Source organism: Ovis canadensis, chromosome 3, assembly GCF_042477335.2.
Source record: "Ovis canadensis isolate MfBH-ARS-UI-01 breed Bighorn chromosome 3, ARS-UI_OviCan_v2, whole genome shotgun sequence".
Taxonomy (NCBI): Eukaryota; Metazoa; Chordata; class Mammalia; order Artiodactyla; family Bovidae; genus Ovis; species Ovis canadensis.
In genome coordinates this window covers 199,829,967-199,951,862 of record NC_091247.1, presented here as the reverse complement: position 1 = coordinate 199,951,862, position 121,896 = coordinate 199,829,967, and the positions used below count along the sequence as shown (strand labels likewise).

General features: G+C 40.0%; 2 protein-coding genes across 3 annotated transcripts in view; both read right to left on the bottom strand.

Annotated features, from left to right (window-relative positions):
• Nucleotides 1-3,676: 3,676 nt before the first annotated feature.
• GYS2 (glycogen synthase 2) lies at nt 3,677-62,069 on the bottom strand. 2 transcript variants are annotated; one of them, XM_069585563.1, is made up of 16 exons: nt 61,563-62,069; nt 48,355-48,536; nt 43,109-43,300; nt 40,667-40,849; nt 38,695-38,839; nt 35,142-35,259; nt 34,839-34,959; nt 31,193-31,299; nt 29,961-30,020; nt 27,512-27,590; nt 26,220-26,333; nt 14,455-14,581; nt 10,499-10,594; nt 9,077-9,240; nt 7,444-7,524; nt 3,677-5,036 (listed from the first exon to the last, which is right to left on the bottom strand). In XM_069585563.1, the coding sequence occupies exons 1-16, from the start codon at nt 61,678-61,680 to the stop codon at nt 4,815-4,817; spliced, it is 2,109 nt and encodes a 702-aa protein (XP_069441664.1). In that variant the 5' UTR covers nt 61,681-62,069; the 3' UTR covers nt 3,677-4,814. The 2 variants fall into 2 exon arrangements, with proteins under 2 accessions (XP_069441664.1, XP_069441665.1); XM_069585564.1 differs by lacking the exon at nt 10,499-10,594.
• Nucleotides 62,070-106,789: 44,720 nt separating this feature from the next.
• LDHB (lactate dehydrogenase B) overlaps nt 106,790-121,896 on the bottom strand; it is a 19,143-nt gene continuing 4,036 nt past the window's right edge. Inside the window, exons 3-8 of the mRNA XM_069585587.1 lie at nt 114,627-114,744; nt 113,008-113,181; nt 111,106-111,279; nt 110,103-110,220; nt 108,448-108,571; nt 106,790-107,161 (exon numbers count right to left, since the gene is read on the bottom strand). Coding sequence (XP_069441688.1) covers nt 106,994-107,161; nt 108,448-108,571; nt 110,103-110,220; nt 111,106-111,279; nt 113,008-113,181; nt 114,627-114,744 — 876 coding nt within the window. The 3' untranslated portion in view covers nt 106,790-106,993. The remainder of the gene's footprint in view (nt 107,162-108,447; nt 108,572-110,102; nt 110,221-111,105; nt 111,280-113,007; nt 113,182-114,626; nt 114,745-121,896) is intronic.

Below are 121,896 nucleotides of genomic sequence, written 5' to 3'. Positions count from 1 at the left end.
TCAATTCATCCCACCTCCCTTTGAGTAACTCATCTCACCTTTCAATTCATTCCACCCTCCCGTTCCCCCTGCCCCTCATGTCCACAAGTCCGTTCGCTACGTCTGGGTCTCTATTCCTGCCCTCCAAATAGGTTTGTATGGCTTGTACTTAAAATTGGGAAATATTTGCCTCCTATCCATATCCATGTCCTAAAATACCCCACTTCTGGATTGGCCTTGCAGCCACTTTCATACCATCCAGTTGCTCTCGCCCTCTTTGCCTCTATATCCTTCTTCCCCTGTGGCTATGTGGCCACCAGGCTACGTGGCTCTCAATTATCTTCTGTTTCCCTGGGTTTCCCCAGTGGATGTCTTCTCTCCCCCAGTCCCCACATCACCATGGTCATCCTAAGCAAGGAGAGAAGGAGATAAGTCCTAACAGGTTACCTCCAAGTAGCATTACTTCTTTACCTGCTGATGAGAAATAAAAGTCTATATCCTACCAACCCTGAGTTACATTATTTTACCTTGGCCTCAGGAGAAAGAGCAATTGGGAATGCAACTTGCTGGCTTCCTCTTACTGGACTATAAATTCCTTAAGGAAATGTTCATGTCCAATTTGATTTGAGCCTTACAACCACAATGTGAAATGGGCAACTGTGTCTCCCACATTATTTCAGAGAAATTTAGTCTCCCCCTAAGACATCTCTTTGAATATCTTCAAGTATACACTTAACCAATCCCTCTTCTGAGACCTCCTGAAAAGCTATTTGAATAGCACTTGTAATATTTTATATTCCCATCTGTATATGTAAAGCCAGCTCTATTCACCCTTCTTCCTACCATAGAAGAAAGGGTCGTACAATGCATCAAAAAAAAAAAAATCTTGCTGTCAGCTGGCCAAGCACACAATTTTCTATGGTTCCTGACCTCCAGTTTATGGATACATACATTTTTTTTTCTTTTCTTGGCCTTGCTCCACGGCATGTAGGAATGTTGTTCCCTAGCCAGGGATTGAACCCACATCTGCTGCATTGGAAGCGTGGAGTCTTAACAAATGGACCACCAGGGAAATCCCATACATTCTTTATTTTTTCTCTTTTTATACATACATTCTTTGAGAGCATCAACTTTCTTATCTCTGTTTCTTCATTAAAATCGTGTATAAGGCACTATGATAGGCACGGAGTCATCTAATGATCCCATTGGTTGTTCCTCACTGAGCTTTGTCAAACTTGGGAAAATGACAACTAAACACAGTTTTGTCAGTCTTGGGGCAACAACAACTAAACACTGAACTTTGTCAGTCTTGGGGAAAGAACAACTAAACACTGAGCTTTGTCAGTTGTTGGGAAATGACAACTAAGTGCCTGGAGCAAGGGGTTGGAGTCAGATGGCAGCAGCTGTCTGAACAGAGGACCAAATGCAGGGTAGAAATTGATTCCTACACATGCCACCGGAAGCCAAGTATTTGCAAATCAGTCTTTCCCCATGACCTATACCATCTGTACTCATTTCTAATCAGAAAACTATTCTTTCATTTTAAAAACAACTTGAATTTTAAAGTTTTATATTAAGAAGTTATAGCTTCTATAGAGTGCATGCTTTCAACCACTTACCAATCAAGAGGATCACTTGAATACACACATCACAACATCACATCACTTTACTCGGGATACATTTTCATGGTTGTTGCAAGAGTGAAACCCATTTTTATCATGAGATCTTTCTGGTGCTTCAGCAAATGGGTATTTGAATTGTAATACAAATCTATTTCATATTTTGTTTTTCTAATCTCCTCTGCAGAGCTTTCCAAACTGCTCTGCAGATGCTGGGTTAGTTGGAATCCACTGGGCATTTTTTAAGGAGTAAGGCTTTAGGTAACTTACTTTCCTTCCCCACAAACCTCTAAGTGAGGGAGGTTGCCATGATCTTCCGTTTTGGTCTGAGATGTTGCTAATGTCTGTCATTCTACTCTCCTCTAATTATGGGGCAACAGGAGAGCTGGAATTCAGTTTCCACTGGTCTTGCATGATCTGATTCCAGCTTGCGCTTCATCCAGCCCAGCGTTTCTCATGATGTACTCTGCATATAAGTTAAATAAGCAGGGAGACAATATACAGCCTTGACATACTCCTTTGCCTATTTGGAACCAGTCTGTTGTTCCACGTCTAGTTCTAACTGTTTCTTCTTGACCTGCATACAGATATCTCAGGAGGCAGGTCAGATGGTTTGGTATTCCCATTGCTTTAAGAATTTTCCACTTTAATATCTCTTTAATAATTTCTCTTAAGAATTTAAGAGTTTGTTGTGATCCACACAGTCAAAGGCTTTGGTGTAGTCAATAAAGCAGAAGTAGATGTTTCTCTGGAACTCTCTTGCTGTTTTGATGATCCACTGGATGTCGGCAATTTGATCTCTGATTCCTCTGGTTCCTTTTCTAAATCCAGCTTGAACATCTGGAAGTTCTTCTTTTAACTTTTTAAACTTATATGCAGAGTACATCATGAGAAATGCTGGGCTGGATGAAGCACAAGCTGGAATCAAGATTGCTGGGAGAAATATCAATAACTTTAGAGATGCAGATAACACCACTCTTATGGCAGAAAGCAAAGAACTAAAGAGCCTCTTGATCAAAGTGAAAGAGGAGAGTGAGAAAGTTTGCGTAAGTTCAACTTTCAGAAAACTAAGATCATGGCATCTTGGTCCCATCACTTCATGGCAAATGGATGGGGAAACAATGGAAACAGTGACAGACTTTATCTTTGGGGGCTCCAAAGTCACTGTCGATGGTGACTGCAGCCATGAAATTAAAAGACACTTGCTCCTTGGAAGAAAAATTATGATCAACCTAGACAGCATATTAAAAAGCAGAGACATTACTTTACCAACAAAGGTCCGTCTAGTCAAAGCTATGGTTTTTCCAGTAGTCATGTATGTATGTGAGAGTTGGACTATAAAGAAAGCTGAGCACTGAAGAATTGATGCTTTTGAGCTGTGGTGTTGGAGAAGACTCTTGAGAGTCCCTTGAACTGCAAGGAGATCCAGTCCATTCTAAAGGAAATCAGTCCTGAATATTCATTGGAAGGACTGATGCTGAAGCTGAAACTCCAATATTTTGGCCACCTGATGCAAAGAACTGACTCATTGGAAAAGACCCTGATGCTGGGAAAGATTGAAGGCAGGAGGAGAAGGGGTCAACAGAGGATGAGATGGTTGGATGGCATCACTGACTCGATGGACATGAGTTTGAGTAAGCTCTGGGAGTTGGTGATGGACAGGGAAGCCTGGTGTGCTGTAGTCCATGAGGTGGCAAAGAGTTGGACATGACTGAGCAACTGAACTGAACTGTATGATCTGATACACTGTCATTGTTTCTTTTCCTTTTTTTTTTTTTTAAATTACAGGTTATTTATTTATACTGTGCTGGGTCATGATTGCTGCACACAGTCTCCCTCTAGTAGCAGCAAGAGGAGACTGCTCTTCTTTGTGGTGCGTGGACTTCTCACTGCAGTGGTTCCCTTTGTTGTGGAGCATGGGCTCTAGGCACTTGGACTTCAGTAATTGTGGCCCATGGGCTTAGTTATGCCGTGGCATGTGGAATCTCCCAGACCAGAGATCTAACCCATGTCCCCTGCATTGGCAGGAGGATTCTCAACCACTCTCAACCATTCTCCAACATCGACCACCAGAGAAGTCCCTGTTTCTTTTCTTTTATTGCCATCAACAACCCAAAATGGAGCAGACCTAAAGAGAACCTCTACAGACCTGGGCCAACCAATAAGCCAACCAAGGCATTCTCTGTTATGGAAAAATAATCCACAGGTGAATTTGGGGTTTGTTTGTTTGTTGCCAATTTAGGTTTAACTACATGCAAAACATTAATATGTTTAACTACAACCATTCAACAATGTCTCAGAGACACTGTCCTTATGATAATAGACTCTCTATTTTCTTTTGCTAATATTTTTTAAAGATAGTTTTAATGTTATCCTTCATAAGGCACTATTTTATAGTAAGTGTTTTTGAACATATTATTTAAATGCCTAAAACAATTTTAAACAAGACATTATCAATGCAGTTAAACTTTAGATATTGATATATTTATTCATATGGATTTAACAATTTATCCCCTATGGAAGACTAACCAAGTTTTCAAAAAGACTTTTCTTTTACACAATAGAACAAACTGATAGACTCAGGTGGCACAGTACAGATGATAACATCTTCCCACCATTAATTTGAGAAGTAACCTTGTACATTTGCATTGACATAGCAAAATCTGTATTTTGGATAGCTATTGTCTTATGGAATTTGATTGTCTGTAAAAGTAAGCTTAAATTCATGGTTCTGACTCATGGGAAAAATAAAAATAATCACTAAAGGCCAAATTATTTGAAATATAAAGGTAGAACACATTCATGGCTAAGGTCAGGATCCTTTGGGGATGGGATGGCAGACTTGTTTAGCAGGTATGAAGCTTTATAAACACTAAGCAAAGGGTTATGGTGATGACAATTAAAAAATCAACATTAGGAAATGAAAATTCTTACCGCTTAAAGTAACCATTTTAAAAAACACTTCCAGTCTTCTTCCTATAATTAACACTCTTCCTCATGACCTAAACTGACTGGAGAAAAGGAATTGGGGATAATAACTGGGATTTCATTATAAATTACAAAATTGCCATTCCCTTAACCTCCTCCACTTTTTAGGCAAAGAATAAATCCCATTGTAATACTGAGAGGAAGAGAGTGAAACGTGTGGCATTTCCGTTTCTATCAGTAATCATTCTTACGTTCTCAGTAAGCTAGCCTGTCGGACCAGAGCGGAATTCAATTCTTGTATTCTCCGTGCTGCTTCTTCTTCCCCCGAGGAACGTGACTCAGAGAAAACGGCGACTTGATATTTAACCGATCCCTTTCGGCCTCTTCCTCCTCGTCGTATCTCCCACCCTCATCGTCATCCTCCGCATCGCTGCTCTGAGGACTGGAGGCCTGAGATCCCGACGGAGAAGGTGGTACCGAGGGCGGCCTGGGATACTTAAACCCTTCTGTCTGCCAAAGCCAAAAATAAGACACGAAACATCAGAACGACTTCTTGATTTTTCAGTGAGGTAAACACTTGGGATGTGCATTTAATAAAATCACAGTTGGATATTTTTTGTGGTCTGTTCAGGGTCTGTTAATTTTTACTTAATTTGACTCTGGTACCACCAAGTTCAAGAGAGATTCATTAAATAAATAGCTTCATTTTACTGAGCACTGAAATCTGCCAGGTGCTATGTATATGTGTGAGCGTATTTAATCTCCAACCAATCTGTTCCTCTCTTTTACAGAAGAAAATTGAGGGTCCAAGAGGGTCCAAATGATTTTCCCACGGTCATACAGCAAATGGTAGAGCAAAGATTGGTTCCAGAAGACCTGAATATTTTCAGAGGCTCTACAGACCTGGGCCAACTAATAGGCCAGTCAAGATGTTCACTGCGATCTAAGTGCAACATTCTCAATTTTGGAAAAAACTAATCCATGGGTGAATGTAGGGTTTTCTTGGGTCAGTTTAGGTTTAACTACATTTAAAACATCGTGCTGCAGTCCATGGGGTTGCAAAGAGTCAGACAAGACTGAGCGACTGAACTGAACTGAAAACATTAATACGTTTAACCACAACCATTCAGCAATGTCTCAGAGACATTGTCTTTATTATAATTAAGTAGGATATTTTCTTTTTGCTAATAGTTTTATGATGATTTTTGGGATGATCTGGCTGTGACTGCCCTAGAGCCTTTAATATCTACTGCCATGATACCCTATTGAGATTAAACAGTCTCTATTTCATCCTTCAGATTTACTCAATCAAGCTGCAGAACATGGGCAGCCTGGATATCCATGGACAGCCACCACTAGAAAGATTCCTGAAAGCCAAGCCACTTCGTTGACCTCAAAATTCCACCAGTTCCATTTATTTCAGTTAATGAGGGTTTATCACTAGGTTTTAATCAATTGCCCTTCTACCTAAGATGCACTGAGATAACTCATTGGATAAACAGACACTGAGCACCACCTGTAGGACAGACACCCTAAGGCCACTGGGAAAACAAAGATGAAAAACAGGAGGCTTCATCAATCAGGAAAACAGATGGAACAGCACTTGTCATTCTGAATTTCAGCTATTTTTAGACACTATTATGTCATATATAGACTCACTTCAAGACTGATACTTTACCTGAAAGCAATACAAAACAAGAGAAAAGAAAAAAAAGAGCTGAGCATAGGAGTTCAATATTTATTTAGTTGAATTAGTTGAATAAATAGATGAATATAGCTGAATTATCATTCAGGGCTGTGACCACCTCTAAATAATCTAAGCAAGTCACTCTGAGGACATGGACATGGGAACTGAAACAATCATGGACATGGGAACTGAAATTTATATACTGAGGGATTTATGAAGCCCTTTCATTTTCTCTATTAGCAAATTTTACCTCAGGTTAGCTTTCTAGATCTGGTCCTCAAACACCAAATAAAGGTGAATATAAGGTTTGGGGGGAAATTGTTTATGGTAAAAATGACTCCTGATCGAAAAACTGCATCTACATTTGGAGTATCTATAAATACTTGACGAAGATCTCTAGCTTTTAGAAATCCTTGAATTTGATGACTCTTGTAATTGCTCACAATCCTTGCAGAGACCACAGAAGCTTATCAATGAAGATTTACATGAGATGTTGCCTCTTGTGGGACGTGGAACTACTAAGCTAAAATAGATCTCAGGATCAATGGCAGGGCTTTCATCTTTTCGCACCTAAGTGTTCACCTGGTGGGGAGGGGACAGAGAAGTTTAGCTCTTGGACCACTGTGTAGACTGCTGCAAGCCTTATTCCACTGAAGAGAAATGTCTGATACTGCTCTACTTAGAGCTGTGTTTCCTTCTAAGTAAATGTGATGACAAGTAGTCGCCTCTAGTCTCATGAATATAAATGTCTAAGGTGACTTTAGAGGAAGACTCCCTGGTGGGCATGGCTGAATGGAGTAGAAATGGTCATCTAGTCCAGTTTCTTCTATGGTGCTTGAAGTCTCTCTATTATTCTTGCTGAGTCATCACCCAATATTTAAACATCTCCTTGGATAGCAAATTCACTTCTGATGAAAGGAAACCGCTTTACTTTTCGACAGCTCTCAAAAGAACAGATGTCTCAGAGAAGTTTCAGGCACCGAAGCACAAGAGTTTTCATTTGAACGTGCTTCTCCAGTGACATGAAGTAGCTGATTGCTGATCCTAGGTATAGGCTTACTGAATTGAGGGCTTAGAGATGGTCTGACTTGTCAGTTTCTCTACTTGTTTTGTTGCGACACTATGAAAAAGTATAATAATTTGTGAATTTAGCTACTTTCAAATAAAAGGACTTACTACACATAAACCATTTAGCTTTCAAAACAAATGAACAATACATAAACTATTTACCGTTGGTGGTGATGTGGGTTCCATGTGGAATTTTTCTGGAAAGGCTCTACTTAATGTCAGGAGCCTGGCATGCTGGTAATACTGTGATAGAAAATCAATCCATGGTTAAAAAACACATATATAAAATTATTATTATATAATTATTATAAAATAATAATAATGTGGCCAAATTATTATATAAAAATCTTATTATCCCACTTATAAATATATATATTTTAAAGTGGCAGATTTTAATCATCCTAAACTTAAGAATCAAAAAACCATGACATTGCTGTGTAATACTGGGAACTCAACCTGATTCTCTGTGACAACCTAGAGGGATGAGATGGGGGGGTAGGAAGAAGGTCAAGAGGAGGGGATATATGTTTACTTACGGCTGATTCACATTTAATGGCAGAAAGCACCACAACATTCTAAAGCAATTATCCTCCAATTAAAAATAATTTTTAAAATATGGTAATTTATAGGTTTAATATTTTTCAGTGAATAAATAAGTATTACCAAAAATTTGAAGGGAAGGCCATCCTTCTAAGTAAATGAACTCTTACTTGAACTCTGAATTGAGCACAAAGGTGAGTGAAAACACTGGTTTTATTCTACAGAGAAGCAGTATGGTGTGGAAAAAAGTTGGGGCATGAATAATCAGACAAACTGGATTTAAATCATGCTTCAGATATTGAGAAAGAAACATAACTTTTACGTGCCTTATCATCCTGCTTTCATTATAAGATGAAGACGGTAAAATTAATCTTCCAGGTAATAAGCATAACTGTCAGCATTAGTGTGTGTGTATCCTCAGCTGATGGCTGCATCTGTCATTTGTCAGCCAGAGTTCAGCAGTATATAAGCAGCAACATTATGTGAAGGCAAAGTCAATTTAGTTTTTATTAAATTATCCAGTCTTGCTTGGAAAATCCCATGGACAGAGGAGCCTGGTAGGCTGCAGTCCATGAGGTCACTAAGAGTTGGACACAACTGAGTGACTTCACTTTCACTTCCCACTTTCATGCATTGGAGAAGGAAATGGCAACCCACTCCAGTGTTCTTGCCTGGAGAATCCCAGAGATGGGGAGTCTGGTGGGCTGCCGTCTATGGGGTCACACAAAGTCGGACACGACTGAAGCAACTTAGCAGCAGCAGCAGCAGCAAGATGTATGAACATCTATCTGAGTATTTATAAACTTACTGCAGAATAGAATGGAGGTATTAGCTGTACCTGTCACTTGGAGAAACAAGATTATTCCCACTCCCCATTGTAGTTGAGAAATGTGGTCATATTATCTCTTAGAGTGAAACAAAACAGGGACTTTCTTCTTGATGTTTTCCTCATCTTCATGAAACAATATCTGTAATGCATCAAGTTAAGCCCTAGCAATAGAATAATTAGTAAGATCATGGCTAGATCTCTCTAAACTGGCTGTTCTGGTCTCAAACTAAATATGCAGAATTGGAGTTAGGACTTTGCAAACTCACATCAAGTTAAAAGTAGTCATAGTAAGTACATGAGAACATCAGTGAGATCTTAACAATGATGATACAGATTGACCTTATAGATGGCAACTCAAATCAGATCTTTTATAGTCCAGGGGGGATTTTTAAAGGGGTCCTCTGTGAAGATCACAGACTTGCTTACTCTGCCTAAGTATCTCCAGTCCAGAAGATCTGAGAGCCTCTCGGTTCGATTCCTTTGAATAATCCTCTGGCGGCGTGACTGTTTGCAAAATCCGTAGAGAAACTGAGTCAGTTGATTGCAAGAATCATCAGGTGAGCGGAACCGCCTGTCAACGATGTAAATTCCTGAGGGACACAAACGCGAGAGCACAAGTAAAGGCAAGGCTAACCTTGGAGTGTTTCTACTCCTGTTCCTTAGGATCCATCATGGACCGCATGCTTATCCACTCCGACTCCCCTACTGCTTCTGCTTCATCCTTTCCCTTCCAAAACTGTATTTCTCCTGTGATTTCCTTCTAATAGCTCACAACTCTCACTAACACACAGCCAACCAAATGAATGTTGCCATAAAAAACCTGGCACAACAGGGCTACCCCAGATCAGTGGTCATCCTTGGGGCTGCTGGCTAACCAGAGTCTCCACGGTAAAGACTGAATCTCAGTGCTTTTCAGGTTCCCCAGTGTCCCCACTGTGCACCATGGGGGTGAGACTACAGCTATCACCCAAGGAAAGACGACGCTGACAATGCGACTCTAGAAGACCAGAGGATCAGCATGTCCAGGCAGAGCCTCCAGCCCATTCTAATTTTTCTTGCTGCTAGGCAACATGGACACAGAGATGGTGACACCACCTGCCATCCTAAATGTGAATTTTGATAACTCGGTAGTTGGAACTTACAAGCTAATTATGCTGACCAATACACGTACTCTAAAGCAATGGTTATCATAATATTACTTCCAGGTAATAGAAGACCAAACCGGTTCAGAAAAATGAAAAGGTGCAAAGGCAAGATTTGTCCAAGTTTAGCACTCCTTTTGAAGAAGGGGATGGCTACCTACTCCACTATCTTTACCTGGAGAATCTCATGGACAGAGGAACCTGGTGGGGTACAGTCACTGGGGTCGCAAAGAGTTGGACACATCTGAGCAACTAAAACTTTCACTTTCACACTTTGTAGTTTGACTTTAAAGCAATATATTCGATATTAATATCATCCTTGTCTTTTCTATGGACTTTATAAGTAATCTACTTTTAATCAACCAAGAAGTATAAATATTAATTGGGGTTTCCCTACTGACTCAGCAGTAAAGAATCTGCCTGCAATGCAAGAGACCCAGGTTTGATCCCTGGATCAGGAAAAATCCCCTGGAGGAGGGCATGGGAGTCCACTCCAGTATTCTTGCCTGGGAAATCCCATGGACAGAGGAGCCTGGCAGGCTACAGTCTATGGAGTCACAGAGTCCAACACAACTTAGTGACTAAACAACAACAAATAAAACAATCATCATCGGGATAGTGTTAGAGTTGGGCTCTGTAAAGACTCTGTGCTTTGTTTGGTGAGGGGTCCCTTCTCCTTGGTTGGGTTCATGATGAAAAGCCTCACCATATGCAGTGGGGTCAGCCACATGCTCCTGCATGAAACAGCCAAAGCCAGAGAGATTGGTGGTCACACTGGGGATGCCCATCACAGTGCATTCAGCTGCCAGGGGAAACAGAAAAAAGCTTGGCTTCAGACCAGCAATTACACCCTGCTATACATCCAGAGAAGGAAATTGCTCCAGTCCTAGTAACAGCAATGCTTGTTTTGTGCCAGGCACAGTATTAAGCTCCTTACATGCATGAACAAATTTAATCTTCTTGAGCAGCCAGTGAAGTAATGCTATCACTATCCCCATCTTATAGATGAAGACACTGAGGCCCAGGGAGTTTAAATGGCTTGCCCTGCTTCACAAAGCCAAGGGATGTGGTGGAGCTGGGATTTGTAGCCAGGTCCCCAGCCCCAGAGCTGCTCAGAACTGCTACCTTACACTGCTTCTCTCATTCCAGCTGCCTTTCTTTTGCTCTGTTCAAAGCTTGTGTCTCTAAATATATGGCAAGTTTGTGCAGTAAGCCAACTCATTGGGAAAAGACCCTGATGCTGAGAAAGACTGAGAGCAGGAGGAGAAGCAGATGACAGGAAGAGATGGTAGGATGGCATTACCAACTCAATGGACATGAGTTTGAGCAGGCTCCAGGAGATGGTGAAGAACAAGGAAGCCTTGCATGCTGCAGCCCATGGGGTCACAGAGTCGGGAGACGACTGAGCGACTGAACAACAAAACATATTATGGACAAGAACAGTTCCTCCCCTCATTTTCGTCTCTTTTGCCACCAATCTCTTCCACTTTCTCTGGTGCTCAGTGAAACCATGGTTTATTTCAATCCTCTATCACCTTTTTATCAAAACCTTTTCTGCAGACAATCTCAGATGTTACCTCACTCAAGGATGATTGAATTGTTAACATGAAATTTACATTCAATTATGGAATTTTTCTTGGTTGATTAGTGGGGATGGTGGATAAAAAAAATTTCCTCATGACCCATGTACTCCTGTTCTGCAAGTATTTCCTCTTGGTTTAGCTCCAGAGAGTAGTGGTTTTCAAATTTGGGGGAAGATGGATGAGGAGAAGAAATTGAATTAGGGATTACTGACTCATTTGAGAATGGGATGAAATCCTAGAACTCCTCCCCAGAAAAATTTTGCCTACAATTCTATGAAACTTCACAGATCCTTAGTTTTATTAAATATTCTTTTACACTTTTGGAAGAAAAGTTATGACCAACCTAGATAGCATATTCAAAAGCAGAGACATTACTTTGCCAACAAAGTCCATCTAGTCAAGGCTATGGTTTTTCCAGTGGTCATGTATGGATGTGAGAGTTGGACTGTGAAGAAGGCTGAGTGCCAAAGAATTGATGCTTTTGAAGTGTGGTGTTGGAGAAGACTCTTGAGAGTCCCTTGGACTGCAAGGAGATCCAACCAGTCCATTCTGAAGGAGATCAGCCCTGGGATTTCTTTGGAGGGAATGATGCTAAAGCTGAAACTCCAGCAATTTGGCCACCTCATGCAGAGAGTTGACTCATTGGAAAAGACTGATGCTGGGAGGGATTGGGGGCAGGAGAAGAAGGGGACGACAGAGGATGAGATGGCTGGATGGCATCACTGACTCGATGGATGTGAGTCTGAGTGAACTCTGGGAGTTGGTGATGGATAGGGAGACCTGGCATGCTGTGATTCATGAGGTCGCAAAGAGTCGGACACGACTGAGTGACTGAACTGAACTGAACTGAATACAATTTGAGGCACCTTTGTAAACACCGTATGTGTCCACTGAATGAAATTAATGAAGTCAGTGTTTATCTTCACTGGGTTTTCTCAAAACATAAAACACAGATTTTAATACTTTCCAGAGTGAGAGTTAGCACCACATAAAGCAATTTTTCTAAAAAATTATCTAATACCAAACCTATACCACCAAAGTTTCTGCTATTTCTGTAATTCAAGTTAGGAAATAAGGGGCCAATTTCTTTTAGTTAATTTAAAACAAAGAAGGATTCATTCACTATTTGGCATGGATTTCTCACACATCCCTTTTCATCTATTTATCTTTTATAACAGCTTTGCCGGCCTTTATCTTAAACTAGATATAGCTCTTCAGGTTAAGTTTACCTTTGTCCTATAATATGATATTCTGGTGGGAAATAAGTTAGATAGCCTTCTCTTTATCCAGTATAAATGACTTCCCACATTCCCGTTGTCACTCATGTTTTGGTTTTGTCCTTTTTTGTCCTCCACATTTACAGTTGAAAATTATATTACTTACTAGAAAGAATAGGAGTAACAAAGTTGCCAGTTCATCAAATGAATTGTTTCAATGTATCTCAAAAGATAGTTACTTTATTAAAAACAATTTAAGATAACTGTTTGGGCATTTTGCAAGTAAGAAAATACTGCCTTCATGAAAGTGGAATTGGTGCCAAAAACAACTTTTAGAACCACAAGAGAGAGAGCTGGAGGATTCAGGTTAGTAACTTTACTATGTCATGTTTCAAGAATGGGTAATTCTTTATTAATCTTTCCACAAACATTCTTATGGTTTTACAGCTGCTGGCAAATTATTCTTGCTGGAGCCTAAGACAATATAAAAGGAACTTTATCAAAAGATGCAGAGCCTTGTCACTCCTATTGTAAAGATTATAGTATCCTATTTATATAGACTTTAATATTCTATACTTAAATTCTGGGGTCAGAATGTAAAGATTAGAAAAACCTTCCTCATAATTCAGCCTATGACCGCTCTCACCCTAATTGCTACTGCCCCTTACTTAGACCATGATGACACTGAGATGCAGAAGGCAAAATGTATTCATTATAAATAAAAATGTTTTCTGAGCCTTTTATTTTCAGTTATAAATAGAAGTATAGCTGTACTGGGAGGAAAATCTCTGATTACCAAGAAGATGGAAAAGTCATCAATGTCTTCTTTGCATTGGCATATAAAATAATTGTTTCCTTTTTAATTAGGCATTTCAGTACAGATACAAATTGCCAGCTCCTGATGCCATTGACAAGCAAGTTAGTAGGATACAGAAAGAAAAAAAGACAGTGGACCTGAGAATCTACCACCTGTGGAAAAAAAGGTGGGGTGGGCAGGTGTAGGGTCTGAATGGAATTACGTCATTGGCATAATGCCTACCACCAAACTGACATGCTATCTTTACCTCTTTTTTTGAGAGACAAGGGTGTGAAGATGACTTTTCACCATACATCTCTTTATACTATTTGTGTCTTTAACCATGTGAATGCATTACGTAATTAAAAGATAAATATATCCTTAACTTAAAAAAGGATTCTTCTGAAATAAATTTTTTAACAGTTTCAGAAATAATCGTTTCTCATATTAATTTCCTTGTAGTTAGTTTCTCCTTCATATTAATGGATAAGACTGGTGAATTTAACTAAAAAGATATATTCTTTATAAAACAGTCTTTTTCTTTGGAATGCAATGAGACAACAATTCAGATACTAAAATATGCCCAACCACAACCTCTTACACTTATATAAAAGATTACATAATATGTCCTCAGGCTTCCCAGGTGGCACTAGTCGTAAAGAACCTGTCTGCCAATTCAAGAGACACAGAAGAGGTGGGTTTGATCCCTAGGTCGGGAAGATACCCTGAAGGAGGGCACAACCACCCACTCCAGTATTCTTGCCTGGAGAATCTCATGGACAGATGAGGCTGGCAAGCTACAATCTATAGGGTCGCAAAGAGTTGGGCACAACTGAAGTGACCTTAGCACGCACACATGCATTATGTCCTTATGCTTATGTCAGAAGCAACAAAGTGTAAATCTGATCTGGGATAGATCCAACCAAAATCACTTTTAAAACAAACAAACAAACAAAACCAGAACCTTAGTGGAAATGACATATCAACTTGGAATATTACATACTTATGTATAGAATAATATTCTAATACAATTTAAAGCATCTCACAATCTATACATGTCACATACCTGGAGTATAACCCCAGGGTTCATAGTATGATGGAAATACTCCAAGATGACAACCTCGGACAAACTCTTCATAATCCATGGGTAGCAAGGGGCTGGTGGAGGACAGGAACTCTGGGTGCAAAATCAACTGAAAGAGGAAAAAAAATCTAATGAGAAAAAAGAAAAAAGAGAGAATAAATTAGAGCAAAAAATCTCCCAAAGTTTTTTTTATTTCAGAATTTAGATACTATAGAATCCTTGTGTAATAGACTCAGGGGAAAGGAAGAGAGATAAGGAAAAAGGAAAAGGTCTGGGTGTTTTTTCCTCCCCTCTCTATTCTCTGTGAATATCTACTCTGAGGACTGATTTTCCCTTAAGTTCCCAGGCCTAGATTGGAGGATATAGAGTTGTGTCCATTTTTGTTCTCATGCTAATCTCATCCAACCCAGCCTTTATTGACAGTAAAGGTTTTATTTGCTTTTCTAACTGCTGGCCCCTGTCTTGTTTTTCAATTTATTCCCACCAGGAACAGAAAAGAAGGGAGCTACCCTTCCACGCCAAGTGAAATGGAACTGAGGGCCAGTTGCAAGCTACCGATGCAATGTCCCTGAACTGGAGACAGGAAGAAGAGCAGGACATCCTGATAGGATATTTTCACCATGTGAGTACAGTGGTCAAAAATAACCTCCAGAGCAGAGGTTATAGAAAAATGCAGTAAACAACTAAGATGCAATGAGTTTGAGCATTACCTTTCCTTTTAGCATAATTGATTTTTTTTAAGTTTATGCAATTTGATTTCACACGACACTTGTGTTTAAAACTGGCCCACAGCATTCTGAACAGTTCGCAATTGGCTCGCGGGCACAGGTATGAGCCTTTTCTTGGACTGCACAGCCTGTGTGTGTGTGTGCACTAGTCACTTCAGTTGTGTCCGACTCTTTGCGACCCCATGGACTGTGTGGCCTGCCATGCTCCACTGTCCACGAGATTCTTCAGGCAAGAATACTGAAGTGAGTTGCCATGCCCTCTTCCAGGGGATCTTAATCTGTATCTCTTACGTCTCCTGTATTAGCAGGAGGGTTTCCACTAGCGCCACCTAGGAAACCCCGCAGCCTTTAATTTTCTGCCAAGGCAGAGACCAGGCTGCAGCTATACTTGGACAGCTATGACTAGAACAGCTACTTAGCTGGTAACCTAGATAAATGAGTTCTATTTCTCCTACTTATTAAAATGATGACTTATGAAATTTAATATAATTATCATATATAAATTATATTACTACAGTACTTTAAAATCAGATTTTTCTAATTCATTTATTAGAATTTAATTTTCATAACTTACTTAGCTATGAGGGGAGGCTGATAAGTAACCTAAAATTGGTTTGGTGAGAATTTTAATAAAATAGGGAAATAGAATTTTATATATATATATTTTTCATATATAGCATGTTTTATATATTTTTATTTGTTTATATGTAAACATGTTTATATATAACTTGAAATAATGTCAAATTTACAGAAAAGTTGCAAGTATAATGTGAAGAGAATTAATATTTTTCCATATGAGTATAAATTGCTGACAAGATACTCATCATCCACAAATACTTAACGTGTGTGTTTCCTACAAACAAGAATATTTTCCCTTAAAAAACTAAAAATAGAGTAACCATGCTGCTGCTGCTGCTAAGTCGCTTCCGTAGTGTCTGACTCTGTGCGACCCCATAGACGGCAGCCCACCAGGCTCCCCCATCCCTGGGATTCTCCAGGCAAGAACACTGGAGTGGGTTGCCATTTCCTGCTCCAATGCAGGAAAGTGAAAAGTGAAAGTGAAGTCGCTGAGTCATGTCTGACTCTTAGTGACCCCATGGATGGCAGCCTACTCTGTCCATGGGATTTTCCAGGCAAGAGTACTGGAGTGGGGTGCCATTGCCTTCTCCGAGAGTAACCATATGATCCTGCAATTCCACTGCTGGGTGTGTATCTGGAGAAAACTCTAATTTGAAAAATACCATGCACCCCAGTGTTTACAGCAGCACTATTTACAATAGCCAAGACATGGAAGAAACCTAAATGTCCATTGATAGATAAATGGATAAATGTGAAATATTACTCCATAAAAAGTGAAATAATGCCATTTGCAGCAACATGGATGGACCTAAAGATTATGATATTAAGTGAAATAAGTCAGATAAAGACAAATATCATATGATATCACATATGCATAGAATCTAAAAGATGGTACAAATGACCTTATTTACAAAATAGAAATAAACTCATAGCCATAGAAAACAAACTTATGAAAAAAAAAAAAAAAGAAAACAAACTTATGGTCACCAAAGGAAACAGTGAGGGAGAGGGGAAGAGAGATAAACTACAAGTCTGGGATTAACATATATACACTACTGTATATAAAATAAGGAAACAATGAGGTCCTACTGTATAGCACAGGAAATGAGACTCATATCTTATAATACAAATAACTTATAGTGGAAAAAAATAAAAAAGAATATATATTATATATAGCTGAAACACTTTGCTGTATGGTTGAAATTAAAAATTGAAATAAGTGTATATTCTTCCAAAGAGATTACTTTGAAGAAAAAAGAACCCTAATTTGGGATATACAGCAATAATGATGACAATAGTTGTCTAATACTTTATATATTATAAATCAGTTTCACATATATTACCTCATTTAATTTTAGCAACATTGTGTGATAAGGAGAGTAGACATTCTGATTGTCCTTATTTTATTTCTAGTTTTAAAAATAAGGAAACTAAGACTTTGCAAGCATATCTCAATAGATCCATAAATAGGAGATATATAACACTAAAGAAGAAATGAAATGGTAAAATGTCCCAAACTAGTACCTATAAATGATGGTTTATTCAATCATAAGAGTTACAAATTGGCAAAGAAAATGAATAAAGTATTTTCTTCCACAAAACATAATTTTAATTCCTATTACATGCAAAGTACTGCGCTAGGAAAAGAGACCCAAAGAGACAGACTCTTGACTGTGTCTATGTCTACAAGCCCAAATCCCACTGTACTCAGTTGGCAAACAGCAGCAAAGAGGGATTTGAAAGGCATTGTGCCTGCTTTGGCATTTCCAAACTTAGGAAAATTTGTTCTCTTCAAAGCCCATTTTGAAACATGAAAACATCATGGCTCATTCGTTTTGTTCCCAGCCAAAGAGAATAACAGCACAACTAAAATAAGAACACAGCTGTTCTACATCCTAAAACAGCCAATGGCAGAAGCCCAGGGCAGAGGAAGGGATGTTAGAGGTCAGCCCAAGGTCACAGGGAGGATTAAATGAGATCCTGTGTGCAAAGCCCCCCAGCAGAGCAGCTGGTTCACAGCAAGACCTGGATCAGTCAACATACAACAAAAACTTGTCAGGTTGTATTTATTCTGGGAGGGAAGCAAGGTCCCTGGAAATTAGTTTGCTTTCACAGTGGGCAGCACAGGGTCCAGATCTGAAATCTGCAGTCCAGACTTTTCGCACTATGTCTCAAAACTGAGCAGGATCAAAGATAAATTCAGATTCAAAATTATCTGCAATGCTTCCTGAATCAAATGGTCACATTAATATAAACAAAACTTGTCAATTCAGTTGGAGAGTTAAGAATCACTCTATAGCCGTCTATAAACATGCAGGTAATCCAATAGATACTTATACTGTCAAACTTTTAAAGAGCACTGTTAATAAAATAAAATACCTAATTCTGAATTGACCAAAGTTTATCTCAGTGCTTTGAATGTATATTGTTAGAGCTATTCTTTAGAAAACAAACTTACAGTTACCAGGAGCTCAGGTGGGGAGGGATAAGTTTAGAGATGTAGATTGACACATACATGCTACTATATAAAAAATAGGCTTCGCTGATAGCTCAAGTGGCAAACAATCTGTCTGCAATTCAGGAGACCCAGGTTCGATCCAGGGGTCAGGAAGATCCCCTGGAAAAGAGAATGGCAACCTACTCCAGTATTCTTGCCTGGAAAATCCCATGGACAGAAGAGCCTGGAGGGCTACAGTCCACGGGATGGCGAAGAGTTGGACACAACTGAGCAACTGACACTTCCACTTTCATATATAAAATAGATAACAAGTAAGTATCTATTCTATAGCACAGGGACTCTACTCAATATTTTGTAATGACCTATATGGGGAAAGAAGTTTTTAAAAAGGAGCTGATATATGTGTATGTATAACTGATTCAGTTTGCTATACAGTAGAAATAAACACAACACTGTAAATCAACTATACTGCAATAAAAATTTTAAACAGGTAAAAAGAGGCTATTCTTTTATTTCTTTCTGTGTGTTTGTCTTATATTAGACAGTGAATATCTGAAAATATTCATGAGCTTAACTGCATAAACACGATTTCTTTGAGAAGCCTGCTAAACAGGGTACATATGATTTATTTAGGGCTTCCTGGTGGCTTAACAGTAGAATCTGCCTGCCAATAGAGGAGACACGGATTCGTTCCCTGGGTTGGGAAGATTCCTTGCAGAAGGAAATGGCAACCGCTTCACTATTCTTGCCTGGGAAATCCCATGGACAGAGGAGACTAAGGAGCTCTAGTTCATGGGGTGGCAAAGAGTCAGACACGACTGAGGGACTAAACAGCAATCTCTTCTTTCCATTTTGCTCTCTCTTCCTTGTGTCTGGCTGCACCTCTCTGCCTGCTCTTGCTTTCCACTTCTTTATCCTTCACAGACATTTCTGTCAATAAGTTTTCATAACTACTTCTGTCTCGGTATCTGCTTTTCAGAGGACAAAAACTGAGAAAACAGATGAGACGTGATCACCAGCTCAAAAAACCCACAGTCGCTGGAGAAATGGACACATTAAATTAAAATATATAGAATTCAATGTGATAACTCCTATAATTGCAGAAGATACAGACAAGGAAACAATTGTTCTATCTGGAGTAGGTAAATGTATATTAAGGAAAAGCATAAGAAAGAGATGACTTTGAGGTTGGATTCCAAAAGAATTGTTCAATTAACAGAAATAAGATTATTTCAGAGGGAAAAAATATCAGCAATTACATAGAGATATGAAAATGTTTCACACGTTTAGGAAATAAGTTACTTGTCCATTCCTAGGAATTGCCTCACTGTTATCATACTTTTTAAAAAAATATCAGTCTGTATTTATTGTACATAATAAGCATCAAGCACAGATAGGTCATCAGAGGAAGAGTCAAAATTTTGATATGACATGAAATCAAATCACACTGGCCTCCGAAATCAAGTCCCCTGGGGATTCTCAGTCCCTTTGCCTGATCCCCAGGTTAGGAATTCTGTTGTGAGTCCTAGAAATTTCTTAACAGTGCGAGCATTTCTTTGGTATAATTGTTCTGTAGTTTCTGGGTCGTCTGCTCTGTGGCTCTACGGTGGGGCTAATGGCGACCTCCTCTAAGAGGGCTTATGCCACACACTGTGTGACCCAGGTCTGCTGCACCCAGAGCCCCTGTCTCTACGGCAGGCCACTGCTGACTCATACCTCTGCAGGAGACACTCAAACACTCAAAGGCAGGTCTGGCTCAGTCTCTATGGGGTCTCTGGGTCCCAGTGTGCAGAAGATTTTGTTTGAGCCCTCCAAGAGTCTCTGGCAGGTCTGGGGTTTGATTCTAAATGCAATTTCACCCCTCGTACCATTTTTCTGGGGCTTCTCCTTTGCCTTTGGATGTGGAGTATCTATTTTTGGTGAGATCCAACATTCTTCTGTCGATGGTTGTTCAGCAGCAAGTTGCAATGTTGGAGTTCTTGCAGGAGGAGATGAGCTCATGTCCTTCTACTCCACCATCTTGCTTCCCCCCAGAAAAATACCCCCAGGGAATTTTATTTTGGAGGCCAGTGGGATTTGATTACAGCACTTACACAGGACCGGGGAAACAGATTCTTGGAGGGCACAAACAAAACCATGTGCATATCAGCAGCCAGGAGAAAGGAACAGTGTCTCCACAAGAGACTGAGCCAGACTTGCCTGTGAGTGTCCAGGAGTCTCTGGTGGAGATGTGGGTCGACAGTGGCCTGTTGCAGAGTCGGGGCACCGAATACAACAGTGCGTGCACAAATCCTTCTGAAGGAGGTTGCCATTATCTTCATGACCCCTACCATAGTTTGGCCTCAGTCAAACAACAGGGAAGGAACACAGCCCCACCCATCAAAAGAAAATTAGAATAAAGATTTACCAAGCATGGCCCCATCCATCAGAACAAGACCCAGATTCCCCCACAGTCAGTCTCTCCCATCAGAAAGCTCCCATAAACCTCTTATCTTTATCCATCAGAGGGCAGACAGAATGAAAACCATAATCACAAAAAATTAACCAAACTGATCACGTGGACCACAGCCTGTCTAACTCAATGAAACTATGAGCCATGCCATGTAGGGCCACCCAAGACAGACAGGTCATAGGGGAGAGTTCTGACAAAATGTGGTCCACTGGAGAAGGGAATGGCAAACCACTTCAGTATTCTTGCCTGAGAACCTCATGAACACTATGAAAAAGCAAAAAGATAGGACACTGAAAGATGAACTCACCAGGTCTGTAGGTGCCAAATATGCTACTGGAGAAGAGTGGAGAAATAACCAGAAAAAAGGAAGAGACAGAGCCAAAGCGAGAATACCCAGTTGTGAATGTGACTGGTGATGGAAGCAAAGTCCAATGCTGTAAAGAAGAATATTGCATAGGAACCTGAATGTTAGGTCCATGAATCAAGGTAAATTGGAAGCGGTCAAATAGGAGATGGCAAGAGTGACAACTGGCATTCTAGGAATCAGTGAACTAAAATGGACCGGAATGGGTGAATTTAATTCAGATGACCATTATATCTACTCCCGTGGGCAAGAATCACTTAGAAGCAATAGAGCAGACCTCTTAGTCAACAAAAGAGTCCTAAATGCAGAACTTGGATGCAATCTCAAAAATGACAGAACTATCTCTGCTCATTTCCAAGGCAAACCATTCAGTATTACAGTAATCCAAGTCTATGCCCCGACCAGTAACGCAGAAGAAGTTGAAGTTGAACAGTTCTATGAAGACCTACAAGATCTTGCAGAACTAACACCAAAAAAAGATGTCCCCATCATCATATTTGCCTGGAATACAAAAGTAAGAAGTCAAGAAACACCTGGAGTAACAGGCGATTTTGGCCTTGGAGTACAAAATGAAGCAGGGCAAAGGTGAACAGAGTTTTGCCAAGAGAACACATTGGTCATAGCAAACACCCTCTTCCAACAACACAAGAGACAACTCTACACATGGACATCACCAGATGGTCAACACTGAAGTCAGATTGATTATATTCGTTGAAGCTGAAGATGCAGAAGCTCTATCCTGTCAGCAAAATCAAGGCCAGGAGCTGACTGTGGCTCAGATCATGAACTCCTTATTGCCAAATTCAAACTTAAACTGAAGAAAGTGGGGAAAACCACTAGACCATTCAGATTTGACCTAAATCATATCCTTTATGATTATACAGTGGAAGTGACAAAGATTAAAGGGATTAGATTTGATAGACAGAGTGCCTGAAGGACTATGGACAGAGGTTTGTGACATTGTACAGAAGGCACTGATCAAGACCATCCCCAAGAAAAAGAAATGCAAAAAGGCAAATGGTTGTCTGAGGAGACCTTACAAATTGCTGAGAAAAGAAGAGAAGCTAAAGGCAAAGGAGAAAAGGAAAGATATACCCATCTGAATGCAGAGTTCCAAAGAATAGCAAGGAGAGATAAGAAAGCCTTCTTCAGTGATCAATGCAAAAAAATAGAGGAAAACAATAGAATGGGGAAGACTAGAGATCTCTTCAAGAAAATTAGAGATACCAAGGGGATATTTCATGCAAAGATGGGCACAATAAAGGACAAGAACGATATGGACCTAACAGAAACAGGAGATATTAAGAAGAGGTGGCAAGAATGCAGAGAACTATACAAAAAAGATCTTTATGACCCAGATAACCACGTTGGTGTGATCACTCACCTAGAGCCAGACATCCTGGAGTGTGAAGTCATGTGGACCTTAGGGAGCATCACTACAAGCAAAGCTAGTGGAGGTGTTGGAATTCTAGTTGAGCTATTTCAAATCCTAAAAGATGATGCTGTGAAAGTGCTGCGCTCAATATGCCAGTAAATTTGGAAAACTCAGCAGTGGCCACAGGACTGGAAAAGGTCAGTTTTCATTATAATCACAAAGAAAGGTAATGCCAAAGAATATTCAAACTACCCCACAATTGCACTCATCTCATACATTAGTATAGTAATGCTCAAAATTCTCCAAGCCAGGCTTCAATAATATGTGAGGCGTGAACTTCCAGATGTTCAAGCTGGTTTTAGAAAAGGCAGAGGAATCAGAGATCAAAAGGTAGAGAGCTCCAGAAAAACATCAACTTCTACTTTACTGACTATGCCAAAGCCTTTGACTGTGTGGATCACAACAAACTGTGGAAAATTCTTAGAGCTGGGAATACCACACCACCTTACCTGCCTCCTGAGAAATCGGTATGCAGGTCAAGAAGCAACAGTTAGAACTGAACATAGAACAACAGACTGGTTCCAAATTGCGAAGGGAGTACATCAAGGCTGTGTATTGTCACCCTGCTTATTTAACTTATATGCAGAGTATATCATGAGAAACACTGGGCTGGATGAAGCACAAGCTGGAATCAAGACTGCCGGGATAAATAGCAATAACCTCAGATATGCAGATTACACCACCCTTATGACAGAAAGTGAAGAGGAACTAAAAAGCCTCTTGATGAAAGTGAAAGAGGAGAGTGGAAAAAGTTGGCTTAAAACTCAGCATTCAAAAAACTAAGATTGTGGCATCCTGTCTCATCACTCCATAGCAAATAGATGGAGAAACAATGGAAACAGTGACAGAGTTTGTTTTGGAGGGCTCCAAAATCACTGCAGATGGTGACGGCAGCCATGAAGTTAAAAGACACTTGTTTCTTTGGAAAAAAGCTATGACCAACCTAGACAGCATATTAAAAAGTAAACACGTTACTTTGCCAACAAAGGCCCATCTAATCTAAGCTATGGTTTTCCAGTAGCCGTTTATGGGTATGAGAGTTGGATGATAAGGAAAGCTGAGTATTGAAGAACTGATGCTTTTGAACTGTGGTGCTGGAGAAGACTCATGGACTGCAAGGAGATCCAACCAGTAAATCCTAAAGGAAATCAGTCCTGAATATTCATTGGAGGGACTGATGCTGAAGCTGAAACTCCAATACTTTGGCCACCTGATGCAAAGAACTGACTCATTGGAAAAGACCCTGGTGCTGGGAAAGACTGAAGGCAGGAGGAGAAGGGGATGAGGCAGGATGAGATGTTTGGATGGCATCACCGACTCAATGGACATGAGTTTGAGCAAACTCCAGGAGATGGTGATGGACAGGGAAGCCTGGTGTGCTGCAGACTATGGGGTCACAAAGAGTCGGACACAAGTGAGTGACTGAACTGAACCTTGACATGAGAAGTTCTGAGAAAAACAGAAATCAAAGGGGAAATAACATGCTTTCTCGCTCCCACTATTTTCTTTCCAAGATACAAAAAACTGAGAAAGAGCAGTCTGGAGTAAACTACGTGAGAATGATGACAAGTGTGTGTTGACATACTCTGTGAACAAAATCCTGCTGAAAAAATGTAAAGAATGGTGAAGTCTTGGCAGCAATAGTCCTACGTTTCCAGGGGGAAATGTGCAGGCTGGCTCTTATATGTGTGCTATGTGTTGAATATTTGGAAATTCACAAACACAAAAGAAAAACTAAAAATCACCCATAATTCTATAGCACAGGGCAATATACACATATATGTGGGTCTATGTGTAGATTGTTTGGAATGAAAGGGTTAACACAATATGGAACATTTTATAAACAGCATGGATCATCTAATGCTGTACTATGAGCTCTTTCTACTATTATTACAATTTCTCTTGCCTTGATTTCTTATATATTTTCCTCTTTCTTTCCCTAATCTTTCATCTTTTAATCCTCTCTTGAGGTTTCCTTGGGTCGATATTTACTTCATTAATTCCACCTAGTCTTCCAATATGTCAGGGTTATCATTCCTTGGCCTTCACTACTGCCCACATGCCGATAGCTCCCCTCACGACTGGCCTTATAAACCCCAGGCCTATGTTTTCTAGGTACCTCTTAAGCATCTTAACTTGAATATTCCATATGTAACTCAATCTATGAAAAATTGAACTTCATTTGAGATATGACCCTCAAACCAACTTCTTTTATTATTTTTTATTTTTTTAATATTTATTTGACTGTACTGGGTCTTTAGTTCCAGCATGTGAACTCTTAGTTGCGGCACGTGGGACCTAGTTCCCTGACCAGGGAATGAACCTGGGCCCCCTGCATTGGGAATGCAGTTTCTGAGCCATTGGACCACTAGGGAAGTCCCCAAACCAACTCCTTTTAAAGCTTTTCCTTAGATTCTAGAAAGTGTGGGTTACATACTGAAGCCTTGCCTTCTGCCTCTTTCTCACTCTGTGTCCACTGGTGACTTAAGTATGGTCTTTTTCTTCAGGCAACCATTTCTTCCATTGTTCCATCCTCTCCAGAACTTCTGAGAAGGCCTTTGGTAGCGGCCCTCGGTATCTCTCACCTGGACTGTTGCAGTAGGCCCTTAACTTGTCTCCATGACATCCACTGATGCCTATGTCAATGATTGAGTGCAGGATGAGAAATACATTTACGAACAGATTGTGTTTTCCCAAGAGACTTTACAGGGAACAGTAGAAAAACATTTAAAAACATCAAGAGGGGGTAGAGTTAAGGCAAAGCTTGTTTTTTCATGTGGAAAAATTTCAGAAATATTTGTAAACAGCAAGGGAAAGAGCTAGTAAGCCTACAATATAGAAAAGGATAAACAGGGTGCATTTCCTAAGAATGTGGGAGGAAATAAGGTCCCAGAAAAACTCTTACAATCTGAAGGAAAAAAAAAGTGAGAATGAGTCAAAATCTAGATGTGAGGCCAGTATGAAGGGACTGTGAAAGAATTTAGAATTCATATCATCTGCTAAAGGCAAAAGAAAGAAGGGACACTGGGACCCTCCTTTCAAAAAGATTGGTAAATTCTTGTGACAACTTGGTCTTGAATGCTGGTCGATGGAAGTGAGTAGGAATAAGCTATGATCTGTTAACACATTTACCCCTGTCTCCCACACCTAACCCCATGCCTAGAACATAACACACCCTCAGTAAACGTCATGGAGATTAAGCTCCATTGCAGCAGAAACCAGGTCTTATTTATTCAACACTGTGCTTCATCACTGGAGAAACTCAAAGAGTCAAAAGAACAAATTAGTCTGTAGGAAATTATATAAAACCATCATTAGCCACATTCTCTGAAACTTGAATCTTCTCATACTATGCGCTTAAATTGAACTTTATGAGGAAGAAACAAAGACAATTTATGCTATCTCCGAGATTCATTCATTAAACAGTTCTTAGACCATATGTGTTTCATTAAACATAAGGCCATTTCCTGATGCTTGCTGACAGTATTTTACAATAAAAATGAAAGCTGCATTACAACTCAAAGCCATAAATAGTCTTCAATTATTTTTAAGAATGATACCAACATAGTCACTTTTTAATTGCTCAAGACAGGAAACAGAATTAGTTTTCCTTTAGAAGTATCATTTACAATATTTCCGGTAGATGTTAAAACAAACAAGGGATGCTTCTAATAAATTCTCAAAAACCTGTCCTCTATGATTTTGAAATGTCCCGCGTAAACGAGTTGTACCTTGACTCTGTCTGTGCGGCTATTGAAGAGCCCAATACGTCTAATGGTGCTGAGGATGGGATCGGTGGAATCATCGATCATGTTGTGAGTGGTCACTGGGGGCAAAGACTGCCGCTGAAGGAGCAGAGGGAAGAAAATGTCAGTGCAGGAAAAGAATTACTAAGTGTGACTAATTTCAACAATAGGTCATCGGCAATATGTCATCCAATCTTTATGCCTTTATGGTCTGAGATGCCACTAAAGTGGATGAGGGGTTGTCTGTGTATTTCATAGGAAGACAACAGGTTAAAGAACTTCCTTCCATACTCTGAACACCTGATGGTTTTGTTCACCAGCAGCCACCCTATGGAAAGCCTAGAATTCTTGAAGCCTCCTGAGACTTAACAGTAAGTCCCCAACATACAAACCTTCAAGTTGGGAATTTTCAAAAAGATGCAAAAGCACATTCCGTCAGCATCAGATGTGGGTGAAATTGCAGCTTGACCTCCATCTCCTATTGCTGATGGTCCTTCAGTTCTTCCATCTCCCGCATCTTCTACCTCCTCCAGTCACTAACTCTTCTTGCCTGTTCATTTGATGCCAGCCCCCAAAGGCCAGCTGTTGTTGGACTGCCCTACTGTACTTTTCAAGGTACTGTATTGTGAGATTCAAAATGTTCATTTTTTGTGTTTGTTTTTATGTGTTATTTGTGTGAAAAGTACTATAAACCTGTTACAGTACTGTACTATATAACCAATTATATTAGCTGGGTACCTAGACTAACTTCATCTCAGAACATTAGCTCATTCATATGTAGGGGACTAACAGTATTTGGAATAAGAATGGAACTCCAGGTGAGCTACTCTGCTGGTTCCCACCAGGGGGCTGTTCTTCAGTGCCTCCCTGTGCATTGCTGTACATGGCTAACACAATTACCTTTTTAACAATTCCACTCAACTGAGAAACATTCACCTTTTCTCTAGATTGCCTCCAAAGTCTATGCTTTTTGAAAACTTTAGGCACTTCTTTTTTGTCATTGCAATATACATAGTTTTTCAATTGGCACATAGGTTCCAAATGAATTTTTAAAGTAGATATGAAGACGAGTTCCTTGAGATTTGTTTATAGGAGCCTTGAAAAACCACTGGTGAAAAAGAACCCACAAAGGTGTCCTTTAGGTAAATACCTAAGGATGACTTTTCTAGCTCTCAGGTTTAAAAATTTCCCAAATTAGCCCATTTCAAAACTTAAGATATTGATCTAAACAGACTTTAACAATTATGGGAAGTAATGGGCATTTTTTCCTTTATTACCTGAGTTGAAAAGATAGCTCTTTTCATAATTGTCTGATCATCTCGATCCAAAATATTGTTCATGTCAGGAATTTCTCCTCTGTGGGGAAAATAGTTTTAAAAATCAAAATAAAACAGCTAGCACTAACCAGTGCGTCAAACACCATTTCAAGCAATTTAAAAATAAATGTAAGGCATACATAGTTTCCTGATGAAGCTCACAGACAAATTCCAAAGGGCAAAGAAGTTTGATAAAAGAATACCTTTGCTAGCACAAAAGAAAATTGAAATTAACTTTTAAAACATTACTGTTGATGACCAGGAGGATACTTTCATAATATTTTGCCTACTTTAACAATTATAGGAAGTGAGTACTATGTTCTACAGTGGCCATAACTTTTCCATCTGTAAGTTGATATTTTAAGAAATTGTATATTTATTTTTGGCTGTGCTGGGTCTTTGTTGCTGTGCGGGTTTTTCTCTTCATTTCAATGAGTGGCGGCTACTCTAATAGCAGTTCATGGGCTTCTCATTGTGGCAAGCTTCTCAATGTATACTAAGTATACATTTCTCAATGTATACTAAGTGTACATTTCTCAATGTATACTAAGTATACATTTCTCAATGTATACTAAGTATACGTTAGGTAATGTATATTACTTAAGTAAATGTTACTTCACATTAACTACTATGTTCATTAATAAATATATGTTAATATGTCAATATATATTTTGACTTGAAATCTTCCACAGCTTCAAACTGACATATTAACTCTCAATGAGAATTCCATTGAAGGAGACCCTATCTGTGGGCTTCCTCGATGCCTTAGCAGGTAAAGAAACTGTCTGCAATGCAGGAAACTTGGGTTCGATTCCTGGATTGAGAAGGGAAAATGGCACCCTCCTCCAGTATTCTTGTCTGAAAAATCCCGTTTTCAGGACAGAGGAGCCTGGTGGGCTACAGGCCAAAGTGTCGCAAAAAGTAAGACATGATTGAGTGACTGAGTTCACACACAGATAACTTAGCCACGTATTTAACTATGTTCTCATTTGTACAACTGTCTACAAATATTTGTCAGATGAGGGATTAAACAAAGCCTGCTCATATGATGCAACATATCTTCAGTTCAGTTCAGTTGTTCAGTCGTGTCCGACTCTGCAACAGCATGGACTGCAGCATGCCAGGTCTCCCTGTCTATCATCAACTCCCAGAGCCTACTCAAACTCATGTCCGTTGCGTCAGTGATGTCATCCAACCATCTCATCCTCTGTCGTCCCCTTCTCTGCCTGCCCTCAATCTTACCCAGCATCAGAGTCTTTTCAAATGAGTCGGCTCTTCGCATCAGGTGGCCAAAGTATTGGAGTTTCAGCTTTAGCATCAGTCCTTCCAATGAACACCCAGGACTGATCTCCTTTAGGATGGACTAGTTGGATCTCCTTGCAGTCCAAGGGACTCTCAAGAGTCTTCTCCAGCACCACAGTTCAAAAACATCAATTCTTCTGCACTCAGCTTTCTTTATAGTCCAACTCTCACATCCATACACGACTACTGGAAAAGCCATAGCCTTGACTAGAAGAACCTTTGTTGGCAAAGTAATGTCTCTGCTTTTTAATATGCTGTCTAGGTTGGTCATAACTTTTCTTCCAAGGAGCAAGCATCTTTTAATTTCATGGCTGCAGTCACCATCTGCAGTGATTTTGGAGCCCCCAAAAATAAAGTCTGACACTGTTTCCACTGTTTCCCCATCTATTTGCCATGAAGTGATGGGACTGGATGCCATGATCCTAGTTTTCTGAATGTGGAGTTTTAAGCCAACTTTTTCACTCTCCTCTTTCAGTTTCATCAAGAGGCTCTTGGCTCTTCTTTGCTCGCTGCCATAAGTGTAGTGTCATCTGCGTATCTGAGGTTATTGATGTTTCTCCTGGCAATCTTGATTTCAGCTTGTGCTTCATCCAGCCTGGCATTTTGCATGATGTACTCTGCATATAGGTTAAATAAGCAGCATGACGATATACAGCCTTATCATACTTCTTTCCCTATTTGGAACCAGTCTGTTGTTCCACGTCCAGTTTTAAATGTTGCTTCCTGACCTGCATACAGATGTCTCAGGAGGCAGGTAAGGTGATCTGCTCTTCCCATCTCTAAGAATTTTTCACAATTTGTTGTGATCCACACAGTCAAAGGCTTTGGCGTAGTCAATAAAGCAAAAGTAGATGCTTTTCTGGAACTCTCTCACTTTTTCTATGATCCAACGGATGTTGGCAATTTGATCTCTGGTTCATGTGCCTTTTCTAAAACCAGCTTAAACATCTGGAAGTTCACAGTTCAGGTACTGTTGAAGCCTGGCTTGAAGAATCTTCAAAGGCTATTAATTCTTTTATATTTGGAACAAAATAAGGATAGTGTCTAAATACTTATCTCAATAGTAAAGCCCTGAATGTTTGAGCGGTGTAGTGTTCCAAGCTCCTACCTTAATAATGCATCATACAGTTTCTTTCCAAACTTTTCCTTCACAGAATGTGCAGTGTCCCTGTGTGAACAGAAAGATACACAACTCAAACAATGTCACCCTTTAAGTCTTTCTTTGCCACGATGGTGTTCTGTCAATGCATTCTTTGAAACTGCAGGTCTCTTTTATATAACCTCTCTTATTCTTTCCTTATTTGCCAGTTTAGCCTGAGTGAACACCTCTAGAGCTGAGGCAACTGAACACCCTTACCAGTGTGGGGAGTGTAACTTTCTTTGGCTTGATGATAATCAGGAGAAGGTTGGGGGAAGGGAGAGGAAGTGTGTGTAGGTACCCAAATAATATGAGGAATTTGTTTATGAGAAATGGAATATTTCCTGCCGTATCAGTAAACAAGGATGTCACAGACATCAGCAGTTGCGGTCCCAGTGTGAGATGGTGAGCCCTAAGGAAACTCAGGAAGGAGAAGAATACCTGCCATCTAGCAGCTATCAGACTGCAGTCACTACCTACTGTGAGTCCCAAGGGAGCTCAGAATGTGAAAAACACTGGATACTAGCCTCAAATAGGTGAGGTTTCTATCAAAGGAATGTTTTCAGTGAGTCCAGACTCCTGCATCTTCCCATACAAAGAAAAGCACCAAGTTCCTTAACTGGAGATATCTGATTTTCCTTATTAGCAATAATCTTTTGATGTTCAGACTACCTGCCCTTTGTTGCAAAACTTCTATATAATCTGGCTCCTCTCCTGGCCTCCTCAGAGCAGTTCTCTCAGGGTTACTTGAGATGCTGTCTCACGGGCTCAAAGTTTTAAATATTCCCAGCAAATAAAACATAACTTTCAATTTTTAGGTTGCAACTATTTTTTAAGTCAACATTTATCATTGTTGAGTCTGGCCTACGGGGGAGAGGGGAAGCACGATACTAATTTCGTTATTTTGGCATATGTTTTAACATTTCCATAATAAATTTTTAAAATATCTGACCCATCTTTAAAGATTTCTACAAAGGCCTGATCCTTCCACAGTAGCTCGTTCCAACATTTTTATACGAACACAGTTTTATAGACATGACAAAATTTAACAAAGGAACCCAATGAGAAGAGAACTGAGTAGTATGTAAACTATTATAATCTTAAGGGGAAAAAATAGTTCAAGGAAATAGATCATAAATCATGCACTTAAAAAAATCCCTTTACACCTATTGCTTGAGAATATTTACAAGATGTGAGGTTACCATAGCTGTTTGCGCACTGCCTGGCCTTTCAGGGTTTCCACATTGAAATTATTTGTCTTGGCAGGCATAATGAAAAACACCACCACGGTGACGTCACTTTTATGCATCTAATGAGGGGTTAGAAAACACAACAGAGTCAGCTATCAAAGATAAAATAAACCATGTGACAGCTGGACCTTAAACTGTGACAAATAGTGCTTTGAAACATCTTGAGAGAATAAGAATACTTATTTATGACTGACAAAGAAATTATACATCACTGTCTTAAGCTTCTTCAGAAAATTTAAATATGACGTTCAACTAAGATCTGACAATTAACAATTAAAAATCCACCCAGAATAATTTCATCACATCCATCATCTAAAATATATAGCAATTGCTACTGATATCACTGTGGTTTTCCGTGGTTAAAAAATAACATAAAAGATAACACAAATGTTAAAATTCCACATTGGAAAGTTAATGAGGATTTTGTTTGGGTTTACTCTACGTCTTATAGCTAATTTACATGGATTTGCACAAGCAGATTATTAACATTTTTCCATTAAATGTCTTGATTCTCATGATGTTGCATTTTGTTTTTTTCAACCATAAAGGAACCAGAATGGGTACTCAGAACTTTTGGTGTAGCAGTTACTGTGTTGGGTGCTTTAAACACATAAGTTAACCCAAGCCTAACTCTCACTCTCATCATTAATTTCAAAAGAGAGGCGCAAGAGTTTTGATTCTTCTTCTGAGCTCCTATCACAGGTTATTGGCAAACCTGGGAGTCAAACTAATGTTTTGTTTTGTTTTTTTAAACTGGTGTTTTTTGACTCTACAATCTGTTTACTTTTCCTATTCCAAAATATTATTGACCTGAAGTTTCTCAGAAAGAAATGACATGCCAAAGAACTGTGGGAATGAAAGCGTAAACTTACTTAAAACTGTGAACTGATGAATGCTTTTATATTCTGAAATGACTGACTCTTGAATGTGGGGCACTATCATCTAATCTGTGGTCTCTGCCCTCTGGGACCTTATATTCTATTCAAAACATCTACAGGAGCCATAAAACAGGAAACACCCCAGGAGTAGGCAGTGTGCTTTCATTAAAAACTAAATGTACTATATGGAAAGAAAATGTCTTATTTTGATTTCTCCAAGGATTGTAATTATCTTTGATGTCTAGAATAAGAGAAATTCACTTTTTCTTCACATCTAAAAATAAAGCGAATATTTAATAAATGTATGGATAAATTAATAATGTCTCTAGACATGACATTTTTATATAGCTGTGAGTCCATCTATAAAGCTTGTTAAATAGATACATATCAGAAAATACTGTGAAATAAGATTATTCCAGTTTATTCTTGAGTAATCTTTCTGGTCTTCAACCCTATTTTATAAGCATGGATGTTTACTAATGTGATTTTAGTAACCTCTTAAAATACTTGGTACAGTGTATGTGCTTAGCCTCTCAGTCATGTTTGGTTCTTTGCCACCCTTTGGACTGTAGACTGCTAGGTTCCTCTGTTCATGGGATTTCCCAGGCAAGAATACTGGAGTGGGTTGCCAGTTCCTTCTCCAGGGGATCTTCCTGACCAGGGATCAAACCTGCAACTCCTGTCTCTCCTGCGTTTTAGACAGATTCTTTACTCTCTGAACCACCCAGGAATATCTGGGCTAAGACAGTGATAAATCTACATCCAAGAAATAAAAACTGAATGGGAAAGTAATACAGAGCTCAGGAAATTTTGGATTGCCTCAGCATCTCAATGAAATTAGACTTCTACACTGATCTCTTCTATTATCCTTATGTATTCTATATTTTTGTATGATGGGACAAGAATATAAGCCAATAACTTTCATCAGTATCTATGATGCAGTCCTTCCATTGGCACAGGTTTTATTGCTGGATTAGTTCAGAACCTATTTTAAGAATACACCTGCCAATACAAGAAACACAAGAGACATGAGTTTGATCCCTGGGTCGGGAAGATCCTTTGGAGAAGGAAAGAGTAACCCACTCCAGTATTCTGGCCTGGGAAATCCTATGGACAGAGGAGCCTGGTGGGCTACAGTCCACGGGGTCACAAAGAGTCAGACATGACTGAACATGCTCACACAACAACAGTTCACAACCTATTTTAAGATTCTGAGCAAATCGAACCTATTGAGCAAAAAATCATTCCGTATTTGGGAGTGGGAAACTCCTCTGTGTTTCTGTGTGGTGGGACCTCTCCTAGTTTCATGGCTGGAGGCTTTCAGATCTCAGAGTAGAGGCATGGCTAGTGAGTTGGGAGAGGAACAGAGTTTGTGTGTGTCCGCCCCATTCTACGAGGGCAACTGCTTGGCTGTCAGTCATGTCGCACATGTTTTTCTGAAGGCTTCTGGTTGGAGGGGATGGAAATGGCCAGGGCTGTCTGTGATCAGATGTCTAATACCACAAAATTTAATACCAAGGCCCAATATTAGGAAGCCCATTTATGCCATGCAACCAAGCCATATCTCCCATTATAGTATTTTTAAAAATTAATTTTTATTGGAGTATAATTGTTTTATAAACCCACTCCAGTATTCTTGCCTGGAGAATCCCAGGGATGGGGGAGCCTGGTGGGCTGCCGTTTATGGAGTCAGTCACACACAGTCGGAAACAACTGAAGCGACTTAGCAGCAGCAGTTGCTTTACAATGTTGTATTAGTTTCTACTGTATAGCAAAGTGAATTAGCCATACATATACAAATATCTTCTCCCTTTTAGACTTCCTTCCCATTCAGGTCACCACAGTGCATTAAATCTATCGACTTTTAAAAAGGCAAAGTTTTGTTCTCTTTACTCTCTGTTTGCTTGATTTTTCTGTATCTTTCAATTGTTTACAAACTCTTGGGGGATAGGTGGGAAAGAGGATGCTATGTGGTCAGCTTAAAACATGGCACATATATAACATATAAAGGAAGAGAATGTGAAAAATGAATATATTCATTTATATATATGTATAACTGAATCAGGGCTCCCCAGGTGGCGCTAGTGTAAAGAACCCGCCTGGCAATGCAGGAGACACAAGAGTCCTGGGATGATCCCTGGATCAGGAAGATCCCCTAGAGAAGGGCATGGCAACCCACTCCAGTGTTCTTGCCTGGAGAATCCCATGGACAGAGGAGCCTGGTGAGCTACAGTCCCTAGGGTCTCAAAGAGTTGGACACGACGGAAGCAACAGAGCACGCATAACTGTATCACTTTGCCATACCCCTGAAACTAACACAGCATTGTAAATCAACTATATATCAGTAGAATTTTGAAAACATTTTAAATTAACATAAAATGTCCTTTGGGGTGCATTTCCAATAAAATTTTGCTTCTATGATTCTTTAAAAAAAAAACACCATACTATTATATTGGCTATATACCCAATATAACATGATAAGTTTGTAGCTGTCTTTAAAAAATACCTGACATCCTAGACAAATACATGAGCAAAGAGTGTGGCGATCATATTTATCATTTTAAATATGATAATTGAAAGACCAAAAGCATTTTAAAAATAAAGCTATCATTTTAAGTCTTCAAAACCATATATTTTTTTAAAAAGCCAGGAAATTCTTTACTTTCCACAGAACAAAGTTCCCTACAAAAGCACTGTTTCGTGTTCTAGAGCATTCTTACCCTCAGCAGGAAGTTTAATCTGGATAAGGATTCTAAGAAGATGTCAGCTCCTTTGTTTGAAAACTCATACCTCCCAGCAATGAAGAGGAACAACGTTTTTTCAAGATCAAAGTCCAGATGACTAAAACAAAACAAAACAGTTTCCAATGAAAGAAAGCAACAGCAACAAAATGTACACACGAGTTCTGTTAAAGTACAAAGGCGACTGGGAAAGATAAATATTTACTTTAACAACCCTGTTTTCTCTATACCCCAGATCCCTAACATCACAGGGTAATTTTTTTTTAATATAGAAAAACATACCCATAGAAATGACCTCGAACAAACTCTTGGATCCTGGCCTTGTACATAGCATGGAGATTTTGAAACTCATGTACAGCTGAAAATTTCTTAACGTTCAAGCCATTTGGAGTAACTACATCTGGAAAAGCAAAGTAAAATCCTCATGAAAAATCTCTTTTGAGAGAGGGCAGCACTGCCAAAACAACAGTATTTTGCTAGAGAAGACTCTTGAGAGTCCCTTGGGTAGCAAGGAAACCAAACCAATCACTCCTGAAGGAAATCAGCCCTGAATATTAATGGGAAGGACAGATGCTGAAGCTGAAGCTCCAATACTTTGGCCACCTGATGCGAAGAGCCCACTCATTAGAAAAGACCCTGATGCTGGGAAAGATTGAAGACAGGAAGAGAAGGAGGGGGCAGTGGATGAGATGGTTGAATGGCATCACCGACTCGATGCACATGAGTTTGTGCAAGCTTCGGGAGCTGGACATGACTTAGCAACTCAACAACAACAACAACAAGTTAGGTGTATATTAACATTTCTAGTTTCTGACTATCATAGAAGCGGAAGTTTATAAAAATCCATAATGAATCGCTGACATAGAAAATCAGGAGGATCTGACTGAAATAGCATTGAGTAATGGGTATTATGTAATAGACCAATAGCAAAAATAGTCATTGTTAAGAGTTTTCAGTTACCGATCACTTACTATGCATTAGATACTGCTCTAAATGCCTTGTAATGTAACTCATTTAATCCCTGCAACAACCAGTGGAGCAAAGTGATATTTCAGAGGCAGACACTGAGACACAGAGTTGTTCCAGAATCTGTTCCAGAACACATGGGTAAAGGCCATGCTGTCTGTGTCCACCTGTTTTACGCTTAACTATGCTGTGTGCTAAACGAACTCCTTTTTTGTTTTAATTTTTATTGGCGTAAAGTGGCTTTACAGTGTTGTGTTAGTTTCTACTGTATGGCAAGGTGAATCGGCTATATATATATATATATATCTCCCCTGTTTTTTGGATTTCTTTCCCATTTAGATCACCACATAGCACTGAGTAGAATTCATGTAGGTTCTCATTAGTTATCTATTGTATACGTGCATGTGCGCTAAATCACTTCAGTCATGTCCAGCTCTTTGCTATCCAGTGAACAGTAGCCCATCAGGCTCGCTGTCCATGGGATTCTCCAGGCAAGAATACTGGAGTGGTTTGCCATGTCCTCCTCCAGGGCATCTTCCTGACCCAGGGATCAAACCCAGGTCTCGAATGTTTCCTGCACTGGCCAGTGGGTTCTTTACCACTAGGACTACCTGGGAAGTCCATCTGTTTTATACACAGTAGCATAAATATGTCAATCCCAATCCCTCAGTTCCCATCCTCTCCTTTCCCCCTTGGTATCCATATGTTTGTTCTCTATGTCTGTGTCTCTATTTCTCTTTCCTAAATAAAATTATCTATACCAATTTGTTTAGACTCCACATATGTGCATTAATATATGGTATTTGTTTTTCTCTTTCTGACTTACTTCACTCCATATGACAGCCTCTAAGTCCATCCATGTTAAACTACCTCTTGTCATTTTATTTTAGTCAAATGTGTGAAGAGTGTTCTGTCCATAAGGAATATTGGAAAAGTAGTCCTTTATTCCAACACATAACTGATTCTTTCTGCCTAGAAGATTTTGTTGCTTGGGTAGGGAGACGTTTTTGGTTTTTAAGAATATTGGTCTATGCCAAGAAAGATAAAGACTGCTCAGAATACATGATGGAAATCACCTACTGAGTTGAATTCATGGGTTATTGTATTTAGAAGCAGCAAAAACAACAGACAGAAGTTAGTAGAGAAACTGTTGAGACACTAGAAAAGAATATTTGAGAAACCTCAGAATGTGCAATGTCATGCAAATAAGGAATGACAGAGGTATCTGCCACCTTTAATTGCCAAAGAATGTCAAGGAACAAAAAAGTTACAGAATTGTGAACCTGGTGATTTTTGAAAAAGCAATTTTAGATCAAGTGTTGGAAGTTGGAAGTTAAAGTTGAAAGGCTCTAAGTGGAAAAACTATGGATTATTTTTGTAAAATACTTGATAGCAGGAGGAAAGATGAGATTATGCAGACATCTAAGAGGGTAGTGGTCTTAAGAGAAATTTTTATTTCAGAATAAGAAAAAACAAAGCATTTTTGTAAGCACAGAAAAGGATACTGATGACAGGGAAAAAAAAGTAACATCCAAGAAACAAGTGAGCATATTGAAGCAAACTCTGGCAAGAGACACGAGTGTGAGAAGTAAAGTGGATTCAAGAGAACCTTTGGAAAGAATAAAGACCAGCACAGGATCTTCAGGTGCCACTATTCAAATTACTTGCTTCCTTTGTAATTATGTAGAACTTTTTAATGCTTTCTCTAGATGTTAAACTGGTATACAAAAGAAAGATTAATTAACTAGAGATAAGACCACAGGAATTAAGCAAGGAAAATGTATTAATTAGAACTGTTTTGTTGCGAGAGAAACCTGGGCTTCCCTGGTAGCTCAGCTGGTAAAGAAACCGCCTGCAATGCAGGAGACCCTGATTTGATTCCTGGGTTGGGAAGATCCCCTGGAAGAGGGCATGTCAACCCACTCCAGTATTCTTGCTTGGAGAATCCACATGGACAGAGGAGCCTGGAGGGCTACAGTCCATGGGGTCTCAAAGAGTCAGACATGACTGAGTGACTAAGCACAGCACAAGCGAAATCTACTAACACTGATTTAACTATTACAAGGAGGAATTATTAATAGGATGCTGGAGTGTCTGATGGCAAAGATGTAGCTGGGCCTCAGGAATTAAATTTAAACCATGGTCTAAATCACTATGGAGAATCTAGAGTTCTCTCAATCTGTTTCTGCTTCTTAATTTACTTCACTGTAGCTTATCTTTCTTTGTATCTCATGCAACATAGGAAGTGGACACTACCAACAGCTTCCAAGCTTCTGTTATAGAAGACTATTCAAACAAACTCATCTGTTTAGACTCATTATGAAACCATTCTGATTGAGCCAACTTATACCAGGTATCCACCTCTGGACCAACCAGCTGTGGCCAGGTGACAGGGTCATGTTTTATGAACATACCTCTTGGCATTGCAACCTTGGGATGGGTCTGGGGCTAGTTCCCAGAAAAACTTGCAAGAAAATCTTGGGAGAAGTAAAACAACAGGTTTCTACTAACCAGGACCAATGAGGCAATGTTCTAAGATGTGGGACTGGTGAAGTCTCACGCACGTTTCTGATATTTTCCTGACATTCATTTTCTTAAAATAGAGAAGTCAACTCAGCTTGCTTAAACTCAGGAAGTCATCATGACAGCCCAGCTCAGAATTAGAGTATTTTAAACACAGACTATTTAACAAGCACAGATTGTATACTATTATGTTCCAGATATAGCTTAGTGTTCAACAAAGCTACTGAAAATGAGAATTCGAATATGTATAAAGATTTGAGTAGCGATAGTGCAGTTTTCCTCTTATTTTATGCATTTTTGTTCAAAACTATCACAGATCGGTGAAAAACTCAGGGATAATAATTACCAGGTTTTCTCTTCAGCATGTGTTCTGCCTCGATTGCTGTAATTTCAGAAACTGTGGTGAAAACATGAGCACAATGGACGGAAGCGCGCTCCATGCAATACCGGTGATAAATCTGCCTTTCCCCAGCCTCTTTGTCTATGTTAAACTGTGAAAACAAAACACACACATAGGCATTTGCTTACACCAATTCTTCTACATAAGCAAAGCAAAATCACATACTTCTCCCACTGTTTTTCCTTACGGCTATGTGGAATTTTATGACCACAGAAAAGAAGTGACAAATTTTTATTAAACCCATCACTGAAACAAAAAGCTACTTATGCTTACAAAGAGTGCTTTTTACTTTAAGCTGGGGAGACATGCAATCATATTTGAAGGCAGTGTGATACGAACACTGACTTTTTATTGAAAGGATAAAGTTATAATATTGATATATAACTATATATTATGATTTTGTTCCTTAAAAACAACTAATAAAACCTGATGAATATTATTAGTTGTTTTTATTAATTGCTATATACTGGCATGCTGTGATTCATGGTGTTGAAAGAGTCGGACACGACTGAGCGACTGAACTGAACTGAACTGATGCTCGTAAGTATTTTGAAGTGAAATATTTGATGTACTTGAAATATTCGCTATGTCTCTGTAATATTTTCTCTTTCACAAACATCAAAGCCTGCTCTTCTCCAGGAAACGCGGTGGTTGAGCTTATCACAGATCACTGGTTTGCCCTTATTAGTCTACTATTAGGAAATCTCCCTGACCTCTTGACCTTTCTGAATTCCTTGGTGACTTTATTTTGAATATACATCTTATGTTTACAATTTGACCTTCAGGTTCAGTTGACCTTTTTATAGGCAAGCTCTCCTTAGGACCATTCACTGTTTTGCAAATGTTAAGTTTTGTCCAAAAGAACTTTCCTGCACTCAAAATCCCTCTGAGATGGTGGCATAACTTTCTGTTTTCATTATCTGAGTAGTATTAATCATGTATTACAAATAGGCACAAAAATACACTCAGAAAAGTATGCAGCCTATTGCATAAACTCCTAGAATTTTTTTAAACGGGAGGGGGGGTCAATTTTTCAACTTCCTAATGTTCCCAATAGTGAGACAAAACTCTAAAATGCTAAATTGACTTGACTGACAATAGACACCATCTGCAAAACTCCTGACTGTATGTTACTCAAGTGCTTAACCATGATTTTTGAATTTTAACTTTTTTACATTCTTTCCTTACATATTTTTTAAAATTTATTTGATTTTAATTGGTGGATAATTGCTTTGCAATGTTATATTGGTCGCTTGACCACTACTACTGACAGAATATGAAAAACATAGTTACATTAATCTGAACTGATGAAAACCGGAAGAAAGAAGTCAAAACTGAATGACTTTAGATCATAGGATAGGGCAGTCTTCTAAGATAAGCAAACCCAGCTGTTTGATCACCAGGGATCTGCATTCCTGTTTTTGGTAACTCTGTCTTAACTGGACCCCCCACAAAACTCCACCTATAACTCACTGCAGAGTTACAGCAGAAATCTGACCTTCATTCATTTGGAGGATGGAGGAAGTGAGGCTCATAGTACAAGCGGATGTCTAGCATCCCTGTGGGGTACCTGCCACTCAGAGCTGTGTGAGGATCCTGGGGTCCTCACAGCATTTCCCAAGCAGCCCAACCTCAGGGCTGCAGTGGCTGACGTCTTCCAGGCCCCTTTGGATCTTGGGTCTGTTACTTCAAAGCGGACAGACATCTGGCCTGTCCCCGCTACACTCGGCTGCACTCTGAACAAAGTTAAATTTTATGAGCTCTCAGTCCACTCAGGGGAAGCTGTGTCATGAATATTGATTGGTCAAAAGGGCATTTCTGCCATCTGGATGACAGATGAAAGGTGAAGATCAATACTTCCCATCCTTCAGCTTCAAGAGTCGGAAAGAAATGTGGCGAGGGTGGTAGAGCTAATTACCTTATCAAGGTGGTTGTAGAAATCGATGTTAGCTGCACAGAGATACCGCCCAAGCAGGGTGGCGTGGGTGGTAAAGACTGTAGCAATGGGCAGTTTCCGAGCTCGAGAAAGGATCAGTCCAATCCCAGCTTGCCATTCATGGAACTGGACAATGACGTGTCTCCCATCAGCATGGTCCGTCACCTAGGTCAGACAAGAAGCTTGTAGAAAAGTTCAGGATGAAGTTTGATCTTACTCATAGTCCACAGAAAAAGGAAAGTTGTTATGCTTGTAAATTTTAGTACAATTAAAAGGAATCTGAATATAAACCATGCAGATTTAGCAACTATAAGGGTTTTCTATAATTTAGCTTCCTGTTCATTAAAGCCATATGTTTATGGCTTAATCCTCTTTTTCAATATGGATCAGATTTATTTTTGCATTCACAGAGGGAACTCCTAGAATAAATGTACAGTAGGTGATCAATGAATAATCATTGAATGAATGAATGATTAATAGCAATAAAATTTTAGAAGTTTCACTGAACAGCTGAATCACTTGGGACAAGCCACTTACAATCTTCTTTTTTAAATTAAAAGTAATGACTTCATGTTTTAAGTCAGTCTTACTTGGATTTTCTGCTACTTAGAGCCAAAAACATTTTAGCTGATATATTATTATTATATACATCATTATTTTATATTATTAATATTATTTTTAATATATCTTATTTGTATTTGTATTCTCTTTCATGCATTGGAGAAGGAAATGGCAACCCACTCCAGTATTCTTGCCTGGAGAATCCCAGGGACGGGGGAGCCTGGTGGGCTGCCGTCTACGGGATCGCACAGAGTTGGCCACGACTGAAGCGACTTAGCAGTAGCAGCATTTGTATGTTATTATTTTAAGAATATGGGACTGGGAGAAAAAGAGATTTGCTTAGAGTCAAATAGAAATTTAGTAACACACTGAGGACCCAGATCTAATTCCAGGTCTAACTCTAACACTAGGCAAGGCACCAATTTCTTAGCCTTAAAGTTACTTTGTTTTACTACAAATAGAGCTATCATACACTCCAGCAATCCCACTCCTGGGCATATGTCTGGTAAAGATGAAAACTCTAATTTGGAAGGATACACACACCCCAGTGTTCATAGCAACACTATTTACAATACCCAAGACCTGGACGCAACCTAAATGTCCATCAGCCAATGAATGGATAAAGACATGGTGTATTTATACAATGGAATATTACTCGGTCATAAAAAGAATGAAATACTGTCATTTGCAACAACATAGATGCAGTAGAGATGATCATACTAAGTGAAGTAAATCAGACAGAGGTATCATTTCTAAGGGAAATTTAAATATAATTCACAAATGAATTTGTTTACAAAATGGAAACACACTCACATAGAAACAAACTTAGAGTTACCAAAAGGTAAACAGTGGTGGGTAGGGATAAATTAGGAGTATGGGATTAAGAGATACACAGTACTATATATAAACTAGATAAGCAGTAAAGATTCACAAACTGTATTTTATATCTTGTAATAACCTACACGCCCTTTATGGCTGTTGGCTTCGTCAGAAAGAAGTTATACTGGTAAAGGGGACACACAGCCAATATACAGCTCCGTGATTTATTCTTAGAACACAGTCCCACTTTGCCAGAGATACTCTTAATTTTTTGATTTTTAAGCAAAGCATAATCATCTTGAGGTAATGCAAGGAATGTGAAGAAATCCTACTGCCATCCTTTCAGGAATTGAGTACAGACTTGGCTCATTTAACAAAGACTGATTTCCAAGGCTCTTATTGTTGTTTTACTTCTACACAATATTTCACTGCTGTGGACTTCTTAGCAACTGCTGAGATCACTTCACCCTTTAGTAAATGATTGAAAGATCTAAGAGCCACTGCAGTCACACAAGCACTCATGCATGAACAAAACCAAATATTTCAAGCCATTTTCTACTCCCCTGATGCTGGAACACATGTACTTAGTCCATGATGTAGAGTATTTTTTCTTGCATATATACTGGATATTACCTATGTAGCAGGAAATATAATTGGGTGTTTTACCCACATTGTTCTAGTTAAACCTGACATACGGTAAATATTAATAAGCATGATTATCACCATGTTTCAAAGACTGGTATTCAGTCACAGGGCTTCCCTGGTGGCTCAGACTGTAAAGAATCTGCCTGCAGTGTGTGAGACCTGGGTTCGATCCCTGGGTTGAGAAGATCCCCTAGAGCAGGGCATGGCAACCCACTCCAGTATTCTTGCCTGGAGAATCCCCATTGAGTTACAAGAAGGCATTTTCTCAGATTCCTTTGATATGTCAATAAAACAATTAATAATGGTACCATCTCAAAACTACCTTGAAAACCAGAGGATCATTACTGGCTAACAGCAATGTGCTTCTCGTCTATCGTGGGGCTCTACAGTAAACAGTACCTCTTTCAAGAACCAGGCAGTTAATGACCCAAAGATCAGCATATCGTTGGCTTCCTGGTCGTGATAAGGAATGCCAACGTTGCATGCTTCCCAGAGGTCTCCTTTCCACTTGTCCAGGTTCCAAGCCGAATAGCCAATGTCAAAGAGAACCACGTAAGGACTCCCTTCTATCAGCCATCTTCCAAAGCGCACCTGCCATAGAAAGGACACACAGCCATGGAGTAACGCTAGGCAATGCAGGGGGGGGGGGGGAATGTATTTGTACTTAGAAGCTGTACTTGATAGAAACTGTATTTAGAACTCTGGAGATTACACAAGCCATATAGAAAACAATAGCGGTAACACGGAGCATCTCATATTTGAGCCTGAAGAGGAAATGGGCCAGCACCCAATCATCTAGAATCTCCAAGTTCTTGCTTTTCATTAAATTTAGTCATTCAAAAATGAAGTATGTAGACCATGTGATCTTTGTTCTTCTGTCTATCATTACCTTCCCATGACCTTGAGCTCATGGTTTTAGGTTGTTTCTCTAGACAAAAGTATGTGATTTCTCTTATTCCTCCTATCAAAAAAAGTGACAATAAGTGTTTTCCAGTATGGTTGCTGCAAGAAGTCTTAACTAAATATATTGACCAAGACATATTTTGGGGGCTTCCCAGGCAGTGCTAGTGGTACAGAACCTACCTGCCAATGCAGGAGACATAAACGTGGGTTCGCCTCCTGGATCAGGAAGATCCCCTGGAGGAAGGCATGGCAACCCACTTGAGTATTCTTAACTGGAGAATCCCATGGACAGAGGAGCCTAGAGGGCTATGGTCCATATGGTTGCACAGTCGGATACGTCTGAAGTGACTTCACGCACACAGGCAAGACACATTTTCTCTGTAAGGTAACTATTCTATTATATTCTTCAAATTGATTATTTATTCCAAAATATTTACCTTGTGGATGTTTTAATGTAGTAGCTGTTTCAAATTTTTCCAATTAAAAACTAGTCATTTGTATGTTTAAATTTTAGCTTTCCTTTTGGTATCTACTTTACTATAGTAATTTACTCATGTTTTTTATTTTACGTTTCTTCTCCTATTATGTGCAACGCAATTCCATATATTAACTCAAACCTTTTTTGAAGTTGGCAGAAGCTAAGAGCCTCTCTCATTGGGCATCTAGTCCTCTCTAGTAAACTGAATTTACGTTGCCAGCATTGACCTTATGACTCTTCCCAAGGCTGAATTTTCCAGAGTGTGAAAGCCCATTTGATCACCATTCCCTTACTTGGGACTCAGGAATTCATGGTGATTTCTTTCTCGCACCCATGCCTTGGTCAACACTGAAAGATCCTCATTACTTGTCAGCTGCATCCATTGCAATTCAGTATTTATCATGGCATAATTTCCTTTTCAGATTTAGTTTTCCTGAGCTCCAAAGAACTTTTCAATAGATTCTTCTGGGACATTCATTGATTTATACATTCATTTAACAAATAGGTACTGGCTGCCTGATATGTGGCATATGATGTAGTGAGCTAAGAGCACAGAGAAGTGTAGAAACTACAGAAAATGTAAGCTAGCTTGTCTTGACTTCCAATGCATTCTTGCTCATGACAGGAAACATCTTTACATCAGAGCTCCACTTGGAATCTTGAGTGCAGTCAGTTTCATCATGACTTTCATCTCCCTCTTCTTTCACAAGAGCTTCTAATGTGAGGGGCTTCCCTCATGGCTCAGTTGGCAAAGAATCCGCCTGCATTGCACTAGACCCCAGTTTGATTCCTGGGTTGGGAAGGTCCTCTGCAGAAGGGATAGGCTACCCACTCCAGTATTCTTGGACTTCCCTTGTGGCTCAGCTGGTAAAAAAGCCTCCTACAATGTGGGAGACCTGGGTTTGATCCCTGGGTTGGGAAGATCCCCTGGAGAAGGAAAAGGCTACCCATTGCAGTATTCTGGTCTGGAGAACTCCATGGACTCTATAGTCCATGGGGTCGCCAAGAGTCAGACATGACTGAGAGGCTTTCACTTTCACACTTTCAAATGTGAACCCCTTCTAACATCTCACTCATTTTATCCCAACAGTATAACCTGCAACCTTTGTTATTCTAATTCTCCACACCATTCTCACTGTGATATGCTTCCAAAGTATCCTCTGGGACTTCAGCTTCCCTTTTAAATTAAGTGTTCTATTCCCTAAACCTCCTAGACATCACCACTTCCATCGACATCTCAATGAAAACTCATTTTTCCACTCATATATTCCTCAGGTGAATGCAAAGGAAAGTTAAGATTTTTTTGCATCATACTGAAACTTTTAAAACCTTATTCTTTCTTTGCATATAAAGACATCTCCGAAATTTACATTATCCAAACATGTTACCTTTCCCTATTCTATGAATCTCTTGGGTACTTTTCTATCTTATTCTGGGAAATTTTTAAATCAGGATTGTATCCTACACACTTACCTCATAGCTATTTGACCTTACTGACTTTAAAGAACTTCACGTCCACTGCATGTCAGCCACCCAAGCTCAAGGCTACAATCTTATCCTTGTCAATAGCTGAACTGTTACTCCTCTAAAATGTTTATCTTTCAACCACAACTTCCATACTTCTCTCACTGTGTTTTTCCCAGTGTATGTATTCTTTCATTTTCCTCTTCAGCATCTCCAGTTTCTAGGACCCTCCTTCTTGTTCTACATCACCACCATTTTTTTCCTTTCATCGCTTCCTTTCCTGTCCATTTCAGACCCAACCATCCAGCAACTCAACCATTAATTCAGTCAATTGCACAGTTACCTCCAAGACTTATGCCACCTTGCCCCGTTGCACAACTGCTGAAATTAAACGACATTGAATCTCCAACTATTTAACTTCTAACACTTTCACTCGGGCTACTGACTGCAGTAAAGCCCCTCTACATATAAACCTTCAAGCTGCGAACTTTCAGAGATGCAAATGTGCATTCACATGTCCAATCACATAAATTATTCACATGTGTGGCATACATTGCCACATGTGCATCTTCTACAAGTGGTTATGCTTTTGTGTACTTTACTGTACAGTACTATACAGAACACAGTAGTATAGCACTTCATTTCAGGCCCCAGACCCTGTGCCATCAACATCAGGCATGCATGAAATTACAGCTCACCTTCCATCTCCTATTGCTGAGGATCCTTCAGCTCTACCATCTCCCACCTCCCTCCTCCAGTCAGTAAATCTTCTTGTCGGTTCACCTGATGCCAGCCCTTGAATGCTAGCTATGGGACGGTACTACTGTACTGTTGAAGGCACTGTACAGTAAGGTTAACAATGTTTTACTTTTTGTGTTCATTTTTTCATGTATTGTTTGTGTGAAAAGTATCGTAAATCTGTTGCAGGACAGTGCTCTAAAGCCAATTGTGTTAGTTGGGTACCTAGGCTAACTTTGGTGAACAAACAATTGAACTTGAGAATGTTCTCTCAAAACAGAACTCATTCATGTGTAGGAGACTCCTGGAGAAAGTCACAGTTGTGTATATTTGTGCCATTAAAAAGTCACGACTATACCTTAAGGAGGGGCTTCTCTGGTGGCTCAGTTGGTAAAGAATCTGCCTACAATTCAGGAGACCTGGGTTTCATCCCAGGATCAGGAAGATCCTCTGGAAATGGCAACCCACTCCAGTATTCTTGCCTGGAGAATTCCATGGACAGAGGAGCCTGGTGGGCTACAGTCCATGAGGTCACAAAGAGTCAGACATGACTAATCGACCAACACATACACATACTTTAGCGATGTCCGGAAATTCTTTTCCCTATTCCTTAAACACTTTTCCAGAATCTCTTTCTTCACACTCTTATATTAATACTTGCCTTCTAACTCTCAGAACTTTATCTTGAGCACTTAAGATCACTGAAAACACGGAGTGAGATGATCTTGAATTCCTCAGTAACGCATTTCTGTTTGCATTAATCCTTTGTTTCCAGTTTGAGCAAAAGGAATGAAGAACAATCCTTTCAGCAGGGCTTTGGATCTCATTTCTTCTCCTGTTCTCAGTGACCTTACTCTCATCATCTATTCCTTCTAAACTTTCAGTTTCTCTCCATCCTCTGGATGCTTCTTTATGGAATATAAATATGCTCACTCATATTTAAGAAAACATGAATTCTCAGAACCATATCACTTGAAATGACTTTTATCCTTCCTCTTCGTAGAAAAACCTCCCAGCCACATTTCTGTATCCTTTACCTCACTGCTCATTCATTCCTCAAGCCACTGCAATCTGCTTTAACCCCACTTTCTCCTCTGAAGTTGTCATTAGCAAGACGACCACAAATGACCTCAGTATTACTCAACCCAACTGACCTGGGTTCAATCCTTAGTTGATCCAATCCCTCCTTCGTACTTGAAACTCTCTCCTTCCTTGTCTTGACATCTCTAATCCTATTGAGGTGGCAAAAATTACTGCAAATTTAGTAGCTTAAAATGTCACAATTTATTAACTTACAGATTTAGGGGTTAGCCCTCTGAAATGGGTCTTATGAGTTAAAACTGACATGTTGGCAGAGGTGCATTTCATCAGCAGTCTCTCGGGGAGAATCTGTCTTCTAGCCTTGCCCAGTTTCCAGAGGCCACGTGCATTCCTTGGCTTGTGGCCCCTTTCCTCCACATCGAAGCTTTCATCACTTCAATTTCTGCCCACGTTGCCATATCTCCTCTCTGATTCTAATTCTACTGCCCCCCTCTTACTAATATCAGGACACTTATGATTACATTGGATCCACCCAGCTAATCTGGGATAATCTTCCCATCTCAAGAACCTTAACACTGTCACAACTACAAAGCCCTTCTGGTTCTAACCATTAGCTGAGCTTCTGCTTTTGCAGTCTGTGACTTCTTTTCATGTCGATGTTCTAATGCACTGACATCGCCCAAGTTTTGGCTCAAAATGTTGCCTCTTAGTCTATAATCTTCCACTGAATAATGTTATAAACACCCATAATGTCAACTACAATTTAGACACAACTGACTTTTCCCCAAGCATCTCTGTTCTATGCCCTCTGCTGAGTTCCAAACCTACTATACTACTAGGTCTTCATGAGGTGTCTCAGATGTAACCTATTTAAAATCAAGTTCATCGTCTTTCTCATACACCAACTTCTTTGGCCTAAGAAGATGAGTGGTCTTTTCTCATGAGTTCGTGTAAAGGGTGGTGTGTTTCCACAACAGTTTACTAAGACTTGCTGAAGGAAGCATCAGACGGTATCTCTTACCTGGCAGCCGTGTTTGTTCATCGCGTCCATGGCTCTTCTAACAGCATCATTCACAGGTTCACACTGTTCCACCTGAGTCTTCATATTATGCTCAAAATATGGACCAATCAGAAAATAGTTGTCTCCCCATTCATCTGCTGTTGTTTTGGCCTTTGTCTGAATCACAGTATAGATGCCACCGACTGTTGAAAAAAAAAGGTCCCATTACCATTCAGGTTAATAGCTCATGTTAAGTGATGAAGGGATGGAAACAAGTCCTCAATTTTTCTATGTTGCTTAAGTAAACATATATTTTTTGCTGGGCCATGCAGCATGTGGGATCTTATTTCCTTGACCAAGGATTGAACCCATGCCCTCTGCATCCCTGCATTGGAAGGGTGGAGTCTTAACCACTGAACCACCAGGAAAGTCCAAACCAACTTTTTTTTGAAGTATAGTTGGTCTACAATATTGTGTTAGTCCTCATTTTTAAGTTAGCACCTAGAATCAAGCACAAGGATTTATTTAGCTTTGTAAAAGAAAGGTTTTAAAGAATACTATCAGAGAGTTAGTATTTGTTTCAATTCCATGCTGGGTACTTTGCCAGAGAGCAGCAGATTGGCAGCAACAAATCACAAATATCTCAAGGAAACCTGAAGAGACAATTGGGATAAAGCAGTACCCGGCTTAAAGCTCTATCTACATGGACGTGTCAAAGGTGGGACAAACAACTATTTTCAAGGCATGTGCCCTCAGCAGCAGTAATCACCTTTCACCTCTCTTCCTTCAGTGGCCCAAGGGCATAAGATAAGACCAAGTATCAGCTACTGCTCAAATTATGAGCAAATTTGATGGGTCAGTTGGTAAAGGGTCTTGCTTGCAATGCAGGAGACTTCCCTAGGTCGGGAAGATCCCCTGCAGAAGGGAATGGCAACCCACTCCAGTATTCTTGCCTGGAGAATTCCATGGACCAAGGAGCCTGGCGGGCTACAGTTCATAGTTGCAAAGAGTTGGACATGACTGAGTGACTAACACTTTCACTTTTTTTACTTTCTCCCAGAATAAAGAACCACTTCCCTTCTAGGAACTAAGCAAGTACCTTTTGACAAGGGGAAAAACAGGACAGATCTTAAAGGGGGATGCTTGGTCCAACATCCAAGTTTTCATATAGTACTTCATTTTAGCTCTCTGCCATTGCTGCCACTACCTTAAAACATAAAGCCAAAAAATAGTATACTTTTGGAAAATATGCCTACTGTTATAGCCAGCATGTCTACATCTGGAAAATTATCCTGATGGGAAAATAAGATATGCGTTTAAGGATATTTGGGTTTCCCAGGTGGCTCAGATGGTATAGAATCCACCTGTCAATACAGGAGACCCAGGTTTGATCCCTGGGTCAGGAAGATCTCCTGGATGAGGAAATGGCAACCCACTCCGGTATTCTTGCCTGGATAATTCCATGGACAGAGGAGCCTGGCGGGCTACAGTCCATAGAGTCTCACAGGGTCAGACATGACTAAAATGACTTAATATGCATGCACAAGGATATTTATTAAAGAATTATAAAGGTAATTGTAACTAGCTTAAATTGAACTAGTTAACTCATTTAACCTCTCTGAGGCTCCATTAGCTCACCTGTTCAAGGGGGATACAATAGTACTGAGTTGGCCAAAAAGTGTTTTCAGATTTGTCCCTGAGATGTAACAGAAAAACCTCAACACAAAACCTCTTTTTGGCAGACCCAATACTTCACCTGGGGAGAAAGGACAGGTCGGAGCAGCAGTATTAAAAATTATGCCTCATTGAAAAGGTGATATTTAAAGTAAGTATTTAAAAGAGTAAGGAAATCAAGCAAGCTGATTCATGAGGAAGAATTTTTTAGGTGGAGGGAACAGTTAGAGCCAAGGCGCTACTTTTGGAGCAGACGGTACCAGCAGAGTCATAGGCATTCAAAAGGAAGAGTTCAGTGAACAGGTAGGAGGGATGGGGAAGGTCAAGGGGAAGAAGACCCTTAGTAAACTGCACAGGATAATTCTTATGCCAGCTCAGAGCAATCGCCTAGTATGAGAATCTGAAAACAGTCTAAATCAGTTTCTTAAGTGGTACTTTGCCCATGAACCATAGGCAAAGGAATGACTCAAGTAATTCTATGTAAAATCCCCCTAGCTAATACAGATTCTGGCATTAATCATCAACTCTACTTCGAAGAACAATTTTGTCACTTATACATGAAGAAGAAAAAGTCTTACTTTTCATCATGGTTTTTCATAATGTATTTCAGTTCTTCAGCGTATGGAGTTTGGTAGCTACTACATCTCTTAAATTTCTTATTTCAATCATTCAGACTGTAAGTAATATTTTACTTGTAGTATATGACTTACAATGATAGTCATAATTGACAGCCAAAAGGTAGAATTGCCATCTGCAACTTTCTTGAACCACTTAAAACATACTTGTTGATAAGTTGCTTTTTGCGAAGTGAGATACAAAAGGCAAATATAAATACTACTACATAAGAAAACAAGGTTCACTAATTTAGAAAAGAGCTAGTGTAACTTCCAAAATGTAAATATTGTATGTAGTTTTCATATAAGCCTACATGTTTATTGTCCTTTGAAACTTGATCTTTAAGAAAAAACTTTTTGACCATACCTAAAAGAAATTGAAGTGGCCACTTGAGCAGAGTCTGATAATAAAGATATTATCAATCCCAGCTTCCACTGGCTGATGAATGCAGCATGGGACACAAGAGGATGATCTGCAAATCTACAAGCAGAGCCTTCCAGACTGGATCAGAACAGACAGGGTTCACTTAACCATTCAATGATGAATCTGATTGATGGCAACCTCAAGGACACCTACGCACTTCGCCAAATTCCAGAAAAGTTTGGGAACCATCGAAACCATTTGTTGAGGAAAAAAAAAAAATTAGACAAACAGTTTGCAATAGAACTTTTCTCTAAAGTCTGAGTCACATCTTAGCAACATATTTAAATATATATATTTATATAAGCTTTATTCAAGCCCACTATCAAAATAATTCAAAATCTTCAAATAATTGCTCCTCTTTGTAGACTTACTACTTCCTTCATTTGTATCTAATCCAGGGGAGTAAAAGTTCTGATGGCATACACTTCTTAAATGTCTTACATTTCTATTCTGGGATAATCTTTTTTTTAATGGCAAACTTTTAAAAAAATTAATTAGTTGATTTGTTTTTGGCTGTGCTTGATTTTTGCTGCTGCCCGCAGGCTTTTTCTAGTTGTGGGGAGCAGGGACCACTCTTCGTTGTGGTGTTGGAGCTTCTCATTGTGGGGGTTTCTCTTGTTGCAGAGCACCGGCTCTAGGGCAAGGGCTCCAGAGTTGTGGTCCACTGGCTTAGTTGGCCCGCGGCATGTGGAATCTTCCCGGAACAGGGATTGAACCTGTGTCTGCTGAATCGGCAGGTGGATTCTTAACCACTGCACCACCAGGGAAGTCCTTTGAGCACTCTCTTTTATTTGCAACTATGTAGTGTTGCAAATTCAAATACAATTGCGTTAACGCAAACAAAAAATTTTTATTTGCTAAAGGATATACGGGAGAAGAGGAATTCTTTATTTCAAAAAAAGGTAGGATTTGGGAAGTGAAATGCAAAGATAAACACAATTAATTAATTTGCTACTTCTTTTTCCCATTTGAGGCTTTCAGTTTTGAAATAAAATAGTCCCCAAATGGCCTTAAGAGTGCTTATAAATACTATGACTATATTATTTCAGTCTCTTAGGAACAGAAGCATAAAACTAAGAAAATGTTTTTCATCCCATATTGGTTGAGACCTGATTGTAAATAAATTTCCCCCCACCCCCCAGACTTCTCCCCTTACACTCTTTCTGTGAGGAGGTGCTCTTACTGCTAATTGTGAAGCTTCATTTCAGGCCCTCTCTGCCCTTCCCAGATTTATATGCCAACTACTCTCCTTAGTTCTCACTCTATTTACCATCTTTAACCCAACTCCCCACCCAGCATACTAATTAAAGATGAGTATGATAGCCTAGAAACAGGGTCATTCCTATTTTTAAATTTGGAGTATAGACCAAGGGTTCACTAAAATCTATTTTTTAATGAATTATTGTTTTCCCACAGTGTAGGTCATTGAATTTGGACTGACTCTTCAAACATGTACTTTGCATTTTATTGATCTCTACTTTGCTGAAACAACATGGGAGCTATTTCTCGTGTGAGGGCAAAGTAAAGAAAGAAAAGATGAGCTCTCATAAACATATGTGTCCATGAAGTAGCTAAAACCTCAAGTCATCATCTAGAAGTACTGCCAACATTGTTTAAAGCAGAACTCCAAGGCAGTATGGAAGGTGGGAGCCAGTTATAATAAGGATTTTTTGTTGAGTTGCTAAGGCATGGCCAGCTCTTTCCTGACCCCATGGATTGTATGTAGCCCACTAAATGCCTCTTTCCATGGGATTTCCCAGGCAAGAATACTGGAGTGGGTTTCTTTCTCCAGGGGACCTTCCTGACCCAGGGATCGAACCCTCATTTCCTGCATTGACAGGCAGATTCTTTATCAATGAACCACCAGGAAAGTCATAAAAAGGAGATACATATAATAATGTATAAGTATGTATATAAAGAGACTCTTCACTATTTCTAAGTGATTAAAAGTCAGAGAATTTAAAAGTCTGTGATTTCAGTGTGCATAGCTACTCATCTGACTCCTATCCAAAGACACAGCTGCAGAAGCAGGGACAGTCATTACAGAGTTAGACATCATTCTCTGGTGTGAAAATGAATGATTCAAGGTCTCCATTTTATGAATAAATCTTGTAAGAAATAAAAATAAGCTAACAGTAAGGGCTAGGCACTGTTCTAAGTGATTTACAGTTGGTATTTTCTTTTAGTTTTCACCACATTGTTAAGGAAGATACTATTATTATCTTTTTTTTTTTTGGGGTGGGGAAACTGAGACATAGAGGCTGTGAGATGGATCCAATATTAGACATGTAATGATAGACCTGGGATTCCAATCCAGGCAGTCTGACTCCAGACTTACAAGCCTTAGACAGCAGGATTGTAAGTAGACTTGTCCCTTGGTATCCATAGCAGGTTGGATTTGGGACACAACTCCCTGGCTACCACTCTGGATACCAAAATCCTAGATGCTCAAGTCCTATATATAAAATGGCATAATATTTGCATATAACTTATGCACATCCTCCCACATACTTTAAATCATCTCTAAGTTACTTGTAAAGGCTAATAGAGTTTTGCCAAGAGAATGCACTGGTCATAACACTCTCTTCTAACAAAACAAGAGAAGACTCTACACATGGACATCACCAGATGGTCAACACCGAAAACAGATTGATTATATTCTTTGCAGCCAAAGATGGAGAAGCTCTATACAGAAAGCCAAAACAAGACCGGGAGCTGATTGTGGCTCAGATCATGAACTCCTTATTGCCAAATTCAGACTGAAATTGAAGAAAGTGGAGAAAATCACTAGACCATTCAGGTATGACCTAAATCAAATCCTTTATAATTATACAGTGGGAGTGAGAAATAGATTTAAGGGCCTAGATCTGACAGACAGATTGCCTGATGAACTATGGATGGAGGTTCGTGACATTGTACAGGAAACAAGGATCAAGACCATCTCCAAGAAAAAGAAATGCAAAAAAGCAAAATGGCTGTCTAGGGAAGCCTTACAAATAGCTGTGAAAAGAAGAGAAGCAAAAAGCAAAGAAGAAAAGGAAAGATATAAGCATCTGAATGCAGAGTTCCAAAGAATAGCAAGGCAAGATAAGAAAGCCTTCCTCAGCAATCAGTGCAAAGAAATAGAGGCAAACAATGGAATGGGAAAGACTAGAGATCTCTTCAAGAAAAGTAGAGATACCAAGTGAACATTTCATGCAAAGATGGGCTTGATAAAGGACAGAAATGGTATGGACCTAACAGAAGCAGAGGATATTCAGAAGAGGTGGCAAGAATACACAGAAGAACTGTACATAAAAGAGCTTCACAACCCAGATAATCACAACGTGTGATCTAGGTGTGATCACTCACCTAGAGCCAGACATCCTGGAATGTGAAGTCAAGTGGGCCTTAGAAAGCATCACTACGAACAAAGCTAGTGGAGGTGATGGAATTCCAGTTGAGCTATTTCAAATCCTGAAAGATGATGCTGTGAAAGTGCTGTGCTCGATATGCAAGCAAATTTGAAAAACTCAGCAGTGGCTACAAGACTGGAAAAGGTCAGCATTCATCCCAATCCCAAAGAAAGGCAATGCCAGAGAATGCTCAAACTACTGCACAATTGCACTCTTCTCACATGCTAGTAAAGTAATACTCAAGCCAGGCTTCAGCAATACGTGAACTGTGAACTTCCAGATGTTAAAGCTGGATTTAGAAAAGGCAGAGGACGCAGAGATCAAATTGCCAACATCTGCTGGATCATCAAAAAAGCAAGAGAGTTCTAAAAAAACATCTATTTCTGCTTTATTGACTATGCCAAAGCCTTTGACTGTGTAGATCACAATAAACTGTAGAAAATTCTGAAAGAGATGGGAATACCAGACCACCTGACCTTCCTCTTGAGAAATCTGTATGCAGGTCAGAAAGCAACAGTTAAAATTGGACATGGAAAAACAGGCTGGTTCCAAATAGGAAAAGGAGTACATCAAGTCTGTATATTATCACCCTGCTATTTAACTTATATTCAGAGTACATCATGAGAAACGCTGGGCTGGAAGAAGCACAAGCTGGAATCAAGATCGCCGGGAGAAATATTAATAACTTCAGATAATCACATGACACCACCTTTATGGCAGAAAGTGAAGAGGAACTAAAAAGCCTCTTGATGAAAATGAAAGAGGAGAGTGAAAAAGTGGGCTTAAAGCTCAACATTTAGAAAACGAAGATCATGGCATCTGGTCCCATCACTTCATGGGAAATAGATGGGGAAACAGTGGAAACAGTGTCAGACTTTATTTTGGGGGCTCCAAAATCACTGCAGATGGTGATTACAGCCATGAAATTAAAAGACTCTTACTCCTTGTTAGAAAAGTTATGACCAACCTAGATAGTATATTGAAAAGCAGAGATATTACTTTGCCAACAAACATCCATCTAGTCAAGGCTATAGTTTTTCCAGTAGTCACGTATGGAGGTGAAAGTTGGACTGTGAAGAAGGCTGAGCGCCGAAGAATTGATGCTTTTGAAGTGTGGTGTTGGAGAAGACTCTTGAGAGTCCCTTGGAAGGCAAAGAGATGCAACCAGTCCATCCTAAAGGAGATCAGTCCTGGGTGTTCATTGGAAGGACTGATGCTGAAGCTGAAACTCCAATACTTTGGCCACCTCATGCAAAGAGTTGACTCACTGGAAAAGACCCTGATGCTGGGAGTGATTAGGGGCAGGAGGAGAAGGGGACGACAGAGGATGGGATGGCTGGATGGCATCACCGACCTGATGGACAGGAGTTTGAGTGAACTCTGGGAGTTGGTGACGGACAGGGAGGCCTGGAGTTCCGCAATTCATGGGGTTGCAAAGAGTCGGACACGACTGAGTGACTGAGTGACTGAACTGAACTGGACTGAACTGAGGTTACTTGTAACATCTAATACAATGCAAATGGGGTATGGTCAGTCTGCTGGTGTGTGTTAAAGTTTTGCTTTTTGGAGTTTTCTGGAATTTTTTTTCAACTATTTGTGATCCAGATTTGGTTCAGTCCAGATATGGAACCAGAGACACGGAGGGCTGCCTTTAACTCTATGGAGCAACATATTGATGAGTCTTTGCAAGTGGTGGTGGGAAGGACAGAAGGAGAAAGTGAGCAGGGTCACACAAGAACAAGAATCTTTAGGTCTTGGAGAGGGTGCAATCATTTCTACTCTGCTTTAAAGAAGGCCCATCTGGAAAACAACACTTATGGAAAATGGCTTTTTTACTTTGGTTAAGGGAACTTCAGAGCAGTAGTTCTCACACTGATCATAGAGCCCTTTGGAAATATAATAAAATCACTCAGATCTTGACTCTGAAAAAACACATATATATAATGAGCAAAAATTGCTATATATCTTGGCTCTTCTCTTACCACTTTGGAGCCGTCCCTTGGAGCAATCTGACAGGCTGTACCCCAAGCTATAGTCCTCAGAAAGTCCACTTAATAAAACACAATTCTCAACTTTTAGATTGCGCAATTTTTTTTTTCAGCCAACACTGACTTAGGGCTAAAACAAGTTGTTTTTAGTCAGTTTTTAGAGGGAAGCATCTGTTTAGTGACTAAATTTCAGAATGGTTCACATTTATTAAATTAGCATACATTACTTTTGACAACATTCATTAAGCTCTTTTTAATGACTCCAGAAATTCTCCACATGATCATTGGTCCACAGTTTTCAATGATATAGGCAAGTTTGTACAAAAGAAACAATTGTAGCAGAGAAGTTGAAAGTAAAGCTTATTTCAGTGTTTGGGCAAAGCCTCCTTCCTAGATCACAGGACATTCTCTTATTGTTACTTTCTTGCTAACTTGTCCCCCAACTAGTTATAGTGCTTTTTGTGGTGTATGTTAATATATACAGGCTTCCTTCCTGCCTCAGACAGTAAAGAACCCAGCTGCAATGAGACAGACCGGGGTTTGTTCCCTGGGTTGGGAAGATCCCCTGGAGAAGGAAATGGCGACCCACTCCAGTATTCTTGCCTGGAGAATCCCCACAGACCGAGGAGCCTAGCAGGTACAGTCCTTGGGGTTGCAAAGAGTCAGACATGAGTGAGCGACAGCACAGCACAGCATTAATATACGCGATGGAATATTACTCAGCCGGAAAGAAAGAAAGAAATTTTGCCATTTGCAACAAAATGGATGGACTTGGAAGACATCATGATAAGTGAATTAAGTCAGACAAAGAAAGACAAATTCTGTACTGTATGATACCACTTATATGTGGAATCTGAAAACTACAGCAAACTAGTGAACAAAAAGAAAGGAAGCAGGCTCACAGATAAAGAGAACAAATTAGTGGTTACTTGTAGGGGGAGGGAGGGGAAGAGGAGCAATGTAGGGCTAGGGGGGAAAGTTATTGTAGGATTACATGAAATCATGTGTGTGAGACTTGAAAATTATAAAGCACGCTAGAATTTAAAGAATCTTTCATTCAGCAAAAGATAAAAATGAAAAATAAAAAAATTAAAAGACACATCTCACTCCTTACCGCTTTCCACTATCTAGAACTTCAATGGCTTCCCATGCTTCTTGGTTAGAAATGTAAACCCTTAAGGCTATTAACTCACCTACATTTCACAGTCCAGCCCTTGTTGGTGTCTCTCATCTCCTCTCAGGCTCTGCTCCTCTTACCCTTTCTGAGCTTCCCTCAGATCCCTGAACAGAGTTCACTTTCTCACTTCTGCATCTCAATATGTACAGTTCCCACACACTGAACACTGTCTGGTCTTTATCACCACCTCCTCATCTCTACCCAACAGCTATTTATCCTTCAGGAACCAGCTCAAATGTCTCTCTGTTAAAGGTTTTTCCCAAGCCTCCAATTAGACAGAAACCTCCCCTCCCCCAACTAAAGCGCAAGCTGACCTTAGAGATATTACAGATTCTTAACCAGATCATCCCAATAAAACGAAATTGCAATAAAGTGAATCATGAATTTTTTGGTTTCCCAAGTGCATATAAAAGTTGTGTTTATACTATAATGCAGTCTATTAAGTATGCAATAGTATTTTGTCTAAAAACATAATGTACCTGCCTTAATGTAAAAATATATTATTGTTAAAAAGGCTACCACCACATGAGCCTTCAGTGAGTTACAACCTTTTTGTGATAGTAATGTCAAAGATCATTGATCACAGATCACCGTAACAAACACATTAATAATGAAAAAGTTTCAAATATCATGAGAATTAATAGAATCTGACACGGAGACAAAAAGTGATTAAATGCCATTGGAAAAATGGACTTGCTTGATGCAAGATTGCCACAAACATTCAACTTGTCAAAAAAATGCAATATTGGCTAAGCACAATAATGTAAAACACAATAAAATCAGGTCTGCCTGTACAGTTCTAGAGCACCTTGTTCTCATTCTGACACTCATTACAGTTGACTCCAATTGCATGTTTAATGTCTGTAAATTCTGAAAGATTGGGAATCGATTCTGTGTTGTTGAACTCTATGCCCTTCATTTCCCAGTGTCTGATATCCAATAGATAGTTGATGAATCTTTATTGAATAAGAATGAATGAATGCATAAAAGTAATGGATTTCAAGGTTAATTATTAAAGTATAAAAGGTTATTTTGAAGTCTGAGAATTAACACCCAATAATTTAACTATGGCTCTCTCACTTGTTATATTTTACACATTTCCATTGTTTACAGGCAAAATTCTGTCAGTAAGGAATTTTCCCCTTCTCTAAAAAATCTTTTGTTTTCTTGGATATAAGTATGTTTTCTTGTTTGCCATGAAACATTTGTAAGATGGCTGGAGCATATGTACTATGTACATTTCATCATGAAGAAACTGATGTTCAGGCAGTTTAAGGGATTTTTTTCTAAGTCTCAGAAAACCCTGAACTTCTTGGATGGCAACTCTTGTGTTCTTATACCTACAGGATATTTCATTAGACAATGACATTTAATTTTTTTATTCTTGCATGCTAACAGAAAAGAGAAGTGGACTCAGGAGACCAAAATGCTAGTCCCAATCCTGCTATGTGCTTGACCATTTACTGCATCCTTGTAGGCATCCTTTTCATCTATGAAATAGAGAAGTTGGATTCATGATCTTGAAGATGTCTCCTATACTGCTATGAACAGCAGGGAAATAAAAACTCAAAGTAAAATTTTCGAAGAAACTATAGTGTCAATGTCTTGTCGGAGATACACACAATAATTGTCCATTTATATAAAAATGTCATAAAATCAGGCTATAATAAATATTGAAGCTATGTTGGAGAAAATATTAACTAGGGTAAATCACTTTAATGGGTTTCCTCTCGACAAGAAAATTCCCGTTATCTTGCATGGGAAATGAAAGAAAAATAGTATCAAAGGCAGCTTAGAAATTGAAAAATAAATGTATTCATTCCTTCATTCAAAAGGAAAAATATCCATTGAGCATTTCCTATGCACCAGGCTCTGTTACAGGCCCTGAGAGCAGCATGCGTGTCATCAGGCTAGAAGATTCAGGGCGGGGGATGGGGAGCAGTCAGCGTCACCATTGTGTGCCCAGCACCAGGAAACCATACCCCGTTAACATTTGCTAAAAGGAGAGAAGAGGAAGGAAGGGGAAGCATTCCGCTCAGAAGAACCCACACAAGGGCTTCCCTGTTGGCTCAGTGGCAGAGATTGCAGGAGACATGGGTTCAATCCCTTATCCAGGAAGATCCCACGTGCCACGGAGCAACTTGGCCCGTGTGCCGCAACTATTGAGCCTCTGCCCTAGAACCCAGGAGCCAAAGCTACTGAGCCCACATGGCGCAGCTACTGAAGCCTATGCTCCTTAGAGCCTGTGCTCTGGAACAAGAGAAGCCCAGGCACCACAGCTAGAGAGTAGCTTCTGCCCTCTGCAACTAGAGAAAATCCCGCGCAACAGTGAAGATCCGGCACAGCTGAAAGTAGTAAAAATAAACAAATAAATAACTATTAAAAAACAAACAAAAAAGAAGAACCCACACAGCACTCTTCTGAACTCTTTTCCTGGTGCAAAAGAGGCCCCCCACCCCGTTTCTTTTCCACCAATAAGCTATATCTTTGAATGCCTGCTTGCTAGGCAGAGAAAATCTCTATTTCAAGTCACAGTCTGGGATTTATGTGTAGTAAAGATGGCTCTGCTCCCAGGAGCTTTGGGCATATTTAAAAATCTTGTGACTGGAAAAAGAGCATCAGGAACAAGCTGATTGAAAAACACTTCGCCTTTCCATATTAAGGTTTCTGTCCTCTTGGCCTGTTCCTCAGTAAACTATGGAGACGAAGACAGTGCTTTGTTCTCTTACATTCATTCTGTGCATTTCTACCTAGGAAGAATTTATTTTTATTTATGAGTTTATGAATTTTATGAATGTATACATGTGAGAATGAACATAGCATAAGGTAAAAATCAGAACAGATGCTAAATGTACTTTCTTTGATTTTGAGGTTTTGCTGGTTCTGATTAGCTAAAAGGAAGATGTAATTTTCACGTTCGTGTATGTTTCAGATCCTTTAAATTATTGCAATAAACATGTTATAAGTAACAAAAACAAAAAATATAATTTCCCCCAAATTGAATATATAATAGATCACATCACATCTTTTCATTTCAGATCCTTTAAATTCCACACATTATCACTGCCTTCATCCAACAATCATTTGGGCTGGTTTTCCTTGATCTTGAAAAACTCAATCTGCACAACTGTTGCTTTTTCTCTACCAATATTCCCTCAATATTAGTAGTAATAGTCTTGAGACTTTATACTAGACATTATCAATCCACAAGGAATTGTTTTTTAAGAATTTTACAGGTACCTTTATCATTAAAAAAGTTTAGGTCACAGTTCTCTGCCTTGCCTTCTCTAATCCAGCATAAAAGAGGTTATATTTTACTAGGAAATTGTTCCAATTTTATTAATTTGATTTCCTTTATCTTATAATTTCTTTGTTTATATAGTATTGAAGAAAAAACTACATGCATTCTTCTTAATAGGAGGTCAATATTATACCTTCAGAACTTCTTCTAAGTTAAAACTTTAATTCCAAGCTAATCTTGAATTATTAGAAATGTTATTAAATATTTCACATAGTTGCTAACAGAGCACATGTGTATTTCAGATCCTTTTAACAGGGGTTGAAATTTCTAATTAGTCCAGATCAGGCGCAATTCTTCCTAAAATAAACTACAAAACTGAACTTTGTTCCTGAAAAAAATAATCATGAAACCCAAAAAGTAAATATTAATTCTATATTTCTGTTTTGTCATAACATGAATTTGTAATTTTGATTTAAATGCGCATTTCCTGACCAAGACTGATATTTTCAGTTGTCTCTCCCTTCAACACGTAGAGCAGTGTAAGTTTTCATTGCCTGTTGAAATAGACAAGGTTAAACCTCGTCTAAACCTGTATTAGGTTTGAATACTTTCCTCACTCACAAGGGCAGTTCATTCTCACTACAGTGTGTTCTGTGAATTCCTAATCTACATTCTCCAGTGATCTGGCAAATAGATGCCTCAGGGGCAGTACAAACCTTTATTGGTCACTTCCCAAGAGACTTCAAAGAGCAGTAAATTCTCCACAGGAAGTCCGGCTTCCCACCGAGGCAGCCCACCTAGGGATGTCACAGACAGCGACCGACCTCGAAGCATTCTTCCTTCAGTTCTCCGGCACTTTTGGTCTCTCTTTCGGTGACCTGATATCCTAGGGGTGATGCGTGTTAGGGACACAGAGGTTCAGAGCTGGGAGATGGCAGAGTTTGGTAGCTTCTCATATGAAGTAAACCAGCAGAAATAAATCTCGTGGACTTCCCAGAGAATTCCCAATGGAAAGCGGAATTCTCAGCTCCTTTTACACTCTTTCTGGGGAGGTCCAGTAAGGACACTATCTCTGATCGATATCTACCCAAATAACCCAGAGCATCACAAGTAAAACCCACCAGCTTAGGGCTTAGGTAAACACTCTTAGGATAACAGAATCTTTACAGGCTCAACATGACGTTAGCACGGACCTTTAACCCCTGTCCTCTAGAACAAACTCCTAGACTCACACAGTCACTGGTACTTATTTCATCACCTTCAAAGTGATCCAAGAATAGCAATTCCACTTATAAAGTATGCAGATCATTGCAGGTTACATATAAAATTCATTGGGACATGTTTCTAAGCTTCAAATCTCTTTAAATTTCCTAAATGTTTTTTTTTCTTTTGATTCCCATTTTTAGATCAATAAAAACATTATTTCTAGTTGTTTTATTCCACATTGACAAATTGAATTTTGATGATAAACACTGATCTTGGTTCCCCTTTCCTTGATTACTTTTCTTAAAAAATTCCTTATGGAAAAGTATAAATACCAGGATGTCTTTAGGTATAATATACAAAGAATGTAATTTTGATCAATGACCTTTAGATCATTTTAATGAGGTTGTAGAAATTAATTTCAGTCAATTTACCTCAAATGTTATCAAATTGATAAAGAATAATTCAATGGATGGGAAAGATTGGAATAAATATAAACAAAATTCTTACAATGGTTTTCTTTAGGTGGTAGTGATGACAATTAATATTTAGGTGATCTTTTCTGTTTACTGTTATCCTACAAATTTTCTGCAATAAACACATGTGCATATAGTCATACCATACACAGAACAAGGAAAGGATTTTTGAAAGTACAATCAGATCACCTCCTGATTATTTCACTCTCACTCTCATTACTTTGGATTTTTGAAATTCCTGGGGTTGGCTTTCATCTGGGGCTTTGCCTCAAATACCAACACTCTCAATAACCCTTCACTTCCTAACAATCCCTCAAAGTAAACTAACCCTTGTAAATACTAACCCAAAGTAATATAACCCTTGAACCTATTATTCCTGACACGAGGACACACTTTGTCAATTCTTTGCTTTTTAGCAGTGAATGTCTTTTTCAAAATTGCTCCCTGAGTCAACAGAAGTGAAATAAATGAACCATATTTTCCCACTGAGGCAGCCCACCTAGGGATGTCACAGATAGCGATCGACCTCGAAGCACTCTCCCTTCAGTTCTCTGGAAGTTTTGGTCCCTGTCTCGGTGAACTGGAATCCTAGGAGTGGTGCGTGTTAGGGAAGCAGAGGTTCAGAGCTGGGAGATCACAGGTGCTGGTAGATTCTCATATGAGGTAAACCAGCAGAAACAAATCTCATGGACTTCCCAGAGAATTCCAAATGGAAGGCCGAATTCTCAGTTCCTTTTACACTCTTTCAGGAAAAATACATATATATTTTTTCCATGGACATACTTCCATGGAAATATGTCCATGGAAAATGCCTTTATCAATCCACATTTATCTGGATAAATTTGCTTTCCTTCAGATATATATGAAAAGAATGCAGTCATTTATGCAACAAGATTTAGAAGAGAATCAGAGAAAGGTCTCTGTTTCCTATATTCCTGAATACTCTCCTTTAAGATTTGTGCTGAAAGGACAAACTGATTAATTGGGAGCTAAAAGAACAGATATCTAGACAGAAAGGGAGATGAGATTTCTCCAAGACAGGAGAAAGACTCTCAACAGTTCCTGAGCTCTAATTTTACTCATATCAACATTTTATCATTCAGTAAAAAGAGATGATAGACACCTTAATATCTAAAAACCAATCAAAAAAATGGGTGGAAGACCTAAACAGACATTTCTCCAAAGAAGATATACAGACAGCCAACAGGTCCATGAAAGGATGTGTATGTGTGCTAAGTCGCTTCAGTCATGTCCGACTCTTTGCCATCCCGTAGACTGTAGCCCACCAGGTTCCCCTGCCCATGGGATTCTCCAGGCAATAATACTGGAGGGGGTTGCCACAACCTCCTCCTGAGGATCCTCCCCTCCCAGGGATTGAACTCATGTCTCCTGCGGCTCCTGTATTGCAGGTGGATTCTTTACTGCTGAGCCCCTGGGGAAGCCCTACATGAAAGGATGTTCAGTCGATAATTACTAGAGAAATGCAAACCAGGACTACAATGAGGTATCATCTCACACTAATCAGAATGTCCATCATTTAAAAAGTCTACAAATAAATACTGGAGAGGGTGGGAAAAAAAGGCAACACTCCCACACTGTTGGTGGGAATGTAGACTGGCACAGCCTCTATGCAGAACAGTATGGAGATTCCTTGAAAAGCTACAAATTGTTACCACAATTCTGTAATTCCACTCCTATGGCACCCCACTCCAGTACTCTTGCCTGGAAAATCCCATGGATGGAGGAGCCTGGTGGGCTGCCGTCTACAGGGTGGCACAGAGTCGGACACGACTGAAGCGACTTCACTTTCACTTTTCACTTTCATGCATTGGAGAAAGAAATGGCAACCCACTCCAGTGTTCTTGCCTGGAGAATCCCAGGGATGGGAGAGCCAGGTGGGCTGCCGTCTATGGGGTCGCATATAGTCGGACACGACTGAAGCGACTTAGCAGCAGTAGCAGTAGCAGGCATATATCTGGAGAAAACTCTGATTCAAAAAGATAACATGAATCACTTTGCTGTTCACCTGAAACTAACACAACATTGTAAATTACCTATTCTTCAAGGACTTCCCTGGTGGTCATACTCTGTGCTTCCACTGCAGGGGGCTGGGATTTGATCCCTGGTCAAGGAAGTGAGGGCTTTCCGGTGGCTCAGTGGTAAAGAATCCGCCTGCCAATGCAGGGGACATGTGTTCAATCCCTGGGTCAGGAAGAACCCCTGGAGAAGGAAATGGCAACCCACTTCAGTATTCCTGCCTGGGAAATCCCATAGAGAGAAGAGCCTTGTGGGCTACAGTCTATGGGGTCACAAAAGAGTCAGACACAACTTAGTAACTAAACAATACCAGGGAAGTAAGATCTTGCAGCTACGTGTAGAGTGGCAAAAATAAAAACAAAAACAAAAAACCATACATTCAATTTAAAAGAGCTTAAACAAATAAGAACTTTGAAAAACAAGGCTCAGGTGGGCTTCCCTAGTGACAATATTCCATGTGTTGCACATAGATCCCAGGAAAATAACAAGTACAAAATTCCATGGAGAGACGACAATGGGAGCTCCATATTTATTAACAGTACTTTTCCTAGACTCTGCCTTATGCTGTTCTTCTCTTGGTTGATTTTAATCTCTGTGTTTTCCCTGTAATAAACCATAACAGTGAGGATAACCAAAAAGAGAGAGGTCAGAGGAAAATTTAGAGGATAAAAAAGGATTTCCAGCTGGTTTCCTTGGTAAGTATTCCAGCAGAGGTCACTAGATACATTTAGAAAACCACGCATCTGCTTTGCAATTTTGCAGTCTTCTTGGAAGTCTTTAGGGTTTCAAAGGCTTGATTAGCCCTCACCTGCATGTCCAGAAGGATTCTATTAACACATATATGGAGCACCTACTGTGTACTACTATTGTAGGAGCTGAAGGTATATTCTATAAATGGTAGACAAGTCCCTGCCTTTGTATGAATGCTGCTGCTGCTGCTGCTAAGTCGCTTTAGCAATGTCCAACTCTGTGCGACCCCATGGACAGCAGCCCACCAGGCTCCCCTGTCCCTGGGATTCTCCAGGCAAGAACACTGGAGTGGGTTGCCATTTCCTTCTCCAATGCATGAAAGTGAAAAGTGAAAGTGAAGTCGCTCAGTTGTTTCCGACTCTTCTCGACCCCATGGACTGCAGCCTACCAGGCTCCTCTGTCCATCGGATTTTCCAGGCAAGAGTACTGGAGTGGAGTGCCATTGCCTTCTCTGGCCTCTGTGTGAATAGATAGACATTGGGAATACCAGACCACCTAACCTCCCTCTTGAGAAGTCTGTATGCAGATCAGGAAGCAACAGTTAGAACTGGACATGGAACAACAGACTGGTTCCAAATAGGAAAAGGAGTACGTCAAGGCTGTGTATTGTCACCCTGCTATTTAACTTATATGCAGAGTACATCATGAGAAACGCTGGACTGGAAGAAGCACAAGCTGGAATCAAGATTGCTGGGAGAAGTATCAATAACCTCAGATATGCAGATGACACCACCCTTATGGCGGAAAGTGAAGAGGAACTAAAAAGCCTCTTGATGAAAGTGAAAGAGGAGAGTGAAAAAGTTGGCTTAAAGCTCAACATTCAGAAAACGAAGATCATGGCATCCGGTCCCATCACTCCATGGGAAATAGATGGGGAAACAGTGGAAACAGTGTCAGACTTTATTTTTGGGGGCTCCAAAATCACTGCAGATGGTGACTGCAGCCATGGAATTAAAAGACGCTTACTCCTTGGAAGAAAAGCTATGACCAACCTAGATAGCATATTGAAAAGCAGAGACATTACTTTGCCGACTAAGGTCCGTCTAGTCAAGGCTATGGTTTTTCCTGTGGTCATGTATGGATGTGAGAGTTGGACTGTGAAGAAGGCTGAGTGCTGAAGAATTGATGCTTTTGAACTGTGGTGTTGGAGAAGACTCTTGCGAGTCCCTTGGACTGCAAGGAGATCCAACCAGTCCATTCTGAAGATCAACTCTGGGATTTCTTTGGAAGGAATGATGCTAAAGCTGAAACTCCAGTACTTTGGCCACCTCATGGGAAGAGTTGACTCATTGGAAAAGACTTTGATGCTGGGAGGGATTGGGGGCAGGAGGAGAAGGGGACAACCAAGGATGGGATGGCTGGAGTATCACTGACTCAATGGACGTGAGTCTGAGTGAACTCCGGGAGTTGGTGATGGACAGGGAGGCCTGGCGTGCTGCAATTCATGGGGTCGCAAAGAGTCAGACACGACTGAGAGACTGAACTGAACTGAATCATGTAAGCCAAAGTTTCCAAAGAAGAAAAACCACAATGGTAGAGGGTTCCATTTGATAGAAATGGGTGCTTCAGCTGGAGAGGGCAAGGAAGATGACTCTGAGGAAGTGTTACATGAATTGAGACACAAATAATGAAAAGCGGCTGCACTTGAAGATCTGGGAGAAGAGAGAGTAATGCCTTTAAGTCACACAGCAACAGAACGACCAATGTGCTTAGGGCCCAGAGTGAAATGAATGAGAAGGCTGAAGGGGAAAAAGAGACAAAAGCAGAGAACAAATCAAAGAAATGTTGGTTGAAAACTTTTATTTTTGTTGATTTGGAAAATCATTGACTGATTTTATGCAGGGTAACAATGTGATCTTATTTATGCTCTGAATAGATTTCTCAGTTTTCTCTACAAGAAAGAAAAAAAAAAAGGAATATTGAGAAGGGCAAGAGAAGAGGCTTGGAATCTGAGGTTATGAAGCTTTTCTATCAGTTACAGATTCTAGGATGTAGTACTTTACCCCTTCCATAGATAATCTCCTGTTTTCTTCTCAACAAGGTATTAACGTTTGATCTTTTTCTTCTTAAAATATAGAGAGTGCCTTTCCAAGGTGGCATCTCTCTATAGCTCACTTCTACACTCTCACTTGTCTATTTTCTGTAGCTTATTATGCATGGGTTGCTGCTGTCACTACAGAAATAAGATTAAAATAGAGAGTTAAATGCAGTGTCTCAGGGACTGTGAACAGAATCCTTGACTTCATGAAGTTTACATTCTAGCAGGGAAAGTCAGTATGAAACAAGTAGCTAAAGGACTTTGAAAGTGATAAATTAAATACAGGTAACACCATAGCCTTGACTAGAAGGACCTCTGTTGGCAAAGTAATGTCTCCACTTTTGAATATGCTATCTAGGTTGGTCATAACTTTTCTTCCAAGCAGTAAGCGTCTTTTAATTTCATGGCTGCAGTCACCATCTGCAGTGATTTTGGAGCCCAAAAAAATAAAGTCTGACACTGTTTCCACTGTTTCCCCATCTATTTCCCATGAAGTAATGGGACCGGATGCCATGATCTTCATTTTCTGAATGTTGAGCTTTAAGCCAACTTTTTCACTCTCCTCTTTCACTTTCATCAAGAGGCTTTTTAGTTCCTCTTCACTTTCTGCTGTAAACTTTGGAAGGAATGATGCTAAAGCTGAAACTCCAGTACTTTGGCCACCTCATGCGAAGAGTTGACTCATTCGAAAAGACTTTGATGCTGGGAGGGACTGGGGGCAGGAGGAGAAGGGGACGACAGAGGAGGAGATGGCTGGATGGCATCACTGACTCGATGGATGTCAATCTGAGTGAATTCTGGGAGTTGGTGATGGACAGGGAGGCCTGGCGTGCTGTGATTCATGGGGTCACAAAGAGTCGGACATGACTGAGTGACTGAACTGAACAGTAGAATTAACACAACTAGATATTGAGAATGAGTTCCCAAGAAAGAGAAACAGAAGGAAATCAGAAAAGAAGTAAAACTGTCACTATTTGAGGATGATATGATATTATATACAGAAAACCTTAAAAACTCCACAAAAATATGTTAAAACTAATAAATGAATTCAGTAAAGCTGAAGGATAAAAAATCAATACCAAAATCTGTTGCATTTCTATACACTAATAATAAACTGTGAGAAAGAGAAGTTAAGAAAACAATTCCAATTATAATTGCATCAGAAAGGGACTTCCCTGGTGGTCCACTGGTTTTGAATCCACCTTCCAATGCAGGGGCTGCTAAGCTGCTGCTAAGTCACTTCAGTCGTGTCCAACTCTGTGCGACCCCATAGACGGCAGCCCACCAGGCTCCCCCGTCCCTGGGATTCTCCAGGTAAGAACACTGGGGTGGGGTGCCATTTCCCTCTCCAATGCATGAAAGTGAAAAGTGAAAGTGAAGTCGCTCAGTCGTGTCCGACTCTTTGCGACCTCATGGACGGCAGCCCACCAGGCTCCTCCATCCATGGGATTTTCCAGGCAAGAGTACTGGAGTGGGTTGCCATTTCCTTCTCCATCAATGCAGGGGACCTGGGTTCAATTCCTGGTCAGGGAACTAGGATCCCACGGGCCATAGAGCAACTTGGCCCACGCAGTGCAACTACTGAGCCTGCGCACTGTGGGGCCCGTGTGCTACAGCTGGGGAGCCAGAGTGCCACAACTGAGGCCCAACGCAGACAAATAAATAAATACATACATATTCTTTTAAGACAATTGCTTCAGAAAGAATAGAATCCAGAAATAAATTTATGACAAAGGAACCAAGAATAAACAATGGGGATAGGACAGTCTTAATAAACGGTGTTGAGAAAGCTGACAGCCACATGCAAGAGAATGACAGTAGGCTGCTCTTTCCTATCTTACTCAAACATTAACCCCAAATGGATTAAAGACTTAAATATAAGACCTGAAACCATAAAACTCTTAGAAGAAGCATAATAAATAAGCTTCTTGACATCAGTCTTGACAATGTTTTTTTGGATTTAACAACAAGAGCAAAGGCAACAAAAGCAAAAATAAACAAGTGGGATTATTTCAAATTAAAAAGCTTCTTCACAGAAAAGGAAACCATCAACAAAATAAAAAAGCAAACTGTGAAGGACAGAAAATATTTGCAAATCATATATGTGATAGTATAGAAGAGACTCATATAACTGAATACCCGCCCCCCCCCAAAAAAAAAACTGATTTAAAAATTGGCAGAGGATCTGAATAGACATTTTTCCAAATAGGATGAAAGGTTGTTGCTGAACCACGGATAAGATGCCAGGATTCTTGGCCTCCGGAGGAGAAGAATTCAATCCAGGGCCAGAGATGAGTCTTAATCACTCAGAGCTTTGTGTAATAAAGTTTTATTAAAGTATAAAGGAGATAGAGAAAGCTTCTGACATAGGCATCAGAAGGGGGTAGAAAGAGCACCCCCTTGCTAGTGTAAGCAATGGAGTTATATACTCTCCAATCAGTTATTACAGTGAATCAAAAGAATGTCTGGAGGTTGTAAGGACCTCACTAGACCTACTGCCATAATTTACATTTTAAGATAATAGGATTAGCCAGAAGGTTTTTTCCAGAGGCTGTCCTCAAGCAGGATACATTATTGTTATATAATCCTAAGGAATGTAGAGGGACAAAGAATTTTGTCCTTTCTTCCTCCTTGAGAATTCCAGACCCTTCTCTCCTTGGGGACCCCTAGAATTCTTATCAACCTGCCTAGGAAATGACTCTCTCAAGGACATACAGGTGACCATCAGGTACATGAGAATGTACTCAACATCACTAATCATCAGGGAAATGCAAGTCAAAACCACTATGAGACACCACCTTGCACCTGTTAGAACAGCTATTATCAAACGGACCAAAAGTGGCTAGTCCTGGTGAGCATGAGGAGAAGACGAAATCCTCAGACACTGATGATGGGAATGTAAATCAATGTAGTCACTGTGGAAAACAGTTCAAAAAACTGAAAACTACCATATAATTCAGCAATTGCACTCTAGGTATTTATCTGAAGGAAACAGAAATGCTAACTGGAAAAGGTAACTGCACCCTCATGTTCTTTGGAGCATTATTTACCATAGCCAAGATGTGAAAACAACCTTAGTATTCACTGATGGATGAATAGATAAAGAAAATGTGATATATGTGTGTGTGTGTGTGCACGTGCACACGCGCGCAATGGAACATTAAACTGTGAGAAAGAAGGAAAATTTGCCATTTTTAACAACATGGATGGATCTTGAAGGCATCGTGCTAAGTGAAATAAGTCAGACAGAGAAACACAGTTACCACATGTGCAATCCAAAAAAAAGCCCGACTTACAGAAAGTGTTGATTGGTGATTGCCAGGGGCTAGGGGCTGGGAAAAATGGGGAGATGTTGGTCAAAGGATACAAATTTCCAGCTACAAAATGAATAAGTTCTGGGGGTCAAATGTACAGTATGATGATTATAGTTAGCAATGCTATTACATATGTGATGTTGATAGAGAAGTAGATCTTGAATGCTATAACCAAGATAATTATGTGAGGTGAAACAGGTATCACTCCTACTGCAGTAATGTGCCTGAGGGTTGACACATACATTTTGACCTAGGTGTTCCACTTATATGCTGACTGGGAAACCCAATCGCAGTTAAAAAAAGAAAATTGACTCCAATGTAACCTATGCAAGTACTCAGTCACGTCCCACTCTTTGTGACTCTATGGACTGTAGCCCACCAGGCTCTTCTGTCCATGCGGATTCTCCATGCAAGAATACTGGAATGGGTTGCCATGCCCTTCTGCAGGGGATCCTGCAGACCTAGGGATCGAACCCAGGTCTCCTGTCTTGTGGACAAATTCTTTACCATCTGAGCCACCAGGGAAGCCCAAATCTATGCAAGAGATGGTGGTAATTTGTATTAGAGTGATAGCAATGAAAGTTCAGAGACCTGAATAGTGGGATGTGTTTAAGAATTGACAAAGAAGATGTGGCACAGACATAAAATGGAATATTATTCAGCTGTAAAAAAAAAAAAAAGAATGAAATAATGCCGTTTGCAACATGGCCTAGAAATTATCATAATAAGTCATGCAAGTCAGACAGACAAAGACAAATATCTTGTGATATGGCTTATATGTGGAATATAAAAACTGATACAAATGAATTTATTTATAAAACAGAAACATGCCCACAGACATAGAAACTGATGATTACCAAATGGGAAAGTGAGAGGGAGGGATGGACTAGTTTGGGATTAGCGTATAACACTACTATGTGTGTCCATGGAGTCACAAAGAGTCGGACACAACTGAGCAACTGAACTGACTGACTGATATATAAAATAGATAATCAACAAGAACCTACTGTATAACACAGGTAACTATACTCAACATTTTGTAATAACCTATTAGGGAAAAGAATCTGGAAAAGAATGTATATATATAAATTTAAAGCTAACACAACACTGTGAAGAAACTATCAGTTCAGGTCAGTCGCTCAGTGGTGTCCAAGTCTTTGCAAAACCATGGACTGCAGCACGCCAGACTTCCCTGTCCACTACCAACTCCTGAAGCTTGCTCAAACTCATGTCCATTGAGTCAGTGATGGCATCCAACCATCTCATCCTCTGTCATTGCCTTTTCCTCCTGCCTTCAACCTTTCCCTGCATCAGGGTCTTTTCCAATGAGTCAGTTCTTCAAATCAGGTGGCCAAAGTATTGGAGTTTCAGCTACAACATCAGTCCTTCCTATGAATATTCAGGACCGATTTCCTTTAGGATTGCCTGGTTTAATCTGCTTGCAGTCCAAGGGACTCTCAAGAGTCTTCAACACCACAGTTGGAAAGCATCCATTCTTCGGTCCTCAGCTTTCTTTATAGTCCAACTCTCACAGCCATACATGACTACTGGAAAAACCATAGCTTTGATTAAATGGACTTTGTTGGTGAAGTAACATCTCTGCTTTTTAATATGCTGTCTAGGTTGGTCATAGCTTTTCTTCCAGGGAGCAAGCATCTTTTAATTTCATGGCTGCAGTCACCATCTGCAGTGATTTTGAAGTAGCAAAGGCCAGATTTGCCTGTTACTCCAAGTATCTTTTGACTTGCTACTTTTGCACATATAAAGTCTGTCACTCTTTCCATTGTGAAAGAAAGTGAAGTTGATCAGTCGTGTCCGACTCTTTGTGAGCCCATGGACTGTAGCCCACCAGGCTCCTCTGTCCATGGAATTTTCTAGGCAAGATTACTCGAGTGGGTTGTCATTTCCTTCTCCAGGGGATCTTTTCAACCTAGGGATTGAACTCTGGTCTCCCATATTGCGGGTAGAGGCTTTACCGTCTGAACCACCAGGGAATCCCCATCTATTTGGCATAAAGTTATGGGACCAGATGCCATGATCTTTGTTTTTCGAATGTTGAGTTTTAAGTTTTTTTAAGTCTTTTACTCTCCTCTTTCACTTTCATCAAGAGACTCTTTAATTCTTCTTCACTTTCTCCCATAATGGTGGTGTCATCTGCATATCTGAGGTTATTGATATTTCTCCCAGCAATCTTGATTCCAGCTTGTGCTTCATCCAGCCAGGCATTTTGCATGATGTACTCTGCATATAAATTAAATAAGCAGAGTGACAATATAGAGCCTTGAGGCAATCCTTTCCCAATATGGAACCTGTCTGTTGTTCCACGTACAGTTCTAACTGTTGCTTCTTGACCTGCATACAGGTTTCTCAGGAGACAGGAAAGGTGGTCTGTACTCCCATCTCTTTAAGAATTTTCCACAGTTTGGTGTGATCCACCCAGTCAAAGGCTTTTGCATAGTCAATAAAGAAGAAGTAGATATTTTTCTGGAACTCTCTTGCTTTTTCTATGACCCAACAGATGTTGGCAATTTGATCTCTGGTTCCTCTGCATTTTCTAAATCCAGCTTGAACATCTGGAAACTCTCAGTTCAGGTACTGTTGAAGCCTGGCTTGGAGAATTTTGAGCATTACTTTGCTAATATGTGAGATCAGTGCCATTGTGGAGTAGTCTGAACATTCTTTGGCATTGCCTTCCTTTGGGATTGGAATGAAAACTGACCTTTTCCAGTCCTGTGGCCACTGCTGAGTTTTCCAAATTTGCTGGCATATTGAGTGCAGCACTTGCACGGCATCATCTTTTAGGAGTTGAAGTAGCTCAACTGGAATTCCATCACCTCCACTTTGTTCATAGTGATGCTTCTGAAGGCCCACTTGACTTTGCACTCCAGGATGTCTGGCTCTAGGTGAGTGATCACAGCATCATGGCTATCTGGGTCATGAAGATCTTTCTTATATAGTTCTTCTATGTATTCCTGTCACCTCTTCTTAATATCTTCTGCTTCTGTTAGGTCTATACCATTTCTGTCCTTTATTGAGCCCATCTTTGCATGAAATGTTCCCTAGGTATTTCTCATTTTCTTGAAGAGATCTCTAGTCTTTCCCATTCTATTGTTTTCCTCTATTTCTTTGCACTTATCACTGAGGAAGGCTTTCTTATCTATCCTTGCCATTCTTTGAAACTCTGCATTCAGATGGGTATATCTTTCCTTTTCTCCTTTGCCTTTAGCTTCTCTTCTTTTCTCAGCTATTTGTAAGGCCTCTTCAGACAACCGGGGCTTCCCTGGTAGCTCAGACGGTAAAGTTTCTGTCTACAATGCGGGAGACCTGGGTTTAATCCCTGGGTTGGGAAGATCCCCTGGAGAAGGAAATGGCAACCCACTCCAGTATTCTTGCCTGGAAAATCCCATGGACTGAGGAGCCTGGTAGGCTACAGTCCATGGGGTAGCAAAGAGTCACATTTTGCCTTTTTGCATTTCTTTTTCTTGGGGATGGTCTTGATCCCTGCCTCCTGTACAATGTCACGAACTTCTGTCCATAGTTCTTCAGGCACTCTATCAGATCTAATCCCTTGAATCTATTTGTCACGTCCACTGTATAATTGTAAGGGATTTGATTTAGGGCATACCTGAATGGTCTAGTGGTTTTCCTTACTTTCTTTAAGTCCAAATTTTACAATAAGGAGTTTATGATCTGAGCCACTGTTAGCTCCCAGTCTTGTTTTTGCTGACTGTATAGTGCTTCTCCATCTTTGGCTGCAAAGAATATAATCAATCTGATTTCAGTATTGACCATCTGGTGATGTCCATGTGTAGTCTTCTCTTGTGTTATTGGAAGAGGATGTTTGCTATGACCAGTGTGTTCTCTTGGCAAAACTCTGTTTGCCCTTGCCCTGCTTTATTTTGTACTCCAAGGCCAAATTTGCCTGTTACTCCAGTATCTTTTGACTTGCTACTTTTGCATTCCAGTCCTCTATGATGAAAGGGACATCTTTGGGAGTGTGTTAGTTCTAGAAGGTCTTGTAGGTCTTCATAGAACCATTCAACTTCAGCTTCTTCAGCATTACTGGTTGAGACAGGATGGCAGGGTAGAAGGATGTGTGCTCATCTTCTTCTGCGAGAATTCCAAAATTACCACTTGCTGGTGAACAACCATCGACAGGAGAATTTTAGATCCCATCAGAAAAAGATTCTCCATGTCCAATGGCAAAGGAGAAGCCCCAGCAAGATAGTAGGAGGGGCAAAATCACATTTAGAATCAAACTCCATACCCACCAGAGATGCTCAGAGGGCTCAAACAAAACCTTGTGTGCACCAGGACCCAGAGACCCCACAGAGACTGAGCCAGACCTGCCTTTGAGTGTTTGAGTGTCTCCTGTAGAGGTACGGGTCAGCAGTGGCCTGACGCAGGGGCAGGGGCTCTGGGTGCAGCAGACCTGGGTCACACAGCGTGTGGCATAAGCCCTCTTGGAGGAGGTCTCCATTAGCCCCACCGTAGAGCCACAGAGCCGACGACCCACAAACTGCAGAACAGTTATACCAAAGAAATGCTCGCACTGTTAAGAAAGTTCTAGCACCCTCAACAGATCTCCCAACCTGGGGATCTGGCAAAGGGACTGAAAACCTCCAGGGAATTTGACTTTAGAGGCCAGTGGGATTTAATTACAGAATTTACACAGGACTGGGGAAACATTCTTGGAGGGCACAAACAAAACCTTGTGTGTGCCAGGACCCAGGAGAAATCAACTATACTTCAGTATAAATAAATAATAAATAAGTAGTAGAAACAATTGGCAAAAAAGTAAAAGATTTCACAGGATCACAAGACCTGGAGTTCTGGCAGTGGAGAAGGGTAGCTTGGTGCCTAGCCTGGCATCTATGCATATGGTCATGCAGTGTGCTAAAATAAGAAACACTGAGGGGAAGAGTAGATTTACTTGAGAGATTAGACTGACATCAGTTTTAACCATGGTGAGTTTGAAATGCCAGCCAGATGTTCAAAAAAATGTTAGATATACTGCCTACTCAGAACCTCGGGGAACTGACCTCAGACATAACTGGTAACTGAGCTTACGGGAACAGTAAGATTCCAGAAAGAGAGGCTGCAGAGTGCCAGGACAGAGTTCCAAAAAATTCCGCTTTTGTGGCAGAAGTCACAATACGGTCCCCTGAATTTTACTTGGTATGAAAGTGAAAGTGTCAGTTGCTTGATTGTGTCTGACTTTTTGTGACCCCATGGACTATAGTTCACCAAGCTCTTCTGTCCATGGAATTCTCCTGGCAAGAATACTGGAGAGGGTAGTCATTCTCTTTGCCAGAGGATCTTCCTGACCTGGGATCGAATCCGGGTCTCTCACATTGCAGGCAGATTCCTAGTCCTTATGTAAAAGGAGTAATTATTTTTCAAAAAAGGGAAATTTAACATAAAACTTTGGATTTCTATTTTCTCCTGAAAAGTCTAGATCCTATTTGCATATCTTTACTGCACTAGTCACTAGAACTGGAGCAACCTGTCTTAGTTTAGCAGTCACCATAGTTACCTTGTCTCCACAGGGCTATTTTACTCATTTAGGTTAACTGTAAATTACTCCTGAAAAACACAGGAACCTTAGGCTTTTAATTTTATTTTTTATTGTGTATATTTGGAGTTGCTGATCAGGAAATGGTCAAAGAAAGAAGTTATTCTAAAATTAACCTTGTAATCTAAGTTGACAATGCCCATTGTCATGCTTATTGATGACAATGAGAAAGATTTTTGACCTTGATCACTGAGATGATTTTAGGGGAGCATAAATGGAGTTTTGCTTAGACACCCAGAATTTGTTTTAGAAATAGAACTTTTGCTTCACTGTGCTCTCTTCTCTGGCTTTATTTTAAACTCTTCTTTCCTGAATCTACTATACAAGATAAAGAGATTCGGAGGAGGAGCTTTAGCTCCTGTGAATGAAGAGCTGAAAGAATGGGATTTGGGGGAAGACAGAAGGCAGAGAGGATTTCTCTCTGGGGAGACAGAAGTCACCCTGAGATGTTCAATCGAATTTTGTTATTTTTTTTTTCAATGTGTACCCATCCTCTTTTTTCCTATTAAAATTTTAATAGGATCAATATAACCACTTTTTAAAAATATCAGTTAAAAAATCAGAATCAAAGCAAAGGTGTGTAAAGTTGATGACAAAATCTACCAAGAGGAGAAACCGAAGCCTGATGAGACTGTACGTGTATCAGATTGCTGGAGAGGTAGTATAGTGGAATTTTTTAAAAAGGGAGCGCTTTGGTGGGCTTCCCTGGTGGTCCAGTGGTTAAGACTCTGTACTTCCAGTGCAGATTTCGAGGGTTCTATCCCTGGTTGGGGAACTAACATCCCACATGCCTCAAGGTGCATAAAATAAGTAAAAACAAAATAAAAATAAAAAGAGCTTTGGAGTCAGGCTAGTTTCCATGAGAACTGGACTACTCACCAGTCTGTGATATGGGGTTAATAACATTTACCTCATGAGGTGGTTGTGAGGATTGCTTAGGAGAATGTAAGCACCTCCCTCGTAGGATCTGTCAAATCCTGCTTTGGCTCAGAGTCCAGGGGCTGCAATCTTGATGCATGAAGTTGACCTGTGGCTGGCCAAGATGCAAAGTTGCCTCTGCCCCAGTCTCCACTTAGGAGACCACTGGTTGGCTGCCAGTTAGATTACTCTACTTGGATGCAAAGCCACTGGTGTAGAGGTTAGAAATAATTGACAGGCTTACTTTTCTGACATTTTTCACCCAAATCAGGAAATGAATAATCAGAATGAATATAAGCAAGCAATGTCTTCTAAGATAACCAAGGAAGAGTTAAAATTAAAAGCAATTTATCATCTCTTGCAGTTAGCCTAGCAGTTCTTACCTTCAGGGGAGAAATGAGCAAAATACACTGGTTCAGTATCAGTTCAGTCACTCAGTTGTGTCCAACTCTTTGTGACCTCATGGACAGCAGCATGCCAGGCTTCCCTGTCCATCACCAACTCCTGTAGCTTTCTCAGACTCATGTCCATCGAGTTGGTGATGCCATCCAACCATCTCATCCTTCCTTCTCCTCCTGCCTTCAATCTTTCCCAGCATCAGGGTCTTTTCCAATGAGTCAGTTCTTCACATCAGGTGGCCGAAGTACTGGAGTTTCAGCTTTAGCATCAGTCCTTCCAATAAACACAGGACTGGTTTCCTTCAGGATTGACTGGTTTGATCTAGGTTAATTTTCCTTTGGTGGAAAATTACTTCCAAGTCTATACCTGGTCTCTGGAAAAACTGGGAAATATGTCTCAGTCAGGTGGCCAAATTCCCAGACTAAATGAGAAAATCAATTTGGCACTAGGTACAGTTTTGCAATTAAAAACTGATGTTAAGTTCTTCTGTCCAAGGCCAGATAAACTTCTGGATGGAAGTTCAAAGATACTTCCTGTTCAGAAAGCATTTATTTTCTCATCTTTGCACCTCATTAAAATTAGGCCTTGAGGGACTTCTCTGGTGCTCCAGTGGTTAAGAACCCACTTTCCAATGCAGGGAATATGAGTTCAATCCCTGGTCCGGGAACAAAGATCCCAGATACTGTGGGACAACTTAGTGTACCCAACTAGAGAAAGCCCACACACCCCCAGTGAAGACCCCAGAGCAGCCAAAAGAAAAAAGCCTGGATTCAGGAATAGAGCACACAGTTTTTACAAGATCACTTGTGGAAAAATAGAAAAAGACCTTGACTCTTGTTCTTAAGGTTTATTTTGTCTCAGATCACACAAGTTTTAATTAGAAATTGTAAGATATCCAAATACTATTATAAACTTAGCAGACAACATGGGACATGTGTACCAGTCTGTGCGTATATATGTGAAGTTAAGAACTTTATCTTCGTTGTTAAAAAAAAAAAAAGAACTTTATCTTCATTGTGCAGACTTTTAAAAATTTACCTCTACCGAAATATATAATTTAAAATGAAAAATTTTCCTCTTTCAGTGAGAAGCAGAGCAATTTCTAGAATAAGAGGGAGAGAAAGTTATTATCTGTCCTAAGCATCTGTTTCTTTCTCTCTCTCTCTTTTTTTTTTTTTAAAGAGATTCAGAAGATTGTTATGGCTAGGCTTTTATTCTTATTTGTGATGGCAATTATTTGCCAAAATGATACTTTTAAAAAACATTCTCATGGGGAATTGACCTCCTTAAACCTGCCTGAGAAGTCAGGAGAAAGGAATTAATCCTTTCCTGGGGAAAAAAATTCCTTCTCTGAAATCAGCACAGCATACAGGAATTTGACCTGGCAAAAGAAAATTCTATAAGAAATACTGCTCACCCAGTTTTTTTACTCTGGACAGTAGATGCTTGAGTGTAATTCATGTAGCATCACCTAGTCAAATATTTAATGTGTATCAGCCTCTGGAAGATTTCATTATTTAGGATTTTATGAAGACAACAGGATTAGACTGTGACTGAATTCAAGTATATAATGAACAAGGTTTAAACACTTCAGCATAACCTTTGAAGCAGATACAAATGAAAGTTCCAATATTAACTTCTAGTTTTCTCTTTGCATTTCAGTTAAGTTCAGTGAAGTAGCTCAGTCATGTCCGACTTCTGCAACCCCATGAACCGCAGCACGCCAGGCCTCCCTGTCCATCACCAACTCCCGGAGTTCACCCAAACTCACTTCCATCGAGTCAGGGATGCCATCCAGCCATCTCATCCGCTGTCGTCCTCTTCTCCTCCTGCCCCCAATCCCTCCCAGCATCAAAGTCTTCCCCAATGAGTCAACTCTTCGCATGAGGTGGCCAAAGTATTGGAGTTTAGTATCAGTCCTTCCAAAGAACACTCAGGACTGATAATGGACTGGTTGGATATACTTGCAGTCCAAGGGACTCTCATGAGCCTTCTCCAAGGCCACAGTTCAAAAGCATCAATTCTTCAGCACTCAGCTTTCTTCACAGTCCAACTCTCACATCCATATATGACCACAGGAAAAACCATAACCTTGACTAGATGGACCTTTTTGGCAAAGTAATGTCTCTGCTTTTTAATATGCTATCTAGGTTGGTCATAACTTTCCTTCCAAGAAGTAAGCGTCTTTTAATTTCATGGCTGCAGTCACCATCTGCAGTGATTTTGAAGCCCAAAAAATAAAGTCTGGCACTCTTTCTACTGTTTCCCCATCTATTTCCCATGAAGTGATGGGACTGGATGCCATGATCTTCATTTTCTGAATGTTGAGTTTTAAGCCAACTTTTTCACTCTCCTCTTTCACTTTCATCAGGAGGCTCTTTTGTTCCTCTTCACTTTCTGCCATAAGGGTGGTGTCATCTGCATATCTGAGGTTATTGAGATTTCTCCTGGCAATCTTGATTCCAGCTTGTGTTTCTTCCAGTCCAGCGTTTCTCATGATGTACTCTGCATGTAAGTTAAATAAGCAGGGTAACAATATACAGCCTTGACGTACTCCTTTTCCTATTTGGAACCAGTCTGTTGTTCCATGTCCAGTTCTAACTGTTGCTTCCTCACCTGCATATAGGGTTCTCAAGAGGCAGGTCAGGTGGTCTGGGATTCCCATCTCTTTCAGAATTTTCCACAGTTTATTGTGATCCACACAGTCAAAGGCTTTGGCATAGTCAATAAAGGAGAAGCAGATGTTTCTCTGGAACTCGCTTGCTTTTTTGATGATCCAGCGGATGTTGGCAATTTGATCTCTGGTCCCTCTGTCTTTTCTAAAACCAGCTTGAACATCTGGAAGTTCACGGTTCACGGATTGTTGAAGCCTGGCTTGGAGAATTTTGAGCATTACTTTACTAGCGTGTGAGATGAGTGCAATTGTGCAGTCATTTGAGCATTCTTTGGCATTGCCTTTCTTTGGGATTGGAATGAAAGCTGACCTTTTCCAGTCCTGTGGCCACTGTAGAGTCTTCCAAATTTGCTGGCATATTGAGTGCAGCACTTTCACAGCATCATCTTTCAGGATTTAAAATAGCTCAAGTGGAATTCCATCACCTCCATAGCTTTGTTCGTAGTGATGCTTTCTAAGGCCCACTTGACTTCACATTCCAGGATGTCTGGATCTAGATGAGTGATCACATCATCATGATTATCTTGGTCGTGAATTTCTTTTTTGTACATTTCTCCTATGTATTCTTGCCACCTCTTCTTAATATCTTCTGCTTCTGTTAGGTCCATACCATTTCTGTCCTTTATCGAGCCCATCTTTGCATGAAATGTTCCTTTGGTATCTCTGGGTATCTATTTTCTTGAAGAGATCTCTAGTCTTTCCCATTCTGTTGTTTTCCTTTATTTCTTTGCATTGATCGCTGAGGAAGGCCTTCTTATCACTCCTTGCTATTCTTTGAAACTCTGCATTCAGATGCTTGTATCTTTCCTTTTCTCCTTTGCTATTCACTTCTCTTCTTTTCACAGCTATCTGTAAGGCCTCCTCAGATAGCCATTTTGCTTTTCTGCATTTCTTTTCCATGGGGATGGTCTTGATCCCTGTCTCCTGTACAATGTCACTAACCGCTGTCCATAGTTCATCAGGCACTCTACCAGATCTAGTCTCTTAAATCTATTTCTCACTTCCACTATATAATCATAAGGAATTTGATTTAGGTCATACCTGAATGGTTTAGTGGTTTTCCCTACTTTCTTCAATTTAAGTCTGAATTTGGCAATAAGGAGTTCATGATCTGAGCCACAGTCAGCTCCCGGTCTTGTTTTTGCTGACTGTATAGAGCTTCTCCATCTTTGGCTGCAAAGAATATAATCAATATGATTCTGGTGTTGACCATCTGGTGACGTCCATGTGTAGAGTCTACTCTTGTGTTGTCGGAAGAGGGTGTTTGCTATGACCAGTGCGTTCTCTTGGCAAAACTCTATTAGCCTTTGCCCGCTGGATCATGGAAAAAGCAAGAGAGTTCCAGAATAACATCTATTTCTGCTTTATTGACTATGCCGAAGACTTTGATTGTGTGGATCACAATAAACTGTGGAAAATTCTGAAATAGTTAGAAAATTCCACCTAACCTGCCTCTTGAGAAATCTGTATGCAGGTCAAGAAACAACAGTTAGGACTGGACATGGAACAACAGACTGGTTCCAAATAGGAAAAGGAGTACGTCAAGGCTGTATATTGTTACCCTGCTTATTTAACTTACATGCAGAGTACATCATGAGAAACACTGGACTGGAAGAAACACAAGCTGAAATCAAGACTGCCGGGAGAAATCTCAGTAACCTCAGATATGCAGATGACACCACCCTCATGGCAGAAAGTGAAGAGGAGCTAAAAAGCCTCCTGATGAAAGTGAAAGAGGAGAGTGAAAAAGTTGGCTTAAAGCTCAACATTCAGAAAACGAAGATCATGGCATCTAGTCCCATCACTTCATGGGAAATAGATGGGGAAACAGTAGAAACAGTGTCAGACTTTATTTTGGGGGGCTTCAAAATCGCTGCAGATGGTGACTGCAGCCATGAAATTAAAAGACGCTTACTCCTTGGAAGGAAAGTTATGACCAACCTTGATAGTATATTCAAAAGCACAGACATTACTTTGCCGACTAAGGTCCGTCTAGTCAAGGCTATGGTTTTTCCTGTGGTCATGTATGGATGTGAGAGTTGGACTGTGAAGAAGGCTGAGTGCCGAAGAATTGATGCTTTTGAACTGTGGTGTTGGAGAAGACTCTTGAGAGTCCCTTGGACTGCAAGGAGTTTCAACCAGTCCATTCTGAAGGAGATCAACCCTGGGATTTCTTTGGAAGGAATGATGCTAAAGCTGAAGCTCCAGTACTTTGGCCACCTCATGTGAAGAGTTGACTCATTGGAAAAGACTCTGATGCTGGGAGGGATTGAGGGCAGGAGGGAAAGGGGACGACAGAGGATGAGATGGCTGGATGGCATCACGGACTCGATGGACGTGAGTCTGAGTGAACTCCGGGAGATGGTAATGGACAGGGAGGCCTGGCGTGCTGCGATTTATGGGGCGCAAAGAGTCGGACACGACTGAGCGACTGAATTGAACTGAACTGAACTGAACTGCTTCATTCCGTACTCCATGGCCAAATTTGCTTGTTATTCCAGGTGTTTCTTGACTTCCTACTTTTGCATTCCAGTCCCTTATAATGAAAAAGACATCTCTTTTGGGTGTTAGTTCTAAAAGGTCTCATAGGTCTTCACAGAACCGTTCAACTTCAGCTTATTCACCATTACTGGTTGGGACATAGACTTGGATTACTGTGATATTGAATGGTTTGCCTTGGAAATGAACAGAGATCATTCTGTCGTTTTGAGATTGCATCCAAGTACTGCATTTCAGACTCTTTTATTGACCATGATGGCTACTCCATTGCTTCTAAGGGATTCCTGCCCGCAGTAGTAGATATAATGGTCATCTGAGTTAAATTCACCCATTCCAGTCCATTTTAGTTCATGGATTCCATAGATTCACTCTTGCCATCTCCTGTTTGACCACTTCCAATTTGTCTTGATTCATGGACCTAACATTCCAGGTTCTTGTGCAATATTGCTCTTTACTGCATCGGACATTGCTTCTATCACCAGTCACATCCACAGCTGGGTATTGTTTTTGCTTTGGCTCCATCCCTTCATTCTTCTGGAGTTATTTCTCCTCTGATCTCCAGTAGCATATTGGGCATGTACCAACCTCGGGAGTTTCTCTTTCAATATCCTATCATTTTGCCTTTTCATACTGTTCGTGGAGTTCTCAAGGCAAGAATATTGAAGTGGTTTGCCATTCCCTTGTCCAGTGGACCACATTCTGTCAGACCGCTCCACCATGACCCACCCGTCTTGGGTGGCCCCACACGGCATGGCTTAGTTTCATTGAGTTAGACAAGGCTGTGGTCCGTGTGATTAGACTGACTAGTTTTCTGTCATTATAGTTTGTGTGTCTGCCCTCTGGTCCCCTCTTGTAACACCTACTGTCCTACTTGGATTTCTCTTACCTTGGACGTGGGGTATCTCTTCAGGGCTGCTCCAGCAAAGTGCAGCTGGTGCTCTGCTCCTTACCTTGAACGAGGGGTATCTCCTCATAGCCACCCCTCCTGGCCTTGAACATGGAGTAGCTCCTCTCGGCCCTCCTGCACCCGTGCAGCCACTGAAAGCCCAGCATTAGCTAGATTCAGATGAAAGCAGAGTCTCTCATCATTTCTGAGTCTTTTTGAGATGTCCATGTGGGCTTTCCCTAATGCTTCCTAGCAATCGGTCTATTTCATGACATTCCTATTAGAGATCACTATCTCATGTCAGGATCCTGATTATTAATAATACTTCCAAGCTTTTCATTCTGCATTTGAAAATGTTCATAGTTTAAACCTTGCGTCTCATCAATTTTTTTCTCATATATCAAAGGAGTCCATTTCTCTCCTCTACCTTGGCCACCCCTGCAGTACATGCTGCCATTAACTATAACCTCTAAGCTGCCTTTGTGCTGTTGTTATTATTATTGTTGTTTAGTCACTAAATTGTGTCCAACTCTTTGCCACCTCTTGGACTGTAGCCCGCCAGGCTTCTCTGTCCATGAAGTTTTCCAGGTGAGGATACTGGAGTGGGTTGCCATTTCCTTCTCCAGGGTATTTTCCCAACCCAGGGATCAAACCCAGGTCTCCAGCATTGCAGGAGGATTCTTTACCACTGAGTCACCCACCTGGGGAAGCCCTTAAACTGCCTTAGCCTTCTTTGGTGTATAATCTTATTACAATATTCTGTTAGTTTCTGCAGTACAACAAAGTGAATCAGCTGTATGTGTACATACATCCCCTCCATCTAGGACCTTCTTACTCCTCCTACCTAGGCCCCTTGCATTTCTCTAGCTCTCCTCCTTGCCACAAATATACACCGTCTATTTTCCACTCAGCAGTAAAAGTGGCCATTTAAACATAAAACTATGACCATATTACTATCTTACTTTAAATGTATCATCTAATTCCATTGCATTTGGACAAATCCACCACCACCAAAACAGTCACCCTCCCCTCACAGCTCTCACCCCACCAAACCAAAAACCAAAACATCAGTTCATTAAGATTTTGCCTGGGATTCAAGTGATTTTATATTGGTAAGGCAGGTGGAGAAGAGGATGACTGAGGATGACTGAGGATGAGATAGTTGGATGGCATCACTGACTCGATGGACATCAGTTTGAGCAAGCTCTGGGAGTTGGTGATGGACAGGAAAGCCTGGCGTGCTGCAGTCCATGGTTTCGCAAAGAATCAGACACAACTGAGTGGCTGAACTGAACTGAAGGATGGATATCTTTAGGATATTGTCTTTCCACCCAGAAATATAAATTTCTCTGAAATTAGATCTTATCATTAATAAATTTTATCAATTATAATGTTATTTTATTATGATTTATAATTAGTAACTTTATAATTTTCATCATATAAGATTTTACTTTTATTTCACCTTTTCATTTAATTTATTCATGGGTATTTTAAATTCTTTTCTTTCTTTCTTTCTTTATTTTTATTTTAATTGGAGGCTAATTACTTTACAATATTGTAGTGGTTTTTGCCATACATTGGTATGAATCAGCCATGGGTGTACATGTGTTCTGGATCTTGAATTCCCCTCCCTCTCCCTCCCCATCCCATCCCTCAGGGTCATCCCAATGCACGAGCCCTGAGCACCTTGTCTCATGCAAAGAACCTGGACTGGCAATCTATTTCACATGTGATAATATACATGTTTCAATGCTATTCTCTCAAATCATCCCACCCTCGCCTTCTCCCACAGAGTCCAAAAGCCTGTTCTTTACATCTGTGTCTCTTTTGCTGTCTCTTATATAGGGTCATCGTTACCATCCTTCTAAATTACATATATATGTGTTGCTGCTACTGTTAAGTCGCTTCAATCATGTCCAGCTCTTTGTGACCCCATAGACGGCAGCCCACTAGGCTTCCCCGTCCCTGGGATTCTCCAGGCAAGAATACTGGAGTGGGTTGCCGTTTCCTTCTCCAATATATGTGTTAATATACTATATTGGTGTTTTTCTTTCTGACTTACTTCACTCTGTATAATAGGCTCCAGTTTCATCCACCTCAGTAGAACTGATTCAAATGCATTCTTTTTAATAGCTGAGTAGTATTCCAATGTGTATATGTACCACAGGTTTCTTACCCATTTGTCTGCTGATGGACATCTAGGTTGCTTCCATGTCTTGGCTATTGTAAACAGTGCTGCGATGAACACTGGGGTACACATGTCCCTTTCAGTTCTGGTTTCCTCAGTGTGTAGGCCCAGCAGTGGGACTGGTGGGTCGTATGGCAGTTAGAGATACCAAGGGAATATTTCATACAAAGATGGGCTCGATAAAGGACAGAAATGGTATGGACCTAACAGAAGCAGAAGATATCAAGAAGAGGTGGCAAGAATACACAGAACTGTACAAAAAAGATCTTCACGACCAAGATAATCATGATGGTGTGATCACTCACCTAGAGCCAGACATCCAGGAATGTGAAGTCAAGTGGGCCTTAGGAAGCATCACTATGAACAAAGCTGGTGTAGGTGATGGAATTCCAGTTAAGCTATTTTAAATCCTGAAAGATGATGTTGTGAAAGTACTGCACTCAATATGCCAGCAAATTTGGAAAACTCAGCAGTGGCCAAAGGACTGGAAAAGGTCAGTTTTCATTCCAATCCCAAAGAAAGAAAATGCCAACGAATGCTCAAACTACTGCACAATTGCACTCATCTCACACGCTAGTAAAGTAATGCTCAAAATTCTCCAAGCCAGGCTTCAGCAATATGTGAAGCGTGAATTTCCAGGTGTTCAAGCTGGTTTTAGAAAAGGCAGAGGAACCAGAGATCAAATTGCCAACATCCGCTGGGTCATGGAAAAAGCAAGAGAGTTCCAGAAAAACATCTACTTCTGCTTTATTGACTATGCCAAAGCCTTTGACTGTGTGGATCACAATAAACTGTGGAAAATTCTGAAAGAGATGGGAATACCAAACCACCTGACCTGCCTCTTGAGAAATCTGTATGCAGGTCAGGAAGCAACAGTTAGAACTGGACATGGAACAACAGACTGGTTCCAAATAGGAAAAGGAGTCTGTCAAGGCTGTATATTGTTACTCTGCTTATTTAACTCACATGCAGAGTACATCATGAGAAACAGTGGGCTGGATGAAGCACAAGCTGGAATCAAGATTGCCAGGAGAAATCTCAATAACCTCAGATATGCAGATGACACCACTCTTATGGCAGAAAGTGAAGAGGAACTAAAGAGCCTCTTGATGAAAATGAAAGAGGAGAGTGAAAAAGTTGGCTTAAAACTCAACATTCAGAAAACGAAGATCATGGCATCTGGTCCCATCACTTCATGGGAAAAAGATGGGGAAACTGTGGAAACAGTGTCAGACTTTATTTTGGGGCTCCAAAATCACAGATTGTGACTGCAGCCATGAAATTAAAAGACGCTTGCTCCTTGGAAGAAAAGCTATGACCAACCTAGATAGCATATTCAAAAGCAGAGACATTACTTTGCCAACAAAGGTCCATCTAGTCAAGGCTATGGTTTTTCCAGTGGTCATGTATGGATGTGAGAGTTGGACTGTGAAGAAAGCTGAGCACTGAGGAATTGATGCTTTTGAACTGTGGTGTTGGGGAAGACTCTTGAGAGTCCCTTGAACTGCAAGGAAATCCAACCAGTCCATTCTAAAGGATATCAGTCCTGGGTGTTCTTTGGAAGGACTGATGCTAAAGCTGAAACTCCAATATTTTGGCTACCTCATGCAAAGAGTTGACTCATTGGAAAAGACCCTAATGCTGGGAGGGATTCGCGGCAGGAGGGGAAGGGGATGACAGAGGATGAGATGGCTAGATGGTATCACTGACTCGATGGACATGAGTTTGGGTGAACTCCGAGAGTTGGTGATGGAGAGAGGCCTGGTGTGCAGCGATTCATGGGGTCACAGAAGTCGGACACGACTGAGCGACTGAACTGAACCGAACTGATGGCAGTTCTATTTTCAATTTTTTAAGGAATCTCTACACAGTCCTCCCTAGTGGCTGTACTAGTTTGCATTCCCACCAACAATGTAAGAGGCTTCCTTTTTCTCTGCACCCTCTCCCACATTTATTGTTTGTAGACTTTTTGATAGCAGCCATTCTAACCAGCCTGAGATGATACCTCATTGTGGTTTTAATTTGCATTTCTCTGATAATGAGTGATGTTGAGCATCTTTTCATGTGTCGTTTTAAATTCTTTATCATTAGTGTGATATATGAAACGGATTTCGAGTTTGAACTTCTAGTACAAAGAAAAGTAGTTGATGTTTACAATTTTCTTGTATCTGCCATATTACACTGTGTTATTAGCACTGATAGGTTTTTAATGGTGTTTCTTGAATATTTTTAGGAAGGCAATCATATCAAGATGGTATGTCTTTCTTAATATTTATAGCACATCTCATTTTTCTTTGATTGCAAGAGCTAGACTACACTAAGCATTGCCAAATAATCATGACAAGTGTCTATCAGTGACTCTTATGAGACTGATTTAAGTATTAATATTTTAATACAATGTTTGCTCTTCAACTCTGAAACACAGCCCTTATTGTGTTTAGTAACTTTTCCTATTTTTCTTCATTTTATTTATCAATTTTATTTCCTTTTAAAATTTGTTAATTTCAGATATAGTGTTTTATTTAAAATAATTTCTTGGATTTGCTTAGTGCTTCCATACTAATCTTCACCCTAATCTTCACTAATCTGTTGTAACAGGGTTGTAACAGACATAACCCTGTCTGTTATAGTCACTTCTGTGTCTTGCACCTCACAAATTGCCTGACATGTTGCACACACTCCGGAAGTACTTGCTAAAAGGGTGGGTGATTGTGTCAATAGCTTCCTAAGGAAGTTGTTGCTAATTCCTTCTTTCCCAAGGTAATAAGGGTACCCACTTGTGATTTTTCTCTTTGATGTTCAACATTCCTCAGCGAAATCGAGTTCTATTGTTTTAAATCACTTTTTGAACGGAGAGTAATTTCCTCTTTGGGGTCTGAACTGAAAAAAAATCCTTCTCTTTTTGAGCACAACACAGATCATTTCTCAAAACTGTTGCCAGTTTAGAGGCTAACAATTTCATGTTCCTTTGTGATTCCTCCTAAACCAATTCAAGTTACATTTGAATGCACTGAATGTATTTCTGAGTAGCCTCCAAGGCACCTCGCTTTTCTCCCCTGACCTACTTTGTATTTAGGCTGAGAGCATCACACATTTCTAGAGCTCTGGTGTCAACCAATGGACTAGGTGCTTTATGTCTCTTAAGTATTTAGTTCTCACAACAACCCTGGTTGGGAAGAACCAATATTTTACCCATTTTACACATGAGGAAAATGAGGCAAAGGTTAATGGATTGGTTAAACACCACACAGCTAACAGGTGTCAGAACCCTGACTTACATCAGGAAGTCTGGCTCTAGAAGCTCCTCTGCTTGTTTTTCTTAAGCCCTTGTCAATGCAGCCTGGTAAATATCTCCAAAATTCTCCAGCTTCTCTATCTGCCATCACCATCCTAGTCTAAGTGAAAGTGAAATTTGCTGTCACATCCAACTCTCTGTGACCCCATGGACTATACAGTCCATGGAATTCTCCCGGCCAGAATACTGGAGTGGGTGGTCTTTCCCCTCTCCAGGGGATCTTCCCAACCCAGGGATCGAACCCAGGTCTACTGCATTGCAGGCAGCTTCTTTACCAACTGAGCTATCCTCGCGTAAGTTACAGTCATATTTTGTAATTGTTTCCAGGATTCACTCTTGCCACTTTACAACTAAAGTGTTGTGCTGTGTTTCATCTTTTTTTTTGAAAAGTGCAAATTGGATCAAGTCACACTCAAACTCAGAACTCTCAATTGCCTTCAAGTTCTTAGGCTACATATTCAGATCAGAAGTGAAGTGAAAGTGAAGTCGCTCAGTCGAGCCCGACTCTTAGCGACCCCACGGACTGCAGCCTACCAGGCTCCGCCGTCCATGGGATTTTCCAGGCAAGAGTACTGGAGTGGGTTACCATTGCCTTCTTATAAGTTCTTGCAGAATCCAGCTCCTGCGTACTTCCACAGCTTCTTTTTTATCAGTTTTTTTTTTTTTCCTTTGAGCCCCCTCCTCACTGGCTTTCTTTCAGTTTCTTAAATAGATCATGGTTCTTTCTGCCTGAGTCTTGGTTGTACATATTTTGCTCTCTGCCTACAATACTCCTCAAATCTTTCCCCTTCAGATCAAATGTAACCGTCCCAAAGGGAAGCTTTCTATGGTTCCCTGAAGCAAGGCACATTTTCCTCATAATACGTATTACAGTTTGTAATTATGCATTCAATATGTCTAACTGTGTAGTTATTTGAGTGGCATCTTTTTGTCCACTAAGCTTTGTCCACTCTTTCTGCAGTGCTTGTTACATTGCCTGGTTCTCAGTAACTGAAAGGTGCTCAGTCGTGTCCGACCCTTTGTAATCTCATGGACTACACAGTCCATGGAATTCTCCAGGCCAGAATACTGGAGTGGGTAGCCGTTCCCTTCTCCGCGGGATCTTCCCAACCCAGGGATCGGACCCAGGTCTCCCGCATTGCAGGTGGATTCTTTACCAGCTGAATCACAAGGGAAGTAAGTACTCATTTGAAATTAATGGTTAGATTCGTGAATGTATAAATCTGTTCCTGGAGGGAGGCCTAGGCTGATTTCTTCGTATTTAGGCACTTTCTAGAAGCAAAATCAGGAAAGTTTCAGTTATCAAGTATGAGTGAAATGTTGAAATGGCACAATTTAAAAAATAATAGAGAAAATATAGAAGATGTGGAATGGATTAAGGGAATGAGGGAAAGAGGCGGGGAAAGGATAGTGCAGAGATGCACTCATATTTCTAAGCCACTACTGGCAAACAGCAAATTGGAAGTATTAGTACTTGGTAAGAACCAGGAGCTCTGCCTCCCCTGGAAAATCCTTCCTTTGGAAATGATGTGTTTCTCACTTGAGTCTGGGGTCTCCAAGTGTACTTGCAGTCCATTCTCAGGTTAAGGAATGGACTTTTCTTTATAAAAATACATGTAAATCAATGAATATCTTTATTTAGAGTTTAATGGATACATTATTCATAAACCCAATAAGGCCAAAAGTCCATAATTATTCAGGCTCTAAATAATGCCTATTGTGGCCCATGCATGGGTTGGAAAAAAATTTTCATACATGAGCAGAATGAGAGGATAATAGAGTTTATTAGAGCAGGAGACACCATTAAAACAGTGGGCTGGCTCAAGGGAGAACCCACAGTTTTCAAGGGCTGGTAGCTAATTTTTATAGCCTTGAGACAAAGAAAATGCCTGCTGGAAGGGTAAGTGATTTGTTAGGGTGCTAAAGTCAGGGAACTGACCGGTTTAGATCAGGAGACTTATGGCAACGGTTGTTATGGGGCTCAATCAATGCTGGAGACTTTTGTCTTGTGACCTTGGTACAAGGCTCCACAATGTCAGCACCCGTGTTGCTGGGGCCACTTTTAGTAGTGGAATCTCTGTGAAATAGCCACCTTCCCTCACCTGCCCCAGCCTCACCATCTAACACGCACAACCTAGAATCTGATGCTCCAGGGCTATCAGGCTGCATTTCAAAACCCCCAGACCTGATTCTCTCCCTGGGCAGTTACTGTCCCCTTTGCCAGGAATAGTCTGAGGGCTGCTCATTCTGGGCCCCCAGCCAGAACCTCTGAGTAACCTCAAGATATCCCTTAAGGAAGAATATCTAAGGAAACCTTAGGAAAGTGGAGCTTCAGAAAGCCTTGGTCCAGCTGTTTCTTTAATGCCCTGTGTATCCCTGGCTACTTTATCATATTGTATTTTATAGCAGCTTCGTGTTTGCCTCTATTTCTTCTCTTATAAGATGGTTAAAGGTGGGATTGTGCTGTTTTCACCTTTAATTCTCAGCCCCTAGCACAATGTCTGGAACATGACAGTCAATAAAAGTCTGAAGATTTTTCTTGTTACTGTTCTTTGTGTAGTTTGACTTATTTAAAGTATACATTTTTTAGACATGTTTAGACATGTTTTTTAGACCTTTTTTCACATGGCTTACAATGATCCATACAATAGTGTGAAGGTAGCACAATTCTGAAGTAGGATTGAAAAGAAAATAAGAATGAGGATAAAAGATATTCAGGACTAAAGTGAAAACTGGCTACTATCATAGACAAAATTCCTTGCAGTATAATTTAGCCTTAAATATGTCCACATAAAACAAGGCATCATCTCTCATTCCATTCTTGATGTTTACAAAATAAAAAGCAAAACCAATTTCTTAGCAGATTTTTTTCTCTTTAAAATGCTTTAGAATATTCAAAGACATTATTACTATTAAAATTTTAAAGATCTGACTGTTTAAAAGATCTGACTAGTGTATGGGTTGAAACATGATGCTGCTGCTAAGTCGCTTCAGTCGTGTCCAACTCTGTGCGACCCCAGAGACGGCAGCCCACCAGGCTCCCCCGTCCCTGGGATTCTCCAGGCAAGAACTCTGGAGTGGGTTGCCATTTCCTTCTCCAATGCATGAAAGTGAAAAGCAAAAGTGAAATTGCTCAGTCGTGTCCGACTCTTAGCGACCCCATGGACTGACTGCAGCCTACCAGGCTCCTCCATCCATGGGGTTTTCCAGGCAAGAGTACTGGAGTTGGGTGCCATTGCCTTCTCCAGTTGAAACATGGAGGAAACCATTTAATAGGCATCTACTTTAAAATGAGTTTGAGCAAGCTCCAGGAGTTGGTGATGGACAGGGAAACCTGACTTGCTGTAGTCCATGGGGTTGTAAAGAGTAGGACTCAACTGAGCAACTGAACTGAACAGTACTGAATTTAAAGCTGAGATGTAAATATATTACTGAGTTTGCAAGGTGTCCAAAATTAACATACAGAAAAAACATACATGTCTTTTATGTATCTATGTGGAATGGACATAGATATAATATTTGTGTATAAAATAGGCCTTTTAAACTAAAAATCTGTCCTGTAAATATACAAGTGAACTAACATTCATCCTGCTTGTGTAAAGCTTTTTGCACAAATTTTTTAGCACTCCCATCTCCCCTCTCCCATCTCCCCTCCCTCACATTATTTTTAGAGCTAGAAACAAAATGCAATAAATCTTTAAATTTTAAGTAAGCTCATGATGTTTCCTTGTAAAGCCCTTGGCTAATATATGTGTGTTATTTTTGTCTACTGTTAAAAATATCCTTGCATTGTTCTAGAATTATGTAATTGATTAGAAATGACCACGTACGTCTTCAACAGGAATTGAAAGCACCAGCTGCCTGCTATCAGGTGGGTGTCATGATTGTCAGCCAGCTAGCTAGTTCCTCATGGCTAAGAGGACATGCCCGGCAACCCTGAGTGTTTGGTAAAGCAGGCAGCCAAATACCATGCCAGTAGAATAAACAAGAGATAACCTGAAAAGTGAGCTGTCATCACCTTCTGTTTGAATTTTTTTTTGGAAAGAAAACTCCCTGTGTATTTAACCCTTCTAAAAACCTCAGGATTTTCTATATTTCTTAGAAAGCTGCTTTCACCCCAAACCAGATTTATCTCAGAATAATCTCATCACATGGATGTGAAGTAGAAGATCCGTGGCTTTGGAAGTGTAACATTTGAACACACATGTAGTGTTGTATGCCTTAGGCTAAACATTAAAATGTCATATCAATATACACATATATGTTTTATTTCTCTGACCTCTAAATAGTAAAATTTCTTGGTTGTTTCAAATTAAATTAAATCTGTCTTCTAAGGATGTTAGAATTCATTTTTCCTCCATATCGTTCAGTTAAACCTATGAACTTAAGATGATAAAATTTGTTCTTTATTATCTGAGTGTAGATAAAGTAATACAGAATATTTAAAGAGAACAGTGGTTCTTTTAACCATTAGCTCTATTAATCTAGAAATAAGAAAACAAGGGTCTCAACGCTAGACTCTGAAAAACAGTGTCTATTCAAAATGAGCCTGTTCCATGGGCTTGAAAGGAGACACAGAATTTGTCTTATAATACTGCTTATAACTTGTCTTACAATTAAAATACCGTATGTTCTGTAGAATCTCAAAAATTTCCCAAAGAAAATTGATAGATCTAGAAGAAGCTTTGTGAACTCTGACTTCTATAAACAATAGCAAACAGCTCCTACAATCTAGTGACCTGAGTGTTATGGCTTGTTTTACTTTATGAACTAGGCAAGAGCATTATGAAAAAAAAAAATCACTAGAGACCTCAGAATGTTTGTAAAGAACACTTAATAAAAGATCATATTGTTCTTTGAGTTTACGGTTGCTGGGGACAGAGATAGGGGGAATGGATAGTTAGGGAGCTTGGGAGAGACATGTATACACCGCTTTCTTTAAAATGGAGAACCAACAAGGACCTGCTGTATAGCCATGGAACTCTGCTCAAGTTATGTGGCAGCCTGGGTGGGAGGAGGGTTTGGGAGAGAATGGATCCATGTATCTGTATGGTTGAGTCCTTTCTCTGTTTCCCTGAAACTATCACAACATTTTTGGTTAATTGACTACATTGACATTGACGTTGAAGTCGCTCAATCGTGTCCGACTGTTTTCGACCCCATGGACTGTAGCCTATCAGGCTCCTCTGTCCATGGAATTTTCCAGGCAAGAGTACTGGAGTGGGTTGCCATTTCCTTCTCCAATTGTAATTGACTACACCCTAATACAAAATTAAAAGTTTTACAAAAATATGATCTTATTCTTGCTATTTTCCCGCAGTGTAGGAGGCTGGAGAAAAGATGAAAACATAAGACAAAATTAATTTATAAAAATTTCTGAAGATTTTAATGTCTTTGCTGTATTTTTTTAACATTGAAACCAATTTTAACAATTTTTTATTTAAAAGAACTTTAATTCACTTTAATCAACAATACATTCATCTGGTTTAAAAGCCATCAGTTGAGTTCAGTTCAGTCGCTCAGTCGTGTCCGACTCTTTGCCATAAAAGTATAAAAATTATACTATAAAATACTCTTTCATATGTCCAGGTCTTACCACAGCCCCTCTCCCCATCCCCAACCATTACCAGTTAACTGTAAAGATACATAGGATATTTTTTAATAACCTTACAGCTTTTTTAAAAATTGAAGTATAGTTAATTTACAATGTTAGGACTTCCCTAGTGATTCAGTGGTTAAGAATCCACCTTGCAATGCAGGGGACACAGGTTTGATCCCTGGTTGGGGAACTAAGAACCCACATGCCATGGAGAAACTAAGCCTGGGAGCCTCAGCTACTGAGTCTGTGCACCACAGCTAAAGAGTCCATTCACTGCCGTGAAAGAGCCCTCGTGCCACAGCCAGGACCGGAGGCAGCCAAATAAATAAACACTGAAAAATGCTGCCTTAGTTCCAACTGTACTGTAAAGTGCTTCCATTATATGTATTGTTTTCCAGATTATTTTCCAGTTTAGGTTATTGCAACGTAGTGAGCACAGTTCCCTGTGCTATACAGTAGGTCCTTGTTGTTTACCAATTTTATATATGGCAGTGTGTTTATGTTAATCCCACACTCCTAATTTATCTCTCTCCCTTACAGTTTCTTAATGTACATATACTCAATATCAAATACGTCCTTTTGTTCCCTCCATTTTTCTGCAAGCTATTTTCACCTATCAATCCATCTTCTTGTATTGACATGTGGAGAGGATGCTGATTCATTTGCACAGTAGAATAATATTCCGTTGAGTGGAAGGATATAGTCTTCCATTGATAGATACTTCAATTGTTTCCCATCTTTTGCTATAATAGACAATGTTGCCTGACTAAACTAACATATACATTGTGTCCTTCTTGTGCTAACAAGCAGGATTAAGTTTAAAACCAGACCTTCTGAATCAGTCATTCCGTTTTACAACCTGATTGATGTTGCTCAATTGCCCTTCATAAGTGTTATATCAATTCATGCTCCTTCCAGCAGTATATGAGGTCCACTTCCCCACCCTATAGGCATGTTATTATTACAGAGTGTGAGCAAACATTGGGATTTTTCCTCATAGGTGAAAAGTGGTGTATCAGTTTACTTTTAACCTGCACTTCTTTAAAAGAAATGTTTGGCTGTTCTGGGTCTTCATTGTGGTGCACCGGCTCTCTCTAGCTAAGCCTCGTGGGGGAGCCTCACCTTGTTAGGGACACTGGCTCTAGAGTGTTCAGACTCTTGCTGCAGTGCTCAGGCTCAGTTGCCCTGACATGCAGGGTCTTCATTCTCTGACAAAGGCTCAAACCTGCATCCCCTGCATTGGAAGGCTGATTCTTAACCACTGGACCACCAGGGAAGTCCCTAATCTGAACTTCTTAAATGAAGCTGAGAATGTTTTCACATATTTCATAGTGATTTTTTAATTTTTTGTGTACTGTTCATGCTTATCTTTGATTCTTTTCCTATGGCATTTAAAACATCAATTTCTAAGAAGTCCACATACATTAGAGATATTAACCATTTTCCTGAGACATTAGTTGATATTTTTCCCCAGCATGTTGTTTTTTGACTTTGTTTGCATTGTATTTCCAAGCAGGTTTTTCTTTCATTCTGTGGTTGAATTGGACCAATATTTTCTTAAGTGACTCTAGATTTGGAGACTTAATTAGAAAGGTCCTCCCAAGCCAAGGTAATAAAGGAATGTACTATTTTCTTTTAGACCATACATGTTTTTTTCTTTCTGCATTTAAATCTTTGATTCATTTACAGATTGTCATGTTTTAGGGTGTGGGGCATGTTTATAACATTTTTTCCAGTCATGCTGTTGAGTTTTGCATAATTTTTTCCAGTTATCTAAATCTTATTATCTAAATCATCTCCATAAAGTATCTCTTAGTCCACTGAGATTTACTTTGAAGAACTGTCATGGCACTTGGGGTTTTACCACTGTACTGTGGCTTTATCATAATAATGTACATGTGTAGGTTTTGACAATTTTGGGGACTCATTTCCTACATTTACGTCCTTATTCACTACAACTTAAATGGAAGAATATGACATTGTGATCACATGGACTTGAGTAAGAGCCAAGACTTCCTCTGCAAGTGTGACATTTGGACCCAAGTGTAATTTTCTGTGTACTATACTAAACACACAAATCATTACACTTCTGTATGTTTGGTTTCCCTTAGATGTGGACTTTGTCTTTTGACTTTCACCATGGCAACTAAAAGCTATGTATGCTAAATAAACACTCAATAAACATGTATTTCTTGGCTAAGTTAGTGTTGTATGGCTTCTTCTTTTAATTTCTGCCTTAATTTTATTCACATAGACCTGTTTGCGCCAAAATAGCGCAGAATTCCTACTTTCTTTGATCTTTCAGTTTTCTAAAGTAATCTCTAGTGTTTCTATGTGGGAGCTCCAATAAAAATAGAAACCAGGTTGAGTCAGACATTACAGTGGAAAATGTCGTAGTTTCCCCTTATAAGATCTGCCATTGACCTAAAAAAAAAAACCAAAACAAAACAAAAAACCCTCACTAAGGCAGAATTCAGATATAACTGAAAGCACTTCTTACATTGGTTATTGCTGCTTCAGTCTCTCAGTCATATCCGACTATTTGTGACCCCATGGATTCTAGCACACCAGGCTCCTCTGCCCATGGAATTTTCCAGACAAGAATACAGGAGCAGGTTGCCATTTCCTCCTCCAGGAGATCTTCCCGACCCAGGGATTGAATCCATGTCTCTTACGTCTCCTGCACTGGTGATTCTTTACCACTAGTGTCACCTGGGAAGCTCACGTTAGCTATTGGAGGACAGCGCTGCTGCTAAGTCGCTTCAGTCTTGTCCAGCTCTGTGCAACCCCATAGACGGCAGCCCACCAGGCTCCCCCATCCCTGAGATTTCTCCAGGCAAGAACACTGGGGTGGGTTGCCATTTCCTTCTCCAATGCATGAAAGTGAAAAGTGAAAGTGAAGTCGCTCAGTCGTGTCCAACTCTTAGCGACCCCATGGACTGCAGCCTGTCCATGGGATTTTCCAGGCAAGAGTACTGGAGCAGGGTGCCATTGCCTTCTCCAGGAGGACAGTAATACTAGGCAATAAAATAGGGTGTTGGAAAAGATCACAGATTAGGTGTTGAGATTTGACATCTATTGTTTTTATCATTTGCCATCTATTTTCCTTCAATGTCTGGTAAGAATATCTTAAATCTCTCCTCAGACACTTCCTTCTATCATTCTCAGCTTTCATGGGCTTTGGCTCCAGAAAAACAAAGTCATTAGTCAGTGTGAGCACAGCATCTTCTAGGCCATGGAGATAGGCCCAGGGATGTGCATTTGACTCAGTGAGAGTAGGATACAATGAGATATTTCCTGATGTTTCTAGGAAGGCAGTAGGTAGTTTCCAACTAGATCTCATTGGAGATTACATGAGACTGGACTTTTACCACCACACAGAATCTCAAAATCAAAACACATATACTAAGGAGAGAAAAGTTAGAGGGTTGGAGAAAACCTTGAATATTCTGGTAACATTTTTTTGTTTCTGAATATAATCTTGCTTAATATCAGTTCCACTTCTACGCTTTTCAGTTGAGTGCACCAATAAATCATCCCTCTTTTCTGTTTTGTTTTAGCTAGTTTGAAAGATCAGTAACTGATCGATCAGCTCCATAAACTAGTTTGGTCACATTTAGGTAAATCAGATTAGCACACGGGTCTCAGTGGCTTCAGAAATGCTTGAGCCAAGGTCATTTCCAATGTTAACATTATATGAGACAAAATTAGCTTTTTGGGTAAATTATCAATGTCAGTCCCAAACAGTCCATGAGTTTTACATTTTGGATACTGACCTGTGGAATCAGTTTAGGTCAGTTCAGTTGCTCAGTTGTGTCCGACTCTTTGCGACCCCATGGACTGCAGCACGCCAGGCCTCCCTGTCCATCACCAACTCTTGGAGTTTACTCAAACTCATGTCCATTGAGTCGTTGATGCTACCCAACCATCTCATCCTCTGTCGTCCCCTTCTCCTCCTGCCTTCAATCTTTCCCAGCACCTGAGTCTATATATTAACTAGTCAGGGGCTCACTGGTGATCTACTCTATTCTTAAGGAATCTTAGCAATTCCATTTTTGTTTCCCCAGAGAAACAACCACCAAAGAGCTCTGACTGCACAAGTGAAGACTCAATTATTTTCCTTGATTTCATTGCATCTTGTTTTGCTATTTATCATTCATATCTATCTCCTCCATTAGATACAAGGTTATTTTCTGGACTTTCCTGATGGTCCAGTGATTGTGGGTCCACCTGCTGATGCAGAGGACATGGGTTTGACCTCTGCTCTGGGAAGATTCCCAGTGTCTCAGGGCAGCTGGGCCCCTGCACCGCAAATACTGATGGCTGCGAGGCCTAGAGCCCATGCTCCGCAACAAGAGAAGCCACAGCGATGAGAAGGCCAAGCACTGCAGCTAGAGAGTAGTCCCTGCTCGCTGCAAGTGGAGAAAGCCCACACACAGCAACGAAGACCCAGTGCTGCCAGAAATAAATAAATAGATTTTAAAAAAGTTATTTGCTAGCAGGTGCTTTGCCTTATGGTAATTTTCCCAATAAAGTCTTACAGAATATGTTACTAAATTAAATTAGGCTGCTGAGACACACACCCAAAATAACAGCAATAGGCGTTTGTTTCCTCAGGCAAAAGCAACTTGGAAGCAGGCAATCTGTAGCCAGAAGAGCAGCAGCTCCATGAACTCCAAAGACCCAGACTTCTTCCAGCTCGTGGCTCCTCCAAAGCAAGGGTTTTGCTTTTCTGCTCATGGTGCAGGACAGCTGATAAATTTGATTGCGATGTTTTCCTTCTTTTGGCATTAAACTATTTGTTCTTCTGTAGAATGGTAAGAATACATGGTCTTTTTTCCCTCCATGTCTTTATCTGGCTATGTTGAGGCCCTGGATCTCCCTCCACACAAAGACTCATTTCTGTCCCTGACGAAGTTTAAAAATTTTTAAACTGGTCTATGAAATGCAAGCTTGGGAACCATTGGCTTGCTGTAAATTTAGTATTCACAAATAAATTGGAACAACGAATTACAAATTAAAATAAACTTTCTCCTACATCTAGCTAGATATGATTATCATCCTGATTGTCATTTTTAAAAATTGAAGTATGGTTGATTTACAGCACTGTGTTGAGCTTCATATACCATAGTAATTCAGGTATGTATTTTTCAGTTTCTTTTCTTTTATAGGTTATTGCAAAATGTTGAGTATAGCATCCTGTTCTGTTCAGCAGATTGAGTCATTTAAAAATTGAATCATTTAAAAAATGTGACCTGAGAAGTATACTTAGTACTTGTGGTTTAGACTCCCTTTCTGTAAAAATTCTGCTATGTTTCAAGGTTGGTATCTTGAGCCAGGTACAGATACATATAACCTGTTAATTTCTTCAAATATATGTAAATTACAAGTGACATTTGATGTCCCTGCATAACAAAATGTTAATGTTGAAAGTCAAAACAAAAACAAAAAAAAGAAAACGAAAAAAGACATTGTCAGTTGGAGTTATCCCTAGGATGCAAGAATAGTGAACACATGCAAATCGATAAATATATTATACCAAATTTAAAAAAAAAGGAACATCCTCATAGTATGTTGGAACATTAAATGAACAATGATTTTGACATTATTTTATGTTAAAGATACAAAAATGTAACAATAAGCAATAGTAGCACAGGACAGATTAAGAAGCTGTGGTGCTTAGGCTGAACCTCAACTCTGCAACTGAGACAGTCAATTACTAGGCAGGTTGATAAGAAGCCCAGGAGTCCCCAAGGAGAGAGGAGTCTGGAATTCTCAAGGAGGAGGAAAGGACAAACTTTTTTTTTCCTCTGCATTCCTTAGGATTATATAACAATAATGTATCACTCTTGAGGACAGTTTCTGGAAAAAACCTGGCTAATCCTGTTATCTTAAAATGTAAATTATGGGAGTGGGTTTAGCAAGGTCTTTACAACCTCCAGACATTCTTTTGATTCACTGTAATAAGTAATTAAGAGATCATTCTGTCGTTTTTGAGATTGCATCCAAGTACTGCATTTTAGACTCTTGTTGACCATGATGGCTACTCCATTTCTTCTAAGGGATTCCTGCCCACAGTAGCAGATATAATGGTCATCTGAGTTAAATTCACCCATTTCAGTCCATTTTAGTTCGCTGATTCCTAGAATGTTGACATTCAGTCTGGCCATCTCCTGTTTGACCACTTCCAATTTGCCTTGATTCATGGACCTGACATTCCAGGTTCCTATGCAATATTGCTTTATATAGCATCAGACCTAGCTTCTATCACCAGTCCCATTCACAGCTGGGTATTGTTTTTGCTTTGGCTCCATCCCTTCATTCTTTCTGGAGTTATTTCTCCACTGATCTCCAGTAGCATATTGGGCACCTACTGACCTGGGGAGTTCCTCTTTCAGTATCTTATCATTTTGCCTTTTCATACTGTTTATGGGGTTCTCAAGGCAAGAATACTGAAGTGGTTTGCCATTCCCTTGTCCAGGGGACCACATTCTGTCAAACCTCTCCACCATGACCCTTCCATCTTGGGTGGCCCCACATGGCATGGCTTAGTTTCATTAAGTGAGACAGGCTGTGGTCCATGTGATCAGATTGGCTAGTTTTCTGTGATTATGGTTTCAGTCTGTCTGCCCTCTGATGCCCTCTTGCAACATCAACCAGTAATGCTGAAGAAGCTGAATGGTTCTATGAAGACCTACAAGACCTTTTAGAAATAACATACCCCAAAAATGTCCTTTTCATTATAGAGGACTGGAATGCAAAAGTAGGAAGTCAAGAAACACCTGGAAAAACAGGCAAATTTGGCCTTGGAATATGGAATGAAGTCAGACAAAAGCTAATAGAGTTTTGCCAAGAGAACGCACTAGTCATAGCAAACCCCTCTTCCAACAACACAAGAGATAACTCTACACATGGATATCACCAGATGGTCAACACTGAAATCAGATTGATTATATTCTTTGCAGCCAAAGGTGGAGAAGCTCTATACAGTCAGCAAAAACAAGACTGGGAACTGACTGTGGCTCAGATCATGAAATCCTTATTGCCAAATTCAGACTTAAATTGAAGAAAGTGGGGAAAACCACTACACCATTCAGGTATGACCTAAATCAAATCCTTTATGATTATACAGTGGAAGTGAGAAATAGATTTAAGGGCCTAGATTTGATAGACAGAGTGCCTGATGAACTATGGACAGAGGTTCGTGACATTGTATAGGAGACAGGGATCAAGACCATCCCCATGGAAAAGAAATGCAAACAAGCAAAATGGCTGTCTGAGGAGGCCTTACAAATAGCTGTGAAAAGAAGAGAAGTGAAAAGCAAAGGAGAAAAGGAAAGATATAAGCATCTGAATGCAGAGTTCCAAAGAATAGCAAGGAGAGATAAGAGAGCCTTCCGCAGCAATCAATGCAAAAAAAAAAAGGAAAACAACAGAATGGGAAAGATTAGAGATCTCTTCAAGAAAATTAGAGATATCAAGGGAAAATTTCATGCAAAGATGGGCTTGATAAAGGACATAATGGTATGGACCTAACAGAAGCAGAAGATATCAAGAAGAGGTGGCAAGAATACACAGAAGAACTGTACAAAAAAGAGCTTCATGACCAAGATAATCATGATGGTGTGATCACTCACCTAGAGCCAGACATCCTGGAATGTGAAGTCAAGTGGCCCATAGGAAGCATCACTACAAACAAAGCTAGTGGAGGTGATGGATTTCCAGTTGAGCTGTTTCAAATCCTGGAAGATGATGAAAGTGCTGCACTCAATATGCCAGCAAATTTGGAAAACTCAGCAGTGGCCACAGGACTGGAAAAGGTCAGTTTTCATTCCAATCCCACAGAAAGGCAATGCCAAAGAATGCTCAAACTACCACACAATTGCACTCATCTCACACGCTAGGAAAGTAGTGCTCAAAATTCTCCAAGCCAGGCTTCAGCAATATATGAATCGTGAACTTCCAGATGTTCAAGCTGGTTTTAGAAAAGGCAGAGGAACCAGAGATCAAATTGCCGACATCCGCTGGATCATGCAAAAAGCAAGAGTTCCAGAAAAACATCTGTTTCTGCTTTATTGACTATGCCAAACCCTTTAACTGTGTGGATCACAACAAACTGTGGAAAATTCTGAAAGAGATGGGAATCCCAGACCACCTGACCTGCCTCTTGAGAACCCTATATGCAGGTGAGGAAGCAACAGTTAGAACTGGACATGGAACAACAGACTGGTTCCAAATAGGAAAAGGAGTACGTCAAGGCTGTATATTGTTACCCTGCTTATTTAACTTCTATGCAGAATACATCATGAGAAACGCTGGGCTAGAAGAAGCACAGCTGGAATCAAGATTGCTGGGAGAAATATCAATAACCTCAGATACGCAGATGACACCACCCTTATGGCAGAAAGTGAAGAGGAGCTAAAAAGCCTCTTGATGAAAGTGAAAGAGGAGAGTGAAAAAGTTGGCTTAAAGCTCAACATTCAGAAAACAAAGATCATGGCATCCGGTCCCATCACTTCATGGGGAATAGATGGGGGAAAAGTGGAAGGAGTGTCAGACTTTATTTTTTTGGGCTCCAAAATCACTGCAGATGGTGACTGCAGCCATGAAATTAAAAGACGCTTACTCCTTGGAAGGAAAGTTATGACAAACCTACATAGCATATTGAAAAGCAGAGACATTACTTTGCTGACTAAGGTCTGTCTAGTCAAGGCTATGGTTTTTCCAGTGGTCATGTATGGATGTGAGAGTTGGACTGTGAAGAAAGCTGAGCACTGAAGAATTGATGCTTTTGAACTGTGGTGTTGGAGAAAACTCTTGAGAGTTCCTTGGACTGCAGGGAGCTCCAATCAGTCCATTCTAAAGGAGATCAGTCCTGGGTATTCATTGGAAGGACTGATGCTGAAGCTGAAACTCCAATACTTTGGCCACCTGATACGAAGGGTTGACTCATGGAAAAGACCCTGATGCTGGGAGGGATTAGGGGCAGGAAGAGAAGGGGATGCCAGAGGATGAGATGGCTGGATGATATGACCGACTCGATGGACATGAGTCTGAGTGAACTCCGGGAGTTGGTGATGGACAGGGAGGCCTGGTGTGCTGCGATTCTTGGGGTTGCAAAGAGTTAGACACGACTGAGTGACTGAACTCAACTGAACTGAATAAGTAATTAAAAAGTATGTAACTCCATTGCTAACACTAGCTAGGGGGTACTCTTTCTGCCCTTTTCTGATGTTTGTGTCAGAAGCTTTCTTTATCCCTTTTATACTTTAATAAATCTCTATTACACCAAGCTCTGAGCAATCAAGCCTCGTCTCTGGCCCCGGCTTGAATTCTTCTCCTCTGGAGACTAAGAATCCTGGTGTCTTTCTTGGTTCAGCAACAACTTTAACGACTTAGCAGCTGTGTGACTCTCTGTGTGTCTGTTTCAGTTTTATCCATAAAAGGAGGATCAAATACTTTAGAGCAGTGGTTCTCAGCCGGGGGTGATTTTGCTTCCAGGAGAAATTTGACGTCTGCAGACATTTTGGGTTGACAAAACCGGGGAGAGGGGTGTGTAACTGGCATCAAGAGGGTAGATGCCACAGATGCTAGGAAACATCCTATCATGCACTGTGTGTTAGTTGCTCATTCGTGCCCAACTCTTTATAACCCATGGACTGCAGCCCACCATGCTCTCTGTCCACGGGATCTTCCAGGCAAGGAGTGGTTTGCCCTTTCCTTTTCCAGAGGATATTCCTGACTCAGGGATGGAACCAGGTCTCCTGCACTGCAGGCAGATTGTTTACCGAATGAGCTATCAGGGAAGACTTTCCCACAATACAGAATATTCCAGCCCCAAATTATAGTGCCAAGGTGCAGAAACACTACCTTATGGCTCAGTTCAGCTGCTCAGTCATGTCTGACTCTTTGTAACCTCATGGATTGCAGCACACCATGCATCCCTGTCCATCACCAACTCCTAGAGGTTACTCAAACTCATGTCCAGCGAGTCAGTGATGTCATCCAACCATCTCATCCTCTGTCGTCCCCTTCTCCTCTTGCCTTCAATCTTTCCTAGCATCACGGTCTTTTCAAGTGAGTCAGTTCTTCACGTCAGGTGGCCAAAGTATTCGAGCTTCAGCTTCAGCATCAGTCCTTCCAATGAGTTTTCGAACTGATTTCCTTTAGGATGGACTGGCTGGATCTCCTTTCAGTCCAAGGGACTCTCAAGAGTCTTCTCCAACACCACAGTTCAAAAGCATCAATTCTTCTCAGCTCAGCTTTATGGTCCAATTCACATCTGTACATGACTGGAAAAGCCATAGCTTTGACTAGATGGACATTTGTTGGCAAACTAAGGTCTCTGCTTTTTAGTATGCTGCCTAGGTTTGTCATAGTTTTTCTTCCAAGGAGCAAGCATCTTTTAATTTCATGGCTGTAGTGACCATCCGTAGTGATTTTGCACCCCAAGAAGTCTGTCACTGTTCCTATTTGTTCCCCATCTATCTGCCATGAAGTGATGGGACCTGATGCCATAATCTTCAGTTTTCAAATGTAGAGTTTTAAGCCAGCTTAGGATGACTTAAATGAGTTATTAATATATATGTAAATCATATATATTGTATATATGTTATATATATGTAAACCACTGGCCGCCTAATGCCAAGAGCTGACTCATTTGAGAAGACCCTGATGCTGGGAAAGACTGAAGGCAGAAGGGGACTACAGAGGATGAGATGGTTGGATGGCATCATCGACTCAATGGACATGAGTTTGGGTGAACTCTGGGAGTTGGACAGGGAGGCCTGGCGTGCTGTTCATAGGGTTGCAAAGAGCTGGACATGACCAAGTGACTGAACTGAACTGAACTGAACTCACTTATAACAGTAAGCACTGAAATACTATTAGACTCCAGCATTGTGCTTTAAGTTTTACATTTTCTCATTTAATTCATATACCATACTGAAGAGGTACCATTATTACCACTACTTCATAGGTGAGAAAATTGAGGCTTAGGGGTGGTTAAGAAGGTAACTTGCCCCAATCTGCAGTTAATCAATGAAATCCAGGTTTACGTGATAACAAATTCCATGCTTTTAACACTACAAAAAGTGACCCCTAGATATTACATGTAGACTATTTTTTAAAGGAAGTCTGCATTAAGGCTCCCTCCTGACCCCTCTATTAAGCTGTCTCCCAGTAGCCTGGATGTGAATAATTTAGCCCACTTTCATTTTTCATTATCAAATTGAACCAACTGTAACAAAGTTAATCCCAATTTTAGAAAGCCGTTTTAGAGGCTTTTCCTTTGAGAAATAAAATGGACTTCTTTGTAAATGTCATTCACTGGTTCTTTCTTCAGTGGTAAACCTAAAATCAGGGTTGTGAAAATACTGGGTACATGTCACTTTACATTTGACCAGGCCCACAGAATGCATACCAAGACTGAACCGTAATGTAAATGATGGGCTTTGGGTGTCACAGCAATGTTAGTTCATTGACTGTAACAAATACACCACTCTGAGTGATGCTGATAAGAGGGGCAGCTACAAATATGTGTTCATATACATATATTCATAGACAGATTTCCCATAAACACAAGGGCAAGTGTTAATGGGAAATCTCTGCATCAATTTTGCTGCGAAACCAAACTCTCAAACAAACAAACAAAAAAATCCTTGAGACTTCCCTGGCAGTCCAATGGTTAAGAATTTGCCTTATAATATAGGGAATGAAGGTTCAATCCCTGGTGGGGGAACTAAGATCCACATGCTACGGGGCAGTTAAACCAGTGAGCCACAACTAGAGTCTGTGTGCTGCACCAAAAGATCCCACATGACATAATAATGACCCTGCATGTCATGGTTAAGATCTGACACAGCCAAGTAAATTTAAAATAACTGAAACAAAAAAGTGGTAACATGTTCTTAGGACAGCAAAATCACAGCACATGTTGTGACAAAGAATTGCAGTGCTGTTTGATGGAAGAAGTACAGGGTGAAATGTAGATGACAGAATTTCAGGAAAATTTATGATATGGGGGAAGAACTATTTAAAAAAAAGAAACAGATGGAAATCTTTTAGAAATTAAAGAATTCGAGAGACAGGAGCACACTACGCTAGGTGGTTTATTTTATTTGTTCAAGGACTCGTCTCGCAAGTATTAAAGCAAGCATGGGCTTTGATTCTGGGAGCCCAGATTCACAGACTCAGGAAGACAAAAGCGAACTGTGCTCCATGTACATGGACGCAAACTAAAGGCTCGTGGTTAATCAAATTGCAGTTTTAAGTTTCTACAGCCTTGCAGCCAGAAGTCACAGGTCCTTTAGGTCCTTTTGGATGCCCCAGAGGGTATCTGCACTTTTCTTGAGTTGGGCAACCTCTTCATCCTTCAGCTTCTGGTTGATAACACTGGTTAACCCTCGAGCATTCAGGATACATGGAAGGCTCAGGAAGACTTCATTCTCAATGCCATACATGCCCTGCCAGAACAAGAAAAGCACTAAGACTAAGAAATGAAACCATGGGTAAGAATGATCAACCGCAGGTCCTGGGGTTGAACAGGTCAACTTGCAGGAAATTTGATAAGCATAAACTCCTTCTTTAGTTTTTATCACCAACAGGCCTATCTATCTTTAATATTTGTATTTCAAATTTGATTTTATACATAGAATATACAAGTAGACACTATGGAAAAACTAGAATTTTTAAGTACTTTATCAAACTTATTGACACCTCTCTGCTTGTATGTCTTCAAATTGAATCACATTCAAATGTGGTTCTTATTGAGCTTTTTTTCATGAAATTTTAAGTATCCTGAAAATTCTTTAGTTAAGTAGAAGATTTTAGGTAGTAGTTGACCTACAAGGTCCAGGAAAGTAACTGGAAGTCACACAAAGGCAAGATTCTTGGAATACTCAAGAATTGCTGGGGGGGAAAAAAAAAATCACACAATTCCCCAAACACTGTACTGGTTTGTATTAAGTAATTTACTCACAGGATCAATTTAATTACACAATTATTTTAGTATGTTAATCAAGGGAGTTTTATATTTTCTTAAATTAGCTCTGAAAGTTTTTGTACATACACAAAAGTGGGGGCAATAAACAAATTTTTATATATGGACTCGGCAATTATCCAATTTTGCCATACTTGCTCTTAAATTTTTTTGCTATAGTATCAAAAAGCCAAACAACAATAACAAAAAAAACACCTGAAAACATCTGATGCCATGATTTATCCCCTAATACTTCTGTATTTTCCTCTTGTTTCTTTCAGTCTACTGCATTTTCTCCCTTACTTTTTCACTCCTGCTGTTGACTTGCAGAAAATGAGTCAGTTATCTCAGTTTTATTTAAAAATAATCAATTCCTACTTAACTGTTCCATAACTTCTGAATTAAACTAAATTTGCTAAGGTATAAGTGCTACATACATCAAAGCCAAGCTATAGTTTATAATACACCAACTTGAAATGAAATTATTAAACTTATTCAAACGATCATCTAAGAATATGCTGAATAAGACTCAAGAGTTAATATTTAATTTGGCACATTATACAAAGGGGAATTATAAAAACGCATCTGATGTCTCAGCTTCTATAAACTTTTGCTCTTTTGGCCTAAGCTTCTGATAGAAAGGAGTAAAGTTTCCATAAAATTCTGAGATGAAAAATAACTGTGGACTGAGACATTATCTCATCCTTCTTAAAATTAATCTACTTATGGAATACTCAATGAGAAACCACCTAATATTTTGTAACAGTTTACCTTCACCATTGTTGACACTGGGTGAATCCTGGACAGATTTTTCAACATGGATTCAATAAGGTCGGCCACACTTAATCCAATAGCCCAGTTGGTATATCCTTTTAGCTTGATGACTTCATAGGCACTAAGAAAAAAAAAATCATAAAGGACATAATTGACCAGATGCTTTGGTGGTTTGATTCCTGCTGTCTCTTAACTCTGTCATCCTGAGAACATTATTTAGACTACCTATCTCAGGGTCCACTTCTGTAAAATAAGGGTAACAATGGTATCTGCTTCGTAAGTTTGTTAAATGAGTTAATATATATGTAAAATATTTAAAACTTTAAAACTACATGGTTGGTACTATGTAAATGCTTTGACAAATTTAAGTAGTTTATTGTATAAATAGCTATTTTAAAAATCACAGTGGTAGCATGTACATTTTGCAACCAATCTTATTTATAAACACAAATATTTCCAAAGATATTAATAAAATCAGGGAACAGTGAAAGTAAAAGAACTTTCATATTCACATTCAAAGGACAAATTTCACCTTGATTTTCAGGTCCCTTTGAGGCCACTAATCCCTGTCACCTAAAATACTATGACCAACTAACTTATGAGCAAAGTGACATCAAAACCTTGTAGACAACTATCTGAGCACAAATTATATACCCTCTGAACCCACAAAGGCACTTGTACTTGAGAATTAGGTAGCAGGAGTAACTGAGTACTAAAAAAATGGGACTTAATGCAATCTATCACTAATTAAAAGACCTTGGGTGAATTACACTGGGTTTATCTTAATGAAATCCTAAGAACTCTTTCAACTTTTTAAAGATCCTTTTTCTCCATATACAGGTCAAATTCTTGGGGGGAAAAAAAGTCTTTAAAATTGAACTAAATGAAATGATTCCATATTTGAGAAAACAGTTACACTTAAAAACACCTTAAGACTTTGTAGAGGAGAAAACTGAGATTCAGCTTAAAAATTAAATGGCTTCCCAATATTATACAGTGTCAAAAGACCCATAATTTCAATCTAATCCCACAGTCTTTACTCTGGCCCCAAATGATACTTTATTTTATGATAAATATGAGGGCCATAGAGAGAATGGTTAGTCACAAAAGGCAGTTTTAAAAAACAGGGGGAAGGGGACATCCTCGGTTGAGTGTGGAGAGACACTGAATCAATGTTCGAGCTACTGATTGCTAATAGCTTGAAAACTATTGACAATCAATCAGTAATATTATTTTAGCCAATTATGACACCACAGTGCCTAGGTTTACTTTTCTAAATAAGCCACCTTTGTCATCGGTGAATTCCATGTTTCACTCCTATTACAACAGAATTTCTCTGGAAAAATATTTGTTTTCCCTAGGGGCACTAGCATAGCAAGTTTGACCAGTGTAGTCAGTCTTGCCTTTTTAAGAAGATAATAGCTGCATATTTGCTAGGCTGAGTCTATCTAAAAGAAAAAAATAATTAACAAATGAAAAAAAAAGGGAAAAAACCACTCTCCGTCAAACAAAAAAAAGAGTAAATTTTTTTTTAAAAGAGGAAAACAGAATTTTGGAAAAAGTTTATCTGAACAGGCAGCCATAGAAAGTGTTCTCGATTTTGTCCAAGATGGTATTAATTGTCTTAACTCAAGCCCCCTCGCCCCGCTTACCTCTCCACCACCATCTTATGCACTTCCTTCCAATTTTCACTATCACTGTCTGTCCCCATTTCTGGATTCAGGTCCTGGAGAGAAACGCCTGCCACATTCACTCCACTCCACACAGCCACTATTGGGGGTGGGGGAAGGATAAGCATTTATCTCTGACATTGTTTTAAAAAAAATCTTTCCTTCTCTTGGTTCAGATTTCACCCTTGATGCAAGCTATCCACTAACTGCTCCAATGACAATTCACTCCAATACACTTCCCCCCAGAGACTAACATTTGCCTTCAAATCTGACCTTTGACCTTTCAACCATTTTGATGCAAACAGAATTGCTGTGTCAGACTTACAGGCGTTATGAAATTCTTCCCTTTCTGTGGGTTTGTGAAATCGTGAGGGATTCTAGTTCGGAACTATCCTAAACTCTGGGTGTGAAGAATTCTGAACTTTCTGCCTGCTTATATTAAAAAAAAAAATAAGTAATAATTTTAAGACCCAATTCTTACTGTACCAGAGTTCACTCTACCAGAATTACACTACTAATTTTTCAAAGAAAAATGTACACCTTAATCTTTAGGGAGAAAATAGCCCCTTGCATATTGGGCAGAAGTGGATTTAATAAAACCAATATTATCATTATGTCTTAGATTCTTACAGTTTTATACAATAAGCCTATTCAATGTATAATATTCAATGTTTAAGATGATAGAATTAGAATGTTTCAAACTATCACAGTAATAATCTTTAACCATTTTTAAACCATTATTATCTAAATAATATTTAACTAAGAATCATTAGTGGATACTAAACTTATGAGGCAAAAAACTGATAAGGAATCAGATATTTACCTAGCCAGTATCAAAGTATTCTCTCACAATTACTTTTCTATAATGTGATGTATGTGAGAATATAAACCACAATTAAAAACAAACAAACAAGAAATTCAGAATGGCAAGAACAGTATCCTAAGTTCACAGCAAACACTGTCTGTGTTTTGTTTTGTTTTTTACCGCTTGAGTCGCCATGTTCCCCCAAAATCCATCCGTGGCAGCTGCTGGGATGAATGCCAAGTTTTTCAGCCATAAGGTAGCGAAATCTAGCAGAATCCAGGTTACATCCACTCCCAATCACACGGTGCTTGGGTAATCCACTTAGTTTCCAGGTAACATATGTGAGAATATCCACTAAAATTTTTAAAAAATAATATATGTAAGTACATCAAAACTGATGTTAACTGCTATGTCAAGCAGTGGTGCCCTGGTTTTCTCCTCTCCCCTCTGCTCCATCCCCCAAATGAGACGTGGCCAGAAAAATGTGAATATTTGACTTTTCATAATTAGGGACCATTGGGGCTAGAAAGATAAGAAAAACTTTTAAGCTGTATAGTCAAGAGATTGTAAAACATGGAAAATGCAATATTGTGGTTTTAATTTGCATTATCATTGAAAACAAGAATATATGAGTCTTGCAGATTAATTTACTATATATGGAAAGAAAGAGAAAAAGGGCTGAATTCGATCATCACTTAAGTTTCTTCCAATTCTAACATTCCAGGATTGTAACAACTGTTTTCAGAAACCAAAAGCTATAGGTTACTAAACAACCAAGGCACGCTGCTCAAAGTTACCTTTGGGAACAAGACAGTGCTCAGTAAACAATTATTATAATATAGGGCATTAGCACTTTCTAGTATTTAACAGAAAGAATTTAATGACAGAGTCTTTATTCTGGTGTGGCACAGAGGTAAAATCTGCCGGGCTAGAGAAGATCAGAGCATTTATACAGGCTAAGCTGTAAAAAGCAGGAAAATGTGCACACCAGGAAGGCAAGCCTCCACCTCCACTCTCGTATACAGACACTGGAGGAGATATTTTAAGGTCATTTTGGCCTGGATATTATAACCTCTTCCTTGGCAACACTGACTCAGTAGGAGTGACTCCCTGGAGACTTAAGACTTTGAAGCTATACCTGGAAAAGTTGTATAACCAGTTCATAGTGTCTGCCTTAAGCACAGGAAGTAGTGACTTCATATGTGCCTGCTGTTTGTCACTCATGCTCTGCATCTATTTGCCACTCTCTATTTATGAGAAATTTTAGATACAAGGCTGACTAGGAAACTCCAAGCCAAGATGGTCTTGCTGGCTCCCAACTCTCAATATTCCATAAATTGTAAGGGTTTTCCTGGCTCTTACAATGTTTCTCTACGTGAAGTATCAGAGATAATCAGCTTTATCATTTAGCAACATATTTATCTACTGTGCTTACCAATGAAAAGTAAGTTTGGTGGCAAATTGTATGCACAAGAAGTGTGAAACAGTGAATTTTGACTCTTTGGGCTGAAAAATACAATTCTTTCTAATCAGAAATTTTAAGTTACAACATTTGATGTTAAACATGTATTTGTCCATCAACAGGCTATTTTCCATCTTTAAACCTAATTAATGGCTTTCTTTAACTCCTTAAAAAAAAAATCAGTCAACTTAATTTTCAAGAATTTTAGAAATAAGAAGACTAAAGTGCATTTTCTGGAAAACAGAAGGTCAAATATGCTAAAATATTTCTTCCAAACTGGAGCCACATTCAAATGCTTCATTTTGTATCCCAGTATAATCTTGATAGAAAACTTTAAAACCTTTTAGACTTTCCAATAGACCCAGATAGAAAAAGGAGATGAAACTGCTTTATATAAAACTTTTCTCACATTCTTCAGCATGTGGCCTGGGAACATGCCAGGGGTTTTGCAAACATCACTCTCTGTGGCCAGTTAACAGAAGACACGTGAATTGCTTAGGCCAAACACCAGAAAACACTTTTTATAAGTTAAAGAAAAAAAAGAAGGAAAAGGGAAAAAAAAAAAAATCCCAAAGTACTTGAATTAAACAGAACTGAACCTTAAGGCATCACAATGATACCTGGGTTGGAAACCACAATGATGATGCAATCAGGACTGTACTTGACGATCTGAGGAATGATGAACTTGAAGACATTAACGTTCCTTTGCACCAAATTCAGGCGGCTCTCCCCCTCTTGCTGGCGAACTCCTGCAGTTACCACCACGATCTTGGAATTGGCAGTGACAGAGTAATCTTGAAGGAGAGGGGAGAAAAGGACTTCACATACAACTCTGCATCAAAACATGCTGTATGAGATGCTCTAGGAACCCAAACATACGTAAGCTCATGGAACGTACGTGAGAATTACATTTTCTGTATAACGTGTTGAGTTGTAACACCAGTGTTCCACAGATTCTTCCTTCTTGAGTGATGTGGAACCATTCTGACCATAACACTGGCTCAGAAAATGAACCCAGGAAACAAAGACAGCCCTAAATTATGTTTCTTGCTAACAGATTCAAAATTCTATTGGCTTTAGAGAATACTGGATTGTTAGTAATAATACAAAGTATAAACAGGGAGTGCAAAGTTCAACTGGCAGTCATCCAACAAAAAAGCAGCTGGAAGGTAACTGTAGACTTGTAATGTTAATTCAATCTATGAAGGCAAAGGAAGGCACTCAAGTGTTTGTTTTTGGCTAGAATTTAATTTCTAACACTCAGTATTTTAAAGAAGCTTATTGTTTTTAGCAATGAATTTCTCTAGAGAGTATTTTATTTTTTTCCCCAAGCAAGTGAATCCTTTCGCAAATTATAGATATTTTGATTTGATGTGGTCATTAGACTCAATATTTATGGATGACTTATACAATTAAACTATGTTGCTATGTGACTTTTGACAGTTACTAATAATTTATCAGCTTCCTCTTCCATAAAACAGAGGTAATAGGACCCATTTTTCACAGGGCTGCAGTGAAGATGAGACATGCAACAAGTTTCACTACCCAGAATGCTAATAATTCAATAAGTAACAGCTATTATAAGTGGTGGACTTGTCCTGTGGCTCAGATGGTAAAGAATCTGCCCGCAACACAGGAGACCTAGGTTCGATCCCTGGGTTGGGAAGATCCCCTGGAGAATGGAATGGCAACCCACTCCAGTATTCTTGCCTGGAAAATCCTGTGGACAGAGGAGCCTGGGGGTCTACAGAGGAGTCCACGCGGTTGCAAAGAGTTGGACATGACTGAGTGATTGACATACACACTATTAGCAGTAGTACTGTTAGAAATTATTTTGGAGGCTGGACATTACTATATCTGTAGGCACAGCCATATTACTGCATAAATGCATTAATCCAGAACGAAGATGGCTATAATATGAATTTATTTAGTTTCTTTGAGGCACTCAAATTATTTTGTACAAATATTCCTTCAGATTTAAAACATCCCTGTTCTCAGGTATCTGTAAGTAAGCATTTGGATCCAATTTCCTAAAATGTTATGCACTGTGTATGTGCAAGGCATCAGGAGGAAGTTTTACAGAGATAACAATTATGATTGTCCCTGAGGATGAACTGGACCTAGAAGGAAATAAGAAACTGCTGACATTAGATTCACCAGGATGGGAAAACCTGTTTTCTCTCAGGGAGTGAGAATATCAATTTATTATTTGTTCACTTCAGGCATGAAAGGAGCCTACCTTTGTCGGCCACAATTTTCGGTGTCTGAAGGAATAAGCTCCCATGCTGCAGGTCCATCATTTCTCCTTTAAGTTTATCTTCCAAAACATCCACAAGAGCAAGCTCATCAGTCAGAGACTATAAACATAAAAAGAGCTGTTAGGACCCCAAGCCACTCAAGGACACCTCAGTTCACAGTATTTAAGTCAAATACCCTTGAAATGGAAATGCCCAATGTCTAAAAACTTAGGGAAGAATTTTTACCATGGAATTAGGTGTGCTTTCAACAATCTGATGATGAAATGTTTTGAATAATGAACTATCAATATTTGATACCTTTTTTTTTTTAAAGAATTTCACCTCTAGTACTCAATGGACATTCAATGAGCTTGATATAATTGTTTTAAGAATCTGTAAACGTGCAAGTATTGTGGTTCAACAGTGGCCTCAGGGTGCTCAAGTCTTCACAGTAAAGGGGGGGTGATAGTAAAAAAATAGAGACTCACAAAGAGCTAGAAACAGTCTTGGGCATTGTGCCCATCCTGAAGGTCACTCTTAGTTTGGAGGGATTTAGAGAGGGCAAATTTCATTTAAAACAAGAGGCTGAGTTCACTTCAGAGCAGGCTTTGAAGGCCTGCTTGAAGCTAGGAACCCTCAGGTTGGCTCTGACCAACTTGAACGTCCTGCTGGTGAAAGATAAGAGTCAGGGGCACAGGGCTCCAGGGCTAGTGAATTCTCCATACATTTTCAAGGCAAGCTTGGCCAGTCTCAATGTTTTCTTATTTTCTATTCCGACTGTCATCTTGTGCCATCATCCCAAGTAATCCCCTCGATCATCCTGTCTGCTTTTCAGCAAGTCCTTAATCTTTTCTTCTCAGGAAAAGGGAGCTGTTGATCTGTTGTTCAGTCGCTCAGCTGTGTCTGACTCTGTGACCCCAGGACTGAAGCATGTCAGGCTTTCCTGTCCTTCACCATCTCCCGCAGTTTCCCCAGATTCATGTGCATTAAGTCAGAGGTGCTATCTAACCACCTAATTCTCTACCACCGCCTACTCCTTTTGCCTTCAATCTTTCCCAACGTTAGTCTTTCCCATTGAATCGGCTCTTCACATCAGGAGATCTAGTTATGTTTAAATAACCTTTCAGCTTTTAACATTGGTTTTAAGACTCCATGCCTCCAAGGCAGAAGGCACAGGTTTGATCCCTGGTCGGGGAACTAAGACCCTGCACGTTGTGCAACATGGCTCAAAAACTTAAAAAATAAATACATCAGTTGTCTTGTGAAAACTCGTAATTACAAACTCTATATTTTTTTTCTAAATTATATTTTCGACCATGCCCTGTAGCACATGGGATCTTAGTTCCCCAACCAGGGGTCAAACCCAGGCCTCCTACAGTGGGAGCATGGAGTCTTAACCATTCGATCACCAGGGAAGTCCCTATAAACTCTTTAAAAAAGTAATTACCCTTCCCACTGACCTATCACCCAAATCCTGGCCTTTGCTTTTCAGGCTGTTAGCAAAATAATTAATCTAATATGTGAAGGATAGTTTGATAAGTTATGTAAAGGGGAAAAAGTATGAATCAACTGAGGTTCAGGAAGTGCTTTGAAGGCTAAGATAGAATAATCCATGTGGAATTGGGAGGGGTCAGGAAGGCTCTAAGCAGCAGAGAGACAGAGGAAGAGAGGTGAGGGGGCCAATAAGAAAACTTGACCCAGTTAACTTGCCAGCAAAGCAGGTCCTGCTCCAGGTAGGAGCCGAAGAATAAAGACTGTCACCTGTTTCTAGAAAACCAGTGTCGGCTGGCCTGAAGCAGCGAGCTACAACAGGCTTGCTTGGGAGGGTTTCTCTGAGACTCAAACTTCCATGTGACTGAATGCATTCTTAGTTCCAAGCAGTTGACTCACTTGCCAACTTCAAAGGACCCTTTTATGAACTGGGGGTTGCTTTGTTGCTGCTCAGTCACAGAGTCGTGTTCAACTCTTTCGTGACCCCATGGACTGCAGCACGCCAGGCTTCCCTGTCAAGTATTTTCTCCTTCCATGTATGTCAAATGCAGGTATTAATGTTTACCCCTTTTCACCTACACATGTTTTCAACACTTAAAATGGTTTCATTCCTCTGCAAGATCACACAAAGCCCTCGCTTGTGTTTCTGGAGCCCTAAATTCATTCCAGAGAACTTCATAACCTTTCCTTTCAGGTGCCAAGTACTGAGGATGTCACTCTTATTTTGGGGACATCACATGTGCACTGTTGAAGTCAAGGGGCACAACAATTTGGGGCTTAAGTGGAAAAGGATGTCATAGGATCTCAGATCCTCTGTTTTGTTTCAGTGGGTAGAGAATTGGCGGAGAAGTGCATAGTCAGCTGGCAAGGAAGGAAGAGATCCAACACTTGGAGAAAATAATTACAGCGCTGAATTTAGCTGCATTTATGCAACTTGAATATCCTCCCAGTGGGAGGCAGGCAAACGAAGATGTGTGACTAAGTACTGACACTTGGGCTTAAATAAATCTTTCTGTATTCACATAGTGTATACTAGCCAATGAATTTACCACATGTATATTCCACTTAAGCTACATATTTTAAAATGATCAATATATCAAGGCTTAGATTAACTGAAAAAGCACTAACTCATTGAGGAACAAGGTCAGTTAGAAGCCAGGAACAATATTTGTTGATAGCCTATTTAACATAAGACAAAAATCGTCTCTTTGGACTTTTCCTGGTGGTTTAGTGGTTAAGACTCTGTACTTCCACTATAGTGGACCCAGGTTCAAACCCTGGTCGAGAAACTAAGATCCTGAATGCTGGATGGGTTGGCCAAAAAAAAAAAAAAAAAAAAAAATTATCTCTTAATCTAAGCCCTGTGTGGATCAGACATAGCCACAACCTACCTCTTGGTCCCTGAGCTAGCCAACTGTTGTTTTTGCTGCTGTTTAGTTGCTAAGTCACATCCAACTCTGCTACCAGTGCCTTAATATTTGATGGCTACATTCTGCATTTTATATTCAAGTGCTTAGTCTGTCTGCATAACATTTTGTGGGAGGAAAAGGTATAACTTTTTCCAAATAGCTAAATGGACAAGCACCGCTTATTCAATAATTTGTTTTTCTTCTCTGGCATGTCACTTTGTATTAAATATTCTTTGGTTTTGTGTCTGGGTCTTGAGTCTGTTCCATTAGCCTGTCTATTATTGTACAAACACCAAATTCTAATTAAGCTTCACTTGTAGGCCAAGTCTTACACTGCAAAAACTACTTTGCAGTATGTCTGTAATTACATTGCTCTGTACGTTGTTGTTTGTAGAAGAATGTGATTACAGCTGACTGACAGACACTCAAACCAAAAACAGCTGGTCAGAGGCTAAGGGCAGAATAATCACATGGACACTCTATATGCCCTTGACAACGTGATGGGGTCTTGGCAGCCAAGGCACAGACCTTATGATTAGTAGGGGCGACAGGAGAAAACATGAAAAGGGAAAAGCTCTGATCACAATTTGACCAGACATTGTGCCATTTCTTAGTAAGAGGAATATCCATTATTTAATACATGTTCACTACTCAATGTGGCAGGCATTATTCTACTAGTGAGGAATATGCTGCTGCTGCTGCTAAGTCACTTCAGTCGTGTCCGACTCTGTGCGACCCCATAGACGGCAGCCCGCCAGGCTCCCCTGTCCCTGAGATTCTCCAGGCAAGAATACTGGAGTGGGTTGCCATTTCCTTCTCCAAAGCATCAAAGTGAAAAGTGAAAGGGAAGTTGCTCAGTCGTGACCCCATGGACTACAGCCCACCAGGCTCCTCCGTCCATGGGATTTTCCAGGCAAGAGTACTGGAGTCGGGTGCCATTGCCTTCTCCAAAGCATCAAAGTGAAAAGTGAAAGGGAAGTTGCTCAGTCGTGTCCGACTCTTAGTGACCCCATGGACCGCAGCCTACCAGGCTCCTCTGTCCATGGGATTTTCCAGGCAAGAGTACTGGAGTCGGGTGCCATTGCCTTCTCCAAAGCATCAAAGTGAAAAGTGAAAGGGAAGTTGCTCAGTCGTGTCTGACTCTTAGCGACCCCATGGACTGCAGCCCACCAGGCTCCTCCGTCCATGGGATTTTCCAGGCAAGAGTACTGGAGTGGGGTGCCACTGCCTTCTCCGAGTGAGGAATATAGTAATGAACAAATCTGACAAGGTTCCTGCTCTCATGGAATGTACCAGGAACAGGAGAGGAGTGAAGCCAACAATTTTAGATGGTTCTGATCATGGAAATGCTATAAACAGTGCAAAGCAGAGTGAAGTTAAAGGAAATGGAAGGAAGCTTACTTGGCATTGGATGATCAAGGAAGACCAGTACGCAAAGGCCTGATATGAATGACAGGAGGGAGTTAACTCTGATGATCCAAGGCAGTCATTCCAGAGGAAGGGAAATCAAGTTCAAAAAGGGTTTAAGGGACTTCCCCGGTAGTTAAGAATCCGTCTCCCATGCAGGGGGTGCAGGTTCGATCCCTGGTCAGGGAACTAAGATCCCACAGGCCACACAGTCATGAAGCTCATGCACTTCAACTACTGAGCCCGTGCAATCCAGAGCCTATGTGCCCCAACTAGAGAGCCTAGGCCACAACAAAAGACCCTGCAGGCTGCAACTAAGCCCTGACACAGCCAAATAAATAAAATAATTCTAAGAATACTTTTTAAAAATGAAAGGGTTTAAGCCATAGGGTTCCCTGGCAGCTCAGACAGTAAATAATCTGCCTGCAGTGTAGCAGACCCAGGTTCGATCCCTGGGTTGGGAAGATCCCCTGGAGAAGGAAATGGCAACCCACTCCAGTTTTCTCGCCTGGAGAATTCCATGGACAGAGGAGCCTGGTGGGCTATAGTCCTTGGGGTTGCAAAGAGTTGGACACAACTGAGTGGCTAATACTGAAGCCATGATGATCTGAGTGCTTTGAAGAGGGGAGAAGGTAAGAGACGAAGTCAGAGGTGGCAGCAGCCACCACACCGCACTGGAAGGAATCCACAACATTCTGAATGGCACCCCCTGGAGGTGCGCACCCTGCCTTGCTCTGTGAGACAGGCAGGGAAAGATCCTCCCTGTATTTCATTTGTGTGTGCAGTTCTAAGCAGGGGAGCTATTTTTATAAAAGCCACTACGGTTTCCATGTTGGCAATTAGGATGTGGAAAATGGGCAAGAGAAGCAGAAAACATCAGCATCTTTGTCACGGTGGAGGTTGGACTCTGGTGCCTCCATGGGCCCAGTCAAGGTACGGACCTTCTCAACCAGTCTGATGCCCTAGCTCATCCCCTTTCTGGGCCAAAGCATTATGTATCCTCTGAAAACCACACCAGGGATGTAAGATCTCTGAGATCTTAATCAAGGCACTTAATCTTTCTGAGTTTGTGTTTTTCCACCAGTAGTATAGAGATGACAACATTCCCTAGAAATTTTGTAGAGGAATAAAGTAACATATAGATACTTAACAAAATAGAATTGGCTAGTTCCCTTTTTCTCTCTCTCTCTTTGGGTATCTTTCTTATTAAAGGAGTGGGGCTTATAATCCTTACCAAATAGTAATAACAACTTTGACTCTAATCCTTCCCCGTTACAAGAAGATTTAAACACTTTTAATTAGTAAAATGGTCTTTGAACAAGGCAGTCCTTCCTTCACAGAAGCTCAGCTGAAAGATTCCTACTGTGCTAGGGGCCTGGTTGGTTCTCAAGCACTTGAATTGGGCCAAAGTACTATATAACAGCAGAGTCTCAATTACATTATTTATCAAAGTGGACTTTAAATTTACAATTAAAACAATCAGAGAGGTTCTGAGAGAATCATGATATCTCAGATATATTGCTGATTTCCTAAAAAGTCCAAGCTTTGAGTTTAGCTTAAGGAATGGAAAATCCTTAATACTCTATAATGAGAAAGAACCTGGAAAAGAATATACTTATACATATATATATGTATAACTGAATCAGTTTGCTGCACATTTGAAACTAGCACAACACTGTAAACCAACTATACTTCAAAAAAAAAAAAAAATTGTCTTTAATTGCCCCAATACTAGCATAAAAAGAAATGGCAGAGTTATTGTGGTTAAGAGTTCAGAGTTCGGGCTCAAATACTGTATCTGGAAACAGGATATGAACAGTTTCCATTTATTGAGATTACTGTTTAAATAAAGCATTTTAAACAAAACACTTAAAATGTTACATATGTAAATATTTTAAAAGAAGAGTAAGCTGGAATATTTTTTCCATTTTTATTGGTATGAATGGTAAACATTAAATTGTGATTATTTAATTTCCCTGTAATTTGGGGAGCAGCTATTCTCCTAAATTAGGGAAACCTAGTCAATTAAACTAGCCAGAAAAAATGCAAAAGAATAAAACTTTAATTGGCGCACACTACACATTTTAGTTGATTTCTCTGATGATTTTTTCCTCAATGAAAAAATTCTGAAAATTCAGAATTTGTTCCTTTAGAATTTAAATTTTGTAGACAGAAATATGTTCGGCTAGGAGTTATTCCAGTGGCCTTTGTATACAATACAAAAAGACAGTGTGTTCTACCGAATGCCCAGCAGCAGTTTTTGAGGCAGGGGTTCCCCCTAAAAATCATTTAAGACAGCCTTCAGAAAGTATATGGATCAGTTCAATGAATAAAAAGAGAGGAGACAAACTAAAAGTCTATGGAGGTATGTGGGGAAATATAATCTAGAGGAATGGAAGGCGTTAGAAGCACGTTATTAGTATTAAAGCTTTGGATGTTGATAACTGAACTGATTATGTGAGAATATGTCCTATTCCGAGGAAAAGTACTCAGAGGGAAATGAAGGGCACATCTGCATTTATTCTCAAAGGGTTCAGAAAAAAAGCCCCATACGCACATGTGCACACATACGCATACATCCATACACACAAGTTCATACTTGTGTGCACACACAAACAGAAATACACTAAGAATTGGTAAATCTGGGTGAAGTGAATGTGGAAGTTTTACTTTTTAAAAGATATCCTTGCAAATTTTCTGTAAATTTGAAATTACTTTAAAATTAAACAACTGAGTGAAGGTTTGAGAGGAATAATATAGGATATTTCCATGACCTCAGAAAGCAACGGTGCCGATAACGAGGCAAGATAACATTACACACCTCCTGATGTGATGCATTGTGAAGCACAGGCCATCACCTGGTCATAATGTCACCCCCAAATATAACCTGAACTCAGTTACAAACATCAGACCAACATAAATCGAGGGGTATCCTACCAAACTGATGTCTCTACAAACTTACCAG

Coding starts and splice junctions, on each gene's coding strand:
- GYS2 (XM_069585563.1), bottom strand. CDS start 61,680: ATGCTTCGAGGTCGGTCGCTGTCTGTGACATCCCTAGGTGGGCTGCCT. Junction 34,960..35,141: donor GTTCGAGGTCATTTCTATGG/GTATGTTTTTCT, acceptor GTTTTGTTTTAG/TCATCTGGACTTTGATCTTG. Junction 7,525..9,076: donor ACTGGAGATACTTAGGCAGA/GTAAGCAAGTCT, acceptor TTTCTATCACAG/TATTACCAGCATGCCAGGCT.